Source organism: Rattus rattus, chromosome 4, assembly GCF_011064425.1.
Source record: "Rattus rattus isolate New Zealand chromosome 4, Rrattus_CSIRO_v1, whole genome shotgun sequence".
In the NCBI taxonomy this organism is placed as follows: Eukaryota; Metazoa; Chordata; class Mammalia; order Rodentia; family Muridae; genus Rattus; species Rattus rattus.
Genome location: NC_046157.1, coordinates 92,685,396 through 92,829,574, shown reverse-complemented (window position 1 = coordinate 92,829,574; position 144,179 = coordinate 92,685,396). Strand labels below are relative to the sequence as shown.

Below are 144,179 nucleotides of genomic sequence, written 5' to 3'. Positions count from 1 at the left end.
ACACAATTTAAAAAGTAAAATTATCAGACAAAGTTAGAGAGTAAGGTCTGTGCCCATTCATTGATGTGTACTCTCTAGTTTTCCTCTAGAAGGGTATAAAGTCTATGTCAAAATCATTGACCCACTTGAAGTTTTGTATAAGGTGACAGATAGGATCTAGTTTCATTTTTCTACATGTTAAAATGCAGTTTTCGCAATACTATTTTCTGAAGATACTGAGTTTTTCCCTAATGTGTATTTTTGGCATCTTTGTAAAAAAAATTAGGTATCTGTGGATTTATATCTGTATTCTACTCAATTGACATATGTTTCTGTTCCAGTACCATGTTTTCTTTGTTTTTGTCTGCTTGGGCTTTTTTTTTCTTTCATTTTTCAAGGTTTCAGTATTTCTCTGTATAACCCTGACTGTCCTGGAACTCATTCTGTGAAACAGACTGGCCTCAAACTTAAACGTTTCCTGCCTCTGTTTCCCAAGTACAGGGATTATGTGCCACCACCACCTAGTTCTATCTTGTTTTAATTACTCTGGGTCTGTAATATAATGTAATTTGGGTGAAATCTTACATTATTCCTATAGTTCAGGATTGCTTTGACTATCCTTGGTCTGTATGTGTCCACATAATTTTCTTTTTTTTTTTTTTTTTTTTGTAATTTCTGGCTTTGTAAAAAAGTGGCATTGGTAGTTTGCCTATGCTTGCACAGAATATACAAAGTGCTTTTAGTAGAATGGCCATTCCCACAAGATTAATTCTTTAGATATTTAAGCATGAACAGTCTCTCCATCTATAGTTTCTTGAACTTGGATGACTAGTGAATTGTTCCCAGATTTTGGTTATTGTGAGTAGTGCTTGAATATTTGTTTTCATTTAATTGTGGCATAAGTTAAAATTGCTATGCTGCACGGTAATTCTATGATTATCATTTTTGGAAACTGGGCAGCTGTTTTTCACAATAGTTGTGCCATTTTACATTCCTTCTAGCTAAGTATCAGGGTTAGACTTCCCCTATCAATGATTGTTCTCCATTTTTTCATTCCTTTTCATTATCAATGCACTCTTAATGTAACTGAAGTAGTACCTCATTGCAGTTTTATTTGGCATTTCCCTCCAATGATATCCAGTGTTTTTTCATAATCTCTGCTTATATTGTGTTTGACAGAGGAAAGCAAGTCTTTTAGGCAGGGTCTTTATTTATCAAGATCGTAGTCACTTTAGATCCCTTGCAATTCTGGTTCCTCACAATTCTGCATACATTCGAGGATTGGCTTTTTTAATTCCCATAAGAACATTGAGATTATAAAAAAAATGTTAAATGGAGCATGTAGGTAACTGAGAAATTTTAATGTCTTCATTTTAAATTGTATAACTCCCAAACATAGGCGTTTTTCTTTATTGGTGTTTTCTTTAATTTGTTTGGATATATTTTATAGAGTTTAGAATAAAAATCTTTCCTCTCCTTGGCTAAATCTGAGTCTAAGTTTTGCTGTTGTTTTAACATTTGAGACACTAATTTGATGTAGATGTAATTTATTTTTCAAAGGTAAGTGAGTGTCTAATATTCACTTTCAGGATTTTTTTTATTGTTTCATTTAATCCTTTTTTTAATACTTCAGATTGTATCCCTTTCTCGGTCCATCCTCTGACTGTTCTTCATCCCATACCTTCTCCCGCACCCATTTCCATTAGGATGTCCTCCAACCCCAAATCCACTAACCTTCCTATTCCCCGGTGTCTCCAGTCTCTTGAGAATTAAGTGTATTTTCTCTATTGAATCTAGACCCAGCAGTCCTCTCCTGTATATGTGTTGAGGGCCTCATATCAGCTAGTGTATGCTGCCTGGTTTGTGGTCCAGTGTCTTTGAGATCTCAGGGATTCACGTTAATTGAAAATGCTGGTCTACCTACTGGGTCCTCCTCCTCAGCTTCTTTCAGCTTTTTTCCTAATTCAACCACAGGGTTCATAAGCTTCTGCCCATTGGTTGGTTATAAATATCTTCATCTGACTCTTCCAGATGCTCGTTGAGTTTTTGGAGGGATAGTCATGATAGGCCCCTTTATATGAGCAGTACATAGACTAAATAATAGTGGCAGGTCTTGGGGGTCTCCTCTTGAGTTGGATCCCCCTTTGGGCCTGTTGCTGAACCTCCTTTTTCTCAGGCTATTTTCCATTTTTGTCCTGTGGTTCTTTCAGACAGGAACAATTATGGGGCAGAGTTTTTGAATGAGGAATTGTAACTCCATCCCTCATTTGATGCCCCGTCTTTTTGCTGCAGGTGGGTTATGCAAGTTCCCTCTGCCCAATGTAGGGCATTTCATCTATGATCCCTCCTTTTGAGTCCTGAGAGTCTCTCACTACTTCAGTCTCTGTTACATTCTGGAGGGTCCCCACCTCCCACCTCCCAAGATTCCCTGCTTTCATTCTTTTTCCTGGCCCTCAGGGCTTCAGTCCATTTTCCCCACCAAATACCTGATCATGTTCCCCTCTTCCTCTCCCTGTCCCCTTTCCCACCCTTGACCCACCCTCCCCCTGTCTTGTGATTGCTTTCTTCTCTCTCCTAAGTGGGATTGAAGCATCTTCTCTTGGCCCCTTCAACTTGATAACCTTTTTCGATTCTGTGGAATGTATCCTAAATATTAGTCCTTTTTGGCTACTATCTATTTATTAGGGATTATACACTATGCATGTCCATTTGGGTCTTAGTTACCTCCCTCAGGATGATATTTTAGCGTTCCATCCATTGGCATGCAAAACTCAAGATGTTCTCACTCATAATAGCTGAGGCTATCTGCATCTTAGTTCATACTTGTTCTAATAGATTGATTCTTGTTATTGACATAGAATTTTTTTAACTCTGTACCCTTCACTACTGTGTTTTAACATTCATGGTTCATCAATAAAATTCATAGTTTATAGTTGAGAAGTACATATATTTTCTGCAATAACATCAGGAACAATGGCTATCATTTTAATGCAGGATATTGTATAGATAAGCAAACCAAAACACTTTAAAAGGCAGTACATTCTATAACAGTAAGGAACCCCACTTTCAGGATTAGACACCTAGGCTGCAAGGGATTCATCACTAAAATTTGTCCTTGAAAGACATTATATTACTGTGCTAGAATAAAAAATATAAAAATTTTGTGAACTGCTTGCATACTAATCATCTTATTTGAGAGTAGAATCAATTGTTGCTCAGAAAAATAGAAATCACTTGCTACACAGTTTACTATTATAATTTCAAAATTTTTTGATGTAACTTACAAGGTCTCAGATTGATTATAAGGGGGAAAGAATAGAATTGTCATAGAGCAGTGCTGAGATAAAAAAAGGTCAAGGGAGGATTTCTAGTTTCCAACCCCTAGGAAGACACTGCTACTGTACATGACCCTGTGATAAGTTGGGGAATCCTTTGAATATATTCCCAAGTATGCTACAGCTGGTTCTTCAGGTACAGCTAGTTCCAATAATCTGAGGAACATCCATATTGATTTCCACAGTAGTTGTACTGTTTGCAATCCAAACAGCAATGAAGAAGTGTTCCCCTTTCTCCTTGTCCTTGTGAACATGTGCTGTCACCTGAATTTTTTAACTTAGCCATTCTTATTAGTATGAGGTACAGTCTCAGTGTCATTTTGATTTGCATTTCACTGATGACTAAGAACTTTAAACATTCCTTTAAGTGCTTCTTGGACCTTTGAGATTCCTATGTTGTGAATTCTAGCACTATACCATATATTTTAATTTGGTTGTTTGATTTTTTTTAAAGAGATAAGCTTCTAGAGATTTCTATGTATTTTGGATATTAGCCTTCTATTGAATATGGGGTTAGTGAAGATTTTTTTCAATGCATAGGCTGCTGATTTGCCCTATTGACTACGCCTTACAGAAGCTTTTCTATTTCATGATGTCCCGTTTATCAACTCTTGGCCTTAGACCTGAGCCATTGGTGTTTGCGTCAGAAAATTGTCTTCTCTGTCAATGAGTTTGAGGCTTTTCCTACTTTCTCTTCTATTAGATTCAGAATCTCTGGTTTTATGTTGAGGTCCTTGATCCTCTTGAATTTGAATTTTGTGCAAGGTGAGAAGTAAGCATCAATTTTCCTTTTTCTACATATAGACTGCCAGTTAGACCAATATAATTTATTGAAGATGCTTTATTTTTTCGCTTGTATATTTTTGATTTCTTTATCAAAACTAAGTGTCCATAAGTATGTGGTTTTATTTCTGGTTCTTAGATTCTATTCCATTGGTCTGTCTCTGTACCAATATCATGTAGTTTTTATAAATACTGCTCTTATGGTGAATTCCCCATAAGTTCACTTATTGTTAAGAATTGTTTTCAATACCCTGGGTGTTTTGTTTTTCCATATAAAATTGAGAGTTGCTCTTTTCATGTCTATGAAAAATTATATTGAATTTTTTATAGGAATTACATTCAGTCTGAATATTGCTTTTGGTAGGATGGCTATTTGTATTATGTTAATCCTACCAATTAATGAATATGGGACATGTCTCCAATTACAGAGGTCTTCAATTTTTTTTCTGGAGACATTTGAAATTCTTGTTATATAGCTCCTTCACTTGTTGGGTAGTTTTATACCAAGATATTTTATAGCAGTTATGGCTATTGTGAAGGGTGTTGTTTTCCTATTTTCTTTCTCAGCCCAGTTATCATTTGTATAAAGGAAGGCTACTGATTTGCTTAAGTTAATTTTATATCCAGCCACTGCTAAAGTTGTTTATCAGCTATAGAAATTCTTTGATAGAATTTTTCGGTTCACTATGTATACTATTGTATCATCTGCAGTGATACCTTGCCTTCTTTTTATAAGACAATTTTATTGTCTTATAGCACTAGATAGAACTTCAAATACTATATTAAGTAGACATGAGGAGAATTATCAGCCTTGTTTTGAAACTGATTTTAGTGGGACTACTTCAAGTATGTCACAATTTAATTGTTATTGGCTTTTGGTTTGCTGCATATTTCTTTTATTATGTTTAGGTATGGACATTAGATTCTTTTTAAGCATATAATGAGATAATCATGTGATTTTTTTTCTCTGAGTTTGTTTATACAGTAGATTACATTAATGCATTTTTGTCTATTGAACCACCTTTGCATCCTTGGGATGAAGCTTACTTGACTATGGTGTATGATGGTTTTGATGAGCTCTTCAATTTGCCTTGCTAAATTTTTATTGAGTATTTTTGCATCAATATTCCTAAGTTAAAGTGGTGTGAAGTTCTCTTTCTTTTTTGGGTCTTTGTGTGGTTTAGGTATCAGAGTAAATGTGGCTACAGGGAACAAATTATGTAGTGTTTCTTCTGTTTCTGTTTTATGGAATAGTTTAAGGAGTATTGTTAGTAGCTCTTCTTTGAAGGTCTGGTAGAATTCTAAAGCCACGTGGCCCTGGGCAATTTGTGGTTGAGAGGATTTTAATGGTGTCTCCTATTTTATTAGGGGATTTGGGACTGTTTAGACAATTGTCCTGCTCTTGACTTAACTTTAATATCTTTTTTTTCCATCTTTGTTAAAATGGGTATTTCTTATTTACATTTCGATTGTTATTCCCTTCCAGGTTTCCGGGCCAACATCCCCCTAACCCCTTCTTTATGGGGGTTCCCCTCCCCATCCTCCCCCCATTACCGCCCTCCCCGCAAAAATCACATTCACTGGGGGTTCATTCTTGGCAGGACCAAGGGCTTTCCCTTCCACTGGTGCTCTTACTAGGCTATTCATTGCTACCTATGAGGTTGGAGCCCAGGGTCAGTCGATGTATAGTCTTTGGGTAGTGGCTTAGTCCCTGGAAGCTCTGGTTGGTTGGCATTGTTGTTCATATGGGGTCTCAAGCCCCTTCAAGCTCTTTCACTCCTTTCTCTGATTCCTTCAATGGGGTCCCGTTCTCAGTTCAGTGGTTTGATGTTGGCATTCGCCTATGTATTTGCTGTGTTCTGGCTGTGTCTCTCAGGAGAGATCTACATCCGGTTCCTGTCAGCCTGCACTTCTTTGCTTCATCCATCTTATCTAGTTTGCTGGATGTATATGTATGGGCCACATGTAGGGCAGGCTCTGAATGGGTGTTCCTTCTGCCTCTATTCTAAACTTTGCCTCCCTATTCCCTCCCAAGGATATTCTTGTTCCCCTTTTAAAGAAGGAGTGAAGCATTTGCATTTTGGTCATCCTTCTTGAGTTCATGTGTTCTGTGCATCTAGGGTAATTCGAGCATTTGGGCTAATAGCCACTTATCAATGAGTGCATACCGTGTAAGTTTTTCTGTTTTTGGGTTACCTCACTCAGGATGATATTTTCCAGTTCCGACCATTTGCCTATGAATTTCATAAAGTCATTGTTTATGAAGGCTGAGTAGTATTCCATTGTGTAGATGTACAACATTTTCTGTATCCATTACTCTGTTGAAGGGCATCTGGGTTCTTTCCAGCTTCTGGCTATTATAAATAAAGCTGCTATGAACATAGTGGAGCATGTGTCTTTGTTATATTATGGGGGGTCTTTTGGGTATATACCCAAGAGACGTATAGCTGGTTCCTCAGGTAGTGCAATGTCCAATTTTCTGAGGAACCTCCAGACTGATTTCCAGAATGGTTGTACCAGTATGCAATCCCACCAACAATGGAGGAGTGTTCCTCTTTCTCCACATCCTTGCCAGCATTTGCTGTCACCTGTGTTTTTGATCTTTTGACTTAAATTTAATACCTGGTATTTGTCTACAAAAATATCCATTTCATCTAGATTATCCAGTTTTCTTGAGTATAGTCTTTTGTAGTAGGATCTGATTATTTTGAATATCCTAATTTTTTGTCATTATGTCTCCATTTTCATTTCAATTTTGCTAATTTGGATATTATCTCTGTGTCCTTTAGTTAGTTTTGCTAAGGGTTTATCTAGATTTTCTCAAAGAACCAGCTATTGGTTTTGTTGGTACTTTGCATAGATCTCTTTGTTTCTTCTTGGTTGATTTCAGCCCTGAGTTTGACTATTTTCTACCATCTACCTCTCATGGTTGTATTTGTTTCTTTCTATTCTAGGGATTCCAGGTGTAGTGTTAAGTTGCTAGTGTAGGATATCTGCAATTTCTTTAGGAGGGCACTTAATACTCTGAACTTTCCTCTTAGCACTGCTTTCAAAGTATCCCAAAAGTTTAGGTATGCTTGCCATAATTTTTCTTTTTTTTTTTTTTTTTTTTTTTTTTTTTTTTTTTTTTTTTTTTCGAGCTGGGGACCGAACCGGGGCCTTGTGCTTCCCAGGCAAGCGCTCTACCACTGAGCCAAATCCTCAACCCCTCTTGCCATAATTTTCATTGAATTCTAGGAAGTCCTTAATATCTTTTATTTCTTTATGGCCAAGTCATCGTGAAATAGGGTATTTTTTTTCCTGTTGTTTTTGCTGTTATTGAAGTCTAGTCTTAGTCCATGGTAATTTGATAGGATGCATGGTATTAATAAATTCTTATTTCTGTTGAGGCTTGTTTTGTGACCAATTATATGTTCAATTTTGGACAAGGTAACATGCGGTGCTGAGAAAAAGGTATATTCTTTTGTTTTAGGGTGCAATGTTCTGTATATATCTGTTAATCTATTTGGTTCATAACTTCTATTAGTTTCACTCTCTCTGTTTAGTTTCTGTTTCAATGGCCTTTCTATTGGTGAGAGTGTCTATTGAAGTTTCCAACTGTTATTGTGTGGGATTTAAGGTGTTTTTAGCTTTATTAAAGTTTCTTCTATGAGTGTGGATGCCCTTGCATTGGGGGCATAGATGTTTATAATTACGACATTCCCTTGGTGAATTTTTTCTTTGATGAATATGAATTGACCTTCTGTTTCTCCGTGTAGGGTTGCTGGATCTTCATCTGCTCCATCACAGGGCTCTGCCACTTGAGGAAGCAGAACACAGAAAGTTGCCCATGCTTACCCCTTGCTGTCATAGGTAGGTTGGGGGCTGTAGGGAAGGCGGGAAGGGCAGATGGAAGTTCAGACCAGCTGGAGCTGGTTCAGGGTTCCCAGACCTGCTAAGAGGACAGCTGTCTGGTGCTCTGGCTCTTAGACATTCAGCTGCAGCTGTAAGCTGTGAAAGAGCTGAAAATGGAGTGGGGAACTGTGGGCTAGACCTAGCCTGGGGCTGCTGGAGGAGGTGGGGAAAGGAGGGAGCTCCAGCTGGTCGCTCAGGAAGAATCCTTAGCTTGTTGGTAGTTGTTTTTAACTTGGGTATGGTGAAGGGCATGGCTGGGAGCAAAGAGAGGCCTTCTATGGAAGATGAGACCCTGACTCTCTAGGTGAAGGCCTTCTCCATTCCTCTTCGTGGTAGATCCTGATGAAAAGAGGCACTCAATGGTTTTAAGGCATTTATGATCATGGTTTAAATTGGATGTAGAAAACCATACCCCACTTCTTAGGGTGAGTGTGGAGTTAAAATACCTGTTGCAGAAAAGAATGTCTGGGAAGGAAAGCTTATTGACTAAGCACCCCAGGCCTCTAGATACCTCATTAAAATGGAGATCTGTCTTCAGCCTATGTGATTACAGTCATGTCCTCTACATGTGGAGGGGCTTGTCCTTACATGACTGATGGCCACAAATCTATGAGGCTGCAGCTAGTGTTAGGGGCCTGGTAGCAGGCAGCAGGCAAAGTGCCTACCATCCTTTTACGGTCTCTGAGGCTTCATTCCTTAGCTCAACTTGGGCTCAAGCTGCCTTTCACAGTACCATATCTCTCTTTGTAACTTTTGGTTGAAAGTCTATTTTATTGGATATTAGAATGGCTACTATGCTTGCTTCTTGGGACCATTTGCTTGAAAGACTTTCTCCAGCATTTTCCTCTGAAGTGGTGATTGTCTTTGTTATTAAGGTGTGTTTCTTGTATGCAGCAGAATGCTGCTTCCTGCTTTCATATCCAGTCTGTTAGCTTCTGTCTTTTTATTGGGGAATTGAAACTATTGATATTAAAAGATGTTAAAGACAGATGATTATGAGTTTCTGTCATTTTTTAATGTACCATTATGTGTATGTGATGCTCTCCTTTTTGTTTTCTATGATGATAAACTTCTTGTTTATTCCTTGGTGTAGATATTTTCCTTGTCTTGGAGTTTTCTTTCTAGAATCCTCTGTTTCACTGCAATAGATATATATTCTTTAAATTATGCTTTGTCATGGAAGATTTTGTTTTCTCCATCTATAGTAATACAGAGTTTTGCAGGGTTTTGTTTGGTCAGGCTCTTGTTCTGGCTTTTATTGATTCTGTTAAAAATTCTGGTGTAAATTTATCCCAATTAGGTCCTGGAAGCCTCATGTTTTTGGTGACTGGGACCATCATGTGACTATCCCCAGCTACTCATCATCCCTGCTACATATTTTTGTTTTATTTCATGACCCTCTGTACCTCTCTCACATCTCCTCTAGATCCTGATGCTGCCACACTTATTTTCTTCCCATCCTTCCTTGCTCCTCAATACTTCTTCCCCTCCACTTCCCACAATCATCCCATTCCCCTGTCAATGAAGGACTGAAGCCTCTAAACCCTGGTCTTTCACCTTTCAGACTCCATATGTTTTGTGGGTTGTATTATGGGCTTTTTTTTTTTTAATCGTAGCCATTCTGACTGGTGTGAGGTAGAATCTCAAGGTTGTTTTGATTTGCATTTCCCTGATGCTTAAGGATGTTGAACATTTCTTTAGGTGCTTAACAGTCATTCAATACTCCTCAGCTGAGAATTCTTTGTTTAGCTCTGCACCTCATTTTTTAACAGGGTTATTTGACTCTCTGGAGTCTACCTCCATGAGTTCTTTGTATATTTTGGATATTAGCCCTCTATTGGATGTAGGATTGGGAAAGATCTTTTCCCAATTTGTTGGTTGCTATTTTGTCCTAATGACACTCGCCTTTGCCTTACAGAAGCTTTGCAGTTTTATGAGGTCTCATTTGTTGATTCTTGATCTTAGACCATAAGCCATTGGAGTTCTGTTCAGGAAATTTTCCCCAGTGCCCATGTGTTTGATTTCCCCAGTGCCCATGTGTTCGAGACTCTTCCATACTTTTTCTTCTATTAGTTTGAATGATTCTGGTTTGATGTGGAGGTCCTTGATCCACTTGGACTTAAGCTTTGTCCAGGGCAATAAGAATGGATTGATTTGGATTCTTTGACATGCTGACCTCAAGTTGAACCTTAACATTTGTTGAAAATGCTATCTTTATTACAATGGATGGTTTTACCTCCTTTGTCAAAGATCGAGTGACCATAGGTGAGTGGGTTCATTTCTAGGTCTTCAATTCTATTCCACTGATCTATGTGTCTGTTTCCATACCAATACCATACAGTTATTTTTATCACTATTGCTCTGTAATACTGCTTGAGGTCAGTATTGTTCTTTTATTGTTTAGTATAGTTTTTGCTATCCGGGTTTTTTTTTATTGCAAATGAATTTGCAAATTGCTTTTTCTAACGCTATGAAGAATCGAGTTGGAATTTTGATGGGATTGCATTGAATCTGTAGATTGCTTTTGGCATAATGGCCAGTTTTCTATATTACTCCTACCAATCCATGAGCATGGGAGGTTTCCATCTTCTGAGATCTTCTTCAATTTCTGTCTTGAGAGACTTGAAGTTCTTGTCATACAGACCTTTCACTACCTTGGTTAACGTCACACTGAGGTGTTTTATATTATTTGGGACTATTGTGAAGGGTGTCATTTCCATAATTTCTTTATCAGCCTGTTTTTCCTTTGAGTAGAGGAAGACTACTGATTTGTATGAATTAATTTTATATCCAACCACTTTGCTGAAGTTGTTTATCAGACTTAGTAGTTCTCTGGTGGAACTTTTGAGGTCATTTAAGTATCCTATCATATTATCTGCAAATAGTGATATTTTGATTTTTTCCTTTCCAACTTGAATCCCTTTGACCTCCTTTGGTTATCTGATTGCTCTGGTTAGGACTTTGGGAACTATATTTAATAAGTAGGGAGAGAGTAGACATCCTTGTCTTCTCCCTGATTTTAGTGGGATTTGTTCAAGTTTCTTTCTGTTTAGATCAATGTTCTCCCTGATTTTAGTGGGATTTGTTCAAGTTTCTGTTTAGATCAATGTTAGTGCCTGCTTTGCTGTATATTGCTTTTACTATGTTTAGTTATTGGCCTTGATCCCTGATCTTTCCAGGACTTTTATCATGAAGGGGTGTTGAATTTTGTCAAATGCTTTCTCAGAATCTATTGAAATGATCATGTGGTTTGTTTCTTTGAGTTTTGGATATATTCTTGGATTCAGTCTGCAAGAATTTTATTGAGTATTTTTGCAACAATATTCATACAGGAAATTGGTCTGAGGTTCTCTTTCTTTGTTGAGTCTTTGTGTGATTTAGGTATAAGCATAATTGTGGCTTCATAGAAGGAAGTTGGTAGTGCTCAGTTTGTTTCTATTTTGTGAAATATTTTCAACAGTATTGTTATGAGGTCTTCTATGAAGGTTTGAGAGAATTCTGCACTAAACGCATCTAATCCTGGACTTTTTTTGGTTGGAAGACTTAATAACTGCTTCTGTTTCTTTAGCAGCTTTTGTGTTTTTTAGATGGTTATCTATTCCTGGTTTAACTTTGCTACCTGGTATTTGTTAAGAAAATTGTCCATTTCCTCCAGATTTTCAAGTTTTGTAGTAGGATCTGATGATTTATTGAATTTCCTCAGATTCTGTTTTTATGTCTACCTTTTCATTTCTGAGTTTGTTAATTTCTACAAATTCTCTGGTTTTATCTTTCTGGTTGATTTTCTCAATGAACCACCTCCTAGTTTTCTTGATTCTTTGTACAGTCCTTTTTGTTTCTACTCGGATGATTTCAGCCGTGAGTTTTATTGTTTCCTGCAGTCTAGTCCTCTTGGGTGTATTTGCTTCTTTTTGTTCTAGAGCTTTTAGGTGTGCTGTCAAGCTGCTGATGTATGCTCTCTCCTGTTTCTTTTTGGAGACACTCAGAGCTGTGAGTTTTCCTCTTAGCACTCTTTTCATTGTGCCCCATAAGTTTGGGTATGTCATGGCTTCATTTTGATTAAATTCTAAGAAATCTTTAATTTCTTTCTTTATTTCTTCCTTGACGAAGATATCAGTGAGTAGAGTGTTGTTCAACTTCCATGTATATGTGGGTTTTCTGTTGTTATTGCTGTTATTGAAGTGCAGCCTTAGTCCATGGTGATCTGATAGGATGAATGGGATTATTTCTATCTTCCTTTATCTGTTAAGGTCTGTTTTATGAACGATTATATGGTCAATTTTGGAGAAGGTACCATGATGTGATGAGAAGAAGGTATATTATTTTTTTAGGATGGAATGATCTATAAATATCTGTTAAGTCCATTTGGTTCAAAACTTCTATTAGTTTCTCTATGTCTCTGTTTACTTTCTGTTTCCATTGATGAGAGTGGGGTAATGAAATCTCCTACTATTATTTGGTGAGGTGCAACGTGTGATTTGAGCTTTAGTAAGTTTTCCTTTATGAATGTAGGTGACTTTGCATTTGGAGCATAGATATTTCACTCGAAATCCAATTATCAGCTAAATACAAAATTCTAGTGGCTTCTTCTTTCATCATCTCAGATAACAGATTTTGGGCAGTGGGTCATTTAATAAGATAGATGGATGAGCTGCATGATGAGATGTATTATCTGATAAGGTAAAGTTATTAAAATTAGAGAGTATGAAACAAATTTACAACAGAATCTGGATATTAACTTTTGACACTAAAGCTATCATTTAAGTCCATTTTCCTTGGCTCATGTACCATTAGTCATAACCTAATCCATCATGAGTCATTGAAGGCTTGCCTCCAGACAACTCCAGAAATTTCCATTATCTACTGCTGAGAAGCAGATTAACACCCCCTGCCAATGTACCAGAATATTCTCCTGTTACAAATCTTTATCTTTAAAGGCACAATGTCCTGGCTTTCAGCAGAGAGTCATGGTAGAGCAGTCATCTTCAAGGGCCCATTATGGCATGCTGACCTCATTGTTCTGGCTTAGGTTATGATTCTCTGTATTTACTAACCTACATACTGATTTGGGAACAGAATGGGAAGCTTTTGGTTTTGCAGTACAACTAAAAGAACAGTGAATCATTGCATGTTATCAAATTACTACCTCAAAGTGGTGGCATATGCAGCTGGCATTTTCTATCCTATGTAAAGTCTACCTAGACTTATCAAGAGTCCACACTTACTATGTTTTCCACACACAATTATATTAGGTGGCCTCTATAGCCACTTTACTATAATCCAAATTCCTGAGAATCAGGTACAGGGGATTTGTTGCAAGGGACTTCTTACAGCACTATCTATAGTGGAAAGCAGAAATAAGGAAAAGGGTCAGAAAGTATAAATCAAGGTCAATCTTCCTATCTAAAAATGAATGCACCCCCCACATTGGCATTGATCTCTTCCCTCTGCTTCATGGCCTAGTCATCTACTACTTTATGCTTTGGGAATGTAATTTCTAGCATGTAATTTTTATGCTACATATTCAAACCAGCAAAAATAGGTGTTCTTGTGTAACTAGCTCATATATTAAAACTAAGAAGGTCATGTATGTACCTTGCCCTTCCTCATACAAGGAGGACTTGAATCACAGCTGTTATTCTTTCACATCATAAACTCTGATGTGACACATAATGTCACAATATTGATATCCAATTGTTCATCCATGATATTTTTTAAATGCAGATGTGAGATGAGTGAGAGAATTCAAAGTAAAACCTGCACTTCTTTGAACAGTAGAAAACTAGACAGAAAGTAGGCTCAACTGAGCCATTAGGCTGTAAGACCCACTATTAATCATCTGCAAAATGTCACAAAAAAAACTGCCTGATGTTTACAGAGAACAGAGTGAATTAACCCATAATGTTGATTAAGGAAGGACCTGAATGAGGAAAGTAAAATTCCAGTAGAGTATCAGATAGGGCTTCACTCCTGTACTGATGCTGGAAACATGTTTCCTCCCTTTATATCTAGTATATCTCACTGGTGATTGTCCTCAACCCTTCTCAAACCAGCCTCACCCATATGAGAAATATCAATATGTAGTTTTCCTGGTAACTGTAGGCTACTGGTGGCTCAAAGGAAACAGAAAAATCTAGAGTATTCCAAGCCCCCAAGAATCTTTTCTTCTCACCAGATATTCATGTTCCATTAAGATTAATAGATGATATTCAGGTGAAGTTTTGTGAAGATCTTAGTGCAGTATGTATTGAATGTTAAAATCATTCCATGCTGTATTGGTTATTGCTATTACATGCATGTATATTCCCCATGCAATATTTTGTTTGTAGATTCTCTGTTGATTTGCTAAAAGTTATCTATGGGGTAGGGACACATTGATAATGGCAATAAAAATTTCTGTCTTCCTAGAAGATATTATTAATCTCTTTCTCCATTTGTATAGTTGCCAATAAGCTTGGACCAGCAGGTGGAGGTTACCTTTTAATAAAGAGTTAGTGCCCAAGCCTGCAGTAGATCCTATGCCTGTTTCTGGGGCACCAATTATGAAATGTTTAGACTTACTGTATACTACTAATGTGGTAGTTAATTTCAGTTGCCAACTTGATTAGATTAAGAAACACCTATGAAGGTTCTTCCAGAGACATTTAACTGAGTGAGGGAAGTTGAATGCTGAGTAAAGGCAGGCTCATTCCACAGATTGGTTTCTCTGGATGAATAAACAAGAAAGTAAAGGCTAATTTACACTGACATTGCTAATCATGGTTGGTGCCACTGTCTGAAATGTTCTTCCTCCATCAGGGTACTTTTTGTCAGATGTTTGGTCAATGTGGTGAGAAAAGCAACTAACACTATAAATAGTATAGAAAACTTGCAGACAAGCTTGTGTGATGGTTAGTTTTAATCACCTTGACACAAGTTGGGCTCACTGGGGAGGAGGGTGCTTCAGTTGAGAAATATCAACTTGTACTGAGCTTTCCTGGTAACTATAGGTTATTCATGTAGGCATCTCTTTGGTATATTTTTCTGATTAATGATGCATATTGGAGGATCCACACTACTGGAGCTAGGGACACCCTTGTGTAGGTGGTCCTAAGTTATATTTTTTAAAAAAGCCAGGAGGAGCAAGGTAGTGAGCAGAATACTTCCCTGGGCTTAATTTCTTACCTCCAGTTTCTTGCTTGAATTTATGCCTTAAGCTCCTTCAATAAAGCACCATGAAATAAAAGTGTAACTCAAATAAACTCTTTCTTTTCACAAAATTTTTTTCTTTGTGTTTAGTTTTTGGTTTTTGTTTGTTTATTTGTTTGTTTGTTGTCAGTGTTTTATGAGAACAACAGAAAGCAAACTAGGATAGTTTCACAGCACACAGCTTTCCTTTGTAAAGCTAGGGTAGATTCTAGAAATCAACTCCAGAGTTTACCTTGTAACCACACAATGACATGCTGAAGACTTGTGGACTGAAGACCTCCTCCCTGCCCACAAATCTCTTGATCTGAGAAGTTGGCTGGCTAAATGGTATCACAAGGACTTCTATCCTGGAACCTTTAGCATCTCTCTAACTTGGGCAAATGGAAATCAGTGGATATGAAAGAGATAAGAAGAAACAAGCTCAAGGATTTGCTTCTCCTATTTCCTCATTCTAAGATCACTTCTGGATGAACTTTAACCCTAGTCTTTGTTATAATCTCTCTTGGATGGCACCTGTGATTGACATCAACTAGATATACATGCAATCACATGGAACAAGCAACCCAAAGAAAGATTGCCGACATTTTCTTGGTCTTTGGAAGGTTATCTTAATTAAGTCAATGAATATGGAAAAATCCAAACCAGTGTAGGTGACACTATTGCCTATGTATAGGTTCATAAACTGTATAAGAGGAGTTAAGCTGAGCATAAACAATCAAGAGAGCATGCCTGCATTCATTTCTATTTGTTACACAAATGGTGGGTACAATGTGACCAGCTGTTTTAAGTTCTTGCTTACTTGATGTCCCTCATATGATGGTTTATAAACTGAAATTGTAAGCTTAAAAAAAATAAAACAAAACAAAAAAACACCCTTTTTCTCCAAGCTGCTTTTTATGCTGATGTCTTACCACAGCAAGATAAATGAAACAAGAAAAGAATATTCTTAGAATTTTTTTTATAAAACTTACTTTAATTAAGGTTCCTTAATACTTTAACCTTTTTCTAGCCTACCCATCATAGGTAAGGAAAAATAAAGGTTAATAGAAAATGTGGATTGTAGCCCTGTTTAGACTTGGGGGTATTCCAATCTTCATTGTCAGCAGTGCAGACTACCACCAAATAAGAATCGGTAATGGCAGTCCAGTCCAATTGGCAAACACCAAAGATCAATCAGAATCAGCAATTGGACTTAGAAGAAAACACAGAGCTCTACTGAATCAGTACAGAAAGAATCGAGGTAAAATCCAGAATACTATGAGAAGTTCTTTCGCACATTTCTCTCTCCAAAGTCATGACAAGTGAAGAGGAAAGACAACTAAATCATTAGAAGGCAGACCAATGCAAGAACTTGGTCAGCAAAGGCCAGTGAAGTCCTGTAAGGTGAACCAATGCAAGAGCAACATCAGTGAACTGTTGCAAGGTTAACCAACACAAAAGCCACAAAAGCATTGGCTACAGGGTACTAATTAATACTCTTTCCAAGAATCACACATCTTCTCACATGTCTGCTTCAGCTTCTCTCTCATAAGACACTTTCCAGAAAGATGATACAACTGAGTTTCCAAAGAAACCAGAAATTTTCATTTCAGAACACATCTCTGGTAGTTGCTCTACCTGCATTTTTTCACTCTTTTTTTTTGATATTTTTATATTTACAGTTCAAATTTTATCCCCTTTCCCAGTTTCCCATCCATAAACTCCCTATCCCATCTGCCATACGCCTGCTTCTATGAGGGTGTTCACCCACCCACCCCTTCCTACCTCCTTGTCCTGACATTCCAGTACACTGTGGCATTGAACCTTAGCAGGACCAAGGGCTTCTCCTTCCACTGATGCCCAATAAGGCCATCCTCTGCTACATATGCACCTGGACCCATGGGACTGTGCATGTGTGTTCTTCGGATGGTGGGTTAGTCCTTGAAAGCTCTGGTTGGTTGGCAGTTTTTCTTATGGGGCTGCAAACCCTTTCGGCTCCTTCAATCCTTTCTTTACCTTCTCCATTGGGGACCTTGTTCTCAGTTAAATGATTGGCTGCAAGCATCCGCCTCTGTATTCATCAGGCTCTGGCAGAGACTCTCAGGAGATAGCTATATCAGGCTCCTGTCAGCATGTACTTCTTGGGATCAGCAATATTTTCATGGTTTGGTGGCTGTCTATGTATGGACTGGATTCCCAGGATGGGCAGTCTCTGGATGGCCTTTCCTTCAATGTCTGTTCCAAACTTTGTCTCTGTATTTCCTCCTATGAATATTTTTGTTCCTTCTTCTAAGAAGGACTGAAACATCTGCATTTTGGTCATCCTTCTTGAGCTTCATGTGAACTGTGGATTGTATCATTGGGTAACCTGAGCTTTTGACTCCACTTATCAGTGAATGCATACCGTGTGTGTGTGTGTGTGTGTGTGTGTGTGCGTGTGTGTGTGTATGTGTGTGTGTATATATGTGTGTGTGTGCATGTGTGTGTGCGTGTGTGTGTATTTTGTTTTGTTTTTTGTGATTGGGTTACCTCATTGGGGATGATAATTTCTAATTCCACCCATTTGCCTATGAATTTCATGAAGTCATTGTCTTTAATAGCTGAGTAGTACTCCATTGTGAAAATATGCCATATTTTCTATATCTACTCCCCTCTTGAGGAACATCTGGGTTATTTCCAGCTTATAGCTTTTATAAATAAGGCTGCTATGAACATAGTGGAGCATGTGTCTTTATTATATGTTGGAGAATCTTTTGGGTATATGCCCAGGAGGGGTATATCTGGGTCTTCAGGTAGTACTATGTCCAATTTTCTGAGGAATCTACAGACTGATTTTCAGAGTGGTTGTACCAGCTTGCAATCTTACCAACAACGGAGGAGTACTCTATCTGCCTTTTAACTATCTGTCCTTCTTTTGCCTGTCTGAACTTCCCCCCAAATACTGAGTTGTTCCTTAGTGCCCTCAAAAAATGACTACATATTTACCAGTGATCCGATTTTAAATTCTGCTGAATGGTGCAATTTGAGTGTGATATCTGTAGTATAATAGTACCATAGACCTACAGTTTGACACTGAGGACCCTAGTCTAATTCATAGGTTTCCTATTTCATCCAAGCAAAGTCAAATGGCTGTATGTGGTACCAAGTAAATGCCAAAATCTTTCAAAGTCATTGACAGTAGGATACTATACTTTATTGTTGAGAAATCTTTCTTATTTTCAATAAAAATTGTGCATGCCCCAATAACACACAACTCTCATGGACTTTGATGTTATAGGCAATGGCATCAGAATGTTTTCAGTACTTTCTTCCTCTCAGCTCTCCTGAGCGAAAGATTAAGCTTTTATCTTCAACTAATAGCAAAGTCAGGCATAGCAGAAAGCATAGTTTTCGTAAAGTCACTTCAAGCTAAAGACCAGAGCAACATTCAAGCTCTAACTTCCTATACCATCCATACATTTCTAAGACTTCAGAGACTATGTAGCAGTTATGGATTCTTCCTCATACAATTAGTTCATAGAATGATCTACATGGAAAACAAGAACAATAATTATATTTCATTTCCCTTTTTTAAATTTAACTTTAGAATTGAGAACAAATTGAAGCATCTCTTTTTCTGTCTCCTGCACGCAGATGTTAGAGGTTGGTGGTCATATGGGCAGTCTGCTGACACCATTTAAGCAACTCTTCCCTCTGCTCCTAGCCTGGCTCTTGTCTCTTTGCTCTCATTTCAATTTCACATAGTCTTAAAGTGGCAGAATGGTAAGTGGCAATGTACTAACTCACAAGTGCCAATTTTCTTCTTGTAAATTGCTCTAGACACTAATTGGATCTTAACTATGCCCAAGTGATTTTTGCTAAAACACATTTCTTTGAGATTTCTCTGGATTCATTTACATTTTGTTCAGATGGTAGAGAGCTCAAGAAGTCCCATTTTACTAGGAACCCTAAGGCATTCATCCATATGAGGAAACCTTAGTGTGTACTATGAACAAATTCCAAATTACTTATGTATCCACTCCTCACTCAGTTGTTCCCTTTTCCAGATGTCTTCCCATTCTGCTTTTTCTGGAGGTTAGAATGTGAGTTGCATGTTAACTGTTGAGCTTCAGTATAAAGTAATGCTTGTGATATGCAGATACAACATCAGTTGTTATTATCTGCTTCAATATTCACATATAGGAATATGCTTCACCAAATATGATGCTCTTTTAGCTGCCTTTATTAATGATACAGAATGACACAGATTCATTCTCTGCCCTTTCTATTTAAGGAAGAACAGCGGTGTTTTCTAACCTAAAATGTATGAAATCCATAAAATTCTTAGAAATTCACTTTTAAGAACAAGTCAAACCACCTAGCCAAATTGCTCCAACAATTTGTTTTTCAAATATTAAAACATATAACAAAGTTGGAAATATTTCAAAATGAGTGCCCATGACAATGACTCAATTGTATTACCCTAAAATTTGTGTTGAAATCCTAATTCTCAGTATTATATTGTGTGATTATATCCAGAGATGGGAACCATAAAGATATAATGTCAAATGAGGTCACAGATGTATGCTTAAATCCAATGTCACCAGTGTCCTCACAAGAAGTGGCAACAGAAACAGAAACAAATATAGCAGAATATGTAAGGAGAAGACAGTGTACATGTTCTGGAGAAATATTACATGGAAAGTCCCTACAGATACTCTAAATCTTCAGAACTGTAATTTTATGATGCTCAGTGTATTTTATGTAACTACCCTGCCTTGTGAAGCCACTGCAAGCCATGTGCCTATCACTCAGATTCTGATATCATCACATTGCTCTCCTGATCCACCGTTTGACTACTTTGTACACAATTCCCATGTTTTACCTCATTTGACATTTCATGATCCCCAAAACACAGAGCAATACAGTGGTTTTCATCTGGGCAGCAGTCTGTTTGACAATAACAATACATGTCTATATTAGTATAACAAAAAGTATCCATCAGTCATCAGACCTATTTTTATGAAGTTGGTATTTGGAAATATAAACAATCCCTATAGAAACCAATGTAATAGATACATGGATTCTTCTGTTGAAACCTGAGCTAAGTAGGATTTTCTAAGCAGAGAAAGCAGAAGTATTTTCACTGTGTATGGATAACCCTGGTCAATAGCAAGTAGAGGGACTAACACAGTAAGACATTTCCATGGTTCAATTGTAGAAATACAGTTCAAGACCTGGAATCCCAAAAGCAGAACCATTGTTACCAGGTGAGGCAGCCTTTTCTTTGAAGGGGCAAAGTGTTGCTTAAGCAAGAGTAAATATGGCACTTCACAAACAGTGTAAATGATCTCCCCTGGAACTCTACATCAGTACTTTCAGGTGCTTTAGTTAGGGTTAATAGAGCTGTGAAACATTACATCTGAACTGTTAAACCTTAACTACTCATAGCTATTTCTGACTAAATAACAATGAAAGCACCTTATTATAATTAAATCAGAATCTAATGTAATCATGAGTTTACTACCTGGACCTTAACTTATGTTCTTAATCATCCTAAAGAGTTTATAATAGTAGCTATAGAGGACTGGGTGAAATACTTGTATTTTTAAGTGAGTTGCACAGGCACAATGCCTATCTATTAATTTCAAAGTAAAAATTATACCAATAAAACCTTAAAATTGTATCACTATATAAATTCTGTACCAATGTAAGAAATTATAACTTCAATTTTGCATCAACAATAAAGATCTCTATTAGTACAAGATTATGGCTACACAATGTTTTAAGAATAAATTTAGTAACCCATCCCATATATCTAATGTCTTTTAATATAGTCTATCCACATTTTCTGTTGAATCCCCTTTCTTTTACATAGTAAAGGATAGAGAAGAGGAAATGAAACACAGAAATTCCCAAGTCTAAGTTCTCTGTTTTCCACCCTGTTCAAATTGATTCATTCTTCCTAAATTACAGTGGTAGCAGCAAGTGTTTCTTGCTACCTGCACCAATGCTCTGGATTCTTGAATGAAAGGTATACACATACACATGTAGCCTTCTTTTTTAATGTCTTAAACAGCTCAATGGCTGTACCAACCCCAAACTTTCACATAGCTAATGTCTCCCCTCTGATACTCCTGAATTATTACTTACTAAAAATATATTCTGTCTTTGCTACACAGACCCAGGCCTGTAGCCCTCTTGTTCTCCAACTCTTCCATGTTGGTAAGTTCTTTTTCTGTTCTATACTTCTCAGACCTGGACCTCCTTTCTCTCCGAGCAGTGGCGATTCCCCTTCTTCTTCATTCCTTGCCCAGGAATTCTAAAGACCCACCTTTGCCTTTCTGCCCAGCCATTGGCTCCCAGCTATTTTATTTACCAATCAAAGCCAACTAAGGGCAGGGATCCTCAGTGTCTTGCATGCAGACTTGTGGTTTACTATGTAGTTTTGAGAGCCAAGTTAACACAAGTAATGTTAGTATTTCTCCACAAAAATTTTCCATAGTCAGAATGTCTGTCATCAAGAAACCAGATGCAAGGGCTGGAGAAAAGGCACATCAGTTAAGAGCACTTATATTTGTGTGAAATAAGGGTTCAGTTCTCATCACTAACTCAAGTGGTGGGTGGATCCAGTGCCTCTTTTGATCACTGCAGTTTCCTTGCTCATATGAGGTACATACACATACATATGAAAATAAAAACAAATTTTGAAAAGAAACTGAATGACAGCAAATTCTAGTGGTTGTGTAGAGAAAGATAACCAAGTATACATTGCTGGTGGAGATGTAGGAATGTGAATTTGAGCATTAAGAATGGAATGCAGTACTTCCCCCCAAAATGTTAGAACTAGAATTGCCATGTATTTAATTCTTAGATATGTGTGTATAGATGAAAGTGAGACGATCACACAAACACTTGCAGACTGATGATAATCACTGCTTAGAACATAGCTGACAAAATGTGGAACCAGCCTAGATGTCCATCAGGATAATAATAGATAAGAAATATGTTATTGATATCCATAATTGAATCTCATCAGAGATAAAGTAAAATGACATTTACCATTTTAAGGAAAATAGATAGTACTGGAGATCATCACATTAAGAAAAGAAAACTTCTTTCAACTAGCCCAAAAGAAGATAGCCAAACAAACATAATTCCACCTCTAATGATAAAAATAACAGGAACCAACAATCACTGATCCCTAATATCTTTCAACATCAATGGACTCAATTCCCCAATAAAAAGATATAGACTAATAGTCTGGATATGTAAAAAAGACCCAGTATTTTTCTGCATACAGGAAACACACCTGAGTGACAAAGACAGACACTACCTCAGAGTAAAAGGCTGGAAAAATTTTCACCAGAAAATGGTGCCAAGAGACAAGCCTGAGTAACAATTCTAATATCCAATAAAATCAACTTTCAACCAATAGTTATAAAAAAAGATAAGGAAAGACACTTCATATTCCTCAAAGAAAAAGAATTATCTAGATGAACTCTCAATCTTGAATATCTGTGCTCCAAATGCAAGTGAACCTATATTCATAAAAGAAACCTTACTAAAGCTCAGAGCACATGTGGCACCGCAAACAATAATAGTGGGAGACTTCAACACCCACTCTCATCAATGGACATATCGTAGAAACAGAAAATAAACAGAGACACAGAGAAACTAACAGAAGTTATGAACCAAATGGATTTAACAGACATCTATAGAACATTTCATTCCCCACCCTCAAAATATATGTTCTTCTCAGCATCTCAAGGTACCTTCTCTACAATTGGTCATATAATCAGTCACAAAATAGGCCTCAACAGAAACAAAAAGATTAAAATAATCCCATGCATCCTATCAGATCACCATGGACTAAGGCTTGTTTTCAATAATAACAACAACAACAAAGAAAAACAACAACAACCAAAAAAAAAAAAAAACCCCAGAATGCACACATATACATGGAATCTGAATCAATGATAACCTGGTTAAGAAAAAATAAAGAAATTAAAGACTTTTTAGAATTTAAGGAAAATGCAAATACAGCCTACCAAAACTTATGAGACTCAATGAAATCAGATGAAAACTCATAGCTCTGAGTGACTCCAAAAAAACAAACAAACAAACAAATGAAAAACAACAACAAAAAACCACCAAAAAAACAAAAACAAAAAACAAACAAACAAACAAACAAAAAAACCAAAAAAAAATCGGAGCGATCAGAGCATACACTAGCAGCTTGACAACACATTTAAAAAATCTAAAAAATAAGACAATACACCCAAATGAAGTAGATGACAGGAAATAATGAAACTCAGAGCTGAAATCAACCAAGTAGAAACAAAAAGGACCATAGAAAGAATCAACAGAACCAAAAGTTGGTACTTTGAGAAAATCAACAAGATAGACAAACCCCTAGCCAGACTAACCAGAGGACACAGAGAGTGTATCCAAATTAAAAATATCAGTAATGAAATGGGAGTCATAACAACAGAAACTGAGGAAATTAAAAAAAATCATCAGATCCTACTACAAAGGCCTATATTCAACAAAACTTAAAAATTTGGCTGATAAGGACAATTTTCTAGACAAATACAAGGTACCAAAGTTAAATGAGGATCAGATAAACCATCTAAACAGCCCCATAACTCCCAAGGAAATAGAAGCAGTCAATAAAAGTCTACCAACATAAAAAGGCCCAGGACCAGATGGTTTTAGTGCAGAATTTTATTAGACCTTCATAGAGACCTAATACCAATACTTTCCAAACTATTCCACAAAATACAAATTGAACGAACACTACCCAGTTCCTTCTGTGAAGCAATAATTATCTTTATAAATAAACCACATAAAGAACCAACAAAGAAAGAGAACTTCAGATCAATTTCCCTTATCAATATCAAAACAAAAGGTACTCCATGAAATTCTCACAAACAGAATCCAAGAACACATCAAAACCATCATCAATCATGATCAAATAGACTTCATTCCAGGGATACAGGGATGGTTCAAGATATAGAAATCTATCAATGTAATCCAGTATGTAAACAAACTCAAGAAAAAAAAACATGATCATCTCATTAGATGGTAAGAAAGCATTTGACAAAATTCAACACTCCTCCATGAGAAAAACCCTGGAAAGATTGGGAATTCAAGACCCATACCTACACATAGTAAACGCAATATACAGCAGTAGCCAACACCAAACTAAATAGAAACTTGAAGCAATCCCACTAAAATTATGGACTAGACAAGGCTGCCCACTCTTGCTCTCTCTCTCTATTTAATATAGTACTCACAGTCCTAACCAGAGCAATAAGACAACAAAAGAAGGTCAAAGGGATACAAATTGGAAAGGAAGAAGTCAAACTATCACTATTTTCAAATGATATGATAATATATTAAGTGACCCCAAAAATTATACCAGAGAACTGCTAAGCCTGATAAACAACTTCAGCAAAGTGGCTGTGTATCAAATTAACTCAAACAAATCAGTAGCCTTCCTCTACCCAAACAATAAACAGGCTGAGAAAGAAATTAGTGAAATGACACACTTCACAATAGTTACAAATAATATAAAATACCTTTTTGTGACTCTAACCAAGAAAGTGAAAGTCCTATATGACAAGAATTTCAAGTCTCTAAGAAAGAAACCAAAGCAGATCTCAGAAGATGGAAAGATCTCCCATGCTCATGGATTGGCAGGAATAATATTGTAAAAATGGCCATCTTGCAAAAAGCAATCTACAGATTCAATGTAATTACCATAAAATTCAAACTTAATTCTTCATAGAGTTAGAAAGTGTAATTTGCAAATTCATGTGGAAAAACAGAGAACCCAGGATAGGGAAAACTCTTTTCAACAATAAAAGAACTTCTGGGGGAATCACCATGTCTTATCTCAAACTGTACTATAGAACCATAGTGATAAAAACTATGTTATTCATAGAGACAGGCAAGTAGATTAATGGAATATATTTGAAGACCTAAACATGTACCCCCACACCTATGATCACTTGATCTTTGACAAAGGAAATAAAACCATCCAGTGGAGAAAAATTTTCAACAAATGTTGCTGGTTCAAGTAGAGGTCAGCATGTGAAAAAATGCAAACCAATACTTTTTTATTACACTGTACAAAAGTCAATTCCAACAAAGGCACCAACATAAAACCAGATACATTCAGACTAATAGAAGAAAAATGGGGAAGAGCCTCGAACTCATGAGCACTGGGGAAATTTTCCTAAACAGAACACCAATAACTTATGCTCTAAGATAATTAGACCTCATAAAATTTTAAGGCTTCTATAAGGCAAAGAATACAGTCATTAGGACAAAACAGCAACCAATAGATTGGGAAAAGATCTTTATATCTGATAGAGTGCTAATATCCAATATATACAAAGAACTCAAGAGGTCAGACTCCAGAGAATGAAATAACCCTATTACAAAATGGGGTACAGAGCTAAACAAAGGATTCTCAACAACTTTGTGATATTGAATGGCTTAGAAGCGCCAAAAGAAATGGCCAACATTCTTAGTCATTAGGGAAATGCAAATCAAACCAACCAACTAGTGATTCTACCTCACACTAGTCAGAATGGCTAATATCAAACACTCAGGTGACAACAGATACTCAAGAGGATGTGGAGAAAGAGGAACATTCCATCATTGTTGGTAGGATTGCAAGCTGGTGGAACCACTCTGAAAATCAGTCTGGGGGTTCCTCAGAAAATTGGACATATTACTGCCTGAGGACCCAGCTATACCACTCCTAGACATACACCCAAATGATGCTCCAACATATAACAAAGACACATGCTCCAGTATGTTCATAGCAGACTTATTTATAATAGTCATAAGCTGGAAGCAACCCAGATGTCCTTCAACAGAGTATGGATACAGAAAATATGGTTCATTTGCACAATGGCGTACTACTCAGCTATTAAAAGCAATGATGTCACGAAATTCATAGGCAAATGAATGGAACTAGAAACCATTCTGAGTGAGGTAACTCAATCACAAAAAAACACACATGGTATGCACTCACTGATAAGTAGATACTACCCCAAAAGTTTGGATGCAATCCACAGACCACATGAAGCTCAAGAAGAAGGACAACCAAAGTGTGGATTCTTCAGTCCTTCTTAGAAGGTGGAACAAAAATATTCATGGGAGGAAATTCAGAGAAAATATTTGTAGCAGAGACTTAAGGAAAGGCCATCCAGGGACTGCCCCACCTGGGGATCCAGCACATACACAGCCACCAAACTCAGACAACAATGGTGACAAGAATTGCATGCTGACAGGAACCTGATATAGCTGTCTTCTGAGAGGATATGCCAGGGCATGACAAATACATAGGCGGATGCTTACAGTTAACCATTTGACTAAGAATGGGGTCCACAATGGAGCAGTTAGAGAAAGGATTGATGTAACTGAATGGGTTTGCAACTCCATAAGAACAACGCCAACCAATCATAGCTTCCAGGGACTAACCCATGATCCAAAGAGGACACTTTCAGGGACTAACCCATGATCCAAAGAGGACACATGGACAGTTCCATGGCCCCAGCTGCATATGTAACAGAAGATGGCCTTGTTGGGCATTAATGAAAGAAGCCCTTTGTCCTGCCAAGTCTTGATGCCCCAGTAAATGTTAGGACAGGTAGGTGGGTGGGTGGTGGAACACCCTCATAGAAGCAGGAGGAGGGTGGGAGAGGGAGATTTTGGAGGGGAAACTAGAGAGGGGATAAATAACACTTGAAATGTAAATTTAAAAATATCCAATAAAAAAGAAAAAAAATAAAAAATTAACCAGATTCAGAAAAAAATTCCTTGTTTTCTCTTATACACTATAGGTGTGTGTGTGTGTGTGTGTGTGTGTGTGTGTGTGTGTGTGTGTGTGCATGTGTGTGTGTGTGTGTGTGTTTTCATGTGTAAGGAAATTAAAAGAGTACAGTGTGGTCAGAATCTAAAAGTTAGTGAAGACAAAAGTGTGTAAAATGAGGACAACAAAAACATTTATGTGGCTTAACCCAGACTTAGAGTATGTTTAAATATATACTTATATGTATGAACAATATGTAAATGTGCTACATAAAAGCACAATGGGTACAGTTGGAAGACAATAAGTGTGAGAAGGTGGCAATTAAGAGAAAGTAGGGGCAGTGCACAGATATATTATGTGTAAAACATAAACATTACAGTAGCATTGAAGCTCTGATTGTGGAGAAAGAACAAAAAGAAATAAGCAGTAGACTGGAGGCAAGCCTAAATTAAGAAAAATAGTACAGGATATATATTATGATCAGGAATGAAGGACAGTGTTCAGTCATGTTCCTGATCAAAGCTTTTTCATTTCCTATTACCATTCACAATGCAGGAGATTGAACCCAGAGTTTTCCACATGTTATTCAAACATTTGCCACTGAACTACATTCTCCTTTATCCCCAGTAAATTTCTCAGAGGCTTCCAGGGAAAAGGCAAACATGGTTCCAGGCTCTCTATATTGGATTCACAGTGCCACAGGTTAATAATGCAGATAGGGATTCACAGAATTTCAGGTACATAAGCCCAGGTAGAAGTTCAAGAAGACCCTTCTACCTCCAGCAAAAGGCAGAATTTGAGGGGGGAAGGGTGTAAGAACAGCTGATAGAGAATTCATAGGATTTGTGTAGTATGTCCTAGAAATGGGACAACCTAATAACCCATCAAGATTTGCCAAGAGCATAGCATGTCTCTAAGACTTCTATTACAAAAACTTTCAAATACTCAACAAACATGACATAGTTTTACATTAAATATCCATAGCCATTACCTAGATATTGCCATTAACATTTCATTATAGTTTTCTTATGTCATGTATTATTCAACAAATAGCTAGCTGTTTACTAAACCACCTTATTTTAAAAATCCATTTCAGAGTAATTTGCACACATCAGTGTACTTCCCTCTAAAATCTTTGTATACACAATGAACAGAGTTAAGACAGATCTCTCCAGAACATGCCAACATTCCTCAAGTCTACTAATGAGAGAAGCAAAACAGCATTCCTATTAACTTCAGAATTGGGATAGCATGAATGGCTTCACTAGGATGTCTTGTTTCTTCATTTGGTTAATTCCCAAGGTAAACATTATTCTCTTTACTTGAAGCCCTAAGATGCTTTGAATGCAGCTACATTGCTAGTCAACTATGTTTTTTCCAAGGGAAGGAATTAGAAATCTTTCTACAACACAAAGCACAGTGAGCACCATGACATTTGCTGTTGCTCTGCCACTGATCTCAGAGAGGAGACCACTGTCAGTTACTAAGTCAAATGATTCAAACATATATAGTAACCTCTAGAACACCTAAAAATAGAAATAAGAACAGTATGAAACTTAATGTTTGAAGTCGACTGAAATAACACAGTTTGATCCTTTCTAAGGAAAAAAAGATAGGTCATCCAATGGTCTTAGATGGGACACATTTCATAAGTACAAAGAAAATCCAATTGATCTTTAATAATGTATTCCTATTGCTGTTTATTGTAACATTTATATATATATATATATATATACATATATATATATATATATGCAGCCAGTACACTTCTAAATGCAATGATTACTTACCAAGTCATAGTGATTAATGGCACATATAACAAAAACACATAAAAAGCAAAAGCACAAAACAACAGTGTTAATTTGCAATAGAGAATAAGGTTGTTCTGCTTTTTCTCCAGAACAGTTCTGAGTAATTATACAAAGTCACTGAGATTCCCATTTGAGTTTCACTTGCAACTTAGTAGAAGTCAATAAGCGCTCAGTGTGTGCCGCTTGTATGATGAGCTCTTAATCATCAGAGGCTGATGATTCAGTGTCTGGTTAGGATGGCTTAATAAAAAAATATTCCTAAAGCTTTAGGCATGATGTTTTTGAGATGTGACTGGATGATAAAAGCAACAATGCCATCAATATCCATTGATGAGTACAACTTGACTGGCCTATTCAAGGTAGAAACAAGGAGGAAGTTGATCACTGGTATGTCTTTGATGGCTTCCCTAATTTCATTTTTCTTGCTGTAATAAAACAGTCTGTAAACAGATGGGATGTAAAGGTTTATTTGTAATTCCACGTTACAACCCATCATTTTAGCAAATGCAAAGACGGAGAGACAGGAACTTGATATGGCTAGGTATATTATATCCACAGTTAGGTGCATAGAGAATCAAATGCCTATGGAATTGTGCTATGCACAATGCACTGACTCTTTCTATATCAAGTAATAATTGAAATAATCCCCAACAGGCAGGCTGATTAGGCCAATTTCAGCTAAATAATTTTTCAGTAGAAAAGTGTTTCTAGCTTGTGAGCAGTTGACATGGATCAGTTCCATCTATGAGGCTTGCTCCCTGATGGATCAATTACTCCTACGGTTCCTCCTTTTAATATTGTCAGAGAAAGGATTAGAATTTTAATTTATGAATTCTGGGAGTGACAAAACTTTTAATATACATTTTTGCAGGATTTGAGTGCTAATTCTCCAGGAACAATTTTTTTTCAAATTTCATTTAAAATCATAGAAAAATTATATCTATTGAATATATAGTTGGGCAGCCAAGACTTTTGAAATGTAGTGATAATGGTCACATGCAGTGTAGATTTGGGGATTCTGTCATTAGAGTTTGAATTCATGAGATTTAGGAAAGTGATCTATATACCTAAACTGTAATAGAGGTGGCTGGCAAGCTACCCATCAAAAATGCTTTGGTAGGTACTTTCCAGTGTTGTGGCAGATGCAAGAAGGTCTAACAGGACAGCATGAAGCAAAGGGTGCTTCTTTCTGAGCTCTTAAAAATGTTGCCAAGGACAGAACATAATTTTATTACAAAGTGGTATTTCTCTCAGAGTTCTTCTGTACCTGGCAATATTGGGAATAGGGCTAGATATCTGAAGTCCAACAGACGACAATGCTGATAACTACTGGTCAAAAATCTCCCCATATCCCTAGTTTTTTGTGAGGACTGTCAAAGTCTCCTTTATATTGGATCAGGTCAGTCAAATTTTCAACCTGATCATTGCTTCTAAGTTCTACTTACTTAGATATCCTATGTATAGTTTCAGAGACCCTGAAGCTGTATATGGTGTCATGCTCAATTTATTTGAAGACAAACTTGGGCCAGTTTGGGTCATACTTACAACTTCACCTCACCACCATGTGGCACCTGCTTTGGCTTCATCCAGACATCCAACCAAGAACATTGGTCTGAATAGTTTCACTCCCAAACACTGGCTTCTGATTTCCAGGTTCTATTAGCATTTGAAACTGACTCCTCCTTTGGAAGATTCTTTCTACATCCACCTTTGTTAGCCTCTTACTAGTCACCACCTTGTGTCGTTTCCTGCTGTATGTGAATGTTTCAAGCATTGTGACTACTGTGTACTGGATGACATGGACTGAATCCTAATACAGATGCTTGAAAACTACAGATACCCTCTCATACCTTGTTCTCAGTCCCAAACGCTCCCATCCAGCATCTTAACAACTCAAATATTGCCACCTCTTATTTTCCTTTTGCAAGTATTTATGTTACCAAAATTCTGTTTCTGGAACTTTTCATACCAATGGAGGCCTCTTTCAGATAACACAAACAATATTAATGTGAGCATTTGCTGATTATCTAAATCAGCAAATGCAAGGGAGGGTCTGCATTTTTTTCTTTTTTTCTGATAAAGGCAGGGATTGAATTTTCTCTTGTGAAGGTTGTATAAATCATAATCTGGTCTGCAACTGGATGAGAAGAACATCCCATTTCTGGCAGAGGGAAAGAATCAGCAAAAGAGCAGTTCACAGATGACTCATACCCAAACAGCCTTGCCATCACTAGTTTTCCCCACGTTATTAGTTTCTTTACACTAGATATTTCTAAAAGCTCAAACTGGTTCTTTACCACGCACAACCTTTTGGTAAAGTGGTGTGTTACTTCTCCTGCGAACATGGAATAATCAATGAGAAATATCAATTGTATCTTCTTTTAATGGTAGTCTATCTTTTGTAAAGGAAACTCTTAGACATAAGTTATTGACTTAAACTAAGAAGATGTTTTTCTTATATATGTATGTGTCAGGTATTATAATCAATATGAGCATTCTTATTCATTCTTCAGAAAATCTTTTATGGTATTTTCTCATTAACTTCACATTACCTCTGAATGTTAAAAAGGCTTAGAATTTACAGCTTTAGGTGTGTCTCCAAAATAGCACTGGAGGCAGTGGAACATAGAAGTGCATTGCAGGGGAGTGGGAGAGCATTGTAAATGTTGCCAAAATTGATTGCCTATTCATAGTTTAATGTTGGTTACTAGTTTAGGGCATGAGGACAAAATAGGACACTATATTATTTAGTGTAATAATAGTTGAGTTAACAAATTACTCTCTGTTTTACTTTGCCTTCTATTGCTGTGAAAAAACTCTAGCCAAAAGCAATGTAGGAAATCAAGGGCTTATTGGTTAATATTTTCATGTCATAGTTCACCATTTAGAGAAGTTAGGACAGTAACTCAAGGTAGGAACCTGGAGGCAAGAACTGATAGAAATATCATGAAGCAATACTGTTTCCTGGTTTATTCTCCACAGGTTATTTAATTTGCTTTCTTATATCACTAAAGATCCTTTGCTCAATAATAGCACCAACAGTAAAGTGAGCCCTCCCACATCAATCACTAATCAAGAAAATGCCCCACAAGTCACCTGATGGCCAATTTGATAGATATTTCCTCAATTTTTCTTTCCAGATGATTAGAGCTGTGTCAAGGTAACAACGAGTAGCCAGCATGGATCCCAAATACAAAATAACTTAACACAGCCTCATTTTATTACTTTCTCATGGTATAACACAGTGAGGTTCAGTCATAAAGGAGTGGGACTTGGCCTCCTTCACACATTCATGGACTCAAGTGAACTTAGGCTTTGTCATCTATAGTTCTAAGCTTCTCTGATCATCCTAATGCAATCAGAGAAGAGAAATGGACCCAGAACATCACACAGGAGAACAAATGAACCAGTCCAGAAGTCAGTTCCTGACAAGTCACATCACTTTGTCTCATCTAGTTTTAAAGCCAAATAGCATTATTAACCATGCAATGCAAAAGAGGATACTTCTTGTGAAGCTGGTAGTCTTTGTGCCAGCTCATATTTCTACTCAATAAATGCTGATTCATTTCCTTACTCTACATAGAGCATACAGATTGTGTCCAGGTGGGGACAGTTTAAAAATATCCATCTGCTGGATCTGGCTTGAAGCCCTGTTCTCCGGGTAATGTTCATCTCCTTCATTAAGAATTAGGAATAAGTGATCATTGCATCTAATTAAATATATTGCTTTCTGTGCTGCCAAGGCTAAGTCTATTACATTAACTGAGCACCTGTCTTATAGCTTGCTTTTTGCACCATTCTGAAATGGACTGCTGAAAAAGAAGTTGATTATGTTAAGTATAGATTAGTTATATGCTACCTTAATATGTATTGTCTTAATGGTGTATTTGGAGATGAACTGTTTGGAAAATCATCAGAGTCAAATTCTAAGGATTGAGCCTATACTATCTTTGTCATCTTAGTGACACCTTGAAACCATTCCACCATGATCATTCTATCAGTTCTTGCCTACAGGTCCCTACCACGAGTTCCTTCCCTGGTGCCCTTTAATAATGAACTGTGACACAGAAATATAAGCCAAGTAAACCCTGCCTTATGAAGCTGCTGTTAGCCAGAGTTTTTAATCATAGCAAGCAAAGTAAAAACAAGAATAATTCACTAAAGGGTTGCTTTAGTAAAGGTCTTTTTCTTCTTACTGTCTCACTATAATTTCCCTGCATATTCCTGTACCATTTTCATGTGCTGAAAACATGGGGTATTGGGTTGTCCCATTTCTAGAACATACCACACTGATCCAATGGTTTCTTCATCGATTCATTACTACCCCTCACATGCATATATGGGATGGGGTATCTCTTTGAATGGCTACATGGCAATAACTGTATATTTCAGGCAAGTAGTAAATGCCCTTAGCATTCAGGAACATTTTTGATATAACTCTCCTTTGTACATAAAAACTAACATAGTGCAATGAAATCATTCCTGACCTACACAACACTGGAGCTTGGAAGTAAAACTGAAAAGGACCTGCCACATTGAGATAAGTATTTCCTCAAAGATTTTCAAAAAGCCTAGAGGAAATTTCTTCTTAATTTACACATACTCTACAGTATGAAAACATCACATGCATACACAGACTTGTGGGAAAAGGTTTAACATTCCTAAAGATTGCAATAATTCAGACAAAATGCTGATAGTAGAATTCTTACCCAGTCAGCCACTTCATTTTAATACTCCATGCCCAATGAAACAGATCTCCAAATAGCTTATGTGAATTTTTCCTTTGGCCGTCAGAAATGTCCCTCTGTCTCAGCCTTCTTGAATATATCATTATTTTTCTTCTTTTTTGAGGGCTTTGGGATTTATGGAACTGGATCTAGGGTCTCACACAAATTAGACAAGCATTCTATCACTGGACCATATTTTCATACCTTTGTTTACTTTCTAATTTGACATAGAGTCTCTAAGTTGATTAGGATGGTATTTAACTTGATTATGGTATTTTTAATATATGGAAAGAAGAAAAATTTGCCAAAATATGCATTTGGCTTACATGTTCCTTTTAAATTCTAATATAGCATTGTGGAAGGACTACAAATCTTTCATATTAGAACACAACACATTCCTTCATGTTGATTGTGATGTTTTTAGTATAAGGAAACAAGGATAATCTGTCCAAATATGCATTTGTATTACATATTCCCTTTAGATTCTAATATAGCATGGTGGAAAGACTACAAATCTTTCACACTAGAATGCAGTCCATTTCTTCCTTATTTTTTTTTTTGCCTCTTTTAAAGAAGCTCCAAGTGTAAAATCTGCAATCATTCCATAGTAAAACATTAATTTTGTTTGATTAAATTCTTATCAGGAGTGATTTAGGTGTTAATGAAGTATGCACACCAAATCAAGCCTTGACATGTTGATTTATATCTGCTAGTTTTGGGCAGTGTTAAGAAGCAGGAAAGGAATTGAAAAAGTAAGCATCTGACACAGTATCGGGAAATAACACTATTAGTGGACTCTGCAGCTTGCCCAGACAGCCTATGGGTCTGAAGAACACAAAATCACAAATGCTAGGTTTTTTGGTTATTTTTCCTAGGAAGAGAATGATACTTGAGTCCTCCAAGTTTGCCTGTACATAGTACTAGAACAACACATATAAGTATTTGAATTGTTAAATTGAGTTAAACTCCCTTTTCCTTTCTTTCCTCCACAAAGAAAATAAGACTAACAAAAGCTCAAGACTCTAACCACCAATATACTCACACTTAGCTCAGGGCATGAGATCAAGTATTTCTTCATTGGCTGAACTGGATTCTCATAAATGCTTTTTAAATCCAGAATTCTCTTTTCCAGGCATGATTTTTCTTCTAAGCAAAGAAATCAGTGACATTTTGTCCTAGGGAGAAGTTGTACTAGTCGGTTTCTATGTTGCTCTAATAAAATACACTGGAAAAAGCAGGTTAAGAAAGAATGGATTTTTTTAGGCTTAAAGTTTGAGTACATCATATTATGGAAGTAGCAAGAAGTTGAAGTAGCTGGTTACATCTCATTCACAATTGGAAAGAAGATAGCAATTAGCACATTGCTACTGCACTTTCCAGCCTTCTTTTATACAGTCCAGCATCCCAGCCTAGAGAATGGGGCCACCCACAGTCTTCCTGCCTCAATTGATCCAACGAACATAATCATGCTTAGGAATTCATAGGTGATATAAATATCATTATATTACAAGGAAGATTAATCATTGAAAATGTATAACACCTCATCACTGGAGGTCATCCCACCAAGGGCTGTATATCTACAAAGTCTTCTAAATCCAGACACTTGAATGGTGTCATCAAGGTCAGAGACAATTTGTCTGCTTTAATAGGCAAGTAAACAAACCCTGGTTGTTATGGAAATAATGTGATGTCACCTGAATGAGTACTTTCAAGGCACAAAATAGAATTCATGTCCTAGTCTTCTTAGCAATTGTATATGGTCACATGACAAAATACAGTCAATTGAACAAGGAGTGTTGTGCCAACCACCATGAGAACATCTCTGCATTCTTTTCCTCTGTTCAGCCAGAGGGCAGGCAGAGATTGTGAAAAGGCACATATGAGAATGAGCTCATTGTGATCCCGATCCCTAATGGGATGAGACAAAACTTTTGACAAAGTAATTACTAACATTATTGTAAAGGTGAGGCAAGTATTTATTTTAAGGATCAGTTGGCCCTTGAAGAAGTACTGGGTATGGGATAGGATATTTTGTGCATGGCTTGCTATTATATTTAAAAACTTACAAGTAAGACAAATTTAGGTATGTCTGGTTAGCTTGCAAGCATTAGTAAAGGATTGGGTATATATAAATGTCTTAGAAATTTTAAAATACCCAGGCCAAAATTTTATATCAAAACCAGTAAAAAGTACTTAGAGCAATGATGATAGATCTATGAAGTATTTTCAGCTAAAAAAGTCATTCATTCCAGAGACAACATCAGAAAAAGACTTCTAATTTCTACCCACAATTGTTTCACCTAGTTATGGGAGACCTGCCTTTATCATGAGGTAGAGACGTATTTCTATAAGAAAAATCCATATGCCCCTGATGTGAAACAGAGTGAAATAATATTTGACAGAAAAAATACTACAGGATCTGTGAATAGGTCATATCTTGTACTATGATTATTCTGCTAAATAAATGTATTAAGCCAACTCCTAACAACTTGCTGTATTATAAATGGGGCCACAGCATTTGCACAATAGGCAGCTATTGGAAAGCTCTTTATATGAAGAAATGATAATATGTTTCTTACAAGTTTCAACTATGGAAAGCAAAAAGGTAAAATGCTGGGATTCCTGAGAACTATAAGAAGGATTGTCAACGAGGGGTGCTGAGGGTACCTGGAAGAGAATGGGGGACAAGAGACACGAAGAAGGACGCCAAGACAAGAGTCTGATCAAGGCGACAATTTTGTTTTTCCCCAAGGCTGAATTTATTCCATAACAGGGGTAACAGAGGGAGGGGAGAAGTATGAAACATTTACACAGGCCAAGGACACAGTATTCCTGTGGTCAATTGATGTCAACTGGATGTCAGAAAGGTCACAGGTTTGTCATATCTATTAGTCGGCAGGATGTTGGTTTTTCAGAAAGGTTACAGGTCATTACATTGGGTATCTTGATGTCAGATGTAATTCTCAACAACAGAACTTTATCATATTATTATTCATCTTGACCACCAGTTTGTAGTAGTCTTCTGCAGTTGGCTGGGGATTTTCCGTGAACCCAGCCATATTTAATTCTAACCATAATAATAACATCAACAACAGAGGGTTTCACGGGCATCACTTCCAACAAAGGATCAATTTGATTTCTGTAAATCTGTAGGGAAAAAGAAATTCATGGTATTTTCACTTCTATGAAAAAGTTAAAGTCATGGTACTTGTCTAGTGATTAGTGAAGGTGGACAAGTGAACATTTTGTTTGTGCATATATAGGAAAAATAGAACATAGATTGTTGGGAGATTTTGTCATATTAGGAGTCCACTTAGGTTCTAGAATATACTTCCAAAAGGAGAGACTGATTCACCTCAGCCAGTAGTGCAAAGCCATACTCGATTTAACAGTTCAGTAAAATCATGTCATCTTCTACCTGTCCAATACCAAACTAGGGTCAAATAGGCTCTAGTTAAGGACATAGTGAGGAGGGTTGCCCTGCACTATGATGGGCTCCTTGATTAGCAACCAGGTATTTGTTGCTGGGATATAACTATCAAACCTTCTGTTATTTGCTCATAGATCTAATGGGCAAACTTTTAGAAGTGGGAATGAATGGTCCAAGTATGCAATGCTGCCATTTCAGAAACACTTTATCTATCAGGATTTATTAATTCTCAAGAAACCAATGCTCTCACTTTCTGACTTTAGTTCCACTGAGGCTTGATTCCCAGAGCTACTTGTGAGCTTATAGTGTCTGTTCCTACAATTACAGTAAGTAATCCTGGGAACCCTCCCTTACCTCTGCCCAAGAAGCTATTCACCTGTTGGACTGTAATTATAGATGTTCCTTTCACATGAAACTGTATATATCTGAAAAAAGGTTCATGACTTTGTTTAATCCTCGGTCACTTGGCCCTTCGTGATACCTATCAAGAGACCAATATATATTGAAGGAAAGATAGTAGGCAGGAGAAACAGTCACACAGAAGTTTGAGTACTTAGTCAAAAATCCTGTACTCTTAAGTCTTGCTTGGATCGTGTTTTACCACATGACAGTTCAATTTGAGGCTTAGCAGTAGTTGCCCACACCAACCTTTGTAGCTGAGTGACTGAAAGAACATGTGATTTCTTAATGAACATTTGAGATCACAGAGAAATTACAAGGAGTCTATAGGATCCAGGAAGGCTTTGGTTCTGCAGATAAAGGTTGAATTTGTTTCAAAAACTTGAATGTGACCTTCTCTATGAAAATACTAGGGTTTCTTACTGTGCCTGAAGCTGAACCAGTCCCACAGCATTTTGAACCCAAATTCCATGGGAGAGAGAGCAGGACTCTCAAAAGTGTAGATAATTCTGAGAGCTCAGTGGAGATGACTATTTCTATTCACATTTCTGGCCCAAGAGGAACCCACCTAGTGCCCTCTGTGCCATCTGGGCACAGGAAAAAGTCAGAGGCATGACCCTTCCTGTTTCTGCCTGCACCCAGAGCTGAAAGCCAGTTACCAGAAGCATCAAAACAACTGAGAGCAGAGAAAAGACCAACTCTTCCACTCCAAGTGATCCGCCTTGTGGTCTCAGGACACACAAACCCAGGAGCAGTCACGGACAAGGCCCTTCCAGTTTCTGTCTGCACCCAGAGATGACCCAGTCTCACAGCTCTCTGAACCTAGATAAGGCTGAAAGAAAACAGGTCTACAGGAGTGCTGACACACAAGCTTACACGAGAGTCAAGCGACAATCAGAGATAGCAAGACAAGCTTAACATCAGAGACAACCTGACAGCAAAAAGAAAGCACAGGTAACTAAGCAATAGGAACCAAGACTATTTGGCATCATCAGAGCCCAGTTCTCCCACCAAAGCAAATACTAGATATCCAAATGTACTGGAAAAGTAAGATTTGGGTTTAAAATTCACATCTTATGGTGATGATAGAGAAATTTAAGGAGGACAAAAGTAACCTTTTTAAAGAAAAGAGGACAACACAGGAAAAAAGTAGAAGCCCTTAAAGAGGAAACACAAATCCCTTAAAGAATTACAGGAAAACACAATCAAACAGGTGAAGGAATTGAACAAAACCATTCCAGATTTAAAAATGGAAAGAGAAACCCAGAATAGCTAAAACTATCCTCAACAATAAAAGGACTTCTGGGGGAACCACTATCCCTGAACTCAAGCAGTATTACAGAGCAATAGTGATTAAAACTGCATAGTATTGGTACAGAGACAGACAGATAGACCAATGGAATAAAATTGAAGACCAGAAATGAACCCACACACCTATGGTCACTTGATTTTTCACAAAGGAGCCAAACAATCCAATGGAAAAAAGATAGCATTTTCAGCAAATGGTGCTGGTTCAACTGGAGGTCAACATGTAGAAGAATGCAGATCGATCCATGCTTATCACCCTGTACAAAGCTTAAGTCCAAGTGGATCAAGGATCTCCACATCAAACAAGATACACTCAAACTAATAGAAGAAAAAGTGGGGAAGCATCTCAAACACATTGGCACGGGAGAAAATTTCCTGAACAAAACACCAATGGCTTATGCTCTAAGATCAAGAATCGACAAATGGGATCTCATAAAACTGCAAAGCTTCTGTAAGGCAAAGGACACTGTGGTTAGGACAAAATGGCAACCAACAGATTGGGAAAAGATCTTTACCAATCCTACAACAGATAGAGGGCTTATATCCAAAATATACAAAGAACTCAAGAAGTTAGACCTCTGGGTAGATAAATAACCCTATTAAAAATGGAGTTCAGAGCTAAACAAAGAATTCACAGCTGAGGAATGCCGAATGGCTCAGAAACACCTAAAGAAATGTTCAACATCTTTAGTCATAAGGGAAATGCAAATCAAAACAACCCTGAGATTTCACCTCATATCAGTGAGAATGGCTAAGATCAAAAACTCAGGTGACAGCAAATACTGGCGACGACGTGGAGAAAGAGGAACACTTGTCCATTGTTGGTGGGATTGCAGACTGGTAAAACCATTGTGGAAATCAGTCTGGAGGTTCCTCAGAAAATTGGGCATTGAACTACCTGAGGACACAGCTATACGTCTCTTGGGCATATACCCAAAAGGTGCCCCAACATAAAACAAAGACACATGCTCCACTATGTTCATAGCAGCCTTGTTTATAATAGCCAGAAGCTCGAAAGAACCCAGATGCTCTTCAACAGAGGAATGGGTACAGAAAATGTGGTACATCTACACAATGGAATATTACTCAGCTATCAAAACAATGACTTTATGAAATTCATAGGCAAATGGATGAAACTGAAAATATCATCCTGAGTGAGGCAACCCAAACACAGAAAAACACACATGGTATGCACTCATTGATAAGTGGCTCTTAGCCCAAATGCTTGAATTACCCTAGATGCACAGAACACATGAAACTCAAGATGGATGATCAAAATGCGAATGCTTCACTCCTTCTTTAAAAGGGGAACAAAAATACCCTTGGCAGGGAATAGGGAGGCAAAGTTTAGAACAGAGGCAGAAGGAACACACATTCAGAGCCTGCCCCACATGTGGCCCATACATATACAGCCACCCAATTAGACAAGATGGATGAAGCAAAGTAGTGCAGGCCGACAGGAACCAGATGTAGATCTCTCTTGAGAGACACAGCCAGAATACACCAAATACATAGGCGAATGCCAGCAGCAAACCACTGAACTAAGAACGGGACCCCAGTTGAAGGAATCAGAGAAAGGACTGGAAGAGCTTGAAGGGGCTTGAGACCCCATATGAACAACAATGCCAACCAACCAGAGCTTCCAGTGACTAAGCCAGTACCCAAAGACTATACATGGACTGACCCTGGGCTCTCACCTCATAGGTAGCAATGAATAGCCTAGTATGAGCACCAATGGAAGGGGAAGCCCTTGATCCTGCCAAGACTGAACCCCCAGTGAATGTGATTGTTGTGGGGAGGGTAGTAATGGGGGGAGGATGGGGAGGAGAACAACTATACGAAGGGGAGGGGGAGGATTGGGGGATGTTGGCCATAAACCCGGAAAGGGAATAACAATCGCAATTTAAATAAGAAATACTCAGGTTAATAAATTAAAAAAAAAAACAATGAAAGAGAAACAATAAAGCAATCACAATAAGGACAACCCTGGAGATAGTAAACCTAGAAAAGAGATCAGGATTCAGAGATGCAAGCATCACCAACAGAATATAAGAGATAAAAGAAAGAAACTCAGGGGCAGAAGATACTGCAGAAAACATCAACACAACCATCAAAGATAATGTAAAAGGCAAAAAAAACTCCTACCCCAAAACATCTAGGAAATCCAGGACACAATGAGAAGATCAAACCTAAGGATAATAGGTACAGAAGAGAGTAAAGACTCACAAATTAAAGAGCCAGTAAATAGCTTCAACAAAATTATAAAGAAAACTTTCCTAACCTAAAGAAAGAGATACCCATAAACATACAAGAAGCGTACAGAAGTCAAAATAGATTGGACCAGGAAAGAAATTCCTCCTGTCACATAACAGTCAAAACACAAAACGCATGAAAGAAAGAAAGAATATTAAAAGCAGTAAGGGGAAAAGTCAAGTAACATATAAATTAGACCAATCAGAATTACACCAGACTTCTCACCAGAGACTATGAAAGCCAGAAGTTTCTGGGAAGATGTCATACAAATACTAAGAGAACACAAATGCCAGCGCAGGGTACTATATCCAGCTAAATTCTCAATTAAAATAGAAGAAGAAACAAAGATATCCCATAAGACAACCAAATTTACATAATATCTTTCCACAAATCCAGCCTGACAAAGGACAGAAACTCCAATACAAGAAGGGAAACTACACCCCAGAAAAAGCAAGAAAGTAATCTCCTTGCAAGGAAACCAAAAGGAGACAGACACACCAACATAATTCCACCACTAACAATAGAAATAACAGGAAACAAAAATCATTATTCCTTAATATCTCCTAACATCGGTGGACCCAATTTCCCAATAAAATGACATACACTAACAGACTGGATGCAGAAAGAGGACCCAACATTTTGCTTTATACAGGAAACACACCTCAGTGATAAAGACAGACACTACTTCAGAGTAAAAGGCAGGAAAACAATTTTCCAAGAAAGTGGTCACAGAAATAAGCTGGAGTAGCCATTCTAATATACAGTAAAATCAACTTTCGACCAAAAGTTATCAAAAGATAAGGGGGGACGCTTCATATTCATGAAAGAAAAATCAACCAAGATAAACTCTCAATCCTGAATATCTATGTTCCAAATTCAAGGGAACCTACTTTCATAAAAGAAACATTACTAAAGTTCAATGTCCACATTTCACCTCACACAATAATAGTGGGAGATTTCAACATCCCATTCTCATTAATGAACAGATCATGGAAATGAAAACTAAACAGAAGCATAGAGAAACTTCAGAAGTTATGAACCAGTTGGATTTAACAGATATTTATAGAATATTTCATTCTAAAACAAAAGAATATGCCTTCTTTTCAGCACCTCCTGCTACCTACTTCAAAATTGACCATATAATCAGCCAAAAAGTAGGCCTCAGCACATACAAGAAGATTGAAATAATCCCATGAATTCTATTAGATCACCATGGACTAAGGCTGTCTTCAATAACAACAGAAGCAACAGAAAGACCACATATACATGGCAGTTGAACAACACTCTACTAAATGATACCTTGGTGAAGGAAGAAATAAAGAAATTAAAGACTTTTTAGAATTTAATGAAAATGAAAGTACATTACCAAACTTATGGGACACAATGAAATCAATGCTAATAGGAAAACTCATAGCTCTAAGTGTCTTAAAAAAAAAACTGGGGAGAGCATACAGTAGCAGCTTGACAGCACATCTAAAACTTCTAGAAGAAAAATAAGCAAGTTCACCAAAGAGGAGTAAACTGCAGGAAGCAATCAAACTCAGGACTGAAAACATCCAAATAGAAACCAAAAGAACTAAACAAAGAATCAACAAAACAAGGAGCTTGTTCTTTGAGAAAATCAACAAGATACATAAACCCTGAGCCAGATTAAACAGAGGGCACAGAGACAGTATCCAAATTAACAAAATCAGAAATGAAAGGGGAGTCATAACAACAGAAATTGAGGAAATTAAAAAAATCATCAAATTCTACTCTAAAAGCCTATATTCAACAAAATTAGAAAATCTGGAGGAAATGGACAATTTCCTAGACAGATACCAGGCACCGAAGTTAAATCAGGAACAGATAAACCATATAAACAACCCCATAACTCCTAAAGAAATAGAAGCAGTTATTAAAAATCTCCCAACCAAAAAAGCCCAGGACCAGATAGATGGGTTTAATGCAGAATTCTATCAGACCTTCATAGAATACATAATACCAATAGTGTAAACAACCTGAAAGAAAAAAAAACATATGATCATCTCATTTAGATGCTGAGAAAGCATTTAAAAAAATTCAACACTTCTTCATGTTAAAACTCTTGAAAAGATCAGGAAATAAAGGCTCATAGCTAAACTTAGTAAAAGCAATATAAAGCAAACCAGTAGCCAACATCAAGCTAAATGGAGAGAAACTTGAAGCAATCTCACTAAAATCAGGAACTAGACAAGGCTGTCCACTCTCTTCCTACTTATTGAATATAGTTCTCGAAGTCCTAGCAGAGCAATCAGACAACAATAGGTCAAAAGGAAAGGAAGAAGTAAAAATATAACTATTTTCTGATGATAGGACAGTATACTTAAGTGACCAAAAAAGATCTTCCAGAGAACTACTAAGCCTGATATACAACTTCAGCAAAGTAGCTGGGTATAAAATTAACTCAAACAAATCTGTAGCCTTCTTCTACTCAACAGGCTGAGAAAGAAATTTGGTGAATTTGGACCATTCACAATAGTCTCAAATAATATAAAATACTTCAGTGTGATTTTAACCAGACAAGTGAAAGATCTGTATGACAAGAACTTCATGTCTCTAAAGAAAGAAATTGAAGATCTCAGAATAAGGAAAGATCTCCCATGTTCATGGATTGGTGTGCTCATAAAAATGGCCATTTTGCCAAAAGCTATCTACAGATTCAATGCAATACCCATCAAATTTCTAACTCAACTTTTCATAGAGTTAGAAAGAGCAATTTGCATATCATTTGAAATAACAAAAAAAAAACAGGATAGTGAAACCTATCCTCAACAATAAAGAACTTCTGGGGGAATCGCCATCCCTGAACTCAAGCTGTATTACAGAGCAATAGTTTTTAAAATGGTATGGTATTGGTACAGAGACAGGCAGGAAGAGCACTAAAATAGAAGACCCAGAAATGAACCCACATACCTCTGGTCACTTAATCTTTGACAAAGGAACTAAAACCATTCAGTTGAAATTAGATAGCATTTTCAATAAATGGTGGTGTTTCACTGCAGATCAGCATGTAAAAGAATGAAAATCCATCCATTCTTATTGCCCATGTACAAAGCCCAAGTCCAAGTGGATCAAGGACCTCCCCATAAAACCAGATAGACTCAAACTAATATAAGAAAAAGTGGGGAACAGCTTCAAACAAATGGGTACTCTGGGAAATTTCCTGAATAAAACACCAATGCCTTATGCTCTAAGGTCAAGAATCAACAAATGGGACCCCATGAAACTGCAAGCTTCTGTGAGGCAAGGTAGACTGTCAATAGTGCAAAATGGCAATCGACAGATTGGAAAATTTTTTTAACAATCCTATATCCGATAGAGGGCTAATATCCAATATATACAAAGAAATACTCCTATTAAAAATAGGGTACAAAAGTATACAAAGAATTCTAAGCTGAGGAATATTGAATGCCTGAGAAGTACCTAAGGGAATGTTCAACATTCTTAGTCATCAGGGAAATGCAAAGCAAAACAACCCTGAGATTCTACCTTACACTAATCAGAATGGCAAAGTTTCAAAACTCAGTTGACCACAGATGCTAGTGAGGATGTAGAGAAAGAGGAACATTCCTCCATTGTTGTTGGGATTGCAAGCTGGTACAACCACTCTGCAAATCAGTCTGGAAGGTCCTCAGAAAATTGGATCTTATACTACTTGAGGACCCAGCTATATCACTCCTGGGCATATACACAAATGATGCTGCAACATATAACAAGGGCACGTGCTCCACTAAGTTCATAGCAGTCTTATTTATAATAACCAGATGGTGGAAACAATTCAGATGCCCTTCAACAGAGGAATGGATATAGAAAATGTGGTACATCTACACAATGGAGCTATCAAAAACAATGACTTCATGAAATTCATAGACAAATGGATGGAACTCGATAATATCACCCTGAGTGAGGTAACCCAATCACACACACACACACACACACACACACACACACACACAGTATGCACTCACTGATAAGTGGATATTAGCCCAAAAGCTAGGATTACCCATGATACAATCCACACACCACATGAAGTTCAAGAAAAAGGACTGAAAGTGTCGATGCTTGTCTTTTTTAAAGGGGGGAACAAAATATTCATAGAAGCATGTATCAAGACAACATTTGGAGAAGAGAATGAAGGAATGGCCAATCACAACCTGCCCCACCTGGGGATCCAGCCCATATATATTTATATACATACACAACCACCAAAACTACATAACATTGATGAAGCCAGGAAGTGCAATGTCACAGGAGCCTGATATAGCTCTCTCCTGAGAGGCTCAGCCAGAGCATGACAAATACAGGGGCGAATGCTAGTAGCAAACCATTGAACTGAGAATGGGGTCTCCACTGGAAGAGTTAGAGAAAGAATTGAAGGAGCTGAAGGGCTTGCAACCCAATAAGAACAACCATACCAACCAACCAGAACTCACAGGGTCTAAACCACTATCCATAGAGCAAACATGGACAGACCCATTGTTCCAGTTGCATATGTTGCAGAAGATGACCTTGTTGGGCACCAATGGGAGGAGAAGCACTTGTTCTTGCCAAGGCTAGATGCCCCTCCACCAGGTGTAGGGGAATATCAGGGCAGGGAGGTAGGAAGGGGGTATGGTTGGGGAGGGGGAACACCCTCGTAGAAGAAGGTGGAGGGGGATGGGATTGGGAGCTTATGGACAGAAAACTGGGATAGGGGGTAACATTTGAAATGTGAATTTAAAACAGTCCAATTAAAAAGTAAATTAAATAAAAAGAAAAGAAAATACTAAAGACCACATTGTACGTGCTGAAATATGTACCTCTGAAGAGTGTAGCATCTTGCCCAGTGGGGTGAATTGACTATAGAGCCTTCTCTAAGGACTCACACAGTTTAGGAAGCCTGAAATGTAGCTAGGGTCAAATGTTAGAATATTTTGGTCAAATGAGTTACCTCCAGAATGTATTTCTGTGTATTTTCTTTCCTTGAATTCACATTGGTTAAATTTTGTTTTTTTTTATTATATAAGAGAGTTTTAGAAAATATTATGCTTAGACTCTGGAATCCACAGTGAAACCATAGATACTATATTCTAATCATTGATATAGGAAGCAAGGAAAGTTGTTGGGCTGGAGTGATGCAGAACATCCGTGCAAGGTATCTATATATGTGTAGCTAACATGTGTTCTTTTTTTTTTTTTTTAGTGATTCTTTTTATTTTCTTTTTTCTTTTTTTCGGAGCTGGGGACCGAACTCAGGGCCTTGTGCTTGCTAGGCAAGCGCTCTACCACTGAGCTAAATCCCCAACCCCTAACATGTGTTCTTAAGTAAGGGTAGACTCAGATGCCCTGAAGAAGATATTTAGAACAAGAGATGATTATCAGACTACATAACTCAACAACACAGAGATCCAACAATCTCACTCTAAGTGCAGCAGCTATCCACTTCCCCTCATGTTATCTAAGATACCTGGCAAGACTATGACGTTCATCTGTATTATGATTCAGTCACTTTCAGAACTCAATACCCGGTTAGTTCTCCTAAGCCTTTACTGTTTAGTGAGGAAGAAAAAACATTTCTTCAAGGTATCTGTAGCAGCTTTGTCTTCCCTGCAATGCAGGAAGGTGAGAGCTGAATTGCTTTTGCTCCACTGGATTCTGCAGGAGTAATAAATAGCCATTAGACTCCAAGCTCTTCGTTTCACTGGTGCCTTTTATGGAGCATCCAGTAATTCTGAAGCTTGCTTTACATAGCATGTAGGTTTAAACAACTGCAGTTAAGAATTTACAGCTCTGCATCACATTCCATGCATGGTTAACATCTCATTTCCCTTAAAATTTGGTTCTCTATGAGGAATATTATTACATTGCTCAAATTTTATCCATCAGCATTCAAACAAGAAACAGTTACTCCAGGAGCTTTAGTATAAGGAACACTAGCTTTCACATACTACAAGTGCTGGTGAGTAAAGTTGAGGACACTGCGCCCCAGTAAATGCATGCAGGCACAGATCAAAAAGCATAAGCCTACAACCATTATGCTTATTGGGTTCTCTATCAAAGTTCCATCAGCCCTCTCTCCTGAGGCAGTGTAGCAAGTAGACTTTGTGGGGCTTACTGGGAAGCTGCATAGAACCACACATTTGATCGTAGCTTTACCCAACTCCTCCCACTACATTCAGAAAGTCACACTGTTTGGGCGAGGATGTTGGAGAAGTTAGACAAAAGGCTTCACTTCTGTGGCACCAAGGAATGAGCAAGAAGTGCTGATGACAGCAAGCTCTTTGGAGACTTCTCTGTGCCTTTTCTTTCTTTCTTTTTTTTTTTTAAATTTTTATTGGATATTTATGTATTTACATTTCAAATGTTATCCCCTTTCCTACATTCCCATCCCCTTCTTCCTCCTCCTCCCCCTGCTTTTATGAAGATGCTCCCACTCCCACCCACCTACTCCCACCGTAACATCCTGGCATTCCCCTACAACAGGGAAACAAGCCTTCACAGGACCAAGGGCTTCTCCTATTGATGCCAGACAATGCCATCCTGTGCTACATATACTGCAGGAGTCATGGGTTCCTCCATGTGTGCTCAATGGTTGGTGGTTTAGTCCCTGGGAGCTCTGGCGGGGGGGTCTGGTTAGTTGATATTGTTGTTCTTATAGAGTTGCAAAGCCCTTTAGCTCCTTCAGTCCTTTCTCTAACTCCTCTACTGGGGATCCCGTGCTCAGTCTAATGGTTGTGAGGCTCTGGAAAAGCCTCTCAGGAAATGGTTATAATAGGCTCCTGTCGGCCAGCTCCTCTTCGCATCCACAGTAGTGTCTGGGTTTGGTGACTGTATGTGGGATGGATCCGGAGGTAGGGCAGTCTCTGGATGATCTTTTCTTCAGTCTCTGCTCCATTCTTTGTCCCTGTATTTTTATAGTGCACATTACATAATTACTCTAAAAGTTCCTTTTTATTATTTTAAATTATGCATATGTGTGGGAATGGTCAAGTAAGTAAGTTGTCGGTTTCCTGTGGAAATAGAAGTGATTGTGAGCCCCATGAGATGAGTATTGGGAATTAAACTCTGGATGAAACGGTGTATGCTCATACTCACTGAGCTATCTTCCAACTACATATCCCATTCTTTCATGTATTCAGAAATTCTATTAATTATGGTTTAGAAGGTAGTAAGAAGGATGCCTTGTAAGGTAGAAAGAATAAATTATCAAATGAAGGTGCTCTCCTTCTTTCAAACACATAGTTAATGTCTAAATGGCTAGGTGTTTTGGGAAAAGGTTGATATGCCTAGACTTTATTCATTAGGATTTTTTTATTTTTTTAATTTACAGTACAAATGTTATCCCCTTTCTAGGTTTCCCCTCCAGAAACCCACTATCTCCCTTTCCTTCTATGAGGGTTCTGTGCCTTTTCTATGTCAGTTCTGCTTCTGTGCTTGATGTACACAGCTAGTATTGCACACTGGGCCGATATGGAAGAAACAGAGCTCATCCAGGTGGCTGGGTTCCACAGGGTTGCATGAGTGCGAGAGAAATAGCCTTCTCTGAGAAAGTTTTCAACAAAACAGCTCGTCTGTACATGGGGTAAAGAGAGTTATATAAACTTTAGGGAGTAGGTAGAAGTTTGCTGGGAGGTGAGTATACATTATAACCTTGTGAAGAGGAGTTGGGAAAGCTTTATTTGCATGAAAAGAAGTTCCAGGTCATTGCTAGACTTGTCCTCATAGGGACAGAGGAAGCTTAACCCGTAGTTTGACCACCAGGCTATATGTCTACTTCAAGGACTGCAGAGGTGTGAGTTGTAAGACTTAATTAGGCCTAGAGCAAGGGAAAAAAGCAGTCCTACTCCTGCTAGCCTTAGGACAAGACTTTTGGAGTTTGGACCTCACTCTTTCTTTGGATTGACTCCCAAAAGCAGAGTATGACTTTCCATCTCCACAGCAGTAAGCTGCTGTTTGGAGTACCTCTCCAAATCTCGTGTTGAAATTTAGCTCATGTGGGTTCTTTCAGAGATGACTATTCTATATTCCTGAATAGATACATACCATTTTCACAGGAGTTATATACCTGCTATAAAAGTGAGTTCTTGTTGACTTCACTCCTCTCTTGCCTGCTCACTCACTAAATATTGCATTCTTTCACATTACGATATCATTAGAAGGCCTTGTCAAATACTAGTATGTTAAGCTTAAATTGTTCAGCCTCTGCAACTCTGGAAATAAATACCTTTATTTATTTGTGGCACTGTATCATAGCACCAGAAAACAGAAAGTTCTAATGACTTTCTGTTATGGCAATTTTATGGGAAAACACAGTGGTTTAGGTATGTATACAGCCTTGTAGTAGCATAAGTGAGAGCCACGAGTCAACAGTTCAATTGCCACATTATTCCCTTTCTTGATGCATGTCCTTTGGCAAGTATCATTTTGTCCTCACCCACCTGTGAGGTACCATTTTTTTCCCTCCCTCACTTTGAATGTGTAAGATGTGAGGTCTGGAGTTCAGTTTTTGTCTGCTCATAACACTGTCTAGACATCCCTTATGAGGAAGCTTCCCACCTCATAGACATCTAGACAGCCCCACAGTGAAGTGAGAGAAGCCATTCAGCAGGTTGCACTACCTGCTAGAAGTGTGAATGAGACCAGTTTAAATCTGCTGTGCAAGTGCCTTTAAATCTCCTGGCCCAGTGACTTGAAGTCTATTGTGCCAGTGCCTCTCAGCAGTTAGGATACCCAACAAACAGCACCAGTGTGAGAAAGAGCCTATCACTGTTTTCTGTTTTGTCCATGACAGTTTGCTTTGAAGCAATCAACAGTTCTGATAGAGTAGGGAAGCACAAAGAGACTGCAAAGCAAATAACAGCATGCTGGTACACCACTTGTTTTGGGTTATACTTTCCCTGGGGTGTTAGTACAGATTTTGACAAGAATCGCTGAAATATTCTTAACTCCTTCATTGGAAGCAGTTAGTAACAGATCTCTTGGAAGTAGGTGTAAAACGTAAGGGAACAAAGAAGATATTTTGGGAACATATTGACCTGTGGTATTGTTGTTGTTGTTTGCTCCATTGTTTTGTTTCCTTTTCTAGTTGCAAAAGAAGATTCCTGAGACTTGTTTAAAGAACCTGAAAAAGAAACCATCACTGGACAACTTTAGTTGCTTTTAAATGTTTATGAGATGAATGTCCCTGGGGACACAACCATCTAGCATTTATTAGGCTTTCTTTCAATTATTTAATTAATTAGATATAATAGAATGAAGAGAAAGATCAAATTAAAATAGAGACATATTCATATTCACCTGGTTTCACCCAATGTTAAATAATTCACCTGTACTGTTTAAATCCATAATCATAACAACACACTTGGTGGGAACTGTTATTATGCCTATGTGGCACATGAGGAAAATAAACCTTAAGCTTTATCAGATTCAAAGTTCATGTAGTAGTTTGGGATACAGAAACTGAACTCCGGCTTACTTTTCAACAGTGTGATTCCCAGAACTTATCATGATTGTTCACCCACTGATATAGTGATGACACTAGGCACAGAAGTACTGGCAGTATGGGTCGTTAGGGATATCTGGGCTTCTGAGACAACCAGCCCAATCACACATTTTGCTTATGTGGGATATATATATATATATATATATATATATATATATATATATATAAAATAATAAAGATTTCATCATGATTTTCCAAAACAATGTCTTTTATTATTGTCTGTAATCTGTTCTGAACTAAATTGTGTGTATAGTGTGAGAAAATAGAAAAAGTTGGGCTTTCTCTTGATTCACTTCTTTTCATCACTTCTTATAAAACAGTATGTGTGTATACAGACTGATCAGGCTGCAAACACACAAACACAAGCATACATGACATATACACTCCTACATACATATGTAAAAACCACTTTTTAAAAAAAAAGATGCCACGAATTTTAGAGACAGCAAGAGGGAGCAGTGCATGGTAAGGAGGGTCGAAAGAGAATGTGAAAAATGATGTAATTATATCCTAATTTAAAAATTTGTTAGCAAAATATTTTGGGCTAAAGAACCATAAAAAGAGTAACATTTAAAAGTAAATAGTTAAATAAAAATAAAAACAGTATGTGTGTGCAGGAGGGTGTCTGTGTGTGTTGGCATGTCTACAGCATTCAGGTCAATATGAGACTTTCACAAAAGCATACATGTAGCTGTGAGATTCACGGTTATATATATAAAATTTCAAGATGACTATAGGCATCTCATTTCTCAATGGATTTTTATAAATTTGCATCTTGATGAACCAAGGGATGTCATAGCTTTGGAGTTTCACAATTGCTGCTACATAGTTTGACCAAACAACCCATGCATGGAGTTGTTTCCCAAGAGGTGAGTCAAGTGTCGGAACTGCAGAGAATGGAACTTCTCAGTAAGCTTCGAGAAGCACAGACACAGTTTCCTGGGTGTTTTGAGAAGTGTCTTAGTGCTTCTTACCCTTCTGGTGGCTTCTGGCCTTCTTGTTTCCCAGCTCCTACAATGTGAAGCTATCATTGCTGAAGAAAATCATGAAATAAAATAGTAAGGATGCATACAAGGCAATACAAAATTCTACAACATGTCCTGCTCTTATTGACATTGTGCATTTTTTCCTAAACTGAAAGTTATTAGTTAATTTTCACAGACATAAAAATTTTTTGGGAGGAAAGAGTTGTCGGTATTTTCACTTTATATAGAGTATTGGGAGGGTCTCATGCTTCTAGGCTAGGAATATATTTGCAGCCTGGAAATCAAACGGTTCTTTTAAGAAAGGGACTAAACCCACACCTCACCAGATATGAAACTTAAGTAAGCTTGGGAAGGGATGGGCTTAGTCATTTTACATCCTTTTTAACATGCTGTGTCTTAAGTTTCCTCCAAGATGGAAGGAATAATGTGGGAGGAAACAGTTCTACAACAATCAATATGATGTCTTATTATCTTAGTTAGGGTTTCATTGCTGTGGAAAAACACCATCACTTAGGGAAGTCTTATAATTGACAACACTTATTTGGGGGATGCGTTACAGTTTCAGAGTTTCAGTCAATTTTCATCATGATGGGAAGCATGACACCATGCGGGCAGACTTGGTTCTGGAGAAGCCAAGAGTTGATCTTCATCATAAGGCAGTCAGAAGACACACATCCCCCAACAAGGCCACACCAACTTGAATATTGCCACACCTTCAATTAGTGACACTCCTTGGGCCAAGCAAATTCAAACCATCACATTTATAGTTTTAGTCATATTGTTCCACATGACAGAGCTTCTAGTGGTTGAATGGTAATTACAATGAATCTACATGTGTATGTGTAAATGTATACTATATACATATATTATAGATCTTATATTTTCTTCATCCATATTTTGGTTGGCTTGTTATTCCCTGTGAATAGTGTTATGGTAAGCATCAGAGTGTGCAGAGGTCCCTTTAATATATTGGTTTTATGCCCCTTGTATATAAATCTGACCATCTGGCCATTCTGTGTATAAGTTTACAAAGTCACATTCTGTTAATGGATACATTGACTTGCCTTCCCAGCAATAGTGTACAGGCCTCTTTTTTGTGTCACTCTTGTCAGTAGTGATTTTCTTTTCCATACTAGCCATTCCACTCTGATGAAGTCTCATCTCACTGTGCTTTGGATGTGCATTGTTTCATTCTAACAGTGCTCGGTTATATCTTACTTACACATACCTATTGGTTACTGGGATGTCTTTTTTCAAAAATACCTATTATGTCTATTACCAGTTTAAAAAGTCTAATTATTTTTGCTTTTCTTTCTGGCCATTTGGGTCATTGAAGTTTCTCTTATATTTTGGATACATACCACTTGGGGGATGTAGTCACCTGATAGTCTCTCCCATTTTGTAGTGAGCCTCACTCTTATTTCTCTGCTTGTTTTTTATTTAGATATTGTTCTATCTGATTTTGCTTCTGTCTTCTGTACTCAGGCTAATGTTTTTACATACATTTTTCCTGTACTTTATCCTAATCAATTCAGAGTTTAGGTTCTCACATCACTCCTGAAATCCATCTTTATGTATGTTGAGAAATAGAAGTCTAGCTTCTTCCCTCTGTATATGGCTGTCGAACTTCTATGACACTATTGGCTACAGAGACTATTCCCAATACATATTTTCAGTCTTTTTGTTGGCCATTTGTTCCACTGGGAAGGTTTCATTTTAGGTCTTTTAATAAGGATTTTAGACAGGCCTATTTGGTTTGATTCCATTTGAAAAATTTTAAAATTACATTGTGTGTGTGTGTGTGTGTGTGCATGCATGTGCATGCACGTTTGCATGGTGCATGTCATATGTATATGTGGAGGTCAGAGGAAAAGTTATAGGAATCAGTTCTCTCTTAACATTCCAGGTGCTGAACTCAAATCATATGGCTTGGCAACAGATGCCTCTCCCACTGAGCAATCTTATTGGCCTTGAATTGATTCCTGTAGGAGGAGAAAATGCTATCTATGTAATTTACAGAAAGCCTCTGGATAATTAGAAGTTTATAAGGTTTAGTTAACTATCAATTAATGATTTTCTGGGAAATTCAGTATGTTTCATCTCCACTCAGATCAGACAACTTAGATCTCATTAATTTTAGCCGTAACCAGAATCCTACTACTTCAGGTTCTTGGTTTTTATAGGCTGTTAATTATAAGGGTTGGGTATCCATGCCAAGGACCCTGAAGTCTAGTAACAGCTCTACCTAGTTACATAACAAATATGACAATTTTGATGTTTTTGTTAATTCATTTATATCTTATTGTCATGCTGGTAACAAATTTCTGGTCTTCTACATGCTAGGCAAAGAGCAGACTAGTGAGCTACACTGACATTGCTGGCTTACTAAGTGTATTTGCTTATATTTTGATGGATATTTCATATTGGCACATTTTGAAAGGGTGCTTAGTAGCTCAGGACAAGCACCCTTTGTGTAACCATCAAAATAAAGTAAGGCATCAAAAACATCCAAACCATGGCCACACAAACAGTCCTGGGGAAAAAATCATTGGGTCCCAAGATTTATTTTATTTTTCTAAGGGCATGAATTCAGAAAGCAGAATTGAAGGAAAGAGGAGATGACAAGTTTAGAAAAAAAGTGAGAGAGGAGAGTAAATAGAATATACCATGGGTATACAAGTATACATATGTATATACTTATAGATAAGTATATATTTGTATATCTATAATACATACATATACACACATATTAACATAACCAAAAACAACTTTAAAGAAATAATTTTTGAGAGAAACTAGGAACCCTGCTCCCACTACAAATAATAGGAACATCTTTCTCCTCAGCCTTCTTGACTCTGTCTTTAATTTATCTGCTTGTTCTTGGTCTCTGCATAGCTACTTCCTCTAGTCTGCTGATGATGTACTGTCTCAGGAATTGAATACTGAGAAGAAACCCTGGAGAAATTGTGCTATTTCTCAGAAAAAGAATCATAATTTCTTTCCTGAGATTGGAAGGACAGAAAATCATCTGGACAATGAAGCAATTAAAACCAACTTAACAAACCTTCAACCTACAGTTTGTACTGCCTGCAGGGAGTTCTAAGACTAGAGCCTGGAACAACATTCATTTAGAGAAAACAAACATACTTCATTCAGCAACTAATGAGAGTAGATGCAGGACCACACAGCTAAACATTAGGCAAAGTTAGGGGAATCTTGCATAGGAGAAGGAAGGATAAGAGGAATTAAAAGGGTCAGGGATACCATAAGAACAAAGCCAACAGAATCAACTGCCTGGGACTCATGGGGGCTTAAAGAGATCAGAATGCATGCAGGGGTCTGATCTTGTTCTTCTGTGTATATGTTATAACTGAGTAGCATGGTGTTCTCGTGGGATTCCTAACCGTGGGAGCTGGGGCTGTCTCTGACTTTTTTGCCTGCTTGTGGGACACTTTTTCTTCCTACTGGGTTTCTTGGTTCAGCTTTGAAACAATAGCATGTACCTAAACATATTGTAGGCTGTTATGCTATTTGGTGGATGTCCCTCTAAGGTGTCCACTTTTCTGATAGAAGGTAGAGGCAGCGGTGGATCTGGGGGAGAAGGGAGTTGAAGAGAGGTCTGGAAGGATATGAAACTGATGTCTGGTTACAGTAGTAGTAGTAGTAGTAGTAGTAGTAGTAGTAGTAGTAGTAGTATTGTTATGTTATTTAGCTATATCATCTGCCTGAACACCCCATGTTGGGGAAGGTCACCAGCCTGTAGTTCCTGAATCAGGTTATAGAATGGTGGTCCTTTATGATGAATTCTGCTTTCTGATCAGTTAATGAATCATGTAGTAAAGTTCTTTCTTTTTACTGCCTGCCTCTGGACTAATGTGTGCCGCAGGTAGAATGAGCCTTTGTATTACAAGATCAGTGTCCTTTCTACTTTCATCTCCTTCATTCTTTATGTATCTATATATTAGTATCTTTCAAGCAACTATAGTAAGTTGTGAGCTCTAGTCTCCTTACAGTGAGTGCATAGCACATACAATATTATTATATCTACTGTGGTAGCCCATGCCTTACCCCTTTCCAGTCTTTTCTACCTATTCTTTTACTCCTAACCTAGATAAACTATTTTTGCTTCCACATATAAGAGAAGCAAGTGACATCTCTTTCTGTGCCTGGCATATGTCAGTTAACATTATTTGTTACAGAAAATGGGCTCCTACTGTAATTTGAATGCTATCATTTGCAGAGACCATATTAATCTCAGTATTGTTCCAAGATCCATGGAAACATTGCAAAAGTAAGCTTGGATTATAGTACTCTTTAACATTTTATTGGAAAACAAGGTAAGTTTTGCCTTGCCTTGAAAAGTAGATCCAAGAGAGAATATCAGTGTAATTTAGAAAAATAAGAATAAAGTTAACCAACTTCTTGAAGTCATTTTAAAGTACTTATAATAGACTGATTCTTGGGTCCAGAAAACAATATAGAATAATCTGGACCAAGAAAAACACAGGTAAACCTTATTTATTAGAACACGGACTCAAAGCTCAGACAAAAAGCAGATAATGAAAGGTAATGGGATGCTGTCATTCTCTCTCTCTCTCTCTCTCTCTCTCTCTCTCTCTCTCACACACACACACACACACACACACAAACTGCTGACAATTCTGATCCAAGTTTTCTCATGCATTCATATTTAGAGACTTATAGTTCTGATTGGCCAATGTGCGGGGTTAAATGTAAGCAACTGTAGGTCAGTTTTGGCTATCAGGTAAGTTCCATGCACAGGAGGCAAGCCTCACTGGTCTCTAGGTGAATTGGGCTGTTGTTTTATCACCAGGGCTATGTAAAATCTGAGTCTATATATGAATTCATTGTTGAAAACACAGCAAGTATGATACCTACACGACCTTCTTTAGTGGTTTACTTCCACTTGGTAGTGCTTCTCAACTACCTCATCAACTACCACTCTCTCTTCCTGTACTGAGCCCAGACATGTGGATATCATCAGGGTAAAATTCTCCACGTTCTTTCAGAGCACCATGGCTCTCCCTTTCAGGCTTTATAATCTCACAATTATATTTTTAACATACAACTGCAAAATGGGTTATTTTAATCATTGGTTACTATGTTTTCCTCTCACCTTGGAATGATAATGAAGTCAGTGAAGAAAAAAACAGTACTGCATTTTTCAGTATCATTGATTCCTGCTATACCTTGACTTTACTGATCTGTAAATCTGTGTATGCTGGAATATCAATCTTTAAGTTAGCCTGACTTGTTTCCTGACTGTTCATTTAGACTAGGAGGAAAGAGTTACGGAATATCATTCAATGGTGGCCTTCTGTCAGCTACACTTCATGTCATCATTCAGCTATAGCAATGAGATATCAGCTTTTTAGAACAAAGTAAGAAGTGTACTTGCCTGGTATATGTAGTTCAGTTCCATACCAGAGCTCTGGAAACTCAGAGGTCTGGGAAAGTCTATCTATAAATTTCAAATCACTACTTCTCCTAATATAATAAGTATATTTGCTTAATGATGGAGATATGTTATCAGAAACACATGACTAGGCAGTTTCCACATTTTCTGAACACTAGTTTCACAAGTAAGAAAACCTAGAAAGTATACCCCACTACCATGACTATATAGTATAAAGAGCTGACTATACAGTCTTTCAATTAATTGAAATGTCATTGTGCAGAGTTAGTAGTCTATGTAAAAATATATCTTTGTCTTGCTGGGCAGTGGGACTTTCAAGAATAATGGCAGCTGCTTGGGGAGGCACTGCCTTAAAAGTCTCATATCATAGATCTCAGCATGCATTCTGGGCATGTAGCAGCGACCTTCTACCCAATCTTATTCTTCACAACATAGAACACCAGTTTTAAGTATCTAGAAGTAAACTGCAATTTTGTGATCCTCAAATCACAAATGGCCAATGGTGCAAAAAGAGAGGTCTTCTCCAAGCTATCAGAGAAGGATCTATGCTTCCTAAGCTCCCCAAACTGTCCACATCTGTCTTCACATCCAACCCCTACACCTGATCTGATTTGAGGATTCCTTTACATTCAAGTCATAAAACTACAAATGACCCAGAATGGCCTTTCAGGACCTAGTTTGTTGATTTTTTTTTCCTTTCCATGGTAGGTGTGAAGACCTCTGATGGTTGAAGCCTGGTAAGTAAGAAGAGTAACAAAATTAATCACAACCTAACATTTGGTTCTAAAGGCAATATTAGCCAAAATTGTGTTCTTTCTACTTGATTTTCAACCATGCCATTTGTCTCCATGTGACACTTAACCAGGAAGAAAATATGATCTACACCTAAGCTGCCTCTGATTTCTGACTAAGCTCGATCCTTGGGAACTCTCTGGATGCCTGTGGTCACTCATGTTTCTCATTCTCTTTAAGGCTCAGTGTTCTTCAATGCCTTAAATGTCTCCAGAAGGGTTGCATGGCTGCTCAATTATTTACATGTTCAATTTTTCCAGATTAAAACAGAGACACTTCTAGATAAATGAAAACATGTTTTATTTACAAATCTGTACACTGTGTACACATAAAAATATACAAAAACAAAATACAAAATATTCAAGTGTTAAAATGTTTACAAACACTTTTAAAATGTGCTTCTTGGAAAACCTCAAGCCATCAATCAGTTTAAAGAGAACACATATTGTTTTAAAAATTATCATACAAAAAAATTCCCCAAGCTTTTAAAAAATTTCACTGGTTTCCAGTGGAAAGATTCTATATGTATTTATCTAGAGTATAACAGGGTGTGTGTTGTAAACTTAAGTTTTAATGCTACTGTTGTACTTATTTTGTTGAAATTTATTTTCCAGAGAATCAACAAATATTTCTTCCCTTAATCTTATAAAAGCCATGGGCAATCAACAAACTCTTCAAAATTCAGAGCTATATCATGCTTCTGACTAAACACTACACTAGAGTAATGGTTCTGTGAATGGTACCTTTCAATATTCTGGTTGTTTTTTGTTAATGTGGCCAAGATATATAGAATATGAGTGTTTCTGTAGTGAGGGCAGGAGAAATACTAATTTTTAGCAGAAGGACATAAAACATTTGCTTCCTTCTCTTAAAAAAACTTAGTGTTTTAATAACTAAAATAAAATTTATTGTAAGGCTCTAATTATAAAGATGAATGAAAAGATAATAAAATCAACCATGTATGTAGATAAGTATATATATACAATTATATAACTATCTACATGCACACTTTTATGTTAATAATAATTCTAACAGCAATATTAATTCTTAAATGTCACTACCCTAATCTTGTAGGGAATATGCTGTTTCTTTTCTTATTCAAGGCTCCATTCATTTAACAAAACTAGAACTAGGGCTTGCATTTTATTTTCTTGAGCTGCTAGAGAAATGTTGCACACTCACCAAGTATCTAAACGTACCAAGTAACAGAAATGTGGAAAAATCTCACAATGGAATGTCCTGATATAAAAAGTGTGTTGAAATGCAGGCCTTGTTTACCTAACTTATTTACGTCTAAACAGAGCTGCCTTTATCAGTCATGTAGCCATGGAGTAATATATGACTATCAGAAAGTCAAATAGAAATAGTGTGATGGGACAGGTCTGGAGACTACTCTACCTGTATCCTAAGAAAATGTGGTGAAACTTAATCAAGTTGCTGACGCATACCAAAGTCTTTTATCATATCATAACTTGTAGGATACTGATTCCACTTGATGCGCCTGAATAGTGCCCAACCAATCCAGACTATATGAGTATGGCCAGCTAGAAACACAGTCTGAACTCTGTTCCAGCATACGTACTGGTTCGCAGACATAACAGAGTAAGCCAGGCTCTTTGAAAAAATTAATGACCACTGCAGCACTACTTTTGTTCAGATATATGGCTCTAATGACAGAAGACTACTGGAAAGTGAGATTGGCTAAAAAGCCAAGAGGTCAAGACACAAGCAAAGTGCCATTTTAAATCAAAGCACCTTGAGCTCAGAACTGCTGGACAGCAAACCATGACAGGGACTGTCAGAAATGGGCTGGGATGGAGACATCTCAGAAGACCATGACAGCTCCTTGTAAAAAAAAGAAATGACATCTGGGACCCTAGGAAGCAGGAGACCAAGTGCATGCTGTGTGTTCTCATCTTGGAAGCAATGTAATAACTACACAATTCTTAACTTGCAAAGAAAATTTGAAGAAATTATTAGAAAATGAAATAGAGCCAACATTGGGACCCTGAGAAAGGTAAAGGTTATTGAATTATGAGATAAAATTTTGCACAACATTTGAGAGTGGTTCCTGAACAAGTGAGTATAGAATACATAAAATTATATACTGACTCAAAACACTGGGACTCTGAGAAGAGTCATTGTGTGCAACGTGCAGAAGCAGAAAGCTAGCAGAACTGCTGAGTTAAGGGTTAACTTGATTCTTTCTGGCCACTGCCTGGCAGCTTTGCCTATGTCATTTATCATTAGAGCTTCACAGAAAAATGCAAGCAGCTGACCTCGGAGGTCTGAGCTTTGAAGTATAATAAGTCAAAATTTAAAGTTTAAAAATGATAATAATGATTATTATTTTGGCCATAGGCCTCGGATTAGGGGAAGCTTGAAACTTTGGGGAAAAATTGTAATTCTTAATTCCTTGTGGGATGTGGTTATTCTTTTGAATTTGATTTGGCAATGACTATATAATGTCTTTTTTCTACCTGCTTTTGGAGAATCAGTAAAAGACTGGGGCGAGAGAAAGGCTAGAGAGTATGGGAGGTGAGTATGTGTGAGCATGTGAAGAGCAAATGGAGAGTGAATGAAGAGAGAGTGAAGTATGCATGAGGTGTGTGTGTGTGCGCGTGCGTGTGTATGTATGTGTGTGTGTGTGTGTGTGTGTGTGTGAAGGAGAGAGAGAGACAGAGACAGAGACAGAGACAGAGAGAGACAGAGCACATAAGAAGAGCATGTGAAGAATGAAGAGAAAATGTGAGGTATGTGTGGAGAAGTGTGGGTGTGAGTGAAAGGAGAGTGCATGTGGGGCTGTGTGATGTGTGTGAGATGTGTATGAAGAATGTGTGTGAGACTGAAAGGGGAATGAAAAAATGTGTATGAGTATGGGAGCTTAAGAAAAGAAGAGAGCACAGGAGAAATGCAGAGTGCACAAGAGAATGCAGAGTGTGTACAACCTTAAGCTGTGTGTGTGTGTGTGTGTGTGTGTGTGTGTGTGTGAGAGAGAGAGAGAGAGAGAGAGAGGTGGGGGAGGGAGAGGGAGAGAGGAGAGAAGAGGAGAGAGAGAGAGACTTTAAGCCTTGAAAAATTGTCTATCAGTTTGTATCTGAAAAGTCGTCTGTTTTTATTTATTATGCACCTTCTAGACATCCCTGCTTCCAGCTGAGAATTCTGATCCTGTGTCAAGGCTGGATGCCAACACAGAACAAGGTAGACAGAGACACAGTAATTCAGTTGTACTCAAGCCCCAAATTTGCCCATTAAAGCACATCTTGTATGTTTACATGCAGCTTGTGTTTGACCACCACATGTCTTTCCAGAATCTGCAACACAGGATGTGGTTGGCATAGTCAAGCACATGGGCTTATTATTCCATGGAGTTGTCTGTAGTTAAGCATGTTCATTATACATTATCGCCTGCCTTGTGCGAGCAGCTGGAGACACAAGTTAGAAAGAATCTTGGAGTGGCTGAATTGCCATTATAACTCTAGTGTCTTTGTAATAGGAACAACAATAATAATAACAAGAAATAGTGATATTTTTTCAAAACACAAAGGACTGTGACATCTGTCAGTCCTCAGGGCGGAGCAAGCAGCACCAAGTACTACTGGTGGCACCGTGAGGACCTTATCAGAGTCCTTCCACAGAAGAGGTCAGACAGTTCTGGACGAGCCAGAGCCAGAGTCAGGAAGAAATGAGGTGGGAGGATGGTTAGTATTGCTATTCCACAGGTACTATGGGTTCATTTGAGGATAGTAAATGTGGTGTTGAACTTTTTAATCAATGTCTGGCAAATATTGCCAGTTGGGACCCATTTTGTTAACACAAGAAGCAAGTACCATATTAGCCATCATTGTGCGAGCATCTGCTAAGCTATTTAAACAAGAGTGCCTAGCCAACAGCATATTAATATGCGCACCATATTTACTGAATATTTAAAAGACTCTGATTTCCACAAGTCTTTAGGGCCATAATAAATTAAAAAATAATTAAATTTCTTTCATGCTCTTCAGTCTTCTTGTAACCCATGTAAAACTGAGAGAAGCCTTTTAAAAGAACATTTGTGGCAACAGAATGTTGCTTCATAACCTTTAATGTGTTTTGTGGAGCTTTTGAATTTGAATATTTATACTGACCTCAATAAGTTATTCTCTAACCAAATTCTCAGGCCACCGAAAGACACTGTCATAATAAGTATGCCTTGTAAGTGAATCCCCTTCAAAACTATAAAAAATCTTACTGGTTATGATCATTTAAAACAGCAAAAGATGAGAGGTCTAGAAAGCTCCAAAGACTCCAGGAGAAAATGCTCATCTCACAGGAGCAATGCCTCCTCGAGTTACAAAGATGATTAAGCATGTCGGAATGGTGACAAGGCTGAGCTTTCATGAAATTACATAGTTGGAGCAGGCTGAGTAGAAGATGATACTCAGAATGGGCTGTCAGCAGACAGCTCATAACTGAAATCTCCACCTATCTTCTCTGCTGTAGCAAGCCACTGTGTCTTTTGCAGTTCTGCTTCAGCTCTGCAGGGGGCAATACCCCAACAGAAACTGGTGGTCTCTGAAAACCTTGCTTCCTCAGGAAGTAATCATTAGCACATTCTGGAACAAAGTTACAGTTAAACAAATTTTTTTTTCCTACAATACTTTGATAGCCACACATTTTGCAGGGGGGTAGGCTGGTGCATTTAATTAAACTGATATTATCATTTCCAAAATGACTTAACTGTGAGTTGCTTTGATTTGATATTTAAATAACAATCTAGCCTGTTTAATTATGGAATTCTAAAGTGCTTTTCTTCCACTATCCTCTTAGAAAAACAAACAAAAAACCCCCACAAAAAGATGTGTTAATGACAGGAGACTCGTTTAAAAAACTGGACACAGGTACACACTGGCAAGAATATTTTCTCCTGCCTCTGCATCTGTCAAACATAGATTCACCTTGTTAAAAACAATTTTGTGGTTTCATCACATTCTTAACATAAAACTTACCTGCAAAAACAAAGATGGATTCCTAGCTGTTTATGCTTAGAATGGGCAACATTCAGAGCATGAGGGTCAAGTTTCTAATAATTGAGAAAAGCCTACAAGAGCTTCCTATAGAACTCACAGAGAAGTGTGCATCCCAAGCAGCTCAGAGGACGTGCTTCAAAGCCATTCTTTATAGTTTGAAAGGAACAACTGTGGCCCTGGCTGACCTGCAGGGATGCAGTAACTGAACAGCACATCACTGGCTATGTAAGAGCTGAAGAGTGATCTGAAGGCCAGAAATATAAAGTTGAAAAGCCAGGGTAGTGACAGCTGATCACTCATGACCCTGTTCCGACCAACTATACGATGTGTGCTAAGTGTTGATGGTCAGGTACAGTATGTTGCGGGCAGACAACGTTCCTGTTCTTTGCTGCAAGCAGAAATTTCATTTGGCTTCTTAGATCGCTTGGTATGGATGATTTGTACTTTTCTAAGTGTGGCTTGGTTCTCATTTGTAACATTCAGAGAGCACTGGGAAGCAATGCTGTGAAGCTGTTGTTGAAAATCACATCCCTGACAGGATATACGGAGAAATGTCAAAGACAGCTGAGTGAGAATTCAGACATTCACCATAGATTACAAGATGCTTAATGAGAAATTAACGTATAAGTGATTGCTAGCTTACAGGACCTCAATTTGGATATTTCTAGTTGGAAACCATATCATCAGTAGTATCATCCCAACTTGTGTCTGGAACCAACTGTGAGAAAGAGTGTCCCTGCTGTAGAGATTAACATGTTTAGAGGTATTATGTCCATGAGTAAAACTCTGTTTTCTATGTATCTTGTTTTGGCTTCTTTCTTGGCTGGTTTTAAAGTTCCATTTCTATATTCATAGCAGTAATAATTACCCAATGGCTTAGACTAGAAGGAATTCTCATGGCCACTAAGTTACCGTTAAAGACAACACATTGTCTAAATCTATCTTCAAGTATTTTTTTTTGTGACTTTGAGGACAACAGTAGTACCTTATTGCACATCAGTTCCCAAGAGTTCCATTTTAAGTGTTTGTATTGTTAGGCCTGGTTACTGGGCACCGCAGAGTCTGGAAGCCTGGCAGGACCACCTTTCCCTTGTGGTGCAAATCTGCCTGGGTGCCTGTGTTAAGGCGCTGCACCAGTAGCTTTTCATAAAGCAATGGGTGGTAGGCTCCCAAGGTGCAGGCGGCGTCATAGTACAGCTCATGGTAGTGGCAAAGTTCTGTCTGTCGGACAGATGGAATGTACTCATACACGTGCACCTCTTGGCACATGGACATCATGACGAGGATTCCTGACAAGGAAAGAAATGAACAGTAAGTAACTCCAAGAAAGGGTAGATTTTTTTATTCATTTTTATTTATTTACTTATTTATTTTGGGCCTGGTGTGGTTGTGACGGACAGGAATGACTATGGTGAGATACACATAGTTTACATTTGCAGTGCTCCAGCTTCCGTTATGAATAATGGCTGATGGGCAAATGACTATATAAAGATACAATACTGCATGTATCCATTCACTTATTCAGTTATTGCTGCAGACCTAAAACTGACACACAAAAATCAAACTGAATAGAGGGGGACTTGCTCCAATGTGTGACTCATAGCATCCAGGTTACTCTCTTGATTTAAAGTCAACAAATGTATCCCCTATGGACTGTGATGGCACATAACAAAAGGCATAAAATATGATTATGAAAGCTTATTAGAAATTGAACATGAACTATTCTTCAGATGGTTCTAAAATAGAGCCCTACAGTGAAACAGCTCTATGCAATGGTATTAAGATGTACACTTTAAGATTAATATTAACCAAGTTATGTTTTCCAGTTGGATCTGATGTGATACACTTATAGTCTGGGCTACTTTCGAGCAAGAAGACTGCTTGAGCCAGGATTTTGAGACAATCTTGTATAATACAGGAGTATAGTAAGAGAGAAAACAGGCTGGCTTGTTGAATGATGAATAAGTTATAAATCTCATGAAAGCTGTCATAACTGATCCTAAATGATGTTGTTGCTCTTCATTTTGGCTAGTTTGTCTGTCTTTCTTTCTTTCTTTCTCTCTCTCTTTCTTTCTCTCTTTCTTTCTTCCTTCCTTCCTTCCTTCCTTCCTTCCTTCCTTCCTTCCTTCCTTCCTTCCTTTCTTCTTTCTGTCTTTCTTTCTTTCCCATGACCATCATGAGGTTTTTGAGATAGGACGTCAATATGTGTTGAAGATTAACCTTGAACTTGAGAACCTCCTGTCCCAGCTGCTGAAATTCTGGAGTTAAAATTATGTGAATCTGAGTCCTGTCAACTTGAAACTTTAACGAAAGTGTACTTAACCTATTATCAGAAAATGATAGTCTTACTTACTATGAATAAAATATAAAGTCATGCTGCTTCTGTTACAACTAATTTGTTCTTTGGACTGTCATATTTTCCAAAAGTTAATCAAATACAGGCCACAGAAATTTAAAACCAAGGCTAGAAGTAGCCTCTGAAAAAGTCTGGGTTTGTCCTCACCACCAGAAGTAAAAGTAATCCCAAATATAAAAAAAAAATCTGTATGAGAATGGCTAAAGAAAGTAATGATGGAATCTGCTTCTGTCAAGAGGGATCTAGAAGCTCACGCTGACATGGCTTTCTAGTAGACAAGTGTATGGGGACAAGAAAGCTATCCAGTTACAGATAATTGAGTCCTTTGTTCCTTGTCAAATTGGCACCTCTCTGCTTTTTCCAATCTCTGCAGGTGAATTCTTCCCATCTCCCAAGTCTATAGCACTGGAGACGTGGGGGTTCTCTAGTCTAGCTGTAATCTTACTTCTGCATCAGTTACTTTCTACTTGTTATCCAAGCATTTGCATGTTGTACTAGAATGTCTTCTCATTAGTGATTACCACTCAAACAGCACTTCATATTTTAGAATTTATTTATGGATTTGCTTAGAAATCTTCAGAAAGAAATGTCTGTATTGAAAACATATAGACCTATTTTCTTAACATTTCCTACAAGATGCAGTATAAGGGCTATCTATATAGCATATATTATATTAGTAGTTAAGAGAAATCTAGAGATGATTAAAATATATGGGGAGAATTACAGATTTCATGCAAATAATATATCATTTTATATCCAGGACTTGCGTTCCTATGTTCTGGTGTCCAGGGTATCCTGTAAACTCTTGAACAGATATTGAGGGACATTCTTGCTGACGCTTTCATAGTTTCATTCCTATGAGGGCACCTTATAATCCATCAGCTAGTCACCACCATTGGTCTTTAAATTTGTGTGTGTGTGTGTGTGTGTGTGTGTGTGTGTGTGTGTGTGTGTGTGTTCATGTGAGTCCAGATGCTTTCACAGGTTATGGGTATTGAATTCCCTAGAGTTGAAGTTACGTGTGGTAGGGAGCTTCCAGTTGTGAGTGCTAAGAATCAAAGTTGGGTCCTTTAGAAAAGCAGTTCATGTTCTTAACCACTAAGCTATCTCTCTAGCTCCACGTCTTTTATTCTTAAACAGGATAGCTCTTGTAAAATAATATTATGGTGGATTAATACACATGGGATGCTGAGCCCATGTATACTAATATAGCTAGCGTAAGTAACAGATACATCTGGCAGAGTGCTCTGTAGATTGTGCTTTAAAGATCAAGGTGGTTTAAGATACAAATCTTTGAAAAAATGGCTGTTAAGGGTCTCTGAGTTCTGCATGTAAAAAGGGAATACTCTGTGTTGGCAGCTAGGTGAGAATTGAACAGGTACCCCACCCAAGTAGAAATGACTACAGGCACTTTCTATAGACATTCCTTCTGTTGCTTTGGTCAGGAAGAGATTAAACAGACAACTTTTACTAGAGAGTATTCTAAAGAAAACATCATTCTTTTTGCTACTTGGCTGCTACATTTTAATTCTTATCTATATTAAACATGGAGTAAATATTTTGTTCTTAGCCTAAGCAAAAACTTATACTTTTAATAATATTGTTGTACAGTTTTAGTACATTCTCATTATATCTGAAAATACCTTCAAGATCCCCCAGAAACAGAAAAACTAGTCAATTTTTTCAAAACTGCCAAGCTAAAGGTAGATGGAGGTTATGCCAGTGTGAGTAGCTGCCCTGAGTTACCTGCACAATCTCTTCTGAACTCTGCCTATTCCATTTCATTCTGCATTCTCATTTCATTCTGCATTCTCATGTGAACTTGTGGCTTCCTGGAACTATGGACATATCCTACAGAGTATCCTACAGTTAAAGTAATTACCAGTCTTCCCATTGTGTGTTTGTGTGTGTGTGTGTGTGTGTGTGTGTGTATGTGTGTGTAGGAGTCAGCCAAACTATGGATATTGTAACTACTGTGGAAATATTTTCAAGGAGAAAGATATAACCAACAGTGCACAAGATACATGTGAAAGGAGGGCTGAAACACCTTAAAAATTTAGTCATCACAGATTTTCTTTTTCTTTTCCTTCTTCCCTTTCTTTCAGACTTTTAACATTTTAAGGCCATTGTTAATAGCTAAACTTAGATTCCAGACTCAGTCATAAGATAAATACTGAAAATAATCATAACATGTTTAAATTCATACCTCATTTTCCAAAATTACTAGTACACAACAAAAAGCAGAAGCCTGAAGAATATACTTCTTTGCAGTTTGCAGAAGGAATGAGTAAGATACCAATGATGGAAGATAGCTCTACGTGGATGAAAGAATGTGTGTTGGGACAGGGCACTGTGATAAGCGCTGAAGAGAAGCAGGGCAGAAACAAAGGACAAAGTCTTTTGAGTACAGTTGGAGACCCCATCAATTAATACCCAAATGCAAAGGGCAGGTACCATGCAAATCATTAAAACTTCAGAGAAATGCCTTTAAACAAACTAAAAGGCTCAAATTTACACGCAAAGTTGGGGCTAAGGTCATTTGTGGGATGGCTTAGAAAAGTGTTTTAATATTATACTGAGAAAAATATTTGATTTTCACTGGAGAACCTCTTAGTAGTTAGTACTGTGATGACTTAAGCATCTGCAAATGATATCAGAGTAACAGCCCTGGGCTCCTTTGACTTCTGATTTACTAGAGTAAGTTACCTTGTCACTCACACAACTCTACAGCTAATGATTCAAAAGGGAACACACAAAAAATACAAACAAAATCAACGAAAGAAAAGCTCATCAAAATTGAGGCACACGCTTCTGTCACCTTCCTCCAGGAAGTTACACAGGATGCTCTTCACCCTCCCAGCAGCAAGTGTGACAGCTGAGGACTGAAGGCATCCTCCTGAAATTTCTCTATTTAGAAACTCATTCCTGGTTTGATGGTGACAGAATTAGCAAATTATAGAGGTTGAGTCTTCATTAATGACAACAGTGACTTTTAATATGCAGCATAAAAGAAGATCTATTCCTATTATCATGTGAGGATCTAGGCAGAAAGGGAGCTGTCCCTTGGAAATTAACCATCCAGACCCTTGATCCTGCACTTCTTACCTTTCAGAACTATGACAGAGACACTTCCTGTTGCCTAGGGAACAGACACTGTTTTTTTCTGTTACAACAAGCTGATTTGACAGAGGTAGCAGTGCATCTGGAATGCTAACTAGGGAAAGCATGATAGATGCTTGGCATTCAGAGATTTGCTGGTAGTGGATCACCTCAGGTCTTTGCTTGATGTGTTCCAAAATTACAAACTTACCGAAGGAAAGGAAGAGTTACCTATAACCAACTCAGGGTCACAAGATCAGTGGGTTGTTCACTACCCTAAACCCAAGTTCCTAGGTTGAAGCCAAAAATAAACAGGCACACCTTGTTGGACCAGTTTTTGAGTACAGATAACATAGACACTAAATTCAACTATAACTTTGTAACCATTTCCCTACACCAGACCTACATCAGAATTTCCTATTTGTTTATGCTAAAAATGTTATTCATTTTCTTGTCCTTGCATTTTTCTGATAATTAGATAAATGTAAAAATAACTGCAGAGCAAAACAAAACAACAACAAAACAACAAAACAGAACCCAAGTTCCCTAGTTTGGCTAGTATTACATAATTCTGTACACATATTTCTGAGGCTAATTAGTTAAAGACTATTTCTATTAAATAATGTTGTTTACCAACAACCAAACTCTAGCTTTCTTTATAACTCACAGAAGTCTTATTGGTTTCAACTTGGAATTGGACAAAGACAAGTATCTAAATGTTATTTTTTTATGAATTTTCCAAAGCTAATCAAATGAGCATGTGGCCAGCTGCTTGAAATATTAAAAAATTCAACTAATGTTCTTTTTTAATACAGCCAAGTTTATTTTTCAGATAACTCCTTATAAGGGATTCATCTGAGCCAATAATATTAATATTTAGGAAGTAATGACTAAAGCAGCATTCATTTGCCAAACTGTATAGTTTTAATATTGCATATAGCAATGAAATTATCAAACCACTGAAAAAGCATTGTAATCACTCTTAATAAAATGGCATGTTATGTGGCTCAGCATGATAAGCAGATGAATATTTATTTGCTTTGAAAGCTGAACCAAAGGCAAAGTAGACACTATATTCATATCATATCAAGCTCTGAAAGAATGAGGTGCTATCTATGAAGCCTAATGGGCATGATACATTACACATGATTCACTACAAAAATGAGGCAGCCTGATGGGCATGCATAAATACATTTGACACACTATGGGAGTTTAAAAGTGTGATAGCCATGCATAAATGCATGACAAACTCTAGAAGAGTTGGTCAGCACAATGGGCATGCATACATGAATGCATGTGTAATACATAAGGGGAACTCAGGTAACCACCTAACAGAAAGCAGAATGTGATGTTACAAAAATTATGCTTCATTCACTTGGCAGAATATTTAATATTGGCGAACTCTTGTTATAAACATCTCTTCAAATAATAAAATGAGCTATTGGTGAACAATGGCAAAATAAGTAACAGCAAACAATTGAAGTCACTTTTAATTAACATTTCTCCATGAAAGTCATTAGGAATTTCTATTTATGCCCAACAGGAAAAGGGACACACAGTGTACCAAAATATGACAGGCTAAAGGAAATCTTGAACCTGTTTTGTGAGTCCGTCCATATATTCAATCATGAAAGAGAGAACTTAGCAAGCATACTTCTGATTCCTTCAAGAGAATAAATGACTTTAAAAGTTAATATACAGGATATAGTTACAATTAAAAGTCATTAGAAACATGATTTGTATAATAAGAGTAATTTAAAATGCATCTACAACATCAAAAATATCATACATGCAAGAATATTTGGAGGCCAATTTTTAGTTCATTTATGTCTTTTGATTCATAGAATGCAAAAGGACTTTATTGGCTTGTTATTTTTGCATCAGTACTCTCAGTTTGAACAGAATACCTAAAAACTAGATCCTAAAATGAAATATAAAATAAGAAAGAAAATTATGAATTATTTTCAGCATGCAATTCTTATGTATGTACTAAATAGCCTGAAATTATAATGCTTGCCTCTATGAATTTTAGAAGCATTACTTACAATATTATCAGTAGAAGTTGCCATTGGAAATGGAATGATGATGATTTATACAATAAAATATTGGCAATAAGATATTACTTTGAATTTTCTAAGTATCACTTACAATAACATCAGTAGAGGCTGCCTTTGAAAAAAATGGATGGAATGTTAGTGGTTTATATAAAAAAAATTTGCAGCAATATATTTCAAACCAGCTCGGTGTCTGGCATGTTAGACTCCTGGCCATATATTACCTGCTAAGATAAAGGAGGGTGGCATTTCCTGAATTGCTTGGGCACTTTACGTATACCACCAGCAGTGAGCTAGGCCTTATGACTCTCAGTGAGTTCATCCACTCTTTATAGAAATAATTAACCTCATGTGGTCAAGCAGATGCTGTAGGAGCACAATAAAGCATTCTCTACTCAAATAGGCTCCAGAAAAATTAATGACTTCATGTCCAATTACAAGATGCAACTACTAGTATCTAAGTCGGAATGAAATAGAGAAATGCTGACTAAAATACTGTCTGAAGAAATGGTTCCTTTTGGGTCATCTAAATGGTCCTGCTTGCATTACCTAATTAATAGCATTGGGTAGCTAAGCAGATGTAAAAATATTTTTATAGCTTCTCTGGGGATCAGTACTCACACTATATCTCTAGAGTACATTCTGGTGTACCCTGTGGCAGATGCAGACTGATCAAAAATGCAACTTGGTGACTTTTGGAAATGAGTAGGCATGCTCACAGTGGTCACCTAACCAAAAGGTATGGGGTTTAAGAAAATAGCTTAAAGGAAAGAAAAAAAAGTCACATATAGAAATATTTTTAAATATATATTGCTAGATAATTAGGACAATGTTTCATTGACATAATTGCTCCATGATATCAAGGACTCTGAAAGAACAAAAATAATCAACAATAAGAGAAGGCATGAATCCTCAAATCAAGACTGAATAAAAAATAAAAAATAGGACAAAAAAGGTCCCATGATCAGGCAAAAGAATCAGAGCCACCCACACTCCCACTGTTTGGAGTGTAACAAAAAAACCCAAGCTAAAGAGCCATTGAATGTATGCAAAGGGTCTGGTGTGGACCAGGCAGGCTCAGTGGTCTCTGTAAACTCCTATGAGCCCTACTTAGTTAATTGATTCTGCCATCCACGTTCACCTGGTGTCTCCAGTACTTCTGGCTCCTACAATTCTTTCTCTCCTATGCTAGGTCTTATCAAATCTAGTAATGCGGAGTTTGTTCGATATCACTGGGGAGACTGCTTTTTTTTTTGAAGAGAAAGAGAAGCAAGGATCTGGAGGAGAGGAGAGAGATGTTTTGGAGAAGGGGAGAGAACAGAAGCTGCAATTACAATGCATTGTATAAAAAAAGAATAAACCTCCAAAAAAAAATCAAAAAACAAAAACAAACAAAAAATCAGGCAAAAATTATGGTATGTAACTAACTCTAAGCCCTATGAAACATCAAAGGAAGTGAAAGGTTACTTTTACCTTGGCATTTAACAAGGAAGCAGTCTATTTCTGTTAGGGAGTATGGCATTATTTCACCTCTAACAAATCTTCACATGAACAGCCAAGTTACAGCTAAGTATTACTACCATTAAGAAGTTTTTAGCCACATGAAAATGTTATTACAAAGGCTTGTTAATGGATTAAAAAATGGGGTTAAGAGTTAGCAAATTAGGTCCCTGATTTTATTCTGGTCTTTGTAGATTTCAAGATCATAATTGCAAAGCAACACAGGAGGAGGTGAGCATCCTGCAGGAGATATACATTACAATGATGATGGTCCAGAAGTTAAGAGATCTATGCCCCACCCACTCATTTTCTCAGGAAATCATGAGTGTGTGCTGGCCCTGTCAGAGCTCAATGGGGACACATTCGTCATACTTGGATGTGGTAGAAGCATGAACTATAATATATAAAAAAATCAGGAAGATGGTGCTAGGAAGAATGAGGAATATTAATTGGTATTTTTCAAAATTTTAAACATTAGCTGATGTTTTATACCACCTTTTATAGAATTAAAAAATTTATAGGAGATTCTTTACAACTATAAAAAGCTGCCTAACATCTGTACTTTGAGCACTCAGGATTCTGAAGCAGACCTCTTATCAAGACCTCAATCCAAAATCTTTGCCCAGCAAAGCTAATTAACACACCTTACACCAATTTGATTAAGGTTTAATGAAAGTGTTCAGCTTATAGCTATGTGAGAACAAATAATATCCCCAGAATTCTTTTGACTTACATACTCATGAAATGGAATTTTGGGACAATAAATGTTTTGGCATCAACGAGACAATTTAGTGTTTGCTGGCACCAAGGCTGATAAGATTGATTCCCAGGGTACACATGGTGGAAAGATAGAAACAACTCCTACAAATTGTCCTTTGTCTTGTACATATGTGGTGTGGGATATACATGCAAACACACAGACACACACAGACACTCAAACATACACACACACACACACACACACACATGCACACAATTTTAAAAGTTAAGCTTTTCACTTACTTTTAAATAATAACTATGCAATCAAGTCCAAATGGATGGAGTTATTTAAAAATGTTTTCAAAGGTAATTTTCAGCTATTAGTATGTAATTTGATTTAATTTTTAATGATTAACTGTAATAAATATTCATATTTTAAATAACGACTCTTCAAAATATTTTGGCAGGCAGGGTTGCCAATTTCTAACATGGCTCTGATGTTTAAAATGCAAGAAACATAATATTAAAGTACTCTCCAAAACGTTAGAGGGTTAACAACATTATAGATATAAAAACTTTAATAAGTATCTTATTAATATTAATGAATAAAATATAATTCATTTTATATGAATATGCATTTACATTAAAATTATAAATCTTTACACATGTCCTCTAATTCATTTCTTCTTATCATTTAAAGATTCATTATTTTTATTTACATGTGTGTTTGCCTGTGTGAGTTTATGTGAACTGCCTTCAGGAGCCTCTGGAGGTAGACAGTAAGTTGGAGCAGGATTAGAGGGTGGGACATCTGGCATAGAGAGGGGAACCCTGGGGAAATGGCAGGAGGATTTGGCACCAGGACTCTGAGAAAGTCAGACTTACAAAACTAATGAGAGGTAACTAGGCAGGCTGCAGAACTTGGATTAGTATAAATTGGTTAATATTCAGTTAAGAGCTAATTGTGGAGCCTCATTGTCATTTTTTTGGGAACTTGGGTGAACATAGAAAAAGCCTAAATGGTTACAAGACCCTCTATAGTACCTTGTAACCTTCTTGAAGCAACCTGTTCCTCCACTTTCACCTCAAGTTATAGTTATGTTCATCTCTACACACTAACCTAGACGATATTGCTCCCCATTTCACTGTACTACAAACACCAGGAAGTGATTCCTTCTGTTTCACCCAGCAGAGTACTAGACAGGAATATAGTGCAAGGTAAAGAGGGCTTGCCTTGGGTTACCTCTGCATGAGGACCTCCTTGCTGACCAGCTCCCAAGCACAGTGATAAGTACATACTAAAACATTCTAACCCACTTTGTGCTTGTGAAATGTGTTTTGTTCAGGAGTTGATGCTTATAGCCTTAGAGATGACAGATGCTGATAAATCAAGCTGACACTTCAGCAAGACTTTAGAGCAGGAAAAGGGCATTTGGAGTATGCTTTTCTTCACAGCAACTGTATTTCTCCCTGCTTTCATAGAGCATTGGCTAATATAATCCATGAGGGCAAAGGGAGCATGACTAGGGATAGGGGGATGATTCAGAAGTCATGTGGGTATGTATAGTGAAGGACCACACCAGGACAGGCTATCTGAAGGCAGATCAACTTTACTTAGAGTAATTCAAGGCTTATAAAATTGTGGGGGATTGAGGGTAGGTAACTCCAGGATGAGTAAAGGTCATTGACTGAGGGCTTACTGTTTGGAAATTAGCATGGAGAAATATTTCAGTAAACTCAGGTGCTAGCTGAACAGGTTCCCATCAGGGAAAAGGAAACTAATCCTGTAATCTTACTAAGACTATCTGACATTTTCAAATAGAAGCATGTGGGGGTGCATAGAATTCTCCAGACAAGATCAGAGAAAGAGAAGCCCCACTAATGAAGGCAGTCTCCCATATTGTCCCGAGCCTAGAAGTTTCTGGTCATGGTAGACTTCAATCTTAATTAGAAGAGTTTTCCCACAGCCATAAAACAAAATACCTAACTCATTGATTTCACAGAAAGTTCTAATGAAAAAGGAAGTGAGATGTGGTTAACATCATTCTACAGCTAGTTGAAAACATCAAATAACTGAACAGAATAACTCCATTTCATCCATCTTAAAGAGGAAGTACAAAGTCAACCACAGTATGTGAGTGCCCAGAGGGCACTGCTAAAGTAACCAGGTTGCTACTATTGCTTATAGTGGTGAGAATCTCACATTTTTCAATATGGTGAGGTTCAGAGGCAGCAAGTGTGTCTAATGCAACAGATGTCCTCTAGGGCAGCCTTAGCTCCATGCACATAGCACAGTTTGCCCCCTGGGAACCCAATGTTTCTTTATCAATTTGCTGCATTTTATATTGCAAAACTTAGCAATGCTCTGTGACAATAAAAACACACCAATCAGTACTGTGCAATATAGTAGCCACCAGGAGAATGCCACAACTGAGCACATAAAACATAAGGCCTTAGAAACAGATGTGATTTGCTATTTACTTATAATTAATGTAAAAAGGCTAACAGATGATACCCTATACAAGACAGTGATAGAAAATAGCAGTTGTAAGATGTACAGCTACTACAATACTTCACCCTTAAAAAGGTTGTATTGCTATGTCTTATGGGAGGATACTGATGACCAAGAGATTAAGTTACTTGTTAAGTCAAATACCTGCACATTGCAGAGAAGATCTAAAACCCAAAACTAGGCATTCCCAGATTATTTTGTTGCAATGGTAATGAACTGTAGTTCACTTCCTGAACAAAAAGTTAAAAGTGAGTCAATAGTGAGCCTTTGAGAACTCCATATCCACAATTAACAGACTGAAGTGAGCTGACCCACATGCCTGAGCTCTTCTTCAATCTGGGATTACTTCCATTGGCTATGACCATCTGGCTGAATCTTTACAATGGTGAACCACTCTAATTGTGTTTTAAACTTTTGCCTTGATCAAATATGATGATGATACTATGTCTTTGTTAGGGTTTTATTGCTGTGAACAGACACCATGACCAAGGCAACTCTCATAAGAACAAGATTTAATTGGGGCTGGCTTACAGGTTCAGAGGTTCAGTCCATTATCATCAAGATGGGAACATGGTAGCATTCAGGCAGGCATAGTACAGGAGAAGTTGAGAGTTCTACATTTCATCTGAAGGCTGTTAGAATACTGACTTCCAGGCAACTAGCATGAAAATCTTAAAGCCCACACTCAAAGTGACACAACTACTCCAACAAGTCCATATCTACTCCAACAAGGCCACACCTTCTAATAATGCCATTCCCTGGACTGAGGATATAAAAACCATAACATATGATGATTTGGGTCATGTCCTCTTATGATATATAATCCCTATTCTAGCACATTTACTCTTTGCTAAAAACTGAATTACATTTTCTTTCCTAAGTCAACAAAACTGTAGGAAACTACAAAGATGAAGAATTGGGATTTCAAATGAAACTTTCAAAGGCATGACTTTAAAAGTAGGTACACTAAGGTCTTCTTGGGATTTCATATCATCATGATGCTGTAAACTCACTACAAAAACTGCAAGCCTCACTTCAGAATACTATGTCCTTAACTTAAATGAAGCTAGAATTGTCTCTCCAAACTCTCGTCTGTTGATGAAGGCCCTCTGTACAACCCAAGGAATACTGTAAACTTACTAAGGATGGCAACAAACACCACACCTTTGGTTCCATTTCACCCTCTCATAGTCTCATGTCCTATACCTTACACAGGTAACATCATAGAAATGGGGGTGAAAAGCCTCAATAGGCATGAAGAAATGGGTCAAAATCATAGACTTTGCATAGCAAAACCTGACTGAAAAACATAGTACAAGCCATATATGATTATCAAATGTGAAAATCTACTGCCGAACTGGAGCTAGTACACTTTCACACAGACACTGCAATGAAATATTTCAGCTAGCCTCAACATTACCCTGTGCACCAGCAATCGTGCACCATTATGTGCTCCTTCAGTCTGGTACCTCACTCACTAGCCATGTGAATGGATTTGACAGTGAGTAAAATCCACTGATTCTTCAATGTGCTTCCTATCAAGCACATTAGACAGCACACATGAAGGTCATCGTGCCTAGGCCTGAAAGTTCCTGTCCTTTAAGATACTTTCATCAGCCTGCTTAGGTTGCCATGTGAGAAGCCTATTTTGAGGCCACTATGAAAGAGAAGACAGGTGAATACATAGTTCGCAATTCTAGTTGAATCTTCCCTTGGCCATCCTAGCCAAAACACTAGATAAGAAAGTACAGACAGCCCATCAGTGCACTGTAGGACAGAATAATTTCCCAGTCACACAAGTTCCTACCTTCAAGTCAGGAACGAGAATGAGAGAGTTCTGTGTATCAGTTGGAAATTTGGTAATGCATAACTGAAAAATGTCTCTTTTATTGGTTAGTATTTCAAACTACCTGTTATTGATTCTTTCTGTGTAAAACGAGTTCTCATCCTACCTGTGCACCCTACCATTCCAACTATTAGACACACCTACCAATAAAACCAGAAGATGGTGGGTTGGGCTGTATCTTCTCCCTTGTGTTTTCCTGGATAATGTCCCAAAGCTGCCATATGAATTTGGGGTGAAGAATGTAAAATGGCTGAGTTGGGTATTTCAGGCGATGCTGGATATATGGAGTGAAAAGGTTGTAATCTGGCTTCTTATACCACTGAAACAAAATAAAAACAATTCAAATTGAGGAAAAATCCTTTTGAGAAGGAAACAGAACTGAATATGTCTAGGGACAGTCAATAGCTGGAAGATGGGCAAGGATCAGTCACTTGGGAAAGTTCAAAGAGAGATCATAGTTCCGCTCCTAGGAGGAATAAAGCTGTATCTTTTAATTAATTGTTTTATTTGACTCTATAATTAATAATTATACAATTTTCCTTTCATTTTCCTCCCACCAATATCTCCTAATGATGTTTTAATCATGGTAAATAAGACGTAGGTCTAGATAAGAGGTGGCAAGCATTTTCTGCAAAAATCAAAGAGTAAACACGTGAGAGGTCTGGTCCAGAGGTCTGCCATGAACAGAACTTGACAGCCAGGAAACAGTCACAGCAGTTAATGCCAATGTGCATACTGTGTTCTACTCCTGTTTTATAAAGAGAATTATGGTCAGATTTGGCTTATACTTATGTACGTTGGTCTCCAGGTACTCCTGACTTTGAAAGTAGATTTTCCAAGTTGTACAACAGGGGGAGAAAATACATCATTTTCCTGTATTTTGGGAGGAAGCAGCACCACTTACAGGGTGGATTGACATGGGTTGGTGAAAACTTTTCTGCCTTAGTAATGATGGATAAATTTATTAATCACCAGATTAATAATAAATTTATAAGCACCAGAATGGGGAGCTACATTTATTGTGTAAAATACATATATGTATTATATAAAAAAAGCAGACAAAATTGGTTTAAAACAAAAGTCTTCAAAAATGTGGCAAGTGCCATAATGAGATTTGGGGAGCATGTAGGAGCAGGCTTAGCTCATTCAGTTCTGTATCCTCAAATAAATAGCATGGGTATACAATCAATACATATTAAGATACCACATAGTGTTGGGTGATAAACCTGGTCTGTTTCTCTAAAATATATATTTGGTTTCTTCTTAGAGCTAGATGGCAAAGAAGCCTGAAAAATGGGAAAAATGGGATCCAAGAAAGAATAAAGTATATTCTAGCCTCCTTCTCTGTCATCATTTGTAGCTCAGCTCACACCATAGTGGCCATGTTGTTTGTACTTTATCCCTGTTTGTCTCTATCTATAAGGTGGGAAAACTCGGACCAGTGCAGGGATGCTCCCAACAGATGAAGAAAAGGGTCAGTAGACCTAGTGGTCAGTCAATTAAAATCCTGCAAGAACTGAAATCTAGAAATATCCTGCCTCTATTTGATGTTTGATTCTTAGTTTAAGGGTCATAAAAGAATTGAGTTTTCACCATAATCCTGTTGAGACTATGTTCTCCACTTCAGGAAATGGAAAATTGACAGTCAGATTTTAAAAAAGGAATGAGCCAGTGATACTGATTTGTACCACTGGTAAAAATAAGCAAGCAAACATACAAAAAACACCAACAAAATCACAAACCAAATAATGTCAAGTAAATGTCCAGCCTGAGGCTCGAGATGGGCAGTAGTAGCACATACATTCCTCTTAATGGCCAATTCTATCCTGGGGAGTTCTAAAAGTGATTGACCCCTGAAGGAGCAAAGATCTATCACTCACATTTGTCGTAAGAAATATGTATGCTCCTGGTTTCAGCAAATCGAATCAAGAATACTCATTCACTATGGTGAAGGTGAACATAAAATTTTCTGAGTCCATTGAAAAAATAAGTGAAGAATCCCACTGGCTTTTCATATGAAGTTCTGTCCAGTGTGGCCAGTTTCTTGCTTGGGAAGGTAAGTAAAATACCATGAGCTGCCATGAGCTGTAAGTAAAATACAACTAACTTGGAAGGGATGGTTATTTCATAAAATTTAACACATTCAGAAAGAGCCAATGAGAATCATCCTTAAGAATGTCAGAGACACTTATTTAAATAACAATGAAGAGTTTATATTTTTCTTGACAACTACACATATATTTCCAAAGCCCTTTTTACCATTCTATCACTTTGGACAACTGCCAGTTTGATCAGTCTTACTTTAAGTGTAACTACAACTTTCTAAACCTTTACACATGCTGTAGTTTCTCTATTCCTCAGAGGAAAAGCGTCTTAGCAGAAGGTGGCTATGTTAGTCTACGTGATTGCAAAAAGGTGCATGAAACACAGGCGTGTTAGTGCCTATCAGTGACCTGTTCTTGTGGATAATTAAACAGAGACAATATCTGACATGGCCTAGAGCATCAAGAGAAACACTTACCAGGTTAAGATTGGCAGAATAAGGAGCTGGATCCCAGGCTACCAGAATAACATCTTTATATAAAGAACTGTCAATGAAGTGATGGCTGGGGTTGGCCAGAATCTGTGTGTGGAAGAAAAATGAAGATCTTTATAACTAGTGTTTGCTTCTTCAAAAGTATAATTTTAAAGCAAGTCACAATTAAAAATAAGAATGAGAGTAAGACTCAGATGTTATACTTCTGTTGTGAGATGGACAAAGGCACTCAAAGTATGTTTAAAGTTTGTTGGTTATTTTTTAACATAAAATAAAACCAAACCCATAAAGTCCTTCATTTTTTATCAGAACTACATCAAGGATGTCATCCCTTACAAGATAAAACTACCAGCTAATTCAGTCTCTTGGTTTCCTCATTACCTTTGATATGTCACATGAGACAGAAATCAGTAAAGAACAGCTAAAATTGAGTTAGGAGGTGTCAGTTGTAGTCCTTCCTCTGAGGTCCAATCTGATTCTTGATGGATCCATTAATTTCATCTGCCATCCATCTTTTTTAAAAACTACCAAGTACAGGCATTAAGACCAACCATTGACAAATGTGACCTTATAAAGCTATAAAGTTTATGTACTGCAGATGACACCATCACTTGAATGAAGCAGCAGCCCAAAGAATGGGAAAGGTATCTTTACCAGTTATACATCTGACAGAGTGTTCATGTCTACAATATACAAAGAACTCAACAAATTAAACACCACAAAAACAATCAATTTAAAAATTGGAGCATAGAACCAAACCCAGTTATGAAAAGATTTTTTTTTTAATTTCAATACCCTTAGCTAGATAAATGTTCATTATCTAGCCAAGAGAAATGCAAGTTTAAATGATTTTGACATTTCACCTTATGCCAGTCAGAATAGCAAAATTAGAATTGATTTTTAGAAAGAAAAAAAAAGTGCAGGTATGGATATGGGCAGATAGAAATTCTTACTATGTGCTGATGAGATTACAAACAGGTACACCCACCATAAAACTAGTGTGGAAGTTACACAAAGTCTAGATTTAGATCTAGTCTCTGACCCATGTAATGCAGTTGGGCAAACACCCTTATACTCTATATACTACTATAGAGACACATACATGGTCAGTTATGTCATTGCTGCTGTAGTCAGAAAAGCCGGGAAAAGGAAACAACCTAATTGTCTATCAACTGATGAGTAGATAAGGAAAATACAGCACATATACAAAGTGATTTACGATTCATGTGTTAAGAAAAAAATGAAAGGTGTGGGAAAATGGCTAGAGCTGCAAATAACCCTTCTAGAATGAGGTAACTGAGACTCATAAAGACAAACATTATTGGTTCTTTCTTCAGATATGGATGCTTACAGTGGAATGCCTAAAGAAGTGAGGAACACAGTAAGAGATGATGGATAGAAGAACATAAATGACGTGAAAGAGAGTTAAGTAGGGTAGAGAATAGGAAGGCAAGGTATAGAACTGTAGAACTCTGTGTGTGTGTGTGTGTGTGTGTGTGTGTGTGTGTGTGTGTAACAAGATGAAACCCATTTGAAAAAGTCTTATGGAATCCTACTACTACAGAAGCTTCCTAACACACACACACATACGCAGGCACACACACACACACACACACACACACACACACACACACACACACACACATTTTAGATAGATAGACAGAGGCTATATATAAATAGAGGTACCCTACAGTTAGGTGGCACTGCTTCTCCCTGACACCTATGTTATTAACAAAGAAGCCCAGTGCCCTGAATAGATTACATCTTTGAGAATTTTTTGTCCCATGTGTAGCTTCATAGACTCTAAAACATTGCAATTCATAGCTATTGCACTTACTCTCTAGAACCTAATGTTAGAACCCTACTGCTAAAGACACCACATACTTCAATCATAAGACATGGAGAAATGAACGAGAATGAAATTGGAGGTTTCATTCCCTATTGACTAGCTTTCAGAGTGCTATGAAGGTGAAAAGTTATCATATAGATGTAAACCCTGAGAGCTATAGCAATGACTGGTCCAGTGGAATGTACCTACTAGTGCAATACTAGGACAGAAGTTATGAAAATAACAAGCCAGTTTCTCACAGGCAGTCCCCTCTGTAAAATGGAACTCATGCCTGGTACAATCAACAGGATCATGATCATATCATGGGTAGGCTTAAGGAGAGAACTATTTAGCATCTAACATTTAATGACTTTCTTTTTTTTTATGACTTTCTTTTATACACATAGATTTATGCATCTTTCAATAATCGTTATCAGAGAAGTTTCTTTTTACAATAGATGGTGATTTGCATAGAGACTATAACTGGTGAACAGGCACAGAATGCAAAACTTCAGAATGCCCACTAATAAATGAGATATATATCACATCCCACCTCCCCAGAGTTCAGAGATCACTGTGAAATGGTATAGAGAGAATTTAAGAGACATATACAGTGTATGTCTACATCTAAACAATGTTTTGCAGGTATAACAGCACAAGACATGCATAAGATTAAGTCAGGAAAAATTTCTACCATAAGGAGGGGGTAGACATGAAGTACGACCCCTAGCCAAAGAGCTGTTTGCAATTGATAATTTCTGAGAAGAGAGAGACAGTTTATTTCAGGGATGTATCTTCTGAGCAGGTACCAGAGCTACAGAAGATGACCCGTGTAATGTCTTTGCATATATAGGCTACACTTTGTGGTATATAATACAAACCAGAGCAAAACAAATAATAACAACCCAAGCTAAAAGAATATAATATATGAAATTGAGAGGGAACAGTAGTAGGAGTTCAGAGGGGAAGGAATCAGGGTGGACTTGACCTAAAACTAAGTTAAAAATTATACCATTATGAAGATGCATTTTTAATTTTATCACAACATAATAGTTCTGAAATCAGGATGTACTATACAGGACACATGTATTTTAATTTGGTGATGTTTATCACTTTCTGAGAAATTACTTAATGAAATGTAGATCTTACCCCACTGACTATGAATTAAGAAAATATGGGGGGAAGGTGGGGGAAAGGTTAAAAAAAATATGGCAGTTGTTTTTGATTTGCTGCAGGCTGCCCAGGGCAGTGAAGAGTAAAGAGTGAGAAGAGCTTGCTCTGCAAGCAGTTCACCATAAATCACTTGTCATCTCATTTTTCTACATTTCTACATTTCTAACTTTGGAAATTAGATATTGTGGTTTATTCTGGAAATATTTTGTATAAATTCAAAAGACATGACATAGAAAAAAAGAGGTATTTCTGCTTCCCACTAAGCAACTTCTTTCCATTTTTCAAATTTCTAAATCACAAACTGAGGTTGCAAAGATAAGCTAAAAGCTCTCATGATTCATGTGCTTTTGTTCCCTTCATGCTGCATTCCTTATTTCTATAATATCTTCTGTAATAAATAGCATTTCACAGTTCATAAACTAAATCATGATAATCTATGACAGCAACTGTGGGTAGGAAAACCTTTGGCAAACATCTATCCTTCAAAATATTTACATTAACTATTCCTAACAATATCAAAATTACAGGATAAAGTAGCAATAAAAATAACTTTATGGTTGGGAGTCAGGACAACATGAGGAACTATAATAAAGGGTCACAGAGTTAGGAAAGTTGAAAACCACTGATCTATAATAACAAAATTGTATACAAAAGTAAAAATCCTTTTTTAATGCTTAATCTGCATTTGCTTTGGTCTTACTCATCTTTCCTATCCAAATCACATTTAAATTTCCTCTCTGTATTTTTCTTCACCAATTCTTTGTGATTACAAGATGTATTGAAATAACGGTATTGTGGTTATGCTCACCATATTTCTATTCACTCATCAAGTTAAATGATTAGCCCACAAAATGTTCCAGTGAAAACTCTTCATCCATCTTACCTGAGAATTAATGATGCGTACTGTGGTTTTATTTCCGACATCTTTCTCATAGCCACGTGTAGGGGCAGAGTTAAATCTCAAAACTGCATCATGAGAATCTAAGGGCATATAAGTGACATTTTTTTCTCTGTGAAATCACATAATCTGGGGAAAAAAGCATTAAAACAAATCTTGCAATATCTGAAACTTAGAAACCACTAATAGAGATAACGTACACACATTTTTAAATAATTTGACACTGATTTTGGATGTCAGCTTAAATAGAGAGACTAGTATGGATACTCAAGAGTCAAACAACACTAGGGGACACCAGTCAATACCAGCTCACAGATATAAATGTACTCCCAAGTTATACTTCCTAGTAAGAGTGACATTTTCTCTTACCAAGTATATGAGGCTCACTACTGGCAAAGTCACCTAGTGATGCATTTCTTCAGATGTATCCCCTTGTTTCTTGATAACATTTTATGAGTGTATATCTGAGCATATGCACATATATAAAACCAAAGGATTACAAGTGAGCTATTTTGCTTGTTACATTTAGATGCTTGTCATTTTTTATACTGTCAGCTTATAAGCTCTTGTAGAAAATTGTGACTATTATCTGATATTTGGTAAGTCATAGTTTGTTAAAATCTGGGTGCATTGTGGCATCTCAGAAGCATATCAGTGATTTTTTTTAAAAAAATGTTTTGGTCCCCAAAAAATTACTGAAAATCAATTTTTGTTATGAAATGAAAAAACAAAAAACACCCAAATCACGTGGGGGAGAGAGATGGACTTTCAGAAGTACAGACAACCCTGAGAGCTCAGGGGAGACCACCACTTCTGCTCACATTTCATTCCTGGCCCAATAGGAACCTGCCTAGTGACCTGTGGATACTGGAATATAGGACAGCAGCAGGAACTTGCTTAACTTACTAAACTGGTCCTACAGCTGCCTGCAATCAAATCCCCTGTGGGAGAGAGCTGAACTCTCAGAAGTGTAGACACTACTTCTGCTCACATTCCTGACCCAAGAGGAACCTGTGGAGTGCCCTCAGTGTACTCTGGGTACAGGGACCTAGGAGAAATTAGAGGCAGGACCCTTCAGGTTTCTGCCTGCACCTAGAGCTAAAAGCCAGTCTCCAGGACTACGTACAAACCTGAGAGCAGAGGTAAGACCAACTCTTCTGCACTAAGCAACACACCTGGAAGCTTCGGAAAGCAGAAACCCAAGAGCAGATCTCAGTACCCAGATCTGTCTGAAAGAAAACAGGTATACAGGAGTGCTGACATACAGGCCTACAGGAGAGTTAAGCCACAGTCAGAGACAGCAAAACCAACTAACAATAGAGACAACCTGATGATGAGAGGCAAGCACAGGAATGTAAGCAGCAGAAACCAACACTACTTGCCATCATCAGAGCCCAGTTCGTCCACCAAAGCAAATACTGAGTATCCAAATACACTGGAAAAGCAAGATGTGGATTTAAAATCACATCTCATCATGATCATAGAGGAATTTAAGAAGGACATAAATAACACCTTGAAAGAAATACAGGACAAGAAAAGTAAACAAGTAGAAGCCCTTAAAAAGAGGAAACACAAAAATCCCTTAAAGAATTGCAGGAAAACACAACCAATCAGGTAAACGGAATTGAACAAAACTATCCAGGATTTAAAAATGGAAAGAGAAACAATAAAGAAAGCACAAAGGGAGACAACCTTGGAGATAGAAAACCTAGGAAAGAGATCAGGAGTCATAGATCACCAACAGAATACAAGAGATAGGAAAGAGACTCTCAGGGGCAGAAGGTACCATAGAAAACATCCACACAATCATCAAAGATAATGTAAAATGAAAAAAACAACAAAACAAAACAAAAACTCCTAACTCAAACACCCAGGAAATCCAGGACACAATGAGAAAATCAAACCTAAGCCATTGAAGAGAATGAAGACCCCCTACTTAAAGGTCCAGTAAATATCTTCAAAAAATTATAGAAGAGATTTCTCTAACCTAAAGAAAGTGATGCCCATAAACATACAAGAAGCCTACAGAACTACAAATTGATTGGACAATAAAAGAAATTCCTACTTTCACATAATAGTCCCAAATGAGTAAAACAAAGAAAGAATATTAAAAGCAGTAAGGGGAAAAGGTCAAGTAACATATAAAGGCAGACCTATCAGAATTACATCAGACTTCTCACCAGAGACTATGAAAGCCAGAAGATCCTGGGCAGATGTAATTCACAAATGCCAGCACAGGCTACTATACCCAGCAAAACTCTCAATTAAAACAGATGGAGAAACAAACATATTTCATGATACAACCAAATTTACACAATATCTTTCCACAAATACTGTCTGACAAAGGATAATAGATGGAAAACTCCAACACAAGGAGGGAAACTATACCCTAGAAAAAGCAAGAAAGTAATCTCCTTGCAAGAAAACCATAAGAAGAGAGACACACAAACATAATTCCACCTCTAATAACAAAAATAACAGGAAAAATAATCACTATTTCTTAATATGTCTTAACTTTAATGGACTCAATTTCCCAATAAAAAGACATAGACTAACACACTGGATGCAGAAAGAGGACTCAGTGTTTTGCTGCAACAGGAAACACAACTGAGCGACAAAGACAGAAACTACTTTGAAGTAGAAGGCTGGAAAGCAAATTTTCAAGGAAATGGTCCAAAGAAACAAATTGAAGTAGTCATTGTAATATAAAATAAAATTAACTATCAACAAAAAATGTTATCAAAAAAGATAAGGAAGGACACTTCATATTCATCAAAGAAAAAAGAATCCACCAAGATGAACTCTCAATCCTAAATATCTATGTTACAATTGCAAGGGCAACTACATTCATAAAAGAAACCGTTCTAGAGCTCAAAGCACACATTACACCTCAAACAATTATAGTAGGAGATTTCAACACCCAAATGTCATCAGTGGACAGATCATGGACACAGAAACTAAACAGAGATAGAGAAACTAACAGCAGTTATGAACCAAACGATCTAATAGATATTTATGGAATATTTCATCCAAAAACAAAAGAATATACCTTCTTCTTAGCATGTTACCCACTCCAAAATTGACCATATAATCAGTTACAAAACAGGCATCAACAGATACAAGAAGATTGAAATAATCCCATGGATCCTATCAGACCACCATGGACTAAGGCTGGTTTTCAGTGAAAATATTAATGACAGAAAGGCCACATATACATGAAAGTTGAACAAAGCTCTACTCAATGATAATTTGGTCAAGGAAGAAAGAAAGAAATTAATTACAGACTTTTTAGAATTTAATGAAAATGAAGACACAACATACCCAAACTTATGGAACACAATGAAAGCCGTGCTAAGTGGAAAACTCATATGTCTGAGAGCCTCAAAAAAAAAAAAAAAAAAAAAAAACAGGAGAAAGCAAACATTAGCAGCTTGACAGAACACCTAAAAGCTCTAGAACAAAAAGAAGCAAACACACCCAAGAGAAGTAGAGGGCAGGAAATAATAAATCAGGGCTGAAATCAACCAAGTAGAAACAAAAAGGGCTATACAAAGAATCAAAAATCCAGGAGCTGGTTCTTTGAGAAAATCAACAAGATAGATAAACCCTTAGCCAGACTAACCAGAGGGCACAGAAAGTGTATCCAAATTAACAAAATCAGAAATGAAAAAGGAGATATAACAACAGAATCTGAAGAAATTAAAAAGAATCACCAAATCCTATTACAAAAGCCTATATTCAACAAAACTGGAAAATCTGGAGAAAATGGACAATTTTCTAGACAAATACCAGGTATGAAAGTTAAATCAGGATCAGATAAATCATCTAAACCATCCCATAACTCCTAAAGAAACAGAAGCAGTTATTAAAACTCTCCCAACCATAAAGATCCCAGGACCACATGGTTTCAGTGCAGAATTCAATCAGACCTTCATAGAAGATCTCCTACCAATACAATACAAACTATTCCATAAAATAGAAACAACGAACACTATCCACTTCATTCTCTGAAACCACAACTATGCTTATAACAAAATCACACAAAGACCAAACAAAGAAAGAAAATGTCAGACCAATTTCCCTTATGAATATTTACACAGAAATACTCAATAATATTTTTGCAAACTGACTCCAAGAACACATCAAAATGATTATTAATCATGATCAAGTAGGCTTCATTCCAGGGATGCAGGGATGGTTCAATATAAGGAAATCCATCAACATAATCCACTATGTAAACTAATTCAAAGGAAAAAGAAACATATGATCATTTCATTAGATATTGAGAAAGCATTTGACAAAATTCAACACTCCTTCATGATAAAAGTCCTGGAATGATCAGGAATTCAAAGTCTATACCTAAACATAGTAAAAGCAATATACATGAAACCAATAGCCAATATTAAACTAAATGGGGAGAAACTTGAAGCAATCCCATTAAAACTAAGGACTAGACACTCTCTCCCTTACTTATTCAATAGAGTTTGCATAGTCCTAGGCAGAGCAATCAGACAATGAAAGGAGGTCAAAGGGATATGAATTGGAAAGGAAGGAGTCAAAATAGCACTATTTGGAGATGTTATGATAGTATACTTAATTGACCCCAAAATTTCCACCAGAGAACTACTAAGCATGATAACCAACTTCAGTAAAGTGTCTGGGTATAACATTAACTCAAACAAAGCAGTAGCCTTCTTCTACTGAAAGGATAAACAGGCTGAGAAAGAAATTAGGGAAAGGACACCATTCACAATAGTCACAAATAATAAAAAATACTTAGGAGTGACTCTAACCAAGTAAGTGAAAAATCTGTATGACAAGAACTTCAAGTCTCTAAAGAAAGACATTGAAGAAGATCTCAGAAAATGGAAAGACCTCCATGCTCATGGATTGGCAGGATTAATAGAGTAAAAATGGTCATTTTACCAAAAGCAATCTATAGATTCAATGCAATCCCCATCAAAATTCCAACTCAATTCTTCATAGAGTTAGAAAGAGCGAATTGCAAATTGATTTGTAATAACGAAAAACCCAGGATAGAGAAGACTATCCTCAAGAATTAAAAACCTTCTGGGGGAATCACTGTCCCTGACCTCAAGCACCATCCCTGACCAGCCCTTACAGAGAAATACTAATAAAAGCTGTATGATATTGGTACAGAGACAGGCAGGTAGATCCGTGGAATAGAATTGAAGACTCAGAAATAAACTCATACACCGATGGTCACTTCATCTTTGACAAAGGAGCTAAAACCATCCAATGGAAAAGAGAGCATTTTCAACAAATGGTGCTGGTTCAACTGGAGGTCAGCATGCAAAATAATGCAAATAGACCCATTCTTACCACCCTGTTCAAAGCTTAAGGACAAGGGGATCAATAACCTTCACATCAAACCAGATACACTCAAACTAAAAGAAGAAAAAGTGAGGAAGAGCCTTGATCAAACTAGCACTAAGGTTAATATCGTGAACAAAGCACAGGTGGTTTATGCTCTAAGATCAAGAATCCACAAATTGAACCTCATAAAACTGTAAATCTTCTGTAAGTCAAAGGACACTGTCACTAGGGCAAAATGGTAACCAAGAGTTTGGTAAAAGATCTTTACCAATACTACATTTGATAGAGGGCTAATATCCAATATATACGAAGAACTCAAGAAGTTAGACTCCAGAGAGCCAAAAACCCTATTAAAAATGGGTACAGAGGTAAACAAAGAATTTTCAGCTGGGGAATACTGAATGGCTGAGAAATACCTTAATAAATATTCAACATACTTAGTCATCAGGGAAATCAAATCAAAACGACCCTGAGATTCCACCTCACACCAGTCAGAAAGGCTAAGATCAAAAACTTAGGTGACAACTGATGCTGGTGAGGATGTGGAGAAAGAGGAACAATACTACATTTTTGGTGGAATTGCAAGTTGGTACAGCCACTCTTGAAATCAGTCTGGAGTTCCCTCAGAAAATTGGACATTGTACTGCCTGAGGACCCAACTATACCTCTCCTGGGCATATACCCAAAAGATGCTCCAACACACAACAAAGTCACATGCTCCACTATGTTCATAGCAGCCATATTTATAATAGCTAGAAGTTGGAAAGAACCTAGACACTCTTCAACAGAGGAATGGATACAGAAAATGTGGTGTATCTACACAATGGAGTACTACTCAGCTATCAAAAACAATGACTTCATGAAATTCATAGGCAAATGGAATGAACTAGAAAATATCATCCTGAGTAAGTAACCCAATCACAGAAAACCACACATGGTATACACTCACTGATAAGTGGATATTAGCCCAACAGTTCTAATCACCCAAGATACAATCCAGAGACCACACAAAGCTCAAGAAGAAGGACAACCAAAGTGTGGTGCTTCACTTTTTCTTAAAAGAGGGAAGAAAAATATTCATAGGAGGGGATAAGGAGAAAAAGTTTGGAGCAGAGATTGAAGGTATGGCCATTAAGAGACTGCCCCATCTGGGGATCTAGCCTATTATATATATGTGTGTGCACGTGTGTGCGTGTGTGTGCATGTGTGTGTGTACACAGCCACCAAATCTAGATAATACTGATGAAGCTAAGAAGTGGATGCTGACAGGAGCCTAATATAGCTGTCTCCAGAGATGCACAGCCAGAGCATGCCAATTACAGAGGCCCATGCTAGCAGCAAACCATTGAACTGAGAACAGTATCCCTGTTGGAGACGTTTGAGAAAGAATTGAAAGAACTGAAGGGACATGCAACCCCATACAAAGAACAATACCAAAGTACCAGAGCTCCCAAGGACTAAACCCCTACCCAAAGACTATATATACATGGACCAATCCCTGGTGCCAGCTGCCTATGCAGCAGAGGATGACCTTTTTGGGTACCAATGGAAGGAGAAGTCCTTGGTCCTGTGAAGGCTGGACTGACCCCCAGTGTAGGGGAATTTTTTGGGGGGAAGGGTGGGTGGTTGGGAAAGGGAACAACCTTATAGAAGAAGGGTAGGCGATAGGATAGGGGGCTTATGTCCAGGGAATAGCATTTGAAATGTAAATAAAAAATATCCAGTAAAAAAAAAAAAAGAAATGAAAAGCAGGGTTCTTTTAGCAGGCTGGTGTCTATGCCTACCATTCAGTCTATCTTTCTTGTAAAAAGTACTATATTTATGACTGAAGTTATATCTCTCAATATTAATTTTTTTATAGAAATTAAAATGAATGGGTATAAATCCAACAATCCAACTAGCTTGCCCCTTTATAACCAGCTCTGTATTGCTCTTAAAATGAGTCTTTATCTAGTAAACATTTTGCAATGTTGTTCAATGTCAATTTGAATACTCAGGAAACAAGTTGGGCAATGACCCTAAATACTGTTATATTCCAGTATAAATCATCCAAAGACCATATTGGTTAATAAACCATGGATCTCATCAGTTTTCAAGTGTGGGAATCTTCCAAGTTCCTAGTTAGAAGCTTCATTTTTATCATTGTAGCAAATACTGTCAGTTATATTTTCTAAGAGTGACAGTCTCATTTAACTCCTTTTCTGCGAAGGAAGCTCTGAAGGGTCAAGCTTAAAATAATTAAAGTCTGTCTGTCAGTCATTTAATTTTTTAAATAGAAACTTTACTTCATGGCCCGAGTGGCTAGTTCATCCTCCAACTCTATCCCATATGGTTTTCCCATGCATAGGTGCCTTTCCCATTTCTTTCTTTATCACACAGGGTCTGAAAAAACCTGCATGGAGAGGGCTGAGACTTCCAGAAACTACTCAATTTGACTGTTGTATCACAGCCATTTAGAGCAAACAAAGCACTCATTCATTTCAGTGTTTAGTGGTAAAGAAACAATGGTGACCAGTGTTACAGGCACCCCTTTCCAGATGTGTGCTCAGAAGCCAGCAGTTTTATCCTTCACTGATTTCTTTTTCCAAGTATACATGTCAAAATAGAAAAGGAAAAGATTTTAAGATATACATAAAAATTGACTTTTACCATGTAAAGAATGGGCCCTAGAAACCATAAATGAATCACAGATTCAAAGTGATACAGAGAAACCCATTGAGAAATCAAGAGGGAAGAGGGAGACACCAAGCACTTGAGGGTCTAAGGGTGCAGAATGACTTGGGCACAAGGCTGGTCAACAAATGTGACACCAACCCCCCAACCAGTTCTCCTAGGTAGACATATTGCCCAAAGCCATATTACCCACCACTGTGACACAGTCTCTGTGTTATGGTCTAATGAACATAACCCATGTCCTAAGCAATGGATATATTTCAATTATGTTGGTTGTAATTCCAATTAATAAAATGACCCTCATAAATCTCCAGGCATTTAAATGCCTATTGCCTCAGGTGAGTGGTTCACAACCTTCGTAATGCTGTTGTTCATGTTATGGTGAACCCCAGCCACAGAATTATTTTCATTGCTATTTCACAACTGTAATTTTGCCTCTGTTATGAATCATATCTGTGTTTTCTGATATTATTTAGGTGATCCCTGCGAAAGAGTCATTAACTTTCAAAGAAGTCGTGACTCACAGGTGCCCTAGATAGACCAGTACTTAGTATCTTAAAATATTACAAGGCAGAAGACAGTGAATGCCTTGGAAAGTGTGCTGGTCTCAAAAGTCACATGGTCACTTGTGCAAAGGAGGCACTTGTGGAGGCTGCTGATGGTGAAGGCAGTCAGTAAACAGAGACAAAGGGCAAGCTGAAACCATCTACCCTAGCCATATGCACTTGGTAAATATACACTTGACTTCATAGTAACGCATGTTCAAAAGTTAAGCCATTCATTCATACTTAAAGGGAACGAAGCATATCAGACAGTAAGTACAAAGTGAGTGATGACAAGCTCCACTTCTAGAGAAGGCATTTCTGGGCCAGAGTAGAACTATGCTGACTTTACAACCGAACCCATCAAGGAGCAGCCAGGCATGCTAGAAGTCCTGGCATCAAGTCTCCATCTAGCCCTGACTCAGTCCTTGCTTCCTTCTCTCTTCTTCCTCCTGACCTGTACTGATCAAAAAATAAAATTAAACAGTCATAGCATGCAGTTTCCAGACACCAGTGAATGGCCTGCAGGGATAGGACAAAACATGAATTATCTCTATTTCTATCTCACTGCATTCTCCCTCTCCTCTCTGGCTTGCCTATGCTTCTTGATTTGTCTCATGCTCCAAACCCAGGTTCATATGTGATGTACCTAACATCTAACTTCCACCCTTTCTTTCCTTGCCTCAGACATCATTGCTATCAGTTCCTAGAGTCCCATCTGCAGAATCCATACCCTGCCCATGGGACTTTAGATGCATTTGTCCTTGGCGATGCTGATTTTACAACAGCTAAAACACTAAAATAGGGCTCTGTCTACAGCAAACAATCTCAGCTCGCACTGCTGAGGAATTGTCTTCATCTGATATTGGGATGAGAAAAAGCTGTCTCAGAACTCCAGGAAAGAATGTTGCATGTTCCCAGAACAGCTCAGGCTACACACGCTGAGTAAAGGCAACTGCTATCATCATACTCCCCAACCCCAACAACTGTTCCACAGGTCTTGGTCTAACAGAATGAGGCCTTCAGAAAGGACTCAATGCTCACAAAGCAAACCTGTGAGAAAGCCAGAAGGCTGGATTTTTTCTGGAAAAACAAAGAAGTAGGTGATTTTAGTTAAAGAGCCTCCCTGGCAAAACTGAGGGTGGACTATGATATAGGACTACCTTGGATTTAAATTTTTTCACCATGTGAATCTTGATTGTCCCTTGGGTCTATCAAGCTAATATAGAGAGGGTAGTTTGAGGTTAGCTCAAATATGTCCGTCATTCCAAGGGTTTTGTTGTTCTTGTTTTTTTGTTGTTTTCTAAGATCTGTTAATGTCCACATAGGTTTGCAATGGCAACTTAAAGTTAGCAGGCTGGAGGCCAGCCCTTGATGTGTACAGTAAGTCCTGCCACATCAGCTTACAGAGATGAACAGCTTTTGGCTTAAACAAACTGAGCACTGTTATAGTTCTATGACTTAAAAATTGTAGGTATAAATCTGAACATATACTAAATAAAACAAAACAAACCAACCAAGTTAGCATATAAATAACCAAATCCTCAAGCCTGTTTGTCATCCGGGACATTTCAATTCTAATCATGAAACTGCACAGTTGAAATTAAATTTTGGTACTAGAAATTAACAAATATAGGTGGCCTTTCATGTTCCTCAGTAACATGGCTCTTGGTGACTTTCACAACCTCTTCCAAATTTTGAACAGAGTTTAAAGAGCTCTAGTCATGAGCATTTATGAAGAAATAAAGGGCGAGAGAATTCTCTTTTATATGCAAGAGCCATTTGAGTATTGTATATTTACAATGCAGAGGTGTTTAAAGCTAAACAAAACCAGAAGAAAGTTACTGCCTGCTTCAAAGCATAATACTTAAATTCCTCTTCTGAATTTTAATAATGGTCCTCAGAAATGAGAAAGAGCTGCGGTGTTATTTCACCCTGGGGACCTCTAAACCACTGCTCTTTCTTAATAAATTGCAGGCTGTTCAGCTCTGGGTTTTGCTACAAGCTTATGTGACACATGGATAGTGTTATTATGAGCTTGATATAATGTCAGCATGGAGACATAGAGACCTCACACTATAAGTCCAGATTTGTTTTTATTGCCTTGGGTTTTTAACTTTAAAAAATATTCCCAATTAATCTCATTCCTCAGAAACAGAGGAGCTGAGGCTGAGGTCTGGGTTGTCTGCCAGACACCACCACTCTTCAAGGACACACAACTAAAGAATCTGTTTAGAAGAACACGAGAAACAGTGGATTATCCATCTATGATGAATGTCCCATGAATGTCACTTTCAGACTTGTGACTTAGGATCTACCACCATCTGCAGGGAGACTGTAGTAACTGATCTTTTGTATCCGGGCTTGAAACTGAGACTACATTTCAATGACATTTGTAGTCTGTGTTCACCAAAGAGCCGGTTAGGGGATAAATGCAGGCTTGTCAAATAAATTAATGATTTTTAAGGGCCAAAATGCCTGCCTATGGACACAACAATGGAATCAACATGATCAGGAGTTTCCTAGAACACGGGGTCTAAAACAACCAGAAAGACAAGAGCTAGAGGAGGGACAGGGAAGAACAGTACACATCTTCTCTGGCAAAAAAAGGGTGAGAAAATGAATGCTGTTAACCAAGAACTGGGAATTCTGTTGGTGAGCCCAGGTCAGCCCATCTGTAACAGGATATAAGCTTCACTGTGGGAAATATACTTCAACCCTACTCCACGCCCTTCAACAAAGAGATTCTAGTCCTAACATCCTACTTGAAGGTAGCAGAGAATGTTGGCAGTTTACACTGTACATCAATCTGGCTATCGTCAGGTTGTCATGCTGAAGGAATGCCCCCCCCAATGGAAAACGGACTATCCTCCACATTGTACTGGACCTTGTCCAACCAGTTGAAGGCGCTAAGAACACACACATAGGTACCGGAAAAGGCTCTACATCAAGAATGCACCATAGAGGGGCTGAAGAGAAGAGCAAAAGACCAGGGCTTGGTTCCCAGAACCCACATGACTGCCTACAATCTTAACCAAAGCCAGCTCCATATCTGGTGTCCTCTTCTAGCCCCCACTGACTCCAGGAGTACACACAACACACTAAACACTTACAGGTATATAGGTAAGATGCTCAAACACATTAAAGAATAATAAATCTCTAGAGGATATTTTTTTAAAAAACGCATCATTCTGACATTTCCCACCTGCAAGCTCAGCCAAGTCCTTTAAATCTCCTCCCTCTCTCTCTCTGTATACTATTGAGCCGTTCTCTCCAAACACATAAGGTTTTGAGGACAGTGTGGCAGAGTAGATAGCAGCCTCAGTATGGTCATGTTGCTCACCATCCTGGAGAAGGTCCCCACTGTACACATGGGCTGTGACCCAAACAAACGGTTAAGCTAATAAAACTGTCCAGGACTACAGCTAAGGCTTGCCTAGGAACGGTATTCAGGAGCAGCCAAGCTCTCCTCCACACCCTGAAAGCTTAGGCCTTGGGAGTTAAGTACCATCATTATCATTCTTTATGAGTGGCAACCCTAAAAGCAACCTCCAGCATCATTGACCTTCGCCTCCTCCCCCATATTCTTTCATTGCCCCGACCCTGATTGCTTCTTCTCAGTCACGATGACTATGTTTGTTAAGATGGATGAGACTGGTTCAGCATCAAAGGCACAGCCCCAGACTGAAGTAGAAATTCATAGAGCTCAGAAAGGGACCACTGCCCCATGGGACCCACCGATTTCCTCCCCCAAGGAGGAGTTCAGGATGGCTCCGGCAGACATTACAACTGCGCAGCTGCGCAAACCGCGTGGGTGCAACTGGCTCAGAGGGACCCCAGGTACCAGAGGCCGCCAGCCCAGCCCTGAGAAGGGCGCCTCTTTGCCGTCCAACGTGCGCACACGCACACGCCTGCGCATCTCGCACAGCAGCTCTGGCCCTGTACGTCGTGCCTCACGCCGCCCCCGCCTGCTGAAGCGCACACCATGCTTGTTAAAGGACATGTAGTAGCGCATGGCCTTCTGCAGGCGCGGGTTCAACATCTTAGAGGACACGGTTCCCTTCCAGAGCCGGTACAGGAAGGCTCTGGACATGGAGGTCGACAGCATGTCACTATCATAGGCTTCCTCAGGCAAACTGCCTCTCCTTGGGTGACGCAGCTTCTCCTGCTTGGGCTGACCAGGTCCTGACTGCCATGAGGACTCCCCCGGAGATGGCAGCCCCAGGGCACCCTGCCGGTGGTGGTACAACCCAGGCTGACCCGCAACAAAAAAGTAGTTGTCTTCCTCAGGATAGAAAGCACTTTGTGATTTCCTCCCGACCTGGGATGTAAAAAACTCATCCCCATTGTCAAAGCCATCTTGGGCCTGGTCCCCTTTCTGTGGGTCCCCAGGCCAGCTGTTGAAAGGGCTCGCAGGGTGGCCGTCCATCAGTACTTTGCTTGCCTCCAAACTTCTGGGCAAGGAGGACTCCTGCAATGCACCCATGATGACCCTCTGCTTGCCCTGCACAGGCAGGAGCCCGCGGCTCTCCAGGAAGGAAAAGGAGCTGGGCATAGGTGCAGCAGGATTGCTGTTGGTGAAATAGATGAAAATTGCCAAAAAGAGGAGCCCCCAAACAAATATTGCAAAGAGCATTCGTTGTCGCCATTGCTTCAAGTGTGGTTTCATTGCAGATCTTTGGGGCCAGCACTTCACCTTGGGGTTTCAAAACCTGAAAAAAGACAGGAGTCTGATTAGCATAAGAAATTTGCTCAGACACTGCTGGGGCAGCATTTAATCAAAAGTAGACTGAAGGATGCGTGAGAAAATCAGAATTTTCTTCTCCCCACCTTCATACCTTCACTCTTGACTTCTGACAGGTAAAGTGTCACACCACCTCAGCAAAATCTTGAGAGAAATATTTCCCAAGAGGCTCTGGACATGCCTGCCATTTCTATCTTGAGCACTCGTGTGAGGATCTATTGCTGTACCTTCCCTTTGCACCTAACAGAATTCTATTTAGGCAAGGCAAAGTTGGAAAATAAAGCAGTTTGCCTGCTCGTATCTGCTAGCAGTCCATCAAAGTCTCAGCTCATACATTTTATAGGCATCAATGGTAGGCATTTCTAAATTCTTCATGATCTACGTGTAACTTATCAGAAGTCTACCACTGTTAGTACTGAATAAAACAATACTGGGTGACTATGGCTACAGGCAAATAATGCAGGGTCCTTGCTGACTTCGGTGCTCTCAAGGATAGTCCTACCTTTCTGCAAGCAAAACTGCAACCACCACAGCAACAAAGTAAATCAAGAAGAAATATCAGCAGTTATCTTGCTGTGCTCCAGTCCCTGCACTTAGCATTTGTCCCAAGTTATCTCTTGATCTTTTGTTCTCTGAATAAGACTGAGAGCACTATAATATCCATTTCCTAAGGAATAAGCAGGTCTACAGAGGTAAACCAATAAGCCCACAAACATGTATAGCAAGCAATATTATGTTCAAACCCATCGTGACTCTGGGGCTCACTAAACTTTGAAAGCATCTGTTCATACCTGCTCATATCTACTCAAGAAAAGTTATATTTTCTAGGTGTAGCTTGTCTGTCTGTGGTAAAGGACCATTTTCACCCAAATTACCACTCACTGCTATACTTTTCTGTTTCCTTCTGTACCAGAATGACATGGCCATACCAATTACTGTCAAAACTTCTCGGTGCTTACTCTTTGTGTCCACGCATCTCACTAGAAAGTGATAACGGACAGTTTCCTGCAGTGCAACCTGGGGACATGATTTGAGTGCCATTTTCTATGTTACTCAACTAACCTGAATATATTAAGGACACAATCAATCACAGCTTCAGGTTATAATGTACAACACAAAGCCCTAGGAGCCTTTCTAGTATTTTGAGAATCAACTGGAAACCATAACATTACCCTCTATAACAATTATTCTATTTCCACTGAAATTGTGGACATTTCTATTTCATTTGATCACTTGCTACCTGTAGGTGGTGCAAGTGGGGTCTATATCCATGAGATTTCCCTCACTTCAGATACCAGGCTTAGGTGGTGTCACCAGGCCATGTTTCTGACAGTTCAGTTAAAGCAGAAAGTTCCCACAATATCCATTAGATTTGATAATTGGCTTTAATGACTAACAAAACCAAGCAAAATGGTATACTTCATTATTTTAGTTTTATATATACGATACACACAAGGTGATAAAAGGAGTGATATCATTTCTGGTATCCAAAAACCTCAGTAGTCATAGAGCTATATTGAGCTTCACTGTCAGCATTATACTGAAGTTGTGTCATACAGATATTATTGAGTGAATCACTATCCTCGAGAATAAACTCAACCCACAGTTTTCCTTTCCTTGTTGGAAGATAACGCTGAATTCTCAGCCAGAAATGTCATGTTGTTAGTCTTTCTGAAGTCCCCAACCTAGAGCTTTGTAGAAGGTTGTGATAGTGAGCATAGTCCTATCACAGGGAATCTGAATGTTTGAAACAGAATTTCAGAAAGGATCCTATGGCAAAGACTAAAGGAGTCCTTCAGTGTTCACAGGTGAACCACTACTGAAAGGATTGATTTGAAAGCCTGCCTTGCTGTTTCCAAATGGGAATGGTTTCACTGCTCTGGGCAGCAGTTTGAGTAGGTAACAGGAGAAAGATAACATCATTTCAGCATTAGCCTGTGAGAACATTTTTATAACCTACAGATAAAGGTGAGGTAGGTGAGGTGTGAGAATCAGGGGTATAATAAAATAGAAAAAACAGCTTTGAGCTGTTGGGAAGAAGCCAGACACCTCTGGCCCCAGATGCCATGCCCCATATGCTACATGAATTCCTGTTGCCTTATAATTTAGTGGCTGCAGGAAGCTGAGGTGAAAGACGTCCGAAGGTGAACCTGCTGAATTACACAGAATGATTCCCAAGATCACAGCCTGGTTTCATTACATGAAAATGCCTCGTTTCTTGAAAATGAGATGGGAATCCTTTTCTGTAAAGGGGAATAGCAGCTGGCACAGTAGGGAGGTAAAATAATGAGAAGATGTTTGGGTCTGCTCAGAAGAGAAGGTCCTGCAGAGTACCCAAGACCCTGTCCCCGTTTCTTCTTTCCTTCCTGATGTGCTCGACTGGAGAAAACTGAAGCATTCCCATGATCCTCAGAGCTCACACAATAATTAAAGATCCCAAGGCAAAAGCAGCAGTTCTGCATCGCATAAGATGCACATTCCTCCTGACGCAAAGGAATTATGCAGAGGTGGATGTTTGCTGCCTCCACTCATGATCAGGCTTCAACTTTTAATAATTCAAGTCTTTCCTGCAGCTTTGATGTCTGCCAACCTTCTGTTGCTAATTAAGAGACCATTCACTAAAATGATCACATCTCAAAGCCAGTGGCAGATCTTCTGCCAGCAAAACACTCAGAACTCCCTGTTTATTCCTGACCTCCACTAGACACATTTTATAACAGATCTAGGTCATAAAGGTGAGGGGCATCAAAGTTAAAGCACACGTCCCTCTTCATGTGCAAGGGAAGCTTTTATGATGCAACAGAGAGCATCTTTTCCCTACTAGATTACATCCAAAATGTTATAATGGCACCATTTATACAGAGTCATCTGTTGCACTCACTGCTCTAAGTTATCATTAGCTGGTACAACATAAATGGCATCAGAGATGGATGAAAGGCCCATTGGCAAAGCACCTGTCCCCAGATGCCAGTGGAAGGTACTCCCTAATCAGACCTTCATGTGTATACTGTCAATGAGGGTTAAATCACTGGAACTGTCAAGTGCCTGCCGTGTTCTCCCTGAGGATATCTGTGGCAAGATTATCAGCACACTGGACCAGTGCAGCTTACTCTGCCCTCCACAGCCACTCTCAATTATTACCTAGTAGCAAGGTTTTGATACTCAGGGGACTTTCTCTGTTATTGGCACTACCTTTGTCCTTTTCCCACCCTTTTTTCCACTTCTGTGTCTTGTCTGGACAAACATGTAAGAAATTTCTATTTTTATGTAGAGAATCTATCCATAAACCCTAGAAATTATTCTGATTACTTTGCTCATCTAGAAAGCTCATTGGGTTCCCTTAACTAAGATATGGATTCCCTTTGCAGACGGAGAAAATAAAAAGAGCTCAGCTGTGTTCAGGATAATCATAATTAGGCAGAGGAATGCTTAAATTCTTCAAAGCATTCTAAAAGAAAACATGCTGTCCCAAGGACAAAATTTACCATGTTGTTAGATTAAATTATGAAATGTAAACAATTGGCAAATACTACACTGAAGCATAGTGTTAACCCAGATAAGTTCCTGTTTTGTTTAAGGAAAAATTGTTTAGTTATAGTTAAAATTTTTGCTTCTTTAATGAAGTCACCCCTGAGGCCCGAGATTGACAAACATTATCAACGGGTTTTGTTTTTGTTTTGATTCAGGTTTGTTGTTGGTGCTATTTGAGGTTAATATACTTTTAATATATTTGTTGTAACCCCAATGACCGGGATTTTTGCAAGTCTCAGAAACACTCATTTTTTATGTGTGTACCAAAGAGTTGTCTGAACCAATTTCAAATCTAAGATTTAATTTGTGAGCTACAGAAGGACATCCATGTCTGAATGGTCTCCATGACCTTAGCCCTTAAAATTAGCTCTTGTTATACCTGAGAAGGCACTCCAAACACTCACAAAGAAGATAAAGTGCTCCAGCTAGAATTCATCTATCCCCTCCCAAGCTTACAGTCCCTTTTACAAACAGCCCTTCCCTTACTTCACTTTATTAAAGGTAAGAAAGTGTCTAGACTACTAAATAGAGAAGGATAAAAGTCCCAGCCTAATTTTAAGCCATATTCAAGAAAAAAGAAGGGAAAGGTCAACCAGGTCAAAGAGCATTGTGGTGATGGGGCACTAGCCCGCTTTTAAGGAGTACATCCAAACTTTGTCTCTGGAAAGGCTGTCCCCCTTGATAGAGAGATCTCTTCTCTGTGACAGGGTAGGAGTATGAGAGAGTAGAGATGTCAGAAAAGGATGACATACTCAAAGGATCTGATCTGGCAAAGGTGTAAGTTTTCATAATGGGTGCTACTACTCAGACAAGCTACAGTAGAGATACCTGCAAGCCTGGTGTATGAGGCAGCCACATTTTACTCCATTTTAAACACTCAGGGAGAGTGGGAAGGTCTATGGAACATTCATAACCTGTGTTTCTCAAATAAAATGATTGGAACTAGGAAAATATAGCAAACGTAGGAAAGCCTATGTTCCTAACTGTTTAATAGGATGGCTCTGTTGGTATATGTTTCCCTACAAAGAGGGTCTGGATGGCTCCAGGAATACATATGGTTAGGTGTTGGACTGTGTTTTTGCTGAAGAATCAGGCAGATAGGAAATGGTATTAAAGGGAGATTTGCATATGTGAGTCTCTCAGGCAGCTTTCACTGGGATGGGAGCAGGGGAAGAATAAATGATTTCAGAAAACTGTCATTGGTTATATTGTATGAAAACAAAATAAGCCACCTAGTGTGAGGGTCTATTCTCTTCCTGAAACAGCATTGAGGCTTTGAGCACAATGTCTCTTTGTTTTACATTCATTAGCATTCAGATATTTACAGTTTACCCCAATAATGTTCCAAGGCTTTTAGCTGTAGCTGTCAATCTGATTCAGGACTGATATGTTTATTTTTTTTTCTTTTTTTTCCGAAGCTGGGGACCGAACCCAGGGCTTTGCGCTTGCTAGGCAAGCGCTCTACCACTGAGCTAAATCCCCAACCCTATGTTTATTTATTTTACATATTCACTTTACATTCCATTCACTGATGCTCTCCCAGTCACTTCCTCCCACAGTTCTTCCTCTTCCCCTAACCACTCCCCTTCTCCTCTAAGATGTGGGATGCCCTGGGTATCCTCACACCCTGGTACATCAAGTCTTCCAGGCTAGGCACATCCTTTCCCACTGAGGCCAGAAAAGGCAGCCAGCTACAAGAACGTATGTTATTTATAACTTTTGTGATAGCCCTTGCTAGAGTTATTTGGGAGCCACATGAAGAACATGATGCACATCTAATACATATGTGATGGGAGGCTTAGGTCCAGCCTGTATATTCTCTTTGTTTGGTGGTTCATTCTCAGATAGCCCCAAGGGTGTAGGTTGGTTGACTCTGTTGCTCTTCTGTGGAGTTCCTATCTTTGTTAGAGCCTGCAACCCTTCTTCCTATTCTTCCACAAGAGTCCCCAAGCTCCATCCACTGTTCAGTTTTGGATGTCTGTATCTGTCCAAGTCAACTGCTTGATGGAGCGTCTCAAAGGACAGCCATGTGAGATTCCTGTCTGTAAGCATAACAGAGTATCATAAATCGTGTCAGTGGTTGGCAGCACTGATGTTTAACTGTACAGAAAGTATGAAATTGCAAACCTGCTCTTGAGACTTGAAAGATTTACATGGACTCTTAAAATAGAATTAGGCTTGGATGTAGCATAGACATGGCCAAAGTTGGCTCTTAAAAGTGAGTTCTGTACAAGCATGGACTCCAACTTTTTTTCAAAAGGCAATAATGTAACTTTAAATTTTCAAAGTCTCCTTTTAAAGATGGTTCTTAAATGTGTTAACCTCTCTTTTAGCACATCACCCACCAGAGGTGGTAGAAAAGAAAGAATACAGGGAAAGTGGACCTATTTAGAAAGGTTCTTTGGAGCAACTCTGTCAGTGTTATCTGGAAATCGGCAGTTCACATCACAGGTTATTAAAAGCAGCTCTAACCATTTGCAAATACTTCACTGATACATCACTAGTCCAGGTCAGCAGAGTTGGGATATCAAACAGGAATCACCAGTAGTGACACTACCTGGTAGAGACAGCCAGAGCAGCAGGAACCTTCCAGATTCTGCCTGATCCCAGAACATAACCCATTCCATAGCTTTCTGTACCCAAATCCTGTGGGGGAGAGAAGTGGACTCTCATAAGTGCAGACAATCCTGAGAGCTCAGGGGAGACCTTCTAACATTCTTGGCCCAAGAGGAACCTGCCTAGTGACTTCTGCATACAGGAACATAGGATTAATCAGCAGCAGGAAACTTCTGATTTCTGCCTGAGCCCAAGCTGAAAACCAGTCACCAGAAGTACTGACACACTTGGAAGCAAAAGGAATACCTTCTGCTCCAAGTGACCATGCTGGAGGCTTCAAGACACACAAACACAGGAGCAGCACTCTGTTCCCAAATCCTGCTGAAAGAAAACAGGTGTACAGGAGTGCTGACAAACAGGCTTGCAGGAGGGTCAAGCCAGTGTCAGAGAAAACAAGACAAGCTAACACCAAAAGCAACTTGACAGTGAGAGGTAAGCACAGGAACCTAAGCAACAAAAAACAAGACTACTTGGCATTATCAGAGCCCATTTCTTACAGGAAAGCAAATGCTAGATATCCAAACACACCAGAAAAGCAAGATTTGAATTTAAAATCACATTGCATGGTTATGATAGAGGAATTTAAGGAGACCATAAATAACTCCCTTAAAGAAATGCAGGACAACACAGGTAAACAAGTAGAAGCCTTTAAGGAGGAAGCACAAAAATTTCTTAAAGGATTACAGGGAAGCACAACCAAACAGATGAAGGAATTGAACAAAACCATCCACGATTTAAAAATGAAAATATAAACAATAAAGAAATCACAAAAGGAGACAACCCCGGGGGATAGAAAACCTAGAAAAGAGATCAGGAGTCATAGGCACAAGCATCAGCAACAGAATAAAAGAGATAGAAGGAAGAATCTCAGGGAGAGAAGATAGCATAGAAAGCATTGACACAACCATCAAAGATAATGTAAAACACAAAAAATTTCCTAACCCAAAACATCCAGGAAACTCTCCACATAATGAGAAGATCAAAACTAAGGATAATAGGCATAGAAGACAGCGAAGACTCCAAACTTAAAAGGCCAGTAAATCTCTTAAAAAAATTATAGAAGAAAACTTCCCTAACCTAAAGAGATATCCACAAACATACAAGAGGCCCTCAGAACTCCAAACAGATTAGACCAGAAAAGAAATTCCTCCTGACAAATAATAGTAAAAAAAAAAAAAAACACCAAATGCACAAAACGAAGAAAATATTAAAAGCAGGAAGAGAAAAAGGTAAAGTGACATATAAAGGCAGACCTATCAAAATTACACTGGACTTCTCACCAGACACTATGAAAGCCAGAAGATCCTGGGCAGATATAATACAGACCAGATATAATGCCAGCCCAGGCTAGTATATCCAGCAAAACTCTCATTTAACATAGATGGAGAAACCAAGATATTCCATGACAAAACCAAATTTACACAAAATATTTCCACAAATACAGCCTGACAAAGAATAATAGATAGAAAACTTCAATACAAGGAGGGAAACTACACCCTAGAAAACGTAAGAAAGTAAACTTCTTACAACAAACCCAAAAGAAGATGGCCACAAAAACATAATTCCACCTAAGATAACAAAAATAATAGGAAACAAAATCACTATTCCTTAATATCTCTTAATATCAATGAATTCAATTTGTCAATGAAAAGGCATAGACTAAAAGACTGTAAAAGGAAAGAGGACCCACCATTTTGCTGCATAGAGGAAACAAACCTCATGTGACAAAGAAAGACACTACCTCAGAATGAAAGGCTGGAAAATATTTTCCAAGAAAATGGTAACAAGAAACAAGTTGAAGTAGCCATTCTAATATCAAACAAAATAGACTTTCAACCAAAAGTTATCAAAAAAGATAAGGAAGGACATTTCATATTCATAAAAGTAAAAATCCAACAAGAGGAACTCTCAAGCCAGATTATTTATGCTCCAAATGCAAGGGCACCAACATTCATAAAAGAAACTTTATTAAAGGTTCAAACACACATAGCACTTCACACATTAACAGTGGGAGACTTGAACACCCCACTCTCATCAATGGACATATCATGGAAACAGAAACTAAACAGAGACATAGACAGACTAAAAGAAGTCATTAACCTCGGGGAGGGCGGCAATGGGGGGAGGTGGGGAGGGGAACACCCATAAGGAAGGGGGAGGAAGGGGATGTTTGTTCGAAACCAGGGAAAGGGAATAACACCTAAATGTATATAAGAAATATTCAAGTTAATAAAAAAAAAAAAAAAAGAAAAAAAAAAAGAAGTCATGAACCAAATGGATTTAACAGATATTTATAGAACATTTTATCCTAAAACAAAAGAATATATCTTCTTCACAGCAGTTCATGGAACCTTCTCCAAAATTGACCATATAATAGGTCACAAAACAGACCTCAACAGATACAAGAAGACTGAAATAATCCCCTGCATCCTATCAGATTACTGCAAACTAAGCTTGGTCTTCAATAACAGTAAAAACAACAGAAAGCCCACATAAACATGGAAGGTGGACAAAGCTCTACTCAATGATAACTTGGTCAAAGAAGAAATGAAGAAAGAAATTACAGAATGTTTAGAATTTATTGAAAATGAAGACACAACATACCCAAACTTTTGAGACACAATGAAAGCAGTGCTAATAGGAAAACTCGTAGCTCTGAGTGCTTCCAAAAAGAAATTGGAGAGAGCATACATTAGCAGCTTGACAGCAAACCTAAAAGGTCTAGAACAAAAAGAAGCAAAAACACCCAAGAGGCAGGAAAATAATCAAACTTGGGGCTGAAATCAGCCAAGTAGAAACAAAATAGACTATACAAGAATTAACAAAACTGGGAGGTGACTCCTTGACAAAAATCAACAAGATAGATAGATAAACCCTTAGTCAGACTAACCAGAAGGCACAGAGCGTGTATCCAAATTAACAAAATCAGAAATGAAAAGAGAGTCATAACAGCAGAATCTGAGGAAATTCAAAATCTCATCAGATACTACTAAAAAGCCTATATTCAACAAAACTGGAAAATCTTGACGAAATGGGTAATTTTCTAAATAGATACCAGTTATCAAAGATAATCAGGAATAGACAAACCATCTAAACAGTCCCATAACTCCTAAAGAAATAGAAGCAGTTATTAAAAGTCTCCCCATCCCCCCAAAAAATATCTCAAGAATAAATGCGTTTAGTGCAGAATTCTATCAGACCTTCATAGAAGACCTCATACCAATACTCTCCAAACTATTCCACAAAATAGAAACAAAAGGAACACTACCCAGTTCCTTCTATGAAACCACAATTATGCTTATACCTAAACCATACAAAGGCTTAACAAAGAAAAGGAATTTCAGACCAATTTTTCTTATGTGTATCTATGCAAAAATACTCAATAAAATTCTCACAAATCAAATCCTAAAACACCTCAAAAAGATCATCCATCATGATCATGTAGGATTCATCATAGGAACGGAGGAATGGTTCAATATATAGAAATGCATAACCATAACCCACTATGTAGTCAAACTCAAAGGAAAAACATGATCATTTCATTAGATTCTGAGAAAACATTTGACAAAATTCAACATGCCTTCATGGTAAAAGTCTTAGAAAGATTAGGAATTCAAGGCCCACACCTAAACATAGTAAAAACAATTTACAGCAAATCAGTAACCAACATAAAACTAAGTGGAAAGAAACTTGAAGCAATTCCACTAAAATCAGGGACTAGACAAGGCTGCCCACTCTCTCCCTACTTATTCAATATAGTTCTTGAAGTCTTAGCCAGAGCAATTAGCCAGCATAAGGAGGTTAAGAGATACAAACTGGAAAGGAAGAAGTCAAAATATCACTATTTGCAGATGATATGATAGTGTACTTAGGTGATCCCAAAATTTCCACCAAAGAACTACTAAGCCTGATAAACAACTTCAGCAAAGTGTCTGGGTATAAAATTAACTCAAAGAAATCAGTAGCCTTCCTCTATTCAAAGGATTAACAGGCTGAGAATGATATTAGGGAAAGGACATGATTCACAGTAGTCACAAATAACATAAAATGACTCCGGGCAACTCTCACCAGGCAAGTGAAAGATCTGTTTGATAAGAACTTCAAGCCTTTGAAGAAAGAAATTGAAGATCTTAGAAAATGGAAAGATCTTCCATGCTCATGGATTGGCAGGATTAATATAGTAAAAATGGCCATTTTGCCAAAAGCAATATACTGATTCAATGCAATCCCCATCAAAATTCCAATTCAATTCTTCATAGAGTTAGAAAGAGCAATTTGCAAATTCATTTGGAATAACAAAAAGAAAAAAAAAACAGGATAGTGAAAATTATACTCAACAATAGAAGAACTTCTGGGTGAATCACCATCCCTGACGTCAAGTAGTATTACAGAGCAATAGTGATAAAAACTGTATGCTATTGGTACAGAGACAGGCATGTAGATCTTTGGAATAGAATCGAAGACTCATAAATGAACCCACTTACCTATGGTCACAAAGGAGTTAAAACCATTCAATGGAAAACAGATAACATTTTCACCAAATGGTACTGGTTTAACTCAAGGTCAACTTGTAGAAGAATGCAAATCAAACCATTTTTAGAGTCCTGTACAAAGCTCAAGTCCATGTGGATCAAGGACCTCTACATGAAACCAGATACATTCAAGCTAATAGAAGAAAAGTGGGGAAGAGTCTCAAAGATATAGGCACTGTGGCAAATTTCCTGAACAAAACACCAATGGCTCATGCTCTAAAATCAATAATCAACAAATGGAACTTCATAAAACTGCAAAGCTTCTGTAAGGAAAAGGACTCTGTCATTAGGACAAAACATCAACCAACATATTTGGAAAAGATCTTTAGGTATCTTACATCAGATAGAGGGCTAATATCTAATATATAAAAAGAACTCAAGAAGTTAGACTCCAGAGAATCAAATAAATCCACTAAAAAATGGGGTACAGAGCTAAACAAACAATGCTCAGCTTAGGAACTTCGAATGTCTGAGAAGTACCTACAGAAATGTTCAACATCCTTAATCATCAGGGAAGTGAAAATCAAAACAACCCTTAGATTTCCACCTCACACCAGTCAGACTGGCTAAGATCAAAATTCAGGTAACAACAGATGCTGGCGAAAATGCGGAGAAAGAGAAACACTCCTCCATTGTTTGTGGGATTGTAAGCTGATAAAACCACTCTGAAGATCAGTCTGGAGGTTCTTCAGAAAATTGAACATTGTACTTCCTGAGGTCCCAGCTATATGACTCCTGGGCATATATATCCTTATGATGCTCCAACTTACAACAAAGATACATGCTCCATTATGTTCATAACCGCCTTATTTACTATAGTCAGAAGCTGGAAAGAACCCAGTTGCCTTTCAACAGAGGGATGGATACAGACTCAACTATCAAAAACAATGACTTCATGAAATTTATAGGCAAATGGATGGAACTAGAAAATATCATCCTGAGTGAGGTAACCTAATCACAAAAAAACACATATGGTATGCACTCACTGATAAGTGAATATTATTCCAAAAGCTCGAATTACCAAAGATACAATCCACAGACCACATGAAGCTCAAGATAAAGGACGGCCAAAGTGCAGATGCTTCAGTCCTCTTAAAAGAGGGAAAAAAAATATTCACAGGAGGTGATATGGAGACAAAGTTTGGAGCAGAGATTGAAGTAATGAATGGCCATTCAGAGTCTGCCCCATCTGGGCTTCTAGCTATACACACACACACACACACACACACACACACACACACACACACACACACACACACACACACACACACGTACACACACACACACACCAAAACTAGACAATATTGATAAAGCCAAGAAGTACATGCTGACAGGAGGCTGATATTGCTGTCTCCTGAGAGGCTCAGCCAAAGCATGACAAATACAGAGGCCAATACTAGCAGCAAACCATTGAACTGAGAATAGGATCCCCATTGGAAGAGTTAAGAAAGGACTGAAGGAGATGAAGGTGCTTGTCACCCCATAAGAACCACCGTACTAACCAACCAGAGCTCCCAGGAACTAAACCACGACCCAACGAGTACACCTGGACTGACCCATAGCTCCAGCTGCATATGTAGCAGAGGATGGCCTTGTTGGGCACCAATGGGAGGAGAAGCCCTTGGTCCTGCCAATACTTATGCCCCAGTGTAGGGAAATGTCAGGGCCGAGAGGGGGAAAGGGCACTGGGGAGATGGGGTACCCTTATAGAAGAAGGGAAGAACAATGTGTTAGGGTGCTTATGGCTTGGACACCTGAAAAGGGAGTAGCATTTGAAATGTAAATAAAAATATCCAATTAAAAAATTTAAAAAAATAATAAATAAACTGAAAAAAAGAAAGAGAAAGAGAGACAGCCAGGTCTCAACCTAGGCTCAATTCAAAAGGAAGGGCCAGGAGAAAAGCCAGGAGAAGTTCTTGTCTGTGCCTTCCTCATGGAATTTAAGACTAAAGAAGATGCAAGATCTACAATCGTTACACAGTTAGCTCTATATGCAAGCCAAGCTCAGGCCCTGACACTGTCCATCTACTCCTTTTTATATTCTCCAAACATGAAGTGTCCTCCACAGGTCTTGTCTCTACATGTGACTTGTCTCAGCATGTGCATCTGTCTCAGCTGTCTATGCCAATCAGCCCAAGTCTGTGAAAGAGACAAGAACACACTACCAGAAGGTTTTTGGTGCATTTCTCTCTATGGAGTACTGACAAAGGCAGCTCGACTCTGCAGTGTAAGGCGGATTAATACATTTGTGTCATTAGTAAAGAATCCTTCATCATGTGTACTTTCATGTGCTTGCTTTAGCAGAACATTCTTTCTCCTGTGTCTGCTTCAGTACAACGTTCCTTCATGAGTCTACTGAAGTGTGTCAGGAAAACACTCCTTCACATGTTTGCCCCAGCAAAACACCATCTGACCAAGTTTCCAAAGAACCCTTAAGCTTAAGTTTCCACTTCACAATGTGGATTGCTCTCCATCCTAGGGGTATCTAGAGTATCACCATAGGCATCTGATGAGAAGTCTGGAAAGTCAGAGCCAAAATCCCTGACCGAGGCATTGGACGGAACAGAACAACACATATGACAATGGCTCTTAAGGAGAGCGAGGAAGGAAACTAAGGGTATGTTTTACAGGTAAACTGCTTATTTAATGTGTGTAAAATCTTGGATTTAGTTAACAGTACATAAAATCAAATGTGGTGCCTCACACCCATAATTCTAGTACTTGGCAAAAATTGTCAAGAGAATGAGAGGTTCAAGGTCATACTTCCCTGGATACTTGGTGTATTCAAGGTCAACATGGACTTTATTATACCCCATCTCCAAACAAACCAACCAATCAACAAACAAATAAAAACACACAAAATCAAAAACAAGAACAAAGGCAAACTAGGGTTTACTAGAAATCTCTGTGTTAAGAAGAGCGTTACCTTCTAAAACAATAGGAGACTTAGATTATACACTAAACCTAGATCCATGGCTATGCTTACTCTACATTGCCTTACGAAGTGAATGAATGAAGTAACACACTCAGCACAGAGTGTGACCCACTCCAAGAGCCCAACTGCTTTTTTAAAAATGTAGATTTCATATATGTACAAATGGAAAGAGTGGAATAAATAATTTGGGGTGTACTGTTTTGGATTTTGAGTCCCTTGTGTTCACTTGAGCTAGATGTTTCCCACTGCTTAAGTGACCCTACACTGAGGCAGCCTTGGTTAGACTACAGCTTATAATCACTAAATAAATCTTCCCTACATAAAAACCTTTGTTTCCTGCTTCAGTCATAAATATAAAACTTCCCTAGAAGAAAAAAAAATATATATATATATCTTCAAATGGACTTGGGGTACTAGTCAGCTTATATTCTGCTATAATTGAGTAAATATTTATAAAACCGAAGGTAAGGGTGAATACATGTCATATGGTGCTTTGCCCTTGGAGAACTGACTTTGTAGCAAAAGCAGGAATAGGAAGGATTCTACAGAGTCAAAACCCCAAATCTATCTAAAACAGAAAATCAGATTTCTTACAAGAACCCACGAAAGAGGACTTCAGGGAACTTGCATTAGATTTCAGAGGATTGAAGCTCCATGTGACATTTGCTTCTCTCTCTCTGGAAAAGGATTCGTTTGTAAAAATGTAAACGAAAAGTAAAAATGGAAGAAATGTTAAATGTCTTAGTGCTTTCTCCATGAGCAAATGTCAAATAGGACCTGAGAAGGGTATCAGAGTCTAAAAAAGCAAACACACAGACTGGCCATATATGTAACAATGTAAAATACATCACAGAACTCCACAGACTAAACACCTCTGAGGGAAGCAAATAAATTTTAATGGGTAAGAGGGAAGGAGTGAATGCGCACCTTACAGAAACATTTAAGAAACCGAAGAAGAAAAATATTGCTGTCACTAAATCTGAGTACATAAACTCCTTTATGTTTTGGAATCTTTTTCTAACATGTATAGTAGTCAATAATTTTAAATAATAAAAACAATCATGAAATTTGTAAAAGTGATACAAAAGTATCATTAATGGCAATTACATTCATGAATCTATTTCCAAAACACTTTAGGTAACAATTACTGCTAAGAGAGTAACACAAAACATAAGATGTGTATTTTACACAAGGTTTCAAGTTTAGTCAAAACTTTCTGGAAACAATACTATCAGTGAAGAAGAGACAAACTGTGCGTTATACTGGTTTATAATAGTGAAGAGGGGACAGCAAGATGCCACAGTGGTTAAAGGTGATTGCCACCAAAGATGCTGACCTGATTTGAACCCTGGGACAAGCGGGATGGAAAAAGATACCCAAACACCCCAAACTGTCCTCTGACATTCACATACCTCCATTCAAATAAATAAATAAATATACTTTTCGTAAGTAAATAATCAGCACAGGGAGTATACAGGAACAGGCTTCAGGTCCACGGCCACATGTACTTGGGTGAGTTTCTGCACTTGTAGCATTCATCTTCGTACATAAAATGAAGAGAACCTCAGCCCCATAGAGTTATAGGTTTTTAATTTTCATCTTCTCTTTCTCAACTTTCCCATAATCATTATATGTACTTATGGTGCAAAGTTTGAGATTTCAATATGCAGTGCATTTATCAAAGTACAGTAATGATCATTTTTATCTATCATTTCTTTCCTTGAAACATTTAGCTCTCTTCTTCTAGTTTGTTCTTTATAACATAGGAAGTAACTTTTAAAAACAATCATTTTAGTCTGCTAACATATCAGTGTGCACAGTACAGTTGATGCTTAATTTCCTAAACTGATTGATGTTTAAGGGGTGGTTATTACTTGTTTGACTATCACTACATTTTCACAGGAGCCCTACTTTTTGTATTTTTTAAGACATTATTCTACTCTCAGAGGAACTTTGGGAATTAATGAAACCTCAAACAAAAGATACAAATGGCTGATTATAAAATAGTCAAAGAAATCAAACAGGACAAAAATTAACTATATACAGGATTCTAACACAAATAAATATATGAATTAAATGAGGAATTCAATACTATGTAGGAAGTTGGAATTCCGTAAAGAGATAGAAGTAATGAACAAAAAAGCAAACTTGAAATAATGGAATGAAAACTTAAATAATGTCAAATAAAAATGCACCCTGAGAGTATGCATAGGATAGTAAAGAAGGGGTTCCAAATATGAAGGCTTAAAAATAGAAAATCAATTAGAGCACTTACTCAGTGATAAAGAAGAATTAATAAAACATATTAACAGAGCATTGACGATCTATGGACTATGATGGAAAGAGCATACCTATGCATCATGGGCAGAGAAGAAGAGGAGATTCATGCCAAAGGCAGAGAAAACTATTTCAACAGTATCATAGCTGAAAATTTCTCAAATATGGGGGAAGATACCCACTCAAGCACAGATAGGATTAAAGTGATAAGCAGAAAAAAGAACATTTTAAATATAAAGATATTAAATACACAGAACAAAAAATATATTTAAACTTACAAGAGAGAAAAAAGTGGCATATAAAGCCATGCACCCATTTTTTCTAAAGAAACTTTAAAATCCGGGAGGACATATATTCTGAAAGAATAAACTAAAGCGTTTAATGGCCATCAAGGCATCTTCACAAAAGATGCTGTAAAGATTCCCTAGGAATGATACAGTAAGGTGGAAGCTGTGATGGAACAATAGTGAAACAAAAGAAGAATAATAAAATGCCAAAGATTACAAATAACTAGTGACAGAAATTAATAGTGACTTCAACACCTAAGGTTGGCAATTGATAGGTCATTCTGACAAAAACAAAAACAAACAAAAAAACAAACAGAGAAATATCAGTTAAACTGCAACAGAGATCAAATGCCCCAGGGCATTATACACAAATGTCCTGAACACACATTCTTCCCAAACTCCTTCTGAATTTCTCTGAAATGGCTCATATAATATAATACAAAGCAAGTCTTAACAAATACAAGAAAGTTGTACATTATTTGACCATAATGAAATGCTAGCAATCAACAGCAAGATTAACTACAGAAAATTCACAAACTCAAGGACATTAATTGAATTTACTGAATGAAGAACAGATCATTGAATAAACCAACAAAGAAAGAAATCTAAGAATGATGTAAAGATGAATAGAGCATAGAAAACTCATGAACTATAGCAAAAGAAGTCCCAAGAAGAGAGTTTCCAGTTCAAGTGTGTACCTTAAAATACAAATGTCTCAAATAAATACATTAATGATGCACATTAGGGTCTCAGAAAATTAAGTCAAATTTCAAAGCAGTATATGGAAATAAGTATAGTTTAGGGCAGAAATTAATAAAATAGAAACAACAATAACAATAGTAACAACAACAAAACACAAAGTATCAAAAGTTTTATTTTAAAGCTAAAAAAGATAATAAACTCTTACCTAAAGAAAAAATAGAGAGAAAGGGGTTTTAAAGAAACACAAGCACAGATACCAATTAAATTATTACAACACATTTTAAAAATACACATAGGGGGAATTGAAGAGATGGCTCAGCAGATAAAACATTCACTATTATTTATAAGATCCAGTTCAATTCTCAGCACCCATGATTGCTCATAGTCATCTGTAAGTGCAGGTGCAGGTGATTCTTCTGTTTATTATGGAATCTAGTACTAGATGTGGTGCAGACATATATCAGGACAAAGCACTCATGCACATAAACATAAAGGCTAAAATTTTTAAATAAATAACAAACAAACTTCTTACTGAAAAGTACTATATTGGAAGATCTGAAAGAAGTGGTATAATTTTAACATCATAACATTCCCATAATTAAGTCAAGATGTGTTGAAATAATTATTAAGAAATCCCAGTGGTGGGTTTGCTATCCTCCTCAATGTTTTATGTTCCAGAATGAACATGGACACCTTCATGTTTTAACATGCCTTAAACAGCTCAATAGTTGGGCCAGTTCTTAATCTGAACTTGGTTAATCTCCGGTTATTACTTACTAATTTTATGTTCTATCTTGACTTGTCTGGACAGAGGGCTGCCCAACTGGGCAACGCTCGTTAGGTTCCTTACATGGCAGCCATCCCTCTCTGTCTTGCGCTCTTCTCAGGCATGGTGTCTGTCCTCTCCTCCATCTCTCCCCACGTTATAGATTTCTCTCTTCCTTCCCCTCCCACTCTCAAGCCTAGGAATCCTATAAAACCCACCTCTGACTGTCTTGTCCAGCTATTGACTGCTGGTATCTTCCTTATTTACTAACCAGCACCAACTGGAGGAACTGGTGGCAGGTCCCAGGAAGCTATGTGCAGTCACTCTTATAGAAACAGTTTTTGAGGAATATAATTAACACTCATAATACAAGCAATTACAAAGATAACATAATTTCAACAAATTTTAAAGCCATCAGATTAAAAATGATAAAATATCTCCCAACTAAAAGATGTTGAAGTCCAGATGAATTCACCTTTGAATTCTAACAGGATCATAAAAGAGTAACACCAGTCCATCTCAAATTATTATGTGATATATAAAAAGAAGGAATGCTTCCAAACTCTTTCTAAGAAGCCAATATTACCATGATGCCCAAGCTACATAAAAATAAAATATTCAATACATGCTACATAAAGAAAATTAGGTGATGGGAAAATAGACCATTCAGTTAAGAGCTTATGGTAATCCTCCTGTTTTCCTCCTGTGACCCTGTGCCATGACTCTCTAAACCTAGATCCACTGAGACAAAGCTGGTCTCCAGGAGTGCTGACATTCCTGAGAGTACAGGTGAGACCACCACATCTGCTCTGAGGGACCCGAACAGAGCCCTCAGGACACAGGAATCAAGGATTAGTCTGGAACAGGATCCTTCAGGTTTCTGCCTGCACCCACAGCTCACCCGGTGCCACAGCTCTCTGTACCCAGATCTCACTGAGAGAAAGCTGGTCTCCAGGAGTGCTGACATTCCTGAGAGTACAGGTGAGACCATGACATCTGCTCACATTCCTGACCCAAGAGGAACCCACCTAGAGCCCTCTGAACACAGGCCCATACCTAAACATAGTAAAAGCAATATACAGAAAACCAGTACCTAATATTAAACTAAATGGAAAGAAACTTGAAGCAATCCCACTAAAATCAGGTACTAGGCAACGCTGCCCACTCACTCCCTTCGTATTCAATATAGTACTCGAAGTTTTCACCAGAGCACTCAGACAACAAAAGGAGGTCAAAGTGATACGAACTGGAAAGGAAGAGGTCAAAATATCACTATTTGCAGAGTATAATTAATTGACCCCAAAAGCTCCACCAGAGAACTACCTAAACCTGATAAACAACTTCAGTAAAGTGGCTGGATATAAAATTAACTCAAAAAAATGAGTAGCTTTCCTCTACTCAAAAGATAAACAGACTGAGAAAGAATTAGGGAAATGACACCCTTCACAATAGTCACAAATAACATAAAATACCTTGGTGTAACTCTATCCAAGCAAGGGAATGATTTTTATGAGGAGAACTTCAAGTCTCTGAAGAAAGAAAGTGAAGAAGATCTCAGAAAAATGGAAAGATCTCCCATAATGGCTGTATTGGCAAAAGCAATCTACAGATTCAATGCAAGAAAAGTGGAGAAGGGCCTCAAAGATATGGGCACTGGGGAAAATTTTCTGAACAGAAAACCAATGGCTTATCCTCTAAGATCAAGAATGGGACTTCATAAAATTGCAAAGATTCTGTAAAAAAAAAAAACCAAAAAAACAAATAAACAACAACAACAACAAAAAAAAAAAACCAACAACAACAACAACAACAACAAAAAAAAACTATCATTAGGACAAAACTGCAGCCAGCCAACAGATTTGGAAAAGATCCTTACCATTCCTACATCTGATACAGGCCTAATATCCAATATATAGAAATTAGACTCCAGAGAATCAAATAACCCCATTAAAATTGGGGTGCAGAGCTAAACAAAGAATACTCAACTGAGGACTATCTAATGGCTGAGAAGCGCCTAAAGAAATGTTCGACATCCTTAGTCATCAGGGAAATGCACATCAAAAGAACCCTGAGATTCTACCTCACACCAGTCAGAATGGCTAAGATCAAAAACTCAGGTGAGAACAGATGCTGGGTAGGAAGTGGAGAAAGAGGAACACTCCTCCATTGTTGGTGGGATTGCAAACTGGTACAACCACATTGGAAATCAGTCTGGAGGTTCCTCAGAAAATTGGACATTGTACTACCTGAGGACCCAGCTATACTACTCCTGGACATATACCCAAAAGATACTCCAACATATGTGGACACATGCTCCATTATGTTCATAGCAGCCTTATTTATAGTAGACAGAAACTTGAAAGGACCCAGATGCGCTTCAACAGAGGAATGGATACAGAAATTGTAGTACATTCTGAACTCCAGGGACAATGAAACCTTTCCCGTTGCAACTGTTTTTCCTTCTTCCACCCCTCAGTTCTTCCTAAACAAAAGGAGTCCTCAACCCACTGAGACAACATGATGCTGGTGTGATAGTTTGCCACAGGGTGTGCATCCCAAACTGTTGTGCATATGGTTGGTTCAGGTGTGGAGAAAAACAAAACAAAACAAAAACAAAAACAAAGAAACAAAACAAAACAAAAACAAAGAAACAACAACAACAAAAAAAACAAAAAACAACAACAAAAAACAACAACAAAAAACAACAACAACAAAAAAAACAGAACAAAAAGTGCTGCATGGCATGACTTACCAGAGATAGGTAAGGTCTGGTTCACAGTGATGTTAAGTAGTCAACAGAAAGAAGTGTATTGGAGAAAATACTTTAAATTAGGGTATTTTACCAAATTCATTCAGTTTTCATTATATAATCCACTGTCAATATTTAGATCCAGTAATTATATTACAGTGGTACACTATGATGTTATGAAAGCACTAACACCTTGTCCTTAATGATGACTCATCCATAAAAGTCAAAGGGTGAGCCAGTCTTGACTTCCCAGGTAAAGACCATGAGAAAGAAACATTACATTTATATTAAGGCACATATACAAAAATTATATTTAGTATGAAAAATAGGGCTTTGAGGATACTTCACAGTTAAATTTTAAGTTCTGAACTCTGAGGCTCTTCTTTGTCCTCAGACAAACTTTGAGTAGCACTGGCTGAGGGGGTGCCAGTAAGAGTCAACCCTACTATGGGTGGAGAAGCCCCTTAGGGTAGGCCAGATTTTCTTTTTCAGTATTCTGGTCCAATTTGCACCAGGTGATTTTGTGCACAGGTGTACAGGAAGCCTAGATAAAGATCACATTCTCACCTACTGCTTTTTTCACTCATTCTTCTTCAGAAACCTAAGCACCTACTGCAGAATGCTGAACAGATAAAGAACATCTGGCCCTCCATATCCATGAGTTTAGCATTTATGAAGAAAATCAACTGTAGATTGAAAATAATTTAGGAACATAATTTTACCTTAACTGACCACATAGAAGCCTATTATTCCCCTGTCATTATGCCCTAATCAATACAGAATAACAACTATTCACCTACACTAAATTTGGCATTGTAAATCACCTAGATGATTAAAGTATGTAAGAAGGTGTATTCTCTGTAGATGCTGTGTCATTTTATATAAGGTACTTATGCATCCACAGATGTTAGCAAGCATGAACATCCTATAATACTCCTGTGCAGTGACCAGGGAAGGACTGAGTAACTTTTTCTAATGGAACAGTGATGTGGGAAAATTAGATCCTAATGACACACGCTTCATACCATGAGCATGCTTCAGTGATCCCTTATTGTTGGAAAGAGAGAATGGAAATTGGAACAGAAGAGTCAGGTGCAGTGGAAGGTCTGGAAAGAACACCCCATGCTTAAGTAACTCCCACACAGTAGCGCTACTGTGCTGTTCTGCTCCTTTGCTAAACCCCTGTTGCCCATATAGAGTTTGCAGAGGCCTTTTCCTCTACCTGATACCTTCCTTCTCTAGGCTGACATGGTTGTCTTTTGGTTTTACCAAAATAGAAGTGTTTTGCCAATTCTCTTGTGTACCGTCTGCCCAGGCTTTGTTTTCATTTTTGACACTGTCCGTGAAATTACGTTTGTTGCCCACTTTTCTTCTAGAGTGAGTACAGACTCCCTTGTAGACTCATCCCCAGTGCCTAGGACAGTTCACCAGGGTAGGAAGTTGGAAATGAAAGAAGTGGCTTTTGATAAGACTGATGGACATAATTCTGGGAAGGTCATAAGAAGATTGAAGTATTTAACTTGGGAAGGAATGGATGTTGAAAGTTAGATTCATGAATGGATTTCAAGTGGGGAAACAATGAAGAGCTAAGACAGCTAAGAACTAGACATCATGCACTGTAATTTGGTAAAGTTCTGGTTTATTTAACATCCCCTTTCAAAGACGCAGTCACCTGTTACCAAACTCACAAACATAAAATGAATTGGACATGCTGCGGTCTGTAAAGCATATCATTATGTCAAGACTGTCACGACACTTGTATTGTGGGTGTACTGAACACAGAAGATTGCAGTGCTCTCCCTGGATCTCAGTAGAGACCCTTCTCTATACATGATTTTGTGGAAACACCTTTGAAACACTGCACCTATGACTTTCAGAAGTCTAAATTGCGATACATAGAATCAGCAAAAAAAAGAAAAATAATAATACAGCCACAACTTTGACCAATCACACAGAATAGGCTGGGGGGGGGAGGTTAATCTGCTTTTGATACATTAGTAGTAGAAGTAAAAGAGTAACATAAAGATAAAGTAATAATCCTGGTTAAATAACTGAACTTTGCACTTGAAACTCCTCAAGATAACACAGACATAGCACAGCAAAGGAGAAGGAGGTTCTCTTCAAACCACAGAATCCAAGATTTTCCATCCACCAGTGGTGAAAACAGGGTTTTTTCTGAAGCCTACCCTTTTTCTTTATTGTAAAGCTCTCTGACCTGTTCATAGAAATCGCCCACTTGCACAGTGAGGAGAAAGCTCATCCACAAATATAAGAAAATGTTGATTTACACAGAGAGAAAATTTGGTTAAGTATCTAAAATTCAGAATGTGCCAACAGTTGAAACTTCAAGGGACTACCCCACCCCCCCAAGCATAAATTTTCAACCTTGACTTCTGTAAATGCTTTGTGGTAAAAATGAAAAGGCACAAAATATCTGGCACATAATTGCCTTCATTCTGTCTATAAGATACACACAAGTCATAAAACAATTCCATGTTTAGACATGGGTCTCTTTTCCCAAGAGCCCTATTTGCATATTTTAAAAATCCAAAGTCAAAACCATCTGAAATCTGAAACATGTTTGGTCTCAATCATTTCAAACAAATTTTTTCACACCATACACATGCATACACAAACACGTACACCTTGGGAATTTGCTAAATGCCCAGATACTATGCAAAGGTTTGGGAATTAAATAGATAACATAGAATATCTTCATCAGTTGAAAGACTGATTATGATAATCAGCAACATGGTCTTCATGACACTTGAGTCACTTGAACACATTCTATAAATAATTGAAACAGCTCATGCTTATTGTACAATACTCTTAACTAAGTATATAGATGACAACCTATTAATGTATGTATCTGAATCAAATATCCATGGTGAATATGCTTCATATTTTTGCAGCAGAATTTATTTATTCACTCAATAAATATCCTTTGCAGTCCACTTATATTCAGACATAAAATTACTAGATATCATTCCGTAGGTGACACACAGCTTAAATGATGTGCTAAAGCCACTGCCGTGCACCAACAAGCAACCATGATTTTCATGAGTTGCCTTTGCTCATTTTATTTCTGCTCTTGGAACTATTTAAATAAAAGCCTTTTTTCCTCCTCTGCAAATGTTTGTAGCATCTATTTTACTTCGACTTTAACACAGCTTTCACTACACAAAAAATACACATGCCCTAGATTGCTTTTTGAAAAAGGAAAATGTTTATGATGTCTATCAAAGAAACACAGAATTCATCAGTCAAGTTTCACTTAAAATGTCAGAGGAGTTGGATAAAAACCTGTTTCTACAATTCATTTCCAAACAATGCAAGGCTAGTTTTTTCTTCCGAGGGAAAAATACACTCCCCAAAATGATCTGACTCTTTCAGAATGCAATGTTCAAGTCATATATGGCTACTTTGAGTTTACACCACATTATATGCTTTCTGGCTCAATTTCCTCTTTTGTTAGAATGAAATTTTAGTTTCAGTTCTTTAATAAGATCAAGTCTCAGATCTAAATAGAATCAACAGGGAAGCAGGCTGAGAAGAATAGAAGCTGTATTCTAACCGAGGGACAAATATGAAGCAGTATGTGGGGCAAGCATCCCCAAATACAGACAGCCATGCAAACAAAAAATGTGAGCAAATGTTGGGCTAACCAAATTACTGAGCTATTTAAATCTAAAGAATTTGACTTGCAAAATGCATTCCTGTTGTCCCAGGTTCCAAATAAATGAATATAAGGGCAGAGCCATGGAAATGTGACTTACATGCAAATATTTTGTCTTAGACCAAAGAATAAGCTATCAGTAGAGTCATAGCTTTTGGAGTAGATATTACAAAGCTCTAACATTCTCATCTTTGTGGGGGAGGGACAAAATTACACACGGTAACTCAGCTAGCTGGATGCAGATAAAAAGAAAGCACAGGGATCTGAAATCATGTTCATTCTCTTAGCCTCAGTTTTGTTCTGGCAGCAAGCAATGGACAAAATGACAGAAGTACTCAAGGCTTCTATAACTCTAATCTGTGTATATGAACCCATTATCCAATGGATAGATGAAACCATCAGTGGTGTTCCAGGACACAGTCATATGTCACTTAATGATAGAGATACACTCTTCGAAAAGTACCACTAGTTATGTTCAGGGTTGTGCAAAAACCTTAGTGTGTACTCTAACTGAGATGGCTATGACTGCCCCTAGGTGCTCTAACTTCAAATTGTTCACTGTCATATAATGCAGTTCCCTGAGGGTGGAAAGGTTACAAAGTAACTGCAGCTTATGAACTATTGCCTTGTGAATTGAAACCAAGAAATCTCAAAAATGTGGCTACTCATTGTGAGCAGAGAGGAATTATTCCAACAAAAAATATCTCAGAGTCATTTGGCAAGCACAGGGGGTGCCCCCACCAGACTTGAAAGCACCATGTTTCTGAGGCTGTTCCTGAAGACCACCGTGTGGTAACATTCTTACAACAGTTTGACAATAGCCACTCCCAGGCTGTCTGCACCCAAGAAAAGCATATTAGCAAAATACCTAGAAGTCTGGGTCTAGTGTGGGCTAATGGGAAAAACTGGTGCTGCTGGATTAACCTGATCTATCAGAAGGTAAGTTTCCATGAGGCCTTTTCTGGAGTGGTTGACACATCCAGTGTCATTCTATTAGAGAAAACTGATTTCTCCTTTCCCAGCAGGTGTAAGTACCAGTTCAGTTGTTACCCTTTACCTTAGGGGCTAGGTTTTCATTTATTCATTGATTCATCCATCCATTCATTTTTAAAAAGATAACAAAATAAAATATAAAGTACATGATATACTTCACGAATTTGCATGTCATCCTTTTGCTGGGCCAATAAATAAATAAATAAATATAAATAAATAAATAAATAAATAAATAAGATGAGTCCTCTCAGCTGTAAGCTAGGAAGAATAATTGATGGCTCATAGCTTTTCACAGCAACCATAGAGCTCCATTAAGACTGGGTGTAAAGTGAAGAGGAGCAGAGAAGATGATTGCCATTGAGTGCCTGTCCTTTCTTTTCACATGGACATCCAAGAAGCTGTAAAACAGCGCCTTCCCAGTGTGTGGTTCCTGATGCTGCCTTGGAGTCTTTAAGCAGAGCTGTTTAAAATGCACCACCCCATGCTCTACTCAAGACTCACCAGATTAGGACCATGGTCCAGGAGTCTCCTTAGGAAATCCTCATACTTGAGCAGAGGCGTGAGAGAAATCGGAGGAAGATGCACTCCAGGTGTGCTTCAGTTGGTTTAGCACTCTGGACAGTTTCCCACAGTATGTTGAACAGAAAAACTTCCATACAGTGACTGAAATTAACAAAGTACCCACAGATGTCAGTGTGATCTCAATCTGTGAACTCCCAGTATCCCTACCAAAACCAGTATCTCCCTTCAACCCAAGAGACCACACAGGATTCCAGGCACATACTTACTGCTTTTGCATGTGCTGTTTTCCTCAGACCTTCCCTGGCCTTCCTAGATCCCTTCCTACACTCACAGCACTTCACGAGCAACTACCTCCTGTGATTAAACTGTAGAATAAAGATAAAACATGTGTGTAGTACATGTGTGGCCCTGAGTTCCATCTCCTATGTCACACGACCACAACACTAAATATGTTCATATCCTCATTGCCTAAAGCAAAGATAATGACATTTGAGTCAAGAATATCTGGATTCAAACCTACTTCTAACCTAGGACTTTGTTTTGTGTGGACGTTTTCATTTATTAAGTTTATCAAATTGAGAAGATTATTAAGCCATAGAGCAGCTTCTCCAACTGCAAGAGCAATGTAGTCTCTCAAACAGTTTAGCACATCTAGAAGAGGATTTTTAATCAGACTTCAGACAAAAGGCAATTAAAGTTTCGCCAATGTTCAGGGAATGACCATTCCATTTACTTTTTCTTTTCATGTTCTCTAATGGCTTCTGTAATGGCCACAGTAGCTACAACTTGTAACAAATTGTCCAAACGTAATTTATATTCCAACTCTGCTGCTTGCTGATGCTTTCCCCCCTCCCCTCGCCCATGCAGGGTGTTATTAGACTCTTACAGAGACAGAGGCAGAGAACAACACCTGGCTGTTAGCATTTGTTAGTTTGTTTATTATTTCAAACTAACAATGTGATGTCACTGAGCAGAACATAGAAAGAAATCTATAAATGCATATTGCTGTAGATAGCACATATAAGATACATGAAGAAGAAATAACATTGTCTAAGATTATATGAGATGTCAGTAGGGCTGATAGACTTGATTTGTCATTTGTGTAGTCACCTGGAACCATAGGCTTAGCAGGCTCCTACTAGCTAATGCTTCCTGCTACTGTCTGAATATTTTATTCTGCAAATAATGTGAATTGGAAGAGAAAGAAATAAGGCATCTGAGCAGAGTAGGTCCTAGCAATATGAGAATTGTGCACCCACACAAATGTTGCCCCTATTCACTTATCGACATCCTGGTGCACAGGACTTGGCCAGCCACATACACAGAATTCTGCAAGCATGAAGAAGAATACAAGGTAAACAGGCTACCTTATGGCAAGAGGGGATCCAACTGCCAAAGAGGCCATGCTATTTGCTAGAACCATGTGTTGCTTCCACAGCAAAAGGAAACAGATACACTGTAAAGGAACCAGGACCCTCCTATTCTTTCTCACTTGTTTTTCTCAGTCAACAACTTGCACTAAAGAGTAAACCATAGAGTGGTACCTTGCTTTCAGGAACTTTTTTTCCTGCTTTTAGAATAAACCTAAAATTTAAAAAGAACTAATTTTGACCAGCATCCCACATACATCTCTTGCAAATGGCAGCATGGTTTCTCAAGCAGAGCGATTCCAAGTTGCCCACTACTAGAGATGAATCTGGACTCCTCAAAACAAACAACCCATCCCCTTGACCTGCCCTGATTTTCTGTGTATCTTTCAGCTGAGCTCTTGTCATCCACTCACTGAACGCTAGACACACCTAACTGGCAAACAGGGGACATCAGCCTAACCTGCAACTTCAGACAGAAGTATGGTAAAGTCACCTCTGATAACTTCAATGAAAACAAAAGGTTTTCATTTACATGGCAAGTTTCACATAACCTCAAAGCCTTTCTCTGGCTCATCTTGTATTTAATGACCTCTCTGCCCAGAAGCTGTACATCCTGGCAGGTTTGATCTTTTAGAGCACTGTACAAACAGGAAAGAGGAGCTAGGAAAGTGCCCTTGGCTGCTAAGAGGCATTAAGTTTCAAAGGGTTGTTTGCACTGAGGACCAGATGTGCACTGGAGGTAAGGGATTAAATCTGTGCACTGCAGTTCCAAAGGAGAAGCAAAATTGAGGATTTCCACCACAAATCTTTCCTTCTATTTCCCCCTCAAAACCACCATCTGGCTTTTAAGTTACATCAACCGCAAGTACCTTCACAAAACAAGGAATTATCCAAAGAATTAATGTGGAACAAAAATTACATGTGGTGTAACCAAGCCTGCTGAAGCTATATGGACTATTTTGCTGTATTCCAAATGGGATCAAGGATGCTGATCTTGAATCCTGTGTAGGTATTATGCCTAGCCCCTCCAAATACTGCATGTCACAAAAGTCTTATGTTACAGAGGTACTTATTCTATTTTGCTTTGTTGGTTTTGTTTTCATTTACTTTAAAAGAAGAAAGAAGATGAAAAATAGGAGAAAAAAGATGAAGAGAAGCAACAACAAAATACTACATTAGGGGAGGGGGATTCACAAATTTCTTCAAGGCAGTGCCCTAGGACTTGAACCCAAACCTGCTAAGTAGAGCCTGGACCTCTTTCATGGCTTCTCTCTAGAGCTCTCAAAGCACTTTCACAGGTGGGAGAACTCAGAGACAAAGGTTTCTGATGAAATGTTTCATTCTGACCTCAGCTACACTGAAAATAAAACTTCATAGGTTATATGTTTAAAACTGGTCATAAGAAACTAAATATCTATGTGCAGGTCCCAAAGCAATAGTACCCCTAGTTGCTGACTTTCCAGGAGGTCAGTACTGCCATGCCTGAAGTACTCCTGTGGTGGATTGGAGAAAAACAGTAGAGCAGCAAAAATTTCCAGGGGAGGGAGAAGGGTGACTTTAAACTTGTGGGAAGAAACCTAATATAAGGAAATGCCATCCTCCCATCCACAAAGAGTTGGCTGAAGACACAACTTATCTCTGCTTTTAGGAGAGAAATTTCCAACCTTCTTGCTCCCAAATGCATTACTTATGGCTGAAAAGTATGAATTGGTGGATGATATTTCAAGAAGAAAAACAAAGTAATGGAGTGCATTACCTTCTGTTGTACTTTCTACTTACTGGTAGTAAGTTTAAAGAACATAGGGGCTAGAGAGAGATGGGTCAGCATGTAAGAACACTGGCTGCTCTTACAGAGAACCCAAGCTTGGTTTCAAGCATCCAAATGGAAGATGAGAACTATCTGTAACATGAGTCCCAAGAGATCTAATGGCCTCTTCTGACCTTCACAGGCACCAGGCATAGATGTGGCAAAACAATAATACATGTAAAAGAGTGTAGGTGTTAAGGAACCCACTGTGACTATGACATTTTCTGTGATAAAGCATGATAACCAAAGCAAATTGGGGAGGAAGGGGTTGGTTTCAGGTTACATTTTATAGACTGTCTTGAAGGGAAGTCAGGCAGGAACTCAAAGTAGAAAGCCAAAGGCAGGGTTCTAAACTGAAGCAGAGCCAACAGAGGAATGCTGCTTACTGGCTGGTTCCTCCTGGATTGTTCAGTTTGCTTTTTTATACACACCAGGGTCACCTGCCCAAGGGTAGCACATCTCCAAATAGGTCAAGCTTTTCCATATCAATCATTAATCAAAAAGATTGCCCCACAGACTTACTTACAGAACAAATTGGATCAAAACGTATCCTCAATTGAGGTTCCCCCCACTACCCACATTAGCTCAGCTTGTGTCTAGTTGGGGAAAAACAAACAAGCAAGCAAGCAAACAAACCAAAATTCCAATCAGCACATGACACAAATCTGTGAAGAACACTGAATAGGTACTAATAAAAAGAGCTAATTAAACAAGTTCTCATGATTGAAGGACTTTGAATGGAGATATATTGCAGGGATTTAGGAGGTGGTAACATCCATGAAATACGAACAGGGAGGACAGGAAGAAGCTGAAGAGCCCTAGAATTCCACATATGGAAGGCAACAGTACCTTTCAAATCTGTAACCCACCACGAAGGGTAACAGCTGGACTGGGTAGCTTCTATGTGCAGGGCTTATCATTGAGGTACACTGAGAAAACCAAGTTGATGCCAAAGTGACAACTTTTTCACAATAGGCAGAAACTACACTTTGTCTCACCATTTCCTCCCAGGAGGAAATATCACTCCCTTGGCTTCTTAAATTGTGTGTAAGCTTCCTGCCCTAGAAAGCTTCCAAACTGAGGTGGGAGAAGAGGAGCTCCATGATTTCCAGTACATTCTTGATACTAAGAGAAAAACCTACTGATGATTTAAAATGTTTCTAAACCCCCCTCCCATTATCTAGCCTCTAGGCAATAGGCATATGGTCCTCAAACCTACCAGTTAAGTCTTTCCGGAACATCAAAGAGCCTGGGGAAAACAGGGCATTTGCTTGCTTTTAGAGCTTTCTCATCAACTCTACAGCTAAGCTCTGTACTTGACCCAGCAGGGCCCAACTAAGATTTAATCTGTCAGTAGATTTGGGGCTTATGATGTCCTCCATCACAGGTTGGAAGAAGCATGGAACAGAACTCCCTGTCCCCGAGATTCCTAACCTCAGGGCTAGTACACGCAATCCTCTATTTGTGAAGAATGGTAGCATTTTGGCACTGCTCCTGAGGTGGCTGAAGGACACAACTTACTTCTGGTTCCTCTACAGAACACTGGCAAAAGATGCCAGGCCAGGTCTACACAACTGTCACCTAGGAGTCCTTGCACTTTGCCCAGAACTCTTCTGTATAGATATTCCTCTGGGTAAAAGTGGGGAGATAGGAGATAGTGGGAGGACACACACACACACACACACACACACACACACACACACAGAGAGAGAGAGACAGACAGACAGACAGACAGACAGACAGACAGACACAGAGAAAACTAACTCCACAATACACATCATCCTAAGCTTTCAAAGAAAAGACTTTTATTTCCCCCAAACAAAGGCCACTTTTATAGTATGTGAAATTAATGGTTTCACTGCCCCAGGACTGTAATACAGTTGAAAAAGAAGAAAAAGAAAATCCAGCAAATAGATGGGCAAAGCACCCACCAACCTGTCAGTCGGGAGCTGTCAAGCAAGGCAAGTCATCGTCTTTCCCCCACGCCTGGCATCATTTCGAAGGCTCTGTCAGTGTCTATGCTCATTGCTTTCCTATACTGTTCTCTGGTTGATGAGCTGGCTTTAGTGTAAGATGAGGCTTTATTAGCTGGCACCAATATTCCAGAACAAAAGTATCAGACTTTTCTAACCACATCTTCTTATCAAATCCTTGTTAACGACAACAACATAATTAAAAGTACACAGAAACCAGCTGGCCATGCAAGCTCTATTAAGCTGGCATAGCATGACTCAGAAGGAAAAAGAAAAGGGTTTGGGATACACAGAGATCTAAGATTATTACGAAACAGGAAATAATTTTTCCAGAGTTTCACATTTCACACATTATTGTGAATAACAGCAACACAAAGATGCTCTGGGACCCACCCAAACTCCTCATAGAAGAACTGCTTTTCTTAACTTTAAAGCATCTTTTTTTTTCTGTGTTAATTCAAAGCCAGTTGAGATTGTTTTATGATGTGAAACATATGGTACAGCCCAGGTGCTGGTAGGGCCATCAGACAACAACAGCACTGCCATACTGTGACATCCTGGAGGATAACAGTTAATAGCTAAACCACACAATGCCATTAGCACTTCATGTGACTATGAATGCCACTGAAATGATTTCCACAGTCGGATGGTCCACCTCAGTTCTCCTCTTCATTCCTAGTAAACCTATCTAGTCCATCATAAATAGTGAAAGAGTTTATAGAAAAGCTCTATACATTTTTCTTTGTTTCTAATCCCACCTGTGCGATTTAGTAAATGCATCATTTCCCACTCACGGTCATTCAATGTCTCCAATTTTCAACACTGTAGACTGAGAGTGACCAACATATCCCTTTTAATGAACTCGAAAGTCTCAGGCAGTCTCTCAGTTGAAACTTGACCTTTTGAACTACACAGATACTAAGGAGGGAAATGCAGACTGCTTAGGACTCAGAGATGTAGGAGTCCAGGAAGATAATTGGACAGAGAGCTCCTGACACACTCTAACACGCTGTGGTGGTGAAGACTGACCCCTTCTAATGCACACTGACCCTTGACTCAGTCTCTCATCAATGTATCTGGCTCCCACAGGGAGCACTGGCAGAATAAGGTCAGAACTGTGCATTGAACACATGGTGTGCAGGGGATGTGGTTCAGGGGACATCACAGCATATCCTCAGGCTGAAGAGTAAAGGTGTCATATTTCTGATCTGGGCTTAGACTGAACTGAGGGTCAAGGCCCTCTCTCTAGAATTTTTCAGGGCCTTTAAGGTAATTTCCCATATTCTAATAGCTATTTGGGCAGGGAAAATTAAATATGCAATCGAATAGCAAAGCACTGCTGAACTCATTCACACTAATGTTGCCTTATTATCTTTGTCAAGTGCTGATACTGTGTGCAGTTCTAATTGTTAGGTTTTAATACAGTATTCATGAATACAAGAAGATGTGCCTTTATAAGTCCTCCATGGACCGACTTTACCCAATTTATGCTCTAATTATTTACCAGTTTCTCATATCCTTTAGTTCTGAATGGGTTGCTGAAGAATGAAACAAAGTCATCAAATCTTATCTGTAACAGTTATGGAAATAAACGTGCATTTCAGGGTCCTCTTTGAGGTTTACATTGCCCCAAAATTTTTAAAGTTGAGTGGTTTAATGTTTTCACAATACTGCTAATAAAGGTGTTTCTTCAAAATGATTAATAGAAACTCTCAAGCACAAGTTAATGTATATTCCAAAGGATCTACCTTGTCTTAAGCCCATTGTCTTTACTCTGGTTCTAAGTGGGGAGCTGTCTCCATGGAGATTTGACTAGAAATAAGGGGCCTATATCTTGCCCACTCTCTTCCATTTTTAAATCTCACATTTAAGGAATGGACAGCCCTCATTTCAGTATACTAAAATCCTTAGAGCTACTCACCCAACAAACATTTTGGAAGCACCTACTGACTTGAGTATCATGAGCTATGTAGATCCTTAGAGCCAAGACAGGGAGAAAGGGGTAAAGGTCCTTGAAAGAAGGTAGTGGTTAATGCATCAACAGAAAGACCATTAGCTAGCCCACTACCATGTCTCTCTCTCTTTGTCTTTCTCTATATCTGTCTGTGTCTCTATCTCTCTGTTTCTGCCTACATCTCTCTATCTCACTGTCTTTGTCTTTCTCTGTCTATCTCTATCTGTGTTTCTATCTCTCTGTCTCTATCTATGTCTCTCTATCTCTCTGTCTCTCTGTCTCTCTCTGTCTCTGTCTGGATATCTCTCTCTGTGTGTGTTTATCTCTCTCTCTCTCTCTCTCTCTCTCTCTGCGTGTGTGTGTGTGTGTGTGTGTGTGTGTGTGTGTGTGTGTGTGTGTTAATACCTGTTGGAAAAATTAGTAAGAATTGGTGGTTGGTGTTAGGGAGAGGAAGCATGAAATAACCAGAATTATTTGGAATTATAAAGGAGACAAGATAGCCTGAGAATGGGAAGAATAGCAAGAAAGTGGAGACCATGGCCTGGCCCAACACTGAAACACATCCCACTGATGCTCTATATCAGAGGCTTAGCCTTGTATGCTACTGAGAATGGCTGGGACATCTAAGGTGGACATTATAAGAGGACTATGTCAAACAGACTATATAGATAGATGTAAAAGGGACAGGGAAAGAATACAAAACAAAAAAAGAGGAAAACATTACATGTATACATGTATCGGCGTTCACCACTGTGCCCCATTAGCATGTAGAAATAAAAATAAATGGCATAAATTGGAGCCATTTCTCCACGCTATTTTTCTAAAAGTATATGAGAACCTGAGACTGAAGTCCAAGAAATAATATCCCTCCAGAAACCATAAACGTCAGTGCCTAGAAGACGAAAAGGGATCGAAAAGGGGGGGGGCATATAATTACTTGTTTTCAAACCCTTAAATAGCTCTTGCCCCAGGGCATGCTGTGGAGAAGCTAGACTTGCATAGAGCAGGTAGCAGACACAGATTCCTCTTCAGGAGGCAGCCATAAATCCTTCCTGCATATAGGCTTTTCTGCCTGCAGTAAAGTTCTACAAGGGACATCTGCAGCTATAGTGGAATTTAAGCCAGTTTTGGCTTTAGAGGAATCCCAAATTCATACAACTTTATCTGACTACAGCTAACCTTCATTAAGCAATCCACCATTATCCTTATTGCCTAAATTACATTTCCTTTTTATTTTTTCATGATTTTCTATTTTCCTCTGTGTGTGTGTGTGTGTGTGTGTGTGTGTGTGCGTGTGTGTGTGTACCTGAGTGTATACATGTGCATTACATATGTGCAAGTGCTAAGGGGGCCAGAAGACTTCATGAGATCCTCTGGGGTTGGAGTTACAGGAAGTTTGGAGCCTTATTATGTAAATGCTCCTAACCAAACTCAGGTCATCTGCAAGAACTCTTAACTACTGAGTCATCTCTCCAGCCCCGCACCTCTTTTCTTGTTTTCTTACTCTATTAAATTTTAAGACATCTTTCTACCTTTGAGGAAAAAAATGCCTTTGCACTCTCACTTTCAGTAAAAAAGACAGGTCTCTCAAAGTTGTTCCTCATACTCTAGCACAAGTTAGTAAGCTAATGTCCTGGAACAGTCTGAATTGGTTTTCAGAAACTCTACTAATTTCCACAATATAAGAGAAAACTTCTCTAAGGAGACAAGTGGTAAAGAATCAATCTGACTTGAATCCACACCCTGCTAGCTTCTACCTTCTCTACCATATTTCCTAGGAGACTCTAGCTAGACTTCTGCAAAATCCCTCCTACAACTATTTGTGTATTAATGTCCATTTGCCAATATTAAATTATCTCAAATTTACAATTCCTATGAGATAAATTCGGTTGGAAATACAAATTTCACTGATTATTTTTGTTCTGCACTTTGTCTTCATAATTAAAGTATAACATGGTAGTTTTAAAACACTTTAAAATTTACATCTGATTTTAGTCAACAAAAAGAAAAAGCCTATGGTGTTTACTTAGTGACAAAACTAAGTTATTATGATTAAAAACAACAATTCTAGAGTTGGTAACACTCACTATGAAATTTTCACAAGGAACTACTACAGAAGTTTTCAACTTTTTAATGCATAGCCAATACTTCTATTCCTATTTAACTTTGCCTTAATTCTACAAGAAAATATGATAAACTGTTGATCATGTTGATTAAACCTGATGTGGGTTGGAAGGAAACATGCATCTGTCCTATTAGAAACCAAACAGGGACAATAAAGTCTGTTTCTCCATGTTTTCTACAAGCATATACCATTCATGATCAGTCACTAAATAACAACTCTGAGAAAGACTAGACAGCTCAATAAGAACTTGATCATAGAGGTACAATCAAGGGTTCTGGAGCTACAGATGCAGTCAATAATGGACAAAAAATATACATGCCCTTCCCACACAAAATGTTGCATCTATATCAAACCCAAACAGATTGTTTTCCTAACATTATTTCCCGAAATATGCATTACAAGTATCTTATTAGGTGCTTGCCATTCTAGAAACAATGTGAAGGCTACCTGGTTAATGTACGTAGATTGTTTTGCTAATATTATGCTGTGTTGTAGAAAGGATGTGAGCACTATATACCTACTAAGGTCTTCGTTGATCCTTCGTTGTTGTAAGGTCTCCAACAACAAGAGGTGTGTTTTAATACCATATTGAAATTGCCAATCCTTGTGCACTTGTAATACTAGGAAAACGAAAGCAAGTAACACAACATGTGCATGAATTTTCTTAAGTAATGATGCACATCAACACAAGAGGTGCTGGCTCTGTGCTGCTGCTACACTGGACAGCGAGGTCTTGGGCTCATAGTGTGAGTCCCATGTTCATTTTATAGCTTTCAATATCATTCACTCACCTGCCATATTCAATATCTGTCATGCTAAGTGCAATGTAGATTCAGTCCAGATGATGAAGTCTATACAGAGAAATTTAGGGTAAGGTAAGTTATGCTTGCCAATACAATAGGTACAGCACACACCTGATTAAGCTTAGCCAGTTCTGCAAGAAAACTAAGTTAAGCACACCCTAGAAACAACACAGATAGCTTGGTGCAGGATTCCTTTAACTGTTCCATAAGAAAAATAATATGTAATATGTACTAAATCTTCTCTTCTAATAGATGGTGTATTGTTAGGATAAGCTTATAATATAGCATAATATACTTCAACTTTGTGACTCAAAGAGTAGATTGAAGTATATAAGAAACCTCTGGGGTTTCCCTTCTGCGAAATGATGTTATGTAAAGGATACATACAGATATCTGTTTTCTACATGGTTAAACCAGTTTTTGAAACTCCCTTACCTCAAATACTTTATTTAATGATATCCAAACTGTTATTGTGGTGTATGAACCACGAGATTTGCTTTAAGACAGTGTTTCTTAGCTATGGTTCATGACTGCTTTGGATTCAAATGATTCTGTCACAGGGGTTACCTTAGACTATGAGGAAACCCAGATATTTATTTACATTACAATCCATAAGAGTAGCAAAATACTGCTATGAAGTAGAAACAAAAATACTTACATGGCTGGGGATGACCACAATATGGGAGCTGTACTAAAGTGTCACAGCATTGGAAAGGTTGAGAATCACTGCTCCTAGACCACCTGGGTACTCAAATCCCTCATGTCAAATGACAGCATATTCATAAAAAATACATACATCCTCTTACTTCAATCTTCTCTAGATTATACATGTGTTCTGGTGAGTTGTTTATAAATAATGTCAAGAAAAAGTCCACATATGGCCAGGATAAACACAATTTTGTGAAATTATTTCCAAACAGACAGCTGTTGGTCAAATTGTTTGTGTAAGATTCACAGATGCAGAGGGAAAACCTTAGTAAACTACACAAATTATTTAATGAATTCAAGTCTTCTCTCTACTAATTTTCTACATGCAGAACAGAATAACTCTTAACTATACTGTGAGTCAAGTTAGAGGTTCCCTTTCAAAAGTGGAAATTATATAATCGCATCCATATTACAGATAGTTAAAAAAACTTTCACACTTAACCACTTTCATTTACTCGTACATTTGTGTACTCAAGAATTTCCTTTGAGAATTAGGAAGTGTAGTATTTAAAAAGCAAAAGTCTTTGGGTTATTGTTTAAATTCATTAATCTGATACTATCTACAGTGAGCTAGAAGAAACTGAGATTTAGGACAACTCAAACAATATTTTGTTCCTGGGAGAGAGGATGAATCACCTACATTCTTTAACCAAGTTCATGTTGATTTGAAATAAGTGCCTCAGCCTGGAACCTGGCAAAATAGCCTACGTGGACCAGTGATCCAGTCCTGGTCTATCAGGTCACTCCATTGGACGCTCCTCTCCAGAATCAGTCTCCTCAGTCCCAAAACTGTATGCAAAGAAGCAAAGGCACACGGAAGATGCTGCTTGCTATTAAGAATACTCACAGGTCCACACCCCATAAATATACACATGCATAAGTTAACACATATATTTCCATACAAGTCCTATTGATAAGAAACTAAAGGTTCTCTAAACCGGACACATTTGGTTAACTTTCTGTACACCATATGTAATTTAGAGCATATCATTCTGTCAGGGATAATTTATATAATAAAAGGAATGTTCTCTCAGTGAGAAGGGACAAATTTAAATACTGATTTTTGATACTTTTCTCAGATTGTTTGGGATTTCAAGTATTTACTACCATGCCCAGCTTCAGGAATTTTTGGAAGATTTAAAACATAGTTTACACAATTAGCTCCCTCCTCAATAGCAAAGCTAAGTTCATTCATTTAATCATACACTACAGATCCATTTTACATTTGAGTGAGCCACCCTGAACAAATTCCATGTTATCTAAGTTTCCATCCACAGTCATATATAACAATTCAAAAAATCCTCACCAGCAGGCTTTCCAGGAAGCTACTGGTTTGATTTATTTCTGAGTAATAAACTAATTGGATTATGTAAGAGGTTTATGTTACCAGAATTCAATTAAAAGCCAAGTCATTCTAGAAACAAAAAGAATCTCTACTTGAAAAATTTGTATAATTCAAACAGGCAAAACCAATTGTTTGAAATTTAATAAAACATTCTCCTTTTGAGCTCAAACTAGAAGCAGCACTGAGCAGAACTCAGCGTGTGAAGTATAACGTTCTGAAAACAGTCTGATAATCAGCATTGTAGGGTCTGCCACCATGAACTCACTGATGCTTTAGCCAAAATACTACATGCCCCCAAAAGACTACTCTCTGTTGTAAATTTAAAAAAAAAAAATCCAATAAAAGGGGAAAAAAAAGAATCACCCTCTCTACACTACCTAATAATACAAAGCAAATGCATAACTTTCTCAAATTTCAACACAATCTTTGCCTGAGAATTTCATTCAGTATGCCTTCCTTAATATCAGGTAGAATTTCATTCTAACACTGCTTATCTGAATTCTCAAGATGCCGTAACCTATTTACAAACTTTCCACTCAAAAATGTCTTTCTGCTTGCAGGGTCTCTGAGGGCTCCTGCCTTCCTCTTCACCCCGTGCACCTGCCTCACCCAGCAGCTCAAGCCTGATGGAGGAAGAGATAACTCACAGTTGCAGCAATCTCTGGCTGGACACAATTTTGACAACGGTCATTCGTGTTCGTCCGTAGCACAGAGCACAGCCTAGAAGCATAAGGTTTGGGCAAATCTGCCAGCTCTGTCAAGACATTTCACTTTTCTGAGGCCCAGTCTTCTCACTGTTAAAACAGGGTAATGATACATCCTCAGCTTGTGGAAAAGAGTTCTCATGCTATGCAAAGCAGACGGCAGGGTGTGGTACACAGTACCTGCAAATCGATTGCTATTATTATTCTTTGGATTGCTACTGTCTCCCGGGGCTGCCGGAAAAATCGATTTTAAGTACACCAGAGCATTAAATTATTGATCTTAAGAATCCAACAACAGAAGTCAATTTGGAGTAGATTTGGTCTCTGTTGTTTTCTCTTTACAGCTCTGGAAACTGAACTCCTAGTGCAGGGAGACTTCCTCCGGGATAAGTCACTGCAAGGACACTGGCTGTCAGCTTTCTTGATCACTTTGTTCTTCAAAACTGCAAAACTGTAAAGTCAATCTTCACATGATTCCATCTCTCCTGGCCCAAACTGTACCTTGAATTTGGAATTCTTTACGAAAGAGAAACACAAGCTGCCGTTTGTGTGGCAGCAGGAGGCAGACCAGGCTTACAGAAGTTGTGCAGAGACAACATGCTCTAGAGTGGCAGCAAGCCTCCAGGTGTCACTTCCTATCACAGACCCATTCTTTCCCACTAAGCCTGCATCAGTACACCAGAGTGGCTGACACTGCTGAGACCTAGCTTTTGCTACGTGGCCAGGTTAAGATAAACAGCAGTGCTGGACCAGATCAGCCGCCCCCGAAAAGCTTGAAGACAGCCTAGTCCCTATTTTAATGCACTCTGCATGCCGACAAGGTATATACTTTACACTGCAGTTGTTCACTATCTGCTAAAAGAGGTGCCGAGATTTTGGAATCATAACGTACATCAGATTTGAAGAGAGACCTAATAAATCATCTCTCCGCAGTGTTGTATTTAGTCTTTGTGCTGAAGGTATGCTAACCTTTATAAACAAAACACATCTCTCAAAAGTGGTACAGTGGAGGGTTTTCAAGAGAGGGGGTGCATTACTAAACTGCAGGAATGTTAATCTACTGATAGTAGCTGGTCATTATCCACAACCCATTTAGTCTTTGGCACTGTCATCAATAGTTGGTGCTAAAAACACTGAAAATTTGTGTTAATGTGTACTTCTTCTTAAATGACTCCAAAACTACCGTCTCGTCTCATAAAATTGTTTCTTTTATAGTCATATATGATTCTCATCTTTGGTGAAGAATGAGTTTTTTAAGGCTTAAAAATGTTTAAAACTTAACATGTAGTGACCAAAACTCTTATTTTGCTTAGACATTAGAGCAATTGAATTGAACATTAATTAATTAAAGCAATTAAATTTTAAGTTCAGACTCCAGAATATTCCAAAGAAGGAAAAGCACAATGTAGTGGGAATAGTATAGTACAGTATACTCTAAGAGAAATCTATATCCTATTATCATGCATGAGACATTTTTATTTAGATTATCAGAAATGAGGCAACAGACCTGCAGATTAATTAAGTTTCCCATGCAATGCAGGTCTTCAAGCTTTCCTGTGGTTTATTAATCTAAGCAGGAGCTGCACCAGTCCAAGAACAAGTGTGCCAGCACTTACAAAAAATGATTGGGTACTTTCTACACTAGAGGATAAGAGTTCAGTTAGAATATTAGCAAGAGATCTGCTCATAAAGAGAACAAAACTCAGAGGAAGATGAGGACAAAAATAAAAGCCCTAGAAACAGGACACATGGACAACATTTCTCTGCAACTTCCACTCAACCTGACCGTCTTGATCAGATCTGGCTTGACTGTACTCAGATATTCAAATCTGTTCCTTCTTGGTTTTCATTGTCAGGACTAAGCACAAATGACTGCCCTTTTCTGGTACTGCATCAGTCACACATTTCCAGATGTTAACATGGCTCAGCCTTACTCTTCTAGATGTGTGTGGTCATCCTCACCTTCACTTTCTAAATTGTGCCTACCACCAGCACCATAAAGTGTGGAGCTCCTAGCTCTATCAGAAGAGGAGACTTACATCAAAATTCCCTGAAGGACTCAGCTCACAACCCAGGAAGCATCATCTTCACTAAGCACAAAGCATGCTCCAGTTCCTATCAGTCATGAGCGAGAAGCAGACAATTTCTTTGCTTGTCTGAGCATCCTCATGATTTGTGAAATTAAGAACCTATTCATCTATTAATGTTGTCTTTTCTTCTGTTACCATGCTCAACCACCGTTGCTGCCAGTTATTTTAACACATTAGACCAAAATGAGAAAAAAAAAATGGTTGTCATTTCAGAAAAAAATAGTGATGGAAAAAGCAGCTAAGGGTCACACGTTATTGCTTCTCCTTCGAAAAGAAGAGTTAGCCCAAATTTGCCACCCAAACACTCATGAAAAATAAAGATTGAAAAGGTCATTCCTGTTAGCTCTTGTTTTGTTTTGTTTTAATATGCAAAAAGCAAGGTGTTTCAGTGAGCCGAGGAGTCTCTGACCCAAAAAAGGCAGTGCACAGGAGGACTACAGTATGCTCCTACATAGCAGACTTTTCAGTAGTCCAAGAGACAATGATTTTCACCCCAAATGACCTAATTCTCTTCAAATTTTCAGCAGGACCTCCCACTGTCCCCGAAAGTTTACCAAAATCCAGGTACACATAACTCCCCATCCCACAGAGCTTTTGGAATTCTATAACTCTACCTTATAAGTTATGTCCCAGGAAACACATAAGTAGAAGCTAGAAGACAATCACAAAAGTCTCATTTAAATTCCTGGAAAGCACAGCTTCTCCAAACACACTATTCATCTCTCTTTGGAAAGCCTAATTTGCATTGAACCAAGAGTTTAACTCCACTGGCCCCACAACACATTGACATCAAGTCCAAAGGAGATAGACGCCGTATTCCAAATTAAAAAGAATTCATCGCATAACCACTCTCAACGCTGGGAAGTAAAACAACCCAAACACAGAGTTTTCGCCAGACTAGTTCATAAAAATAAACACTGATTTTAGGAGGCTCCCGAAAAGCCCTCTGCACCTGAACATTATAGGAACAAAGAGAAAAAGAAAAGAGAGAGAGAGAGAGAGAGAGAGAGAGAGAGAGAGAGAGAGAGAGAGAGAGAAATCAGGATGCTCTCTAAGCTGTAAGCGCTAATTTGCATGAAGATGGGTCTGGGAAATTTGATTAAAAAAAAAAACAAAAAACAAAAACCTCCAATTCCTTTCACAGGTAATCACGTCAAATCAAAAGCAAAGTCCCTCATCCCCAGAGTTAACTATATCCACCTGTCCAAGTGCAAGCTCTCCTTTGGCTCACCCTCTTTGAAATGTCTTGTTTCTCCCCACACAGCGCTGGCTTCTGTTAGCTGAGCTCATCTAACTCTGTAGCTCAGTGCAACTAGCCAAGGAGATTCCTGCAGGATACAGCGGGTCGCAGACCTCGCACACCCGCGTGCTACTACTCATTCAGCCTGTCCCGACACCTGTGCCCCAAAGCCATGCTCGGTGCCCAAGTAGGATTCATGAGGGTCACATTTTATTCACCCGGCAGCCAAGCAGGAGGGAGGGTGAGCGGGAGGGCGAGCTGGCGGGCGGGCGGGCGTGCGTGCACACCAAGAGCTCCTACTCTCACTCGGATGCCTTGGGAAGCTCGGCCTCGCTAGGGGCTCAGGCGACCCCGTGCTGGCTTGGTCTCCTCTCCAACAAGGCATGACCGTGCCGCCGCGGGCTGCAGCTTGGCCTTTTAGCAGTGCGTGGCTCATTGTTCCAATCCGCGGTGGCACAGCTGCGGGTGGCCTCGAGGACAGGCGATCGGAGGCTGTCCGCCCAGAGCCCTTCACAAACCCCCGCCCTCCCGGTATCAATCTTCCACCCGAGCTTACCTAGCCGCTAGGCACTGGAGAGTTGATCGGCCTCCCTCGCGCGCCCGGGCCCGTAGCTTGCCCCGCGGCCAGCGCAGGCGGGGACGCTTTAGCGACGCAGAGCCTGCCTCTCGTAGAGCGATTGCAGACTCTGCTGCGTGGGGCGGCGCGGCTGCCTAAAAAGGCGAGCTAATCCCAGCCGCCGCCTTCACCAGCTGAGCGGCTCCAAGGGCTCCCTGAACCGCCTCTGCTCCCAAATACCTGGCACCCAAGCACAGGAGGGTCCCAGTGGTGGCCTCTGGAATGCTACCGGCCGCCAGTGGGACAGGGCGGTCTGGGAAGCTGGACCGGAGGAAGTGAGTCTTTGTGTGCTGGCCTCGAACACACAGCCCTCGGCAGAGCAAAAGCAGGGCTACCTGCGCGCCAGGCAGCTGGGTGGAGCGTGAGGAGCTCAGCATCCTCTGGGCCACGGCTCCCTTTGTTCAGACTCTGGCGGACTCAAGCCGCCTACATCCTCACTCTGGCTGCTGCTACTGAGAAGCGCTCGACTGTGCAGGGACGCACTCGGGGACGTGCGGCTTTTGGAGCTCCCCACTTGCCAACCTCCATAGGTCCATCCAACCCTAGGAAGGGTGATCAAATTCTCCCTTCTGAGACTCCCGGGACTACCCGCTGGGCATAGGGGTGACCAAGTGCTGTGCTGCAGGAGCCGCATTTTGTGTGTGTGTGTGTGTGTGTGTGTGTGTGTGTGTGTGTGTGTGTGTGTGTGTGTGTGTGTGTGTGTGTGTTCAAGTGTGCTATGCCCATTTGTCACAACCCTCCTGTATTTCAAAGGCATCCGCAGCTGTCCCTGGTTGTGGGTAAACATGCTTCTCTGAACTTTGCCCCCTGGGACCCTTGGATGCCAGTGTTACCTTCAAGTTTTCTCCCAGAGTTAGAAAAGGACAAGAGCACCATGATAGATGAGCAAAACTCAATCCAGAAGTTTACAGACATTTAACAATCAGGAATTAAACTAAAACCCACAGAGGGAAATTCGCTTGTGTGATCAAGTCTACCTGAGAGATGCTTTCTCGGGTTTCCCCAGTTCTATTAAACTATTTCTGACACTTGGAATTTCTAAGAACTGCCTGAAAGGGTATCTGTCACTCATTAATTACTGCTTCTTACATATGTGAAATATATATGATATGGCTAATTCTGTGCTCTGCCCCTCCCCACAGTTCAAACAACAGACTCTGCCAGTCACTGAGGTGATGTAAACTGTGGCCCTAGGCTTCATCTCCTGTCTAATGGGTACATTTGCAAATACCAACAAGTATGCTGCACAATGTGCTAAAAGTGCATTATACACTCTCCAGTCCTTAAATTTAACAACAAATCCATTCATGTACTAGAAACCATAGTAGCATTATTACATTATTTCACTGGAAAGTAAAAATTCTCAATTTCTAACATTTCTCATAGACTGCGAATGTTTTTTACCCCCATCTTGCTGTTTTAACAAAAATGCTTCAAAGTGCCTTCATGACTACCTTAAAAAAAAAAAGAAAGAAAAAACACTAAATGTTACAACATAACAATGGACTTTGTTCCTGTAGAAAACTTACCCAGCTTAAAATAAATTGCTGTCATAGAAATTTAAGTGAACTTAATTTACTATTTATGGTCTAGGAAGGAAATAAATGGGGCCAACCTGGCAATCTGTTGCTTCCCAAGCAAATCATAAAGGCAATTTAGATGTGGAAAGCTGTATGTCCTGCTGGTTTCTGTCAGAGGATAATGGTAAATGAGATATTTTCACACGCTTTAGCTGGTCTGCTCGGAGGAAGCCTAAACAAGAGTAGACAGAGTTTTTCCCATTAGTCTACTGAAGAGCTCTGCTGACTCTATAATATTCCTTTCAATTTCAAGCGAACGTTTTTAAAAAGCCAGGAAGCATTTACAAATCCATTTTTCTGTATGTGCTCATATTATCTTGCACTTCTGTTTAGGGTTAGGGTTAGGGTTAGGGTTAGGCTTTCTCCATCATCCTTGTAATAACCCATAGCCATGCTGCTGATGGGTTCTCAAAGCATCACTCAATATCAGCTGGATTTGTGCACATTCAGTGACTTTTGTGTATGGTGCCTTTGTCCACAGGGTCTTGGCATCAGGTTCTGGAGTAGAACCAAGAGGAGTTGAGGGAGCCCCCTGTCCAAGAACTCCTAAAAAGGAAACCCATTCCTGGCACAAAGCTTTTTACTTATTATTTGGTGAAATGTAGTAGGAGCACTGTGGCCCCATTACAGTGTAACTCAACTTAAGCTCCTTTTATCTACGTGTATGTTTAAATTGAAGAAGTGTTTTTTATTAAATGAGGCCCATAGTGTTAATTATCCCTCCCCATGTTCCTTCCTCTAAACTACCCTCCCATGCCTACCCCATGTAATCCTTCCTGTTCCTTTATTCTGATGTATATCAACGTGTTCTTTCTTCTTTCTGTTGACTACCTTCCTCCAAGCCTCAGAACCCTTTACAAATTCTCTGGCTTCTGTGGATAATTCAAATACTGTAGATAATTCAAATAAAGAGTTTATCTAAATTTATCTAAAGAGTTAAAGCTAACATCCACACGTGAGGGAAAGCAGGCAACATTTGTCTTCTGAGAAGATTTTGTGAGCCATCCATTTTCCTGTGATTTCTTAACTTCATTTTCTTAACAGCTGAATAATATTCTATTGTATAAATGTACCATATTCTAATTATCCATTCATCAATTGATGGATAGTTAAGCTGTTCGTATTTCCTGGCTGTTGTGAATAGAGCAGCAGTGAACTCCCTTCTTAGCAGCACAGTCAGTCTTTAGAATGTGTGCCCAAGAGTGGTGTAACAAGATCATGTGGCAGAGTGCTACTTTCTTGATGAAGCTCCACACTGATCTCCTTAGCGGTTGTACTGAGTTGTACTCCCACCACTACTGACTAATGTTTCCATTTTTTCCATATACACACCAGCATCTGTTATCAATTTTTTTTTTACCTTAGCCATTCTAAATGAAATAAAATGAAATTTAAAAGCATTTCTAACTTGCAGTTCTCTGATAGATAGGGATGTTGAACACTCAAAAAAACTGTTTTCTACCCTTTGTTTTCCATCTTTTGCGACCTCTGTTTAGTTCCATGTCCAAATTTTAATTGGGTTGTTTGCTTTGTTGATATTTAATCTTTTTAGTTCTTTGTGTATTGTAGACAGTGCTTATAAATTGCATAGTTAGTAAACATTCTTTAGGGTCCTGCTTCTCTGGGGAAATGGTATTCTTTGCTGAACAGAGCGTTTTAGTTTCATTCAGGTCCTGTTCAGAGAGTCCTTTCTTGTGCCAATAATTTCAAGTAGTTTTTCTACTTTCTCTTCTATTAGATTCAGAATATTTGCTCTGATATTGAGGTCATTGATCCTTGAGGTGTGGAAATATGTGAGGGTAAAGAATAAGGATCTTGTTTCCTTCTTCTCCCTGTAGCCATCTTGTTTGATGGGTCCCATTTGTTGAAGATGCTTCCTTTTTTCTAGTGTGAATTGCCAGACTCTTTGTTTAAAACCAGGTTGTTGTGTGAGTCTAGGCTTATATGTAGGTCCTTAATTGTATTCCTTGATCAAGGTGTCAGTTTTTTGCCGCTACAATGCTGCTTTCATTATGGTAACTTTGAATTTGGGATGGTAATACTTTCACCAGTGTATTTGGGATTGTTTGCCTACTCAGGGTCTTTTGTATTTCATTTGAGTTTAAGATTATATCTTCAATTTCTGTGAAGAACCGCATTGGGGTTTTAATAGGAGTTGTATTGAATTATTAGATTGTGTAGGATGATGTCACAGGTGAGGCAGGTACAGGATAGAAGGAGGCCTGTCATTGGAGGAGAATGAAGGATGGGCAGGAGAGAAGTTTGAAGGAAGAGGAGGAGACTAGGGGAGAGAGGAGGAGACAGGGCTGGGGAGAGGGGCTGAGAAGCCATGGCAGGACAAGATGGCAGGTGATGTTAAGATTCTGCTCTGTGTATTTACAGGTTGTTATCAATGTTCTCAAGGAATGAGAACCGGGTACTGGGCTTTGTATGTTTAAGTGGGCAATTATATCTTACCAATTGGGTCAAAGATTATTGTGTTGTGTGTTCTTTTATGTGAGGGTTTGAGTGTAGGAAAGTGTGCGGCTGGGATGTGTTTCTGCCAAGATATCTAGCAGATATCTTGGGGCACCGAAGTGTAGACACAGAGGGGTAAAAGACACCGTTACTCTTTATTATTTTTATATTTTTACAACAACAAGATTGATTTTGGTAAATGAGTCATTTTCATAATATTAACTCTAACAATCCCTGAGCATGGGAAATCTTTCCAATTTAAGTAGCATTTTAAATGTCTTTCCTCAGTGTGTAAGCCTCCACAAAAAGGAAGGAAGGAAGAAGGAAGGAAGGAAGGAAGGAAGGAAGGAAGGAAAGGAAGGAAGGAAGGGAAGGAAGGAAGGAAGGAGAGAGGAAGGAGGGAGGGAAAGTGGGAAAAAGTAAAGCCACTTAGAGTGAAACCATGCCTAGTACTGGAAACAGAACTAACTGCAAGGGGCAAGTGGTGCTCTGAATCTTAGAGGTAAACCTACAACTACTCCTTACTAAACCAGCATGACCTCTAACTACATTCCAAATATTTATCCCTAGATCAACAGAGAAGTACAGTTTTTAACCCCTCATCAAAGAAAAAGACCATTACAGAAAACTGGAACCTATCCAAATGTAGAGACTATATGTCACAAATCACCAACTGGTACATCTACACCACAACTCCTGTACCCAAGACTCAGGGATCATTGCGGAAGAAGAGGGCAGAAGACTTGAGAACCAGAGACACAAGAAGTTTGCTGTGAGATTGTTTCTTCCAGAAATATTAGAGAAGTTGAATCCATGAAGTCTCACCAACATGGCTACCTAAACAAGGGTTGAATAAGAAGGACAAAATCCTTTAAAGCCTCAATCCTTGATGAAAGAAAGACACAGCTGAGTAATGCCAAGAGCAAGAGAAACAGTCATACTCAAGAAAGAACTCCTAAATTGATTATCCAATAACAAGTCCCGAAATTATTGTATATATACAAGTAGCATTATATCATCTGTGTAGGTTGTATTCATATATTTTTAGATTATACAGACATGGGCTGTGTGTGTGTGTGTGTGTGTGTGTGTGTGTGTGTGTGTGTGTGTGAGAGAGAGAGAGAGAGAGAGAGAGAGAGAGAGAGAGAGAGAGAGGGACAGAGAGAGAGAGAGAGAGAAATAAAAAATATAAAGGCCATGAATCTGAGAGAAAAGCTACATGGGAACAGTGGAGAGGAAGAAAGGGAAGAGGGAATTATGTAAAAATATTTTAATTTAAAAGAATAAAACAAAACCCTTATATATTTTAATAAGCAAATAGAGAGACTGGGAGGCTGAATATAGGTTTATAGGTTTATATGGGAACCAATGTCCTGGACTACCTGAGGCCCTTACCCTCCTTC

General features: G+C 38.3%; 1 protein-coding gene across 6 annotated transcripts; it reads right to left on the bottom strand.

Moving 5' to 3' along the window:
- Positions 1–47,576: 47,576 nt before the first annotated feature.
- On the bottom strand, positions 47,577–139,365 carry St6gal2 (ST6 beta-galactoside alpha-2,6-sialyltransferase 2). 6 transcript variants are annotated; one of them, XR_004387700.1, is made up of 8 exons: positions 138,680–139,365; positions 95,413–96,386; positions 83,108–83,205; positions 79,209–79,310; positions 76,832–77,006; positions 63,607–63,910; positions 51,372–51,430; positions 47,577–50,016 (listed from the first exon to the last, which is right to left on the bottom strand). XR_004387700.1 is itself a non-coding variant. In XM_032900832.1 (7 exons), exons 3-7 carry the CDS (start codon positions 96,341–96,343, stop codon positions 63,639–63,641), a joined length of 1,578 nt encoding a protein of 525 aa, XP_032756723.1. In that variant the 5' UTR covers positions 96,344–96,386; positions 134,737–134,883; positions 138,680–139,365; the 3' UTR covers positions 62,953–63,638. The 6 variants fall into 6 exon arrangements, 5 of the variants coding, with proteins under 5 accessions (XP_032756723.1, XP_032756722.1, XP_032756725.1 ...); XM_032900832.1 differs by lacking the exons at positions 47,577–50,016; positions 51,372–51,430 and adding an exon at positions 134,737–134,883 and having other exon boundaries at positions 62,953–63,910; XM_032900831.1 differs by lacking the exons at positions 47,577–50,016; positions 51,372–51,430 and having other exon boundaries at positions 62,953–63,910.
- Positions 139,366–144,179: the final 4,814 nt, after the last annotated feature.

Coding starts and splice junctions, on each gene's coding strand:
- St6gal2 (XM_032900832.1), bottom strand. CDS start 96,343: ATGAAACCACACTTGAAGCAATGGCGACAACGAATGCTCTTTGCAATA. Junction 83,206..95,412: donor CTCCTTGGGGGAGGAAATCG/GTGGGTCCCATG, acceptor ATATGCCCTTAG/ATTCTCATGATGCAGTTTTG. Junction 77,007..79,208: donor ATTCTGCCAATCTTAACCTG/GTAAGTGTTTCT, acceptor ATTTTGTTTCAG/TGGTATAAGAAGCCAGATTA.